The 143772-nt window shown below is 38.6% G+C and overlaps 15 protein-coding genes and 1 long non-coding RNA gene across 21 annotated transcripts in view; 9 read left to right on the top strand and 7 right to left on the bottom strand.

Moving 5' to 3' along the window:
* LOC116296347 (potassium channel subfamily K member 9) overlaps nt 1-2253 on the bottom strand; it is a 10512-nt gene extending 8259 nt beyond the window's left edge. The window contains exon 1 of the mRNA XM_031704354.2: nt 1573-2253. Coding sequence (XP_031560214.1) covers nt 1573-1900 — 328 coding nt within the window. The 5' untranslated portion in view covers nt 1901-2253. The remainder of the gene's footprint in view (nt 1-1572) is intronic.
* Nucleotides 2254-8499: 6246 nt separating this feature from the next.
* Nucleotides 8500-25016, top strand: LOC116296345 (uncharacterized). 2 transcript variants are annotated; one of them, XM_089028190.1, is made up of 16 exons: nt 8500-8634; nt 9384-9562; nt 10517-10554; nt 11820-11947; nt 12616-12698; nt 13985-14107; nt 15635-15728; nt 16149-16240; nt 17012-17046; nt 18996-19139; nt 20857-20928; nt 21640-21759; nt 22304-22426; nt 22786-22915; nt 23991-24106; nt 24180-25016. In XM_089028190.1, exons 1-16 carry the CDS (start codon nt 8631-8633, stop codon nt 24868-24870), a joined length of 2172 nt encoding a protein of 723 aa, XP_088884316.1. In that variant the 5' UTR covers nt 8500-8630; the 3' UTR covers nt 24871-25016. The 2 variants fall into 2 exon arrangements, with proteins under 2 accessions (XP_088884316.1, XP_088884315.1); XM_089028189.1 differs by lacking the exon at nt 8500-8634 and adding an exon at nt 9161-9298.
* A 92-nt stretch (nt 25017-25108) lies between these two features.
* LOC116296337 (uncharacterized) lies at nt 25109-27405 on the top strand. The gene is given in 1 exon segment (XM_031704343.2): nt 25109-27405. A coding segment is annotated over 1 exon segment (726 nt). The 5' UTR covers nt 25109-26129; the 3' UTR covers nt 26856-27405.
* A 2541-nt stretch (nt 27406-29946) lies between these two features.
* Nucleotides 29947-35925, top strand: LOC116296349 (solute carrier family 68 member 1). Its single transcript, XM_031704356.2, has 7 exons — nt 29947-30307; nt 30678-30757; nt 31392-31433; nt 32294-32698; nt 33340-33463; nt 34330-34598; nt 35216-35925. The coding sequence occupies exons 1-7, from the start codon at nt 30170-30172 to the stop codon at nt 35640-35642; spliced, it is 1485 nt and encodes a 494-aa protein (XP_031560216.2). The 5' UTR covers nt 29947-30169; the 3' UTR covers nt 35643-35925.
* A 1774-nt stretch (nt 35926-37699) lies between these two features.
* LOC116296343 (programmed cell death protein 4) lies at nt 37700-49319 on the top strand. Its single transcript, XM_031704349.2, has 14 exons — nt 37700-38109; nt 40399-40511; nt 41543-41617; nt 42232-42267; nt 42892-42933; nt 43049-43087; nt 43485-43563; nt 44623-44785; nt 45042-45156; nt 45240-45287; nt 45869-45928; nt 46847-46957; nt 47450-47589; nt 48999-49319. Exons 1-14 carry the CDS (start codon nt 37887-37889, stop codon nt 49057-49059), a joined length of 1305 nt encoding a protein of 434 aa, XP_031560209.1. The 5' UTR covers nt 37700-37886; the 3' UTR covers nt 49060-49319.
* Nucleotides 49320-54962: 5643 nt separating this feature from the next.
* On the top strand, nt 54963-57226 carry LOC116296348 (trace amine-associated receptor 7e-like). Its single transcript, XM_031704355.2, has one exon. The coding sequence runs from the start codon at nt 55222-55224 to the stop codon at nt 56224-56226; it is 1005 nt and encodes a 334-aa protein (XP_031560215.1). The 5' UTR covers nt 54963-55221; the 3' UTR covers nt 56227-57226.
* Nucleotides 57227-61372: 4146 nt separating this feature from the next.
* LOC116296336 (uncharacterized) lies at nt 61373-62720 on the top strand. Its single transcript, XM_031704342.1, has one exon. The coding sequence runs from the start codon at nt 61525-61527 to the stop codon at nt 62263-62265; it is 741 nt and encodes a 246-aa protein (XP_031560202.1). The 5' UTR covers nt 61373-61524; the 3' UTR covers nt 62266-62720.
* A 6991-nt stretch (nt 62721-69711) lies between these two features.
* LOC116296346 (uncharacterized) lies at nt 69712-70871 on the bottom strand. The gene is made up of 2 exons (XM_089028149.1): nt 69866-70871; nt 69712-69798 (listed from the first exon to the last, which is right to left on the bottom strand). The coding sequence occupies exon 1, from the start codon at nt 70862-70864 to the stop codon at nt 70139-70141; it is 726 nt and encodes a 241-aa protein (XP_088884275.1). The 5' UTR covers nt 70865-70871; the 3' UTR covers nt 69712-69798; nt 69866-70138.
* Nucleotides 70872-70904: 33 nt separating this feature from the next.
* On the bottom strand, nt 70905-75790 carry LOC148911927 (uncharacterized). Its single transcript, XM_089028357.1, has 2 exons — nt 70965-75790; nt 70905-70917 (listed from the first exon to the last, which is right to left on the bottom strand). Exons 1-2 carry the CDS (start codon nt 75788-75790, stop codon nt 70905-70907), a joined length of 4839 nt encoding a protein of 1612 aa, XP_088884483.1.
* Nucleotides 75791-77146: 1356 nt separating this feature from the next.
* On the top strand, nt 77147-79574 carry LOC148911926 (uncharacterized). The gene is made up of 4 exons (XM_089028356.1): nt 77147-77324; nt 77705-77792; nt 78037-79505; nt 79549-79574. Exons 1-4 carry the CDS (start codon nt 77147-77149, stop codon nt 79572-79574), a joined length of 1761 nt encoding a protein of 586 aa, XP_088884482.1.
* A 36-nt stretch (nt 79575-79610) lies between these two features.
* On the top strand, nt 79611-81037 carry LOC148911925 (uncharacterized). The gene has a single exon (XM_089028355.1). It carries the CDS (start codon nt 79847-79849, stop codon nt 81035-81037), a length of 1191 nt encoding a protein of 396 aa, XP_088884481.1. The 5' UTR covers nt 79611-79846.
* Nucleotides 81038-83010: 1973 nt separating this feature from the next.
* On the bottom strand, nt 83011-83458 carry LOC148911924 (uncharacterized). The gene is made up of 2 exons (XR_016119384.1): nt 83165-83458; nt 83011-83097 (listed from the first exon to the last, which is right to left on the bottom strand). It is a non-coding gene; the product is annotated as an uncharacterized LOC148911924 (long non-coding RNA).
* Nucleotides 83459-83690: 232 nt separating this feature from the next.
* On the bottom strand, nt 83691-84858 carry LOC116296340 (dynein light chain Tctex-type protein 2B-like). Its single transcript, XM_089028354.1, has 3 exons — nt 84757-84858; nt 84564-84714; nt 83691-83995 (listed from the first exon to the last, which is right to left on the bottom strand). The coding sequence occupies exons 1-3, from the start codon at nt 84856-84858 to the stop codon at nt 83691-83693; spliced, it is 558 nt and encodes a 185-aa protein (XP_088884480.1).
* On the bottom strand, nt 84714-101789 carry LOC116296351 (beta-2 adrenergic receptor-like). Its single transcript, XM_031704358.2, has 2 exons — nt 101572-101789; nt 84714-87832 (listed from the first exon to the last, which is right to left on the bottom strand). The coding sequence occupies exon 2, from the start codon at nt 87709-87711 to the stop codon at nt 86698-86700; it is 1014 nt and encodes a 337-aa protein (XP_031560218.1). The 5' UTR covers nt 87712-87832; nt 101572-101789; the 3' UTR covers nt 84714-86697.
* Nucleotides 101790-104956: 3167 nt separating this feature from the next.
* On the top strand, nt 104957-110509 carry LOC148911923 (uncharacterized). The gene has a single exon (XM_089028353.1). The coding sequence runs from the start codon at nt 104957-104959 to the stop codon at nt 110507-110509; it is 5553 nt and encodes a 1850-aa protein (XP_088884479.1).
* A 32722-nt stretch (nt 110510-143231) lies between these two features.
* LOC116289230 (histamine H2 receptor) overlaps nt 143232-143772 on the bottom strand; it is a 47579-nt gene continuing 47038 nt past the window's right edge. For all 5 annotated transcript variants that reach the window (XM_089028549.1, XM_089028550.1, XM_089028552.1 and 2 more), the window contains one exon: nt 143232-143772. This exon is cut by the window's right edge and continues 685 nt beyond it. The gene's annotated coding sequence lies outside the window, so the exon portion shown is untranslated.

Here is a 143772-nt window from a genome sequence, read left to right as displayed (position 1 = left end):
TTTTAGATGATGTACTGCGCTCAATACAGTTTGATCTAGTGTATATCCATCGGTTACATAAACTTAAGAGTTAAAACTACATCATGATCTTATTATTAACGTATTTAAAAGGTTAAGGATTAATTCCATAAAGTGTTCGTATTTCTTAATCCTAATTCTAACTAGTCTTAGCGTGCGCAAGGTTCCCCGATTTTATTTTGAATTTTACGGGGAAAAAATTTCTCAAAGATTTTCGGTGGTAGTATATGATAAAGTTGAACAATAGATTTTTCCATAATTTTATGTAATTCTATTGTCTTATGCTATATACTCAATTGTACATGTTTGTTGACGGGTAAACAGTGAACATTGTGGTTATTTTTTACAAACTAATTCGAAACTATCCGTGATGTTTTGCCTTTATCATAAAATCCTTCCAAAGATGAGAAAAAGCTAGACCGCATGTGTTGCCGATAATTGCTCAAACCATCAGCTTTTCAAGCCACACATTATTGACAGATTTTTAGAGACGTAATTTTAGCGTATTACACTGATTATGGAGAATGTCAAGTTTTCCTTCTGTTCTTCCTGGCTTATCCCACTTATTCGAAGGCCCTTTTTGCCGTAATAAAGGAGAGCAGTGATACGAATCATTTTATGCTTCGAACCATTGTTTGCTTGTTCATATTTTGTTCAACAAGGAGTTTTTGTATAATGTACATATTATCTTACTGTTCCATGCAGAATAGATGGTTTATGAATATAAACGAGTAGCTTTCAACCTTTCTTAAGTTTTCGTGAACTTCTCCTTTACTTATAGATTGGTTTTGGATGTATCCTTTCATGTTTGAGAGTATTTTTTAATGAAAAAGGCCAAATACAGCAGCAATCCATCAAAGCTTTCAAATTCTAAACAACAGCCCACGCTTCGTGTCAGCCTTGAGTACGTTGAATATTCATAACGAAAGACTTACTACTTGAACAGAAAAACACCGAAAATGTTCAATTTATGCATTTAGAATCTAAAATTGATAAATCTTTGGATAAAGAGAACTTTTTTCAATCTCTTTTGGTATTTATTTTCATGTAGTCAGGTTTGATTTAGCTAATAAATGTAATTTCAAGATGGGCAAGAAATAAGCACAAAAGGAAAGCTGTCAAAATGAAATCTCAATTCATAAAAACTCCGGTTTTTAAAACATGTTTTGGGTTTTTAATGAAATAAAAAGGTTAATATGTAAACCTTAAAGTCAAAATCGGTGATAAACCAAATTATAAAAAAGACAAGCCATAAAATATAATTCTATATTATGCTAAAGAACAATATTTTTCTCTTTGAACTAAATATTTCATACATTCATGATAACATATCCCAAATCTCTATCTTCTTTTTCAGATGTTCAATTCTATGTTTAACCACATTTTTTGCCCGGACCATGAGCATTTTTGGCGGCGAATTTAGAGCGCAAACTTAAAAGGTTCGTTGCTTTGGTAGCGCGCTTCCTTAAAGAACACCTAAAGAATTGGCGGTAAATTCACGGACAGTTCTTGATCATGTTTCTCATAAGCAAAAAAATTATTCAAAATACTCACCTATCGTAGTAACAACAGTCCCTGTGAAAAAAAGCGAGCCCGCAAAACTCCACCGATCGTAATTGACATCGAAATAACCTTCATCAACCGCCTTTGAAATTTCCAGAAACAGATTTGCCATGTCTTTCTCAGATATATTGTATTTTTCTGCCATATTTTGGCGCACCAGTTCAAAGTGATGTTTCTCGCGTCGCTCCTCGCCTGATTCAATGGTTTGAAAGACAGCAGCCCCGAACAGTAGATACACAAAAAACAAAGTCGTTCGTAAGAGTAAGTTTTTAGTCGGGCCTTTTAGAGCCCTAAGGAAATTCAGGAAAAAAACTCCCATGATCCGATGAACGGAGAGTGAGCGGCAGAACTAGTGCGTTCGATGTTTTTGGTGCGGTCTCAACTCGTTTGCTAAAGCTTTATATGCCAGATACAATGTTTTCTACCGGAGGCTAACACTTAGAACAATAGTTGGTTGATAAGCGACTGACGTCATGTGTGCCAATAATGCTAAAGATCGGAATAAGAATGGGCTGATTATTTCATATTGTTCTGGTACATTTGAAATATTCCCGGGATCTTTTGTTGTGATCGCCAACACATAAACATATATAATCGACAGGGACGTTTGACAAGCACCTGGTTTGGTCAGTTGACGAACAGATCCCTCGGATTGTGTGATTTCCCTAAGCCTTGGTATTTTGTACCGTATGACAGTGGGCGCCCGAATGTCCACTTTGAATACTATTCCTTGACTAAAATTTATGTCAAACTTTTCTTTTCTATTGTTATTGCTTTTGCCAAATATGGAGAACTCATTTAAGATCCAGTTGAACATTTCCGCTAGAAAAGGAAATTTATGATCTTCGCTTTCCGCAACCCTTCAAAGCTTGCATATAATAAGGTTTAAAAAACAAAAATGGCAATGAGAACAGTTTAAAAGGTTTTTTATTTTAAAATGATTTACAGATTCGTTAGCCAGGGTCGTCAAAATCCAGTTTATCGAAAAGTGGGAAAAGTAGTGGCAAAAAAAAAAAAAAAAAAGGATACGAAATTTTGAAGCCAAAAACGAACGAATGCACGAACGAGCGAACGCATGAACACTGGAAGCAGATGTTGTCCTGATGTGAAGGAGGGGGTTGACAAGGATAAGAAAAAGCTTTTTTTTAAAAACAATTATGCGGAAACAACATCGTATAAGAAGCAGTTTTATTGAATGGAAAATAACACGTAAAAACTATGACTAGAAATATTATAAATATAAAACATATCTTGGAAAAATACTACAAAAAACTACCAAAAAAAAAAAAAAAAAAAAAAAAAAAATCAATAAGATAAATAAATAATAATGAGAAAAGTGATTTTTTCACCGGATCAATGTGTTGTACTCAAATTTTGTGTTGGATTATTGGAGTGTTTTGAGATACAGCTGACAAACCTAAAATAAAGAGAGAACGAAAATAATTTCAATAATAAAATAAGATCGACCTCATTAGAATGTACCTAGGTGTACATTTATGGTCTCATATATTAGGTTTATTTTCGTTGTCAGAGACACAGTAATCATTCGCCACTCACGTATAGAACAAAATCGTCTTCACAGAGCCATGCCGTCATTAAAATTGTATAGACTGAAATTTGGCTGAAATTAAAGACTGATTTACTATTGGTTTTTTTTTTTGTTTCTCCAGGCGATAAATTGAGCTAGCGAAGATAATCAATTTGAACTGTGAAAAAAGATTTACTGTCTTTGAAGAAACGAATTAAAAAATAAAAAAAATAAAAAAATTGCGAGCGCGGTGAGCGAGACAATATAAAAACGAGCTATATATATATATATGGAAGAAATTTTCCTAAACACTTCCACTTCTGCTTGTCGACTTAGTGCTTTGATTCGGTATTGCCAAAGTTTAAAAGTTCTTAATCCTCCCTTAGAGCATAGTGATAAAAATCATTTTAAAAACATTGGTTGGAAAAAATATTTGAAAACAAATCAGAAAATGTACCCCAAAAAGGTGGTTGTTTTTATTTTACTTGCAAATAATTTTATGTTGTGTTTTTTTTGTTTCCTGCTTTTTAAATTGCTTTTTCTTCTCACAATAACTAAAGCATTTTGTTCATAAACTACGGGAAGTTCGCCGTAAAACAGCTTGCCTAGTTGGTCTTAACACTATGATTCGAAAATTGTCCCAAGAGACCCAAAAATTCTTCCTTTAAAATTTTCAAAATTACGACAACAAAAAGGAGAAAAAAACCTTATTTAGTTTCATTTCGACTATCCTTTCTTAATTAAGAAATAGTTTGTGATCTTATGTTAAGATATATTCATTAATTTTAATCGTCTTCTGTACCCAAAATCAGTGATGAGATGCTTAGCAACTAAAACAAAGAAAGCCAAAGAAAATTTGACAGAGTCTCACGAGTACTAACATTGATAATGATGCATGCGGATGAATAAACATCCAAGTAAACCTATTCCCTCAGGTTAGCATGACTCGTTTGAACTCCTGGAAAGGCGTCTGAGTATATGGATTGATTTTTAGAGATTCGCCAAAGATGAAACCTAGAATATAGGACTAATGACGAGGAATTCAATGGAAACTTCTTGTACCTATTTGATAAGCAGATACATTCCTTTGATTTTTAAAACCACATCGATATTGGAATTTCTTTTTTCACTTCTTATTGATTTTTTTTTTTTTCTATTTTCAAGACGGAGTTGGTCAATTTAGTTAAGACTAAAATGATGTTTAAGAGCAATACTCGATCGACTGCTAACAATTAGATTGGTATTTACTTTAGATAGACTAAATCCCCATTGATTTAAGTCAAGGGAATTATATGTTCTTAAAACAGAATGGTATTGTACGACTCTAGAAAAATGATTATACATTAAATACTATGGAGAAATACTAATAGTGCTTTCATTTGAAGAGACAAAAGGATTCCTTCACTTTCTGTCGAGGCGCGGCGGTTTTCGTACTGATAGCAGCTAGTTAGACCTATCTACAAGTCTGATTGGCCCTGCCCACTATATAGGAAGCCCATTAGTAGTTATTGACTTTTCAAAATGGGAATAATATTTCAATATTAAGAGCCAGGCGAAAGATGGCATGGACGTACCCTGACTACATATAGCCGTAGGACTTTGAACTGATGAATATATCCAAGCTTTTTTTTATGAAATAAATAATAAAATGGTCAACTATGGGGAAAAATCAAATGACAAAGGGCAACTGTAAAGAAATCTCTCGCTTTAACATTGCGGAAACATCTATGCTCACTCATTTATCATTGTTTATCAAGGGTTAAGATTAAATAGACCACATGTGCATTCAGTTAGACAGAGCTGTGTCGCGCCGCGGATCAGATGCGGTATCTAATTGATAATAGTTCCTCATTCCTTGAAATTGGTCAAATATCAGTCGGTCAATCAGGCCACAGGGATCGTTTGAAAACCAAGGAATTTAGTGTAGGCGTTTGTCATTTCCCACCCACTGCCTCCCAACACCAAACAATCCAATCAAAGTACAACAGCCAAAAGCGGCATAGCATTGGTATAGTGTACTGACGCAGTTGAGTACCTTCTTGACTTGAGGAAACTTCACGAGTTGGTATAGAGTAAGCCATTCAATGGTCAACGCGGCTCGCTCATTACTGAGATATATAGATGGCCTTGCGTGTACTTCAATTCCATTCTTATAGTATATATTTTTCTCCTGTGAAATTATTCTATCACACAGTAGTTAATCTGACGTTTTTTAATGAGACGCACAAGCTATTACCAAGAACCTATATCGCTTGGATGTAGATATTTTTCAGTAACAAGCGATTGATAGTACAAGATATGTGACCCTTGTATTCTCAATATTCCTATAGGTATTCAGACTACATTATTATTATTTTTCTGCATTATTTGCCAAATCAGTCCACTTTATTTCTGTTATTGCATTGAGCGCCAGCTGCACTTTGTTCGGCGATTTGTCGGGGGCGTAAGTCTACTCACCGATGTACAAAAGAAAACGCTGAAAAAGAATTAAGAATTGACGGCGTTTACGTTTAATGGTAAAGTTCTCGGAGTAGAATATATACTATATAGTATATAACTTTATCATGACCCAACCTTAAACTCGTCTCAAATGAACGTTTTATTTGGTCCAAAATCGTGTTTCAATGTCTTTTATACCTAATTTTCTTTATTTGTTTTAATCCCATGGATAGAATCGAAAAAACTCAAGTGCCTACCATCATGGATATTGAGACGTTCAGTGGGGGATAGATAAGCTTCTTTTGATTAATAAACTTGAAAATAAACTATCTTTATCCGTGTAATTGCTTAAATATCTTCAACCAAACACTCCTGTTTTCACTGTTTTTTATCTTTTATCTCAACCACGTGTTCATTCATTAAGAAATTTTCTTCTGGACTAGTCGGACTAGCTAGTTATTTATTATTTGATGAAGTCCTCGAAATAATGTCAAAATTATATCCGGAACTCGTCAAAAACAAAATTTGCTCTGTTCCTACGGTTACTATAGAGTCAATTTACCATGGTTATCGTAAAGAAACGACAAAAATTGTTTCCTTATCGTCTTTCGGTTTAATATTTTCAGTCCTAGTAGTGTCAACTTACCTTCGCGTCAATTGATGAATGTGTTAGATTAAATCAACCCCCACTACACAGGAAGAAGAATAAATAAATAAATAAATAACAAAGAAATAGGAACAGAGGGCACGCTTTATGATATTAGCCGAAACCCTTTTTAACTCACATGATTAACAAAACGTTGTGTTACAAAAAAAAAAAAAAAAAAAAAAAAAATACATACATATATATATATACATGATATTTCCATTTCAATTGCCCTGACTTGAATTTTGTGTGTGTCGTCTATGTGTGTTTTGTTAGGTGGCGAAAGGATGGTTTTTTGCCATTATGTATACACTATACTAGATCGTTTTTCAAAATCAAAAGCATTTTAGCTTTTAAGAGCTGGTTGGGGTAAGAGTTAATAACGAATAGCTACTGGGGCTTATTATTGAAGACGGCAAACGTTGTTGAGAAGTGAATTTAATTCTATAAATGACATTAATTTGTAACTTATGGATGGACTCTTTTGAAGGTAACAAACTGTAAACCAGGGATATTATATGTAAAGATACTCGAAGTATCGATGATCTTTACGTGGGATTTTCTTAAACAGTGAGATGATGAACATGGTATACTGACCAGTCAGATGAACATGGTGTATGATCACTGACCAGTCAGATGAACATGGTATACTGACCAGTCAGATGAACATGGTGTATGATCACTGACCAGTCAGATGAACATGGTGGGACCACTGACCAGTCAGATGAACATGGTGGGATCACTGACCAGTCAGATGAACATGATGGGATCACTGACCAGTCAGATGAACATGATGGGATCACTGACCAGTCAGATGAACATGGTGGGATCACTGACCAGTCAGATGAACATGGTGGGACCACTGACCAGTCAGATGAACACGATGGGATCACTGACCAGTCAGATGAACATGATGGGATCACTGACCAGTCAGATGAACATGATGGGATCACTGACCAGTCAGATGAACATGGTGGGATCACTGACCAGTCAGATGAACATGGTGGGATCACTGACCAGTCAGATGAATCAATTAGAATTTATAAAGTTAGTTGAGAAATCGGTTAGAAATTGAACTCAGCTCATCTAGAACTCAGTCCTAATCGGCAAACATCGACTTGCCTTCCTTGCAGCAGCAACTCATGTAGTTGCAGCATGTCCCTTATGATATCGTTATCGTTAAGGTTGACGCATTATACCTTGAAGAAGTATTACGCGGGATGCTTATTTATCTTTTTTCTCTTAGTTGATATTTCAATAATTACCCATAAAATACAGATAACCATTGCCTGTAAACACACAACAGGATAAATGCAGGAAGCGCTTAGTTTGATTAATGAAATATAATGATTAGTACTTACAGTTAAGGTTAATAATTGGAGCATCTATATATAATGAACTGAAAATGTATAGCTCGGGGGGAACAGAGTGTGTGGGTGGATCATATATTTATTTATCGCAAAAAAGTAATTATCATATATATTTTTATTTCCTCGCAGAATAATAGAAAACCCTGCAGCACAATATGTTTGTTATCTGTTTTATATTAGTATTGTTGCGTAAGGAAATGAGTTTTAGTTACCGCTGATGTCTATTTTAGACTTTGTGATGGGGATCACAAGAACCATTTACATTTTCCACAGCTTATAAAGAAAACCGGTTTGAGCAGTTCCCAATGCCAGCCAAATTCAGAGAATAAAACAATGAACTTCAGTTCTCATGAGAGTAAGATTCTATTTATTGCCCTATTTCACTATGACGTCACTGCTTGTTTATGTGGGGGATAGAATCGCGTAATCCAATAGAAAATTCCTCAAAATTTGCTCCTAGCAAAACAGTTTAATCTAAAATGGCCTGGTTTTCAGATATAATATGTGTTAATATGTACTAAAAAATATTCTGAGCGTTTGCTGGCTATTCTAGTTCTCTTCGTGGATTGATACGGGTTTTAGAACAATTTTCGGTGAATTTGCGTTGATTTGACCCACTCCGACGACCATGATCCTTTGCGTTTAAACAACAGATTGTTTTGATGTGACGTCATAGTGAAATAGGGCAATTAGTTCTCTGAATTTGTCTGCATTGGCAGGGGCGGTGGAACCGGGGGGGCCGGGGAGGGGGGTACTTGTTACACCCCCCCCCCCCCCCCCCACCCCACACACACACACACACACACAAAATAATTGTTTGAAATTCCTAGCTACTTTGTTGAACTCTCGGGACATTGTAGCGGAAAGTAACTAGTGTAGCTGGAACAATGAATAAGACGGGCTACCTGTGGTTATCGGTACCAGTTCTTCATCGATCACCATCATGTGAAGACGTCTTTTTAAGGTTTCTCGAAAAATACGAAATTGTGCTTTAAAATCTTCCTAAAACAAATATGTTCACCTTAGGGATGCAGTTAAACTAGTGATTTACATAGCTAACTTGGTTATGGGTGAGTTTATACCACGTAAAGAGCAAAACGATTTTTAGTAAGACCTTATGATTTACGGTGATTTTATTACTGTATATAAAATCATAAGTGTACAGTGTAGCTTACTGTATTTATTTCTATAAAAGCTTCTTTGTAGAAGCTCATTTATCTTGCTTTAGTTTTAGTTATTTTGTCATAGCTGGCCCTTCTGTAACTTTATTCTACTAACTTTGAACTACAGATCTGTATATCTTCTAGTACGCTGAATAATATAATATTATTTACCAAAGTTTTGAGAGCTGTTTTAAACCACATGGTACCTTGTGTACTGTATATTAACAAGCGTTGGATACTGAATTAGAAAACTCTTAAAGATAAATGGATATTTGAGCCCATTTGCTGTCATTGTCATGTCTCAATCAGCAATGACATTGACAGCAAATGGACTCAAATATCCATTTATCTTTAAGAGCTTTCTAATTCAGTATCCAAAGCTTGTTAATATACATTAATGATACTTATTCATTTGTCTACTACTAGTCTATATCAGACGATAATGAGATTGGATGGTATGTCTGTTATATACCACTTATTGGATCATCTATGCTGAGTGCCATACAACAGATGCATCATCCAAGCTGCACCATAACCTGATGAATGAAGACTAGCAGTTTACAGTTAAAATGTCAGTCCTTCTACGTACAAATGACCCTCAATCGTGAAAATGGATTGGAGTCATATTCATTAATTATCTTGATTATATTATTTAGATCCAAAGAAGGTCGAGGTAATTGACAGGTTTACCCAAGCCGTCAGCTCACATGGACTAAATTTAGTGAATGAGACAAGGAAAGCTCATGGTTATGCTAAAGGGTCGACTATGGATTTCCTTGTTCCAAATCAAGCAAATATAGAAGAAGTAAACCATTTCAATCACAGGCTTCAACAGGTGATAACTACTTATACAAGTGTTTTTCAGTAGCATTCAGGGCTTAAAATAATAGCCGGTCATGATGAATAGCCAAATTAGTTTTGGATCTGTCACATCTCGTTTCTGGCTCAACCTAATAATAATGATAATAATGGGAGGTTCTTATGTAGCGCATTTCAAATATCTCGATGCATTTTACCTAACTGGTCAAAATGATTCAATGGCAAGTCAATGATTTAACTAACCAATTTTGGCCAGATATTGTTCGATGACTGGGGGCTACAGTATTCTAAGACCTGACATTCCATGGAACATCCCACGAGGCACTTGTATTTTCAAGTATACATCTGACACACAAGAAAATTCAAGTGACAAGTGGAATATTCCAGATGTGCTGCAAGTAAACATTCTATGACTATTATATCCATTGAAAATATCTTGGCTTTATCAGTCAAAATATTCAAAACAACACTGACGGGTGAAATACCACCGAATACCCACAGCTTTTGTGCATTCAGATTGGCTGTATTTTTAACTGTGTTGGATAAAACAGTGTCATAACCAGGGATCTTGCAGGGGAGGTGCACAGGCAATGATTTGCAGGCAGAACCAAAAAAAAAAAAAATCTCCAAAAGAAAAAGCAGAACCATAAAACAAAAGCAACCAATAAAAAAAAACAGGACCAAAAAAAAAGACAAACAAAAAAACAAGGAAATAATGGGTGAGTGATTCTTAAAAATACTACAATATACAGATGAAAAGTGGTCTTCATAAATCAAAAATCATTTAAAGGCAATTTTAAAGCAAAAATAGATAGATGAGTGGACCTTAAACTTTTATGGTGGGGGGGGGGGGGGGGGTTGCACGTGCACCCTGTGCTTCCCCCTGGTTACAGCCCTGTAAAATATTATACATTATGGTACAAGTACCTAACTAGCCAACCCTAATTTTCTAATTTTTCTAATTTTCTAGGTTGGTTTTAATGACGGCTCTGGAATTGCTGAATCAGGGTTAGTAATGATGTTGCCTTATAGTGGTAATTATGTAGTTTGACAGTGAATGTTGGTTAAGTGTTGGCCTTGCCTTCACCAGCATTCTGCTTGTTGCCAACCAACATGTGTGTTGGCTTATGATTACCACAAATATTTTGCATATTGGTTATATTCAGTTGTGGCCAGGAATTTCTTTTATTCTAATGTATGAATCTAAATAATAATAATATGGATCTAAAATGTCTCTTAGCTTAATGGATAGGGATTACTGTTCATTCATATTCACTAGATTAACCTTAACATTAACCATAACCATTTAACAAATAGACATCAGTTTTTATGTGTCTGTCCATTTTGTCATCACATTGTCAAAGTAGTGTGGATTCATGAGGAGTAGCCAAGCCATATTTGTTTTTTACGATAACAAAAACGATAAAAACTTCTCATTTTTAGTGATCAAAACAACCAACAGAAAGAGTGCGCGCTCGTTGATGTCAGCTTTATCTGTCTGTGCTCTTATTGATAATAAAAAATAACCAATCAGCAGCATGCGAGAAATTTGTAAGTTATTGTAAAAAATGGGATTAAAGACTTAACCATTACCATAACCCAGTTCACCAAGGCTGTAGTAGTTTCTTATCATTAGGTGTGCTGGTATTCATTTTGGTAATTCATTGGATTCAGTAAACTTTTAAAACCATAGCTTTTCTGTTTAAGACCATAACTATAGTTCAATTCAATTCAATTCAAGCTACAGCTGTATGTTTTGTTTTTAGTTTTTTAGGTGTGCTGGTATCCAATCCATGCATGACATGATAAGATTAGTCTAATATTATATATACTCAATAACGATAACATATAGTTGTAGTCCCGGGAGGTGACTCCGGGAAAAAAGTACCAGGGATGCTTGTCGTATCTCTTAGGGATAAAAATTCGCGATTTGGTATCTCTTAAATGCGAATTTTTGAAAATCAGCATTTTCTGGTATCTCTTAGGGTGTCGGAAAAGAAAAGAAGGGCACAACGATATGGTTATCCTAGGCACTTTTTATAGGCCAGATGCCTATTGTAAGAAGAATAATTACTACTCAAGAAAACTTATTATTTGTTGTGGTATCTCTTAGAGGTTAAAAATCATTCAGCCACGCCCTTTTTTAAAGACTTTCGGTATCTTTTAGGGGTTTTTTTGAAAATTTCCGACAAGCATCCCTTGTACTTTTTTCCCGGAGTCCCCCCCCCAGGGTTGTAGTACTTTCTAAAATAAGTTTTATTAAATCCTACAAGGTTACAACCAGCCTTTCAAGAAAGGATTAGGAAATTTATTGCAACAAAGTCGGATTTGCTGTTTCAAATTAGAGGCAGAGAAGAGTTGAAGAGAGGAATTGATTATGGATTGGACAATAATCATGAAGGTACATTATCTCTATATCTAATTGGCACCCTTTTTATCCTTGTATATACTGTAATATTTTTAATATGCCATAAAGATTGGGTGTTGTACTGAGTATGTGCTGTGTAGAACTATAAAGCATTCCGGGATTGACAGAACATGAGAAAAGATGTGTTAGGAGAAGCACAACTTTTTTCGTGGAATACAAATTTGGTATATAATCACTAATTGGCTCACTATCACTCGCACACGCTACCACCACATTAAACTTAATATTCTATGCATACAACCTTTGACTTGCATTTTGATTTTTACAGACGGAGAAGAACCTGGAGAAAAACCTTGTGACAAGGGAGAGAAGGACATGACAAACAAACTCAACTCACATTTAATATAGCCCCAGCCAACTAGGGCTTGAGGTTGAGAAATGAGGATTAATTTAAAAGCACTACGACACTTAAAATGTCTTTCCAACATGTCTCAGTGTTCTTCCATTATTCCCAAGTGCTTTCTAAACTGCACACCTCACAGAAAGCAAGTTTTGCTTATGATATACAAATAACATTAGCCACTATTTTGAAAATTATTTCCAAAAATGGGGATGTATATGTTGTGTGCTCTCATTAAGCATGAACCCACATTAACCAATCAGAAAGCAAGATTTATAACAGCTATTTTATCTTCCTGTAGTGTTGGATCTGTACAGTAAAGTTCCACCATTGGAAGTGTTTATGGGAATACCAGCACATTTCAAACGATGGCAACTCTTCAAGGTTGGTATAATAAATTATCATTAGTCTAAATGTGCTAAATAGTCTATCACAAACCTTGCACTATGATTGGCTGAGCTGCTAGTTGTCTATTTATGATAGGCCATTAATATCAAGAAAAGGTGTTTGTGGAAATCAAAACAGTGGTGACTAACTGGGCAAGGTCGCAGCTCTAAGAAGATGTATCCCAATTGGATGGATACAATAGGACAAGAAAGAATGTGAACTAAACAAATAGGACGAGTCGACAATGAAAACTATTGTTTGTTTTGGCCAACTGCGACCGTGTTTGTGCTGTGAGCTTTTCACAGTCATACAAAAACTGTTCTCATATACATGTGACCTCCTGGGGGGTACTCCCATATATGGACTACATGTATACGGGGATGATCCACTGAACAGGGTATTGTTTTTCGAGCATCTTGTTATAAACAGGGTATGCAATTTCACTCAAGTTCCAAGTTCTTCCTTAGTTTCCTGTCATATTCAGGGTTTCTACTTTCATATTGACTGAAACTGGTTATTATGGCCGTAAAAAAATGATACGCAAGATGACATGATAATTGAAACAGGAACTCAGTGCAATGAATTATATCTTTTATCATAAACAGGATCCACAAATTGGAGTTTTTTTGTCGTAAACAGGGTACCCCTTTCAGAATCCCAGCGGAACGCCCCTACCCAAACTCTGGCAGAGTACCTCCCCAGGTACATGTATATATGCTGTACATGTAACTAAGGTTCAATTAATTGTTTTATCCCAGAATTTAGTTTTGCCGGACTTAAAGTTAATACAGTGTACATCTGCAGGATCCCCAACCCCCCTGTCAACATTTGGACACCCTTCTCGACATTTGGATGCCCCCACACAAAAATTCCTTATCAGTCTGTCTGTGTTCATTACTCATGATCCTTCCTGTACTGTAATTAGCGAATGACTTTCAAGAAGGAATTTGTTAAATCTAAATCTACAAAGCTTTTCGCTGTTGTATCACAGCGTGGGACAATCACAACAGAGCTAGGCTCCAAACTAGGTGAAAGCCCAAAGATCGAATTAGAACTTAGAAGTTGATTTTTGAGGAGGGAGGAAAACCGGAGAACCCGGAAAACCCTCGAAGCACAGGAGAGAACCAACAAACAAATCTACTCACATACGACATTGAGATCGGCAGGACCCGAACTCAGGCTGCATTGGTGAGAGGCGGCGCATTAGCAGCACACGCCACCGGTGCTTCCCTAAATAATCCTCAATGCTAAAAAAAAAATCAAAAAAATAATTATATCAACAGGTAATGAAAGAAGGAGATATTGTTCTTGGAGAAGTTGTTTCAAAAAGGCCCTTTGGAATATTCGTGAAGTTGACTGCTCTTGAATTCTCAAAAAGCAGGGATTTTACTGACACCAATATAGAGGTACTATTTTCACTATGATATGAAAAATACCACGGCATTTGAGAGTGCAGTATGTTAAAAGGTACAACTATAGAATACCCGGCAAGGAAGAGTATTATAGTAGGCTGCCTACGCGCCTACGCTTTCGTTGGAGGAATAAACGATCGAGTACCTTGGGGTTAGGGTTAGGGTTAGGATTGGGGAAGGCTTTGTAGGAATAAATAAATGGTTCGTAGGTGGGTAGGCTGCATAGGCGCGTAGGTTGCGTAGGGGCATAGGCTGCGTAGGCTGAGTTGGCTGCATAGACAGAGAGATGCGATGAAAAATACACTGAGAATTCATATGAAGAATTAATCACCAAATAGGCCACGCACATTCCTTAGAAATGGCTTTCATTTGGTGGTGTATTCTATAGTTATTCCTGTTAAAAGCCCAGATATCCATCTACTGACAGTTGAAGAAATAGAAAATACATATTGTAGGTCTTGTGTGCAGTTATATAAAGCACACAGGGGTTGGCTGAAGACGAGAGAAATGTTTCAAATGTTTTTCAAATCCCCAAGTGCTTTATAACTCCAGTTTTTTATTTCTTTTATAAAATACAAATTAAAATAACAGTTATTTTGGATAGAAATGCATGATGCAACTGAAAGTGCGAGTATGTACTGGTGAAAGCACGCGCTCCCAACCAATCAGAACGCGAGATTTATAACAGCTATTTTATAATGATGATTATAGTTACTAACAACTAACTAAGGCTAACTATTACAGTCAAACAAGCTCACGTGTTGACCCCTAGATTCGATTAATGATTTGAATTTTCGAATGTTGATTTCATTATTCAGTTGAAATTTACAACGTCGAAAACGAAGATATGAAAATTCCAATCAACTTTAAATTCAATATACGACATTCTGATTGGTTAATCAGTGCTAACACAGCCGGAAAACCAAGTAAACATGGCGGCCAGAAATAGTCTTGGCCGTGTTCATGTGCCGGGAAGGCCTTTACCTGATATTATTCGACAGGAAATTGTTCATCTCAGCAATAACGGATTGTCCAATAAAGCAATTTCGTGACAACTGAAAATTTCTAGTTGGGGAGTCCAGAAAATACTTCAACATTATCGACGACAGGGAACTGTGTCTCCATTTCGCTCAAGGTGGGAGCGTTCCCTACAAAAGTTATCCTCCAAGTAATTGAGGCATGGAAATTACAAAACCTAGTGTGTATGCTTATGAAATAAGAGAGCGACTTCTGCTCGAAGGTATCTGTAATTTAGATGATTTACCTTCTTCATCACGAGTCGAATAATGAACTGAATTTTCATTTGAATATTGCAATATTGCATTATTCCGGTTCGTACGTATAAAAGGAATAATTGGCTAATGATTTCATTAATCGAATCTAGGGGTCAACGCGTGAGCTTGTTTGACTGTAAATATACATGTAGGGTCTTAGGGCCCCACTCATAGCGTTGATCAAATCTTGTTTCTCCCAAAACTTAACCAAGCTGAGCCTTCAGTGGATGAATGTTTTTGTTTCCAGGCATTGTGTAGGACTATTGATCTTTTTGATAAAGATGTACACAGAGAACATAAAGATCCTAGTGATGCGTTTTTGATTGGAGATTGTGTCAGAGGTATGTCAACTTGTATCTTAATATACTCCAGTTTTGAGTTCTCTATTGCACAGAGTTACCCTTGATTTTGTGCAGAATATTCATCTGTTCCAGTGAAGGTCTATGGAATTTCAAAGTGTTTGTATTGTGTAGTTCCAAAAATTATCCATCCCCTCCCCCATCCCCCTAGGGGAATTAGAATTTATTATTTCCAGAGTTTATGTGAAAGAAAATTAAAATTTCTGGGGGTAGAGGGGGTCTTTAAAAAAAATTACGGGGGGGGGGGGGGGGGGAGGGGATAATTTCTGGAACTACATATTATTCATGGCAATTTCTTCGGAAACTTTGGCCATGAAATTACCAATACTTTCCAATGACAGGTATGCCATGGAAATCAGCAATACTTGTTCAGTCTTATCTTTATCTTATCCATTTTTTCAGGTGTAATAACGAGTGTTTGTTTAGAAGAAGAAAGAATCGCTATCTCATTCAAGTCTGCCAAACTACCTAAACAGCACCAGCTTCTTCATTTGGTATTTATTGTAACCACGTTAATAACCATCTAAGTTTCATTCCATTTTACATTCTAATAGTGCTTTTTTTCATTTGGTAAATACTGCTGTGTTTTACAACCAAAGACTCATCTGCACAGGCTTGGCCTCGCTTAAGAGCAAACCATTTGCCAAAGTCAATAAAGGTTTTGCACCATCACGTGACGGCAGCCATGTTAGATGGCAGGAACAATACAATCGTTTTACATAAGAAAGAATTCACCCCCCAAGGGCAAAGGGATTTTATTGTTCTGCCATCTAACCACAGGCAGCCCAAGCCATATTATGGGCGCCAGCACGTGATGGTGCAAAATATCTATTGTAATGTAAAGAATGAGCAAGTCGAATATTACCAATGTATTGAAATCTCCTGAACTTTCAATGGCGTCTGTAAATAGCTGACTTATAAACAAGGCTATATGAGCCTGTGCAAATGAATAAATTTATCAATAAATTTATTTATTCATTTTCGTTTTAACTTTGAAATTACATCTTCATCTGCATGCCGGTTACATCATGTTGTCCAAAATTATCTTTTTCTTACCGATGAATTCGAGTCTGACGTCAGTGATAATTTATTCCTAATTGGTAAATTTACTAAATCACTAAAAAAATTTACTAAATTACAAATGTTCTATTCTTGTATGACATTCTTCCTGCAAGTAGGTGTATGCATCAAATGCAAAACTGGTGTATTGGACATTATTAGTAATATGAGAGTAACTATGTTTCCCCCCCCTGCTTTCCATCTAGGGATTACTTGAAGATGTTGATAGTTCAGAACAAAGGTTAGAAGTATGTGTGTGTTTGATGTAGTTAGTTATTTGACATAATTGCCCTATTTCACTATGACGTCACTGCTTGTTTATGTGTGGGATAGAATCGCCAAATCCAATAGAAAATTCAACAAAATTTGCTCCTAGCTAGCGAAACAGTTTAATCTAATCCTGGTTTTCAGATATAATATGTGTTAATATGTACTAAAAAATATTCTGAGCGTTTGCTGGCTATTCTAGTTCTCTTCGTGGATTGATACGGGTTTTAGAACAATTTTCGGTGAATTTGCGTTGATTTGACCCCCTCCGACGACCATGATCCTTTGCGTTTAAACAATAGATTGTTTTGATGTGACGACATAGTGAAATAGGGCAATTGATCCCTTATTGATCTACCAGTTCAGACATTATAAGGTTGAGAAAAAAAAAATAATGGGAGGTTCTTATATAGCGCATTCCACATGGTCTCAATGCGTGGTACATTTTTATGACCCGTGGAGGACTTTACAGGCTGCACATTAAGGCACTAATAGCAATCATTAGTGAGTAGATTGGGATAATATGCCTCCAAATGAGGATAGGCTGTTGAACAGAGAGACAATCCCCTACTCTTACACGAATAATTGGGTCGAGTCGACATTAAACCCCGTTTAGACTGGCGATTTTTGCTGCGATTTTTGTGGCAATTTTCGGAAATACAAAATCTTTTGTCCCATCCTTCAAAAGAGACATTCGTCTAGGAAAATCTTGGTATCCTGAAATAAACTTTACGAGTAAATTCTTTACCATTATTTGTTATGGAAAAAATCGCAAAAAAAATCGCTAGTGTACACGGGGCTTTACAGTGCATTGTGGGGCTGTTGTAGGGAATATATTTCCAAGATGTCGTCTATTTTGTCCCCCAAACAATCCCAAAATGCACTGCATAGCCAACTCGACCCAGCTTTCCCCCTCAAGCTCAGAATGGCTAATTTATTTATTTATTTATTTATTTATTTATTTTATGATTTGCCCAAGGGCAGGTGTTAATACAATAGGACTCTAATCCCCCTATATACTATGAACACCCATATATATAATTATAGAAACGTTTATTATCTATGATATCACATGATAACATTGCACTGTGACATTACATTGAAAACGCTCAATAAACTCAGTATGACCTTGTCCATTCTAATATCTAATCTAATCTAATGCGTTTACCACTCCTGGGTGGACGGCTTGATGCCTAACAAGCCTTGCGACCCAATTGCTAAGGCAGCCGGTTAGCAAGGGCACTGAAGATTTCAAGGTTTCAAGGTTTCAAGGTTTTTTTATTTCCCAGAATGAGAATTTTATACTTTACATCACTATTTTTAAAAAAAATTAACTGGGAGGAGCATAAGAAAACAACCCAAAAGGGTTAAGAGAATATTTCTGCACCTTGAAACTATATAATACTTTCAAATAAGAAGTTACAAGGGGGAAAGTAGCAAATTAAAATAGATTCAATACACATAAAAAGTTATATATAATAAAGTGAAGTTTGAACTAAATTAAAGTAGGAAATAAAGTTACATTGAAGCAAAACCTAAATAGAATCAAAATTCTAAAGCAACAGATGTTTTTTAAGCTTATTTTTAAAGACTTTATGTGTTGAACTGGTTTTTATATTATGTGGTAAATCATTCCAGCTTGTGACAGCTGCATACTTAACACCAAACTTCCCATAATTCAGGTTTACTGGAGGGACATATAGATTCTTATTTGGTCGTCACCAGCGTCTTCAGTGGATCTTTTACGTCCGCATTATGCAGGGTTATATAGTGAAGACAGACGGGGCCTACGGTTTTAAGTCCTTGTCCGAGAAGATTTGAAGGTCTAACCATTTGCAGATATTATTACAAACAATTACAATTACATTAAAACCTAATTTGCCAAATCTAACCTATTGTTGTCTGTTTTTGATTTTATTTTAGATATGACTATTCTGAAAGCACAAGTTATGCAGAACAGTTGGAAACCCATGTAGGGCTTCACAATCCACGTAACATCGAGACATTACTTGATATTCTGGGTGTAGACACTAAACAGTCATGTTCACTACTGAGAGGTTTTCAAAGGTTTGACTACTTAGTAATTACTCTTTGAGCCCGAAAGGGCTATCTAACAATATCCCATGAGGACGAACTGTGAGACAGTTGGCCAACGTGTCGTCTGGTCATAAAGTACAAGCTTTGCTGTCAATACTATGTCATTTAAACAAAGTGTTTCAAGTTGTTAGAGCTGTTTTCGTATGACCGTGAAAAGCTCGCGGCACGAACACGGTCGTGACACGGCAAGGGATACGCCAGACCAATCACATTACACGAGGATTTACTCTCCATTCAATCAAATGCCCATAACACGGCGCGGACACGGTCACGCCAAGCTCTCGGCACTGTGCAAGACAAATTACATTGCGCAAGAAAACAAATAGCCAATCACAATTCTAGAAAACATCACGGCCACGGCAAGGCTCGCATACGGCACTGAGCTCTTCACAGTCATACGAAAACTGCTGTATGAGTTGGTGGGCAGTATTAAATGTGTGATTCTTTTGAACCAATAAGTCCCAACTTTTTTTCCATACAAGTCATTGACCATATCATAACAACGTTGAGTTCCTTTAAACAGCATTTGCCACAATTTTTACTCACTCTCATACATTTTATAAAATAACTGTTATGAATGTCGCGCTCTGATTGGTTTGGAGCGCGTGCTCTATGAGAGCATATTGCACGCGCGCGCACTTTCCGTTGCGTTATTCCTATCTATTATTGTAATTTATATTTTATAAAAGAAATAAAAAACTTGTTTGCTGTGCTGTGTGCAGTCATAAAGCACTTGGAGATTGGCAGAACACTCGAGAAGTGTCCAGAAGCACTCCGCTACGCGTCGTGCTTCTCCTAACACTTCTCTCGTGTTCTGTCAACCCCTGCGTGCCTTATGGCAGCACACAGCACGCGCGCGCGTTTTCTGTTTCCTTTATACATGAGTCATAATCATATTCATAGGAACTTCACACAGTTGTTAAGGCGTGATTACACGGAGCAATTTTCTCTGCAACTTGTCTCGCAACAGGGTCGCGACACGAGCTGCAAGAGTGTCTACACGGTGCCACGGAGACGCAATCGTTGCCAAAAGTAAAAACGAATTCTACTTTCGCAACGATTGCTACAACTTGTCTCGCAACATTGTTTTCAAATGCGCTGTGGGTTACACGCTGCAATGCTTCATGCAACTTGTGTCGCAACGCCGGTGCAAGACAAGTTGCAGAAATATTGCTCCGTGTAATCACGCCTTAGGTAGAAGGCGTAGCTAGGTTGGTTCGTGTTGGACCTTCTGAGCTAGAGAGCCACTGTTCAATCCAAAGGATCTCCACGTCTGTTTTGACTTCCACCTGTTTAGCTTCAGCTTTAGATAATTTGAGGAGCAGCTCAGCTCAGTTAGTGTGCGGCCTTCAGAGCTAGAGGTCCATAGTTCGAACCTCAGGAACTCCACGTCTGTTTCGACTTCTCTATGTTCGGTGTAGCTTTGATTAGCTGTAAATACCTGTAAAAAGGAGCACTGATAGTAAGAGGGGATAGAGGGCGCACCTTCGAGCGCATTAAACATGAGCCCCTGGCTCGGGAGAATTGGGCAACCACTACCCGTGTTATCGAAGTAAAATAAATTATCTTTACCTGATTGATATCTGAAGGGGTAGAGGGCGCACCTGCGAACGCTCAATACATAATACCCTGTATTAGCCCCTATATTATCATAAATGTACATTTTATAAATATTTTTTCTTGACAGATCTCACTTTCCAGAAGACGAATACTTTGATGTATTAAGAAACAAACAGTCGGCAAAGTGGTCAATGGAATCGTGAGTACATCTCTATCAATATCGACCTTTACTATTTACAACAATTACCCTGAGGCGAATAATTGTTTTAGTATTTTTAACACAAGTGAATTAAATAAATAACGGAGAGAGAGTTTTTCAAATTTTATTCCTCTCTGCAAGCGGCAAGAATCGACAAACGAGCGTGCGCATGCGCGAGTTATATTCGCCTGCAGGTGTATATTTAGCAATTATTCGCCGAAGGCGAAGTGAATATTCTCCATATTCACTGAGCCGGAGGCGAATAATTGTTTTAGCAGTATACCAACTTGTGTACAGAGTAACTTATTTTTATATACAATAATTCAATAAAAACAAACAAACAGAAACTTTTAGTTTGCGTGACAAATTCACGCAAAACTTTTAGCAAAACTTTTAGGCCATACTTCGTTGCCTTTTTAGTATTGATAGGAATGGCATTTACTTTCATTTTTTCAATTTCCTCATCGGAAATTGTAGCAAAACGATTGCCGGTAGATGCCATTTTGTTGCCGACTCAATATTCCGAGATTCAGAGGTGAATATCATACAATATTCACCTCCAATTAACCAATGAGCGCGCGCGTTCTTAGGAAGTACACAAGTTGGTATATGCTAAAACAGCATAAGAAGTAAATTGTGGCCAATGAGCGCGCCGGATTTATTATATTTACTAGTGTAAACTTATTATTAATGAATTGTATTCTTTTGCAGGACGGCCAAGGGCGTTGAACTTTTTAAAGGTGGCGACATCAAAACTGCAATGAAGTACCTGGAACATGCTCTACAGATAGATGCAGAGAACGTCGAAGCTTTGGTGGCGAGAGGAGCTCTGTAAGAAGATTGGTTCGTTATAAGGATTGTCTTGATTGTCTTGACCCCTTCCCGGTTAGCTCGGTTGGGTTGGAAGTTCTTGGGTTCAAGCCTCCGCGGCTGGACTCACACTCAGAGTCTATAATACCTGAGTAGAAGGTGCTGCCTTTGCTCTAGAAATATTTGCAAATGGTTAGGCCTTCGCCGTGGCTCGGATGTCCACGTAAAATGGCGATCCCGTCTCGCTTAAGGGCAATTTAGACGGTACGATTTTCGCCTACAACTATCGTATACAACACGCTCGCGCCATCCTACAACTCGAGTCGTAGCGTATAAATCGAGCCTACAACTCGCCTACGACAGACGCGAGCGTGTTGTATACGATACGATAAAATCGTACCGTCTAAACCGGCCTCTAGAGACGTTAACTATAGAGGGCCACACATTTATGAGTGCAGAGTTGGCTACTGGGGTCGTTGACCCTCTCTTAACAAAGACCTTCTCCTTCTTCTTGGATCGAACTGATTCATTTTTATGAAATGGTGTTTCTGTTCTTTGTCTTCAGGTTAGCAAATGAGGGCAAATACAGCGTGGCCATCAATGATTTTCGTCAAGCTCTTTCTATCAACCATCATCACAGGAACGCGAATAAATATTTGGTGCAAACTTTGATAGAACAAGGAATACAGTAAGACTAACCATCCAATATTGCTTACTATCAATCACGTGACTTTTTGGAGTTGACTGGGGGGCAAACAAGCGGTTGACTGAGGGGCAACTAGCGGATGCTAAGTCAAAACATATCAAAATAAGTCCTCAAACTATTGTATTTGACTATTTTCACGACATCAAACCAGAAAACAAGAGATCAAAACAACCTCCAGGATTCTACAAGCCATCAAAAAAGAGCTATTACCGGAAGTGACGTCTATTGATAGCAACCTATACAGTGTAAATGAAACAATAAACCAGCATTCGAACCCCTGGTTCTCTCTCGGAAAGATACCAAATCGCTCTAAAAATCCCCTTTGTAATCTTTGTTCAAAGGCAAGAGAAGAATGGTCTGTTAACAGAAGCATCCAATAGCTTCAAAGAAGCGTTAGAGTTGAGCCCAGAACAGGCGACCGCCAGGGAATGTTTAGAGAATGTAAAACAGTTGCTATTCATCAAACGTCAGGTGGGTGCAACAGACTCGTTGCTTGCTGCATGTTCCTTGCCATAGGCCTCACTGGTTTGCATGCCTCACTGGTTTGTCAGTTGAGAGAGCGAATAGGACAATGCTGCGATAAGCTGATGATGATGATGCTAATGATGGTGATGATGGTGATAGTGATAATGGTGGTGATGCTGGTAGTAATGGTGATGATGATGATTGTGATGCTAGTGATGATGTTGATGCTGGTAGTAATGGTGATGATGATGATGACGACGATGATATTAATGGATGATGATGATGACGCTGGTAATAATCATAATAGCTGTGATGATGTAATGTATTGAAATTGTTGCAGACTTCTTGCTTTACCTCTACCCTGCTATGTCCGTTTCATCACAAGTTTCGTGAACAATTAGATTTTCTTATTAATTATTATTTTCAATGTCGACATTTTGCCTTGTCGCTAATGCCAGTTTTTCTTTTCTCTTTCTATTCCCGCACTATTACTGGCTCTGTCTTACAATACTGCTCATGTTGGCTTTCATCCCGATGTGTGCTGCACGTCATTCTTCTTGGTGAACATGATGTCATTGATCGGTTTGTATCGTTGTTATTTTCCTTCATTAAATTGTACTTCATACCTTGACTGTATTTACAATAAACGAATTGTTTCATATCGTTGTGTTTGTTGAACTCAATGGTTTTGTCTTACGACTGCTTTTGATTTTCTATTACTTTTATTGATTGATTTGTTGTTTGAATGAATAAACAATGGAATGAACAAATGAACGAATGAATGAATGAACGAACGAATAAACGGATGAATGAATGAATGAATGAACGAACGATTAAATAAACGAATGAACTAACGAACAAACGGATGGAATGAATGAATGAATGAATGATTGATTGATTGATTGATTGATTGATTGATTTGCGTCATCGCTAAACCGTACCATTCGCACCAAACACGTACATGGTACATATATATGACATGATGGCCATTCGATCGGTCGTTGGATTGTAATATTGATGGGTCTTTGAATGAAATATGTTGGTTATACTGGATACCTATCTGTAACGGCACGTACGTTAGAGGGAAGAGAAACGTATGAACGATGAATCTGAAGTAATAAAAAGCAAGTTCAGCCATGTTCGACAGCTGATTGAAGATGAACAAACAAGAAAGAAAAAGAAGAGAAAGAAAGAAAAGTAAGTAGTTGGAATGAAAAAATGGGAAGAAAAATTTGTGAAACGAGCTTTATTTTCTTTTTTACGTTCACAGGAAGAAAAGAAAGAAACAGAGAACTGAAAAGAAAAAGAAGACGAGACGCAGATGTCGAACAACTTCAACCACAGATGATAGTTCTTCAATCGAATCTGAGAACAAAAGTCCTCTTCTAAATAAAAAAAGAGGATACGATGAGAAAGAACAAGTACCAGATCAGAAAAGGAAAATCTCCTTAAAGGATGAATACTCGCATGTCGATAGCGAACCAGCACGTAAAACGAGTGGAGTAGAAAATATCATACATAGCGAGTCACAAGCATCTCTAATTAATCAAAGCTCTTCAACACTAAAATCGATTAATACTGAAACAACACGTCGAAAAAGACGACGACATAGTTCTCGCTCGCCTTCAACCTCTGATGAAAGGACGTCAAAAACGCGTGCGCGACAAAGGAAACGGTTGCACAGTGCTAGAAGAGGATCGAGTCACTCTCGAAGCAGCTCCTCTAGTGATAGCAGAACAGCTCGCAGGTCAAGACGAAGATCTCCTGATCATTCACGTTCACCTAAATTATCACGTAGAGATAGACGATCGCACAGTACTAGTAGGGAATCAAGTCACTCTCGAAGCTATTCCAGTGATAGGAGATCGCGTGACAAATCACGGTCACGCAGAAATTCTCACCAAGAAAAGTGGTCACGCAGTACTACCAGAGACGCGAATCATTTCTATGGCAAACAGTAGTCACGCAAATGTATTTGATCGATTTAAGGGTTACGTACGGGCGGAGGGACACACGGCTTGTCTGCACGGTGTATCAGAAATGACAAAAGAAAATGTAAGCAACTGTTTCGTTTATTATAAGAAAATAAAAAAGATCTCGATTGAAATGCGTTCTTTGCTTTGAAGTTTAATCGAAAGATTATTTCTTAAATATAATGCCAACACCAACACCACCGGCTCCACTGCCATCTCTGGGCACATGTCTAAGCATTGAAGGTGACTGCCTACTTCTGAACGTTCGATTTGAGCCCACGATGTGCTCGCGCTCTAAAACCGCTGAAAAATCTACAAGATTTTATTGAAGAACCATACGCGTTTTGAGCTTCAACAGGGCAAAACCCTCAAATTTTGAACGGGACTCTCTATTTTTTAATAGCTCATTCGAAAAAACTCCTAAAAATCTAGGTTATATCAACATTTTAGAAAAAGTTTATATTTCTAACACGTGAAAAAATAGATTTTTGTAGGGATTTTTGTTCGACTTTATGAGATTTTTTAAGAGCACCGAAACTACAAAATATGACAAATCAATGTATCTCTGTCTTTTTGTCGAAAATATCCATGTATTATTGTAGAATGATTGACTAGCCTTCATTCGTGTCATCATATAGTGTGCGATAGTCTGCAAATAACTATTATCTTACGAATCTTAATTTAGCTTAATTTTTTCTAATCACTTCCTGTGGCGCAAGTTTTGCTCCAAAAGCTCGCGCATATAGGCTTCCATTAAATGCTGATTATCTCGAAAACAAGCTCGGGACTCCCAATTTTTTTTTCCAGATTGGAATCAGCATTAAAATTCAATTCGGAAAGTCGAAGTTTAAAAAAAGTTTAAATCGTTCTCTAAAAGTAGGCAGTCAACTTTGAAGGGAACTGTTGGCAGCATTATGTGGTAAACAGTCATTCAAGTGACCTCTGACTTGGAGATATGCACAGCGGTAGAGGGCCCTGGGGAGGAAGTTAAAAAAGTATCCTGACCAACGAGAACAGAGCACGTAGTTAGATTCTAAAAAAATCAAATTCTTTGTGTTTCACTACACGACTTTTCCTTTCTCACTTTCAGGGTGTAAAACTGCGAAAATTGTTCTTTAATAACTCTTGTTTACAACTCTAAACTACATCTCTCAAAACCCAAAAACGTATTAAAGGTCAATAACCGCTGACGAATCTACAAGGGAAAACATTACTGAATCTTGTGTACTTCTCGTCTTGTCTGCACAATGAAACTAATCTGCGCTAACCTGCCTAAAACTGGCACCAAATCCATCGCTGGTGCGCTGAGGATTCTTGGTTATCGGGTTTGGGACTTCGACGAACAGGTGTTGTTTTACATGGACGAATGGCTCGAGTTGTTCGAACATGGCAAGCCACTTGATTTCTATTCCATGTTCAAGGACGTGGACGTTGTCATTGATTTTCCCAGTACATTCTTCTTCGAAGAAATCATGGAAGCATTTCCTGACGCTAAAGTTATTCTATCGGAACGAGACGAGGACGCTTGGGCTAGAAGTTATAAGAACATGATTGAAATCGTGGAAACCTCTTATCTATCGAAACTGCGTCTTTTGTTTCCAACTTACAATAAATTTTGACATATTATGCGCAAAGGCCGAATGGCATCGCTTGGAGTTACTCATCCAAGTTCTTCATATATCTATCGTAAGCGATATCGCTGGCACAACGATCGTGTCAAGTCAGTTGTGCCTAAAGAAAAGCTGCTTGTGTACCGTGTTGATCAAGGATGGAAGCCCTTGTGTGAGTTCACGGGAAAGGAGATTCCAGACCAGCCATTTCCACATATGAATGTCAAGGGGTCGTATTTTAAGGAGTTTCAAACCAAAACTGAATTGGGAAGAAGAATTGTTGCCGAGGTGAATCAGGTGGTCATCTTTTGTGCTGTAGTGGTGGTTGTACTTGCTGGACTGCTCTTGATGGCTTTTTGTTAACTATAGAACCTTTCTTTTTTAAAGTGAACCGTTCAACAATCCTTTCAGTATTGGTTCTAGATGAAGCAAATAGTTGAATGGTAAAATATTTCTAGATTTAATTAATAACGATAATGATAATATAAAGTTTTTAACAAACGCATCATACGACGTCTCGATGCTTTTTACAAAAGCACCAGACGAATATCAAGTTTGTGGAAAAAATTGCAAAAAAGAAAAACCAAAAAAAACCCAGTTACTCCTGGTGAACAGGTAGTGTTTTAGTGCAGACTCTGGAACTGAACTTCAGTACTTAATTGCATCAGGGAGATTATTCCAGAGTGCCGGTACAGCCAAAGCGAAGGTTCTTTTTCCAAACGTTGATGTCTTGGAGTCAAAATCAAAAATTCAAAAAAAAAAATTAAATATACAAATAGCATCATTAGTTTTCTCATGGCTTACATGAAAACTATTTCAAATTTGTTTTCTCATAAAGGCCAGGATTTAGTAGGCTAATAATAAAAGCGATAAACATTGATGTATGTTTATAAGATCAAGTGAAGGAAGAAATAAAAACGATAAATGATTATAATGAAAATAAACTTAAAACATAAAAAAGAAAAGTTGTTTTGCTTTCTAATTGTTTAATAATACGTAAAAAATGAAGCCATATTCGATCTGGTATCCAAAAACCACTGAAGAGAGTGTTATTGTTTGCATAAAAGAGAGCAATGAATCTACAGGAACATATAGGAAAATGAGAAGAGGCCGTTTAATGAAAGAGTTGTCTCGGTTAGGCGACTGTTAAAGTGTTCACATGGGGAAAAGTTGTCCCGGCTACCAGGGTCACCCTCTTTCACAAAGAGAGTAACACTACCAGTAGGGTGACACTTATAGCCGAGGCAAAATAAAATATCTCACGTAAACGATCGAGATGGATTTACAAAGAAAATAGGGAGAAGTTCAGCTCGCCCAGGGTAGCTCGAGTAAGTGGGTACTTCTACCAGGGACAAAGTCTCCATGTAAACGACCCCTAAGAGTCAATGCTTATTTTTATTCCCCTTTTCCCTTTTGCTTAACATTCAAACTTTTATTTATTTTTACACTTGAATGAATGTTAAAGGTGGTATTACAGGGGACACCTTGCAACGCCGATTTTTCGTGTAAGGCTATTGCGCCATTTTGTGTGTGGATTTTTTGCGACATGTTACACGGGAACAACTTTTCGCGCAACATTTACTTTAGTATTCAGTCCACGCGCTGCCAACTCACTCACGGCTAACTTTTTTCTTCTTTTCTTGCTTTTATCATTTTTTATCAACTCCAAAAGTTTCATCTTATCCGTTTCATTAGGTTTAGACAATCGTTGCAGTTGCTGTACTGTTCAAACTTACTTCTTCTACAGTCGGCGCCATTTTGTTGCGCGTCAAATCGGCGATGGACGTGTTACACACATCGATTAGCTGAAAATTCTTCATCTTGTGTTGCAAGTTTTTGAAGCCAGATCAAAAACTTGCAACGTGTTGCTGAGTGAAATATTGCGCGAAAAATCGTCCTCGGCGCTATGTTACACGACAACGATTTTTTGTGCAACAGCGTGGCGCGAAAAATCGATCGGCGTTGCAAGTTGGCCCGTGTAACACCACCTTAAGGTGGCTGCTTACTTTTGAACGTTCGATTTGAGCCCACGATGTGCACGCCCTCAAAGACCGCTGAAAAATCTACAAGATTTTATTGAAGAGCCATACGCGTTTTGAGCTTCAACAGGGCAAAACCCTCAAATTTTGCTCGGGACTCTATTCCTTAATAACTTATTCGAATAAACTCCTAAAAATCTAGGCTATATATCAACATCTTAGAAAAAGTTTATATTTCTAACGCATGAAGAAATAGATTTTTGTAGGGATTTTTGTTCGACTTTATGAAATTTTTTAAGAGCATCGAAACTACAAAATATTTCTAATTTTCTAATCACTTCCGGTGGTGCAAAAAGTTGAAAAAGTATTCTGACCAATGAGATTCTAAAAAAATCAAATTCTTTGTGTTTCACTACACGACTTTTCCTTTCTCACTTTCAGGGTGTAAAACTGCGAAAATAGTTCTTTAATAGCTCTTGTTTACAACTCTAAACTACATCTCTCAAAACCACCGCTGACGAATCTACAAGGGGAAACATTACTGAATCTTGTGTACTTCTCGTCTTGTCTGCACAATGAAACTAATCTGCGCTAACCTGCCTAAAACTGGCACCAAATCCATCGCTGGTGCCTTGAGGATTCTTGGTTATCGGGTTTGGGACTTCGACGAACAGGTGTTGTTTTACATGGACGAATGGCTCGAGTTGTTCGAACATGGCAAGCCACTTGATTTCTATTCCATATTCAAGGACGTGGACGTGGACCCCCCCACCCCCACGCGAGCTAAAGGTCCGCTTTTTAAGCAAGTGAGATTTTGGCTGGTATGATATTTTCACGTAAAACTAAGTAAAAAAAATCAATTTTACTTTAATAATTTATCTATACCTATGCGTCCTATGGGACTTTAAAAAAATAAAGTATATGGTTGGTCCACTTTTTGTAAATTAGCACCCCCCCCCCCCCCCCCCCCCCCCCCAACAAAAATCCTAACTACGGGCCTGTGCTTAGACTATTCATGCCCGCAATATAATGTATTCATGTAGCAAAAATGTCTGAAGTTGAAATAAACATATAATAATAATATAAAGTTCTTAACAAACGCATCATACAACGTCTCGATGCTTTTTACAAAAGGGCCAGACGGATATCAAGTTTGTGGAAAACATTGGGGAAGAAGGGAATGCGTGCCAGCGGCCTTTGTTATTTTGATAAACGCCTCCTAAAGTCGAAACGGGAACCCCAAAACGCCGATTCTTCCTCAAACCCATCACAAGAACGCCTGCTCTGCAGGCTAAATGCAGTGGGCTGCTTAAGCCCCGTTTACACTAGCGATTTTTGCAGCGATTTTTTCTTTTTGTCCATAATAAATAATGGTAAAGAATTTACTTGTAAAGCTTTTATCAGGATTCCAAGCTTTTCCTAGAGGAATGTCTCTTTTGAAGGATGAGACAAAAGATTTCATATTTCCGAAAATTGCCACAAAAATCGCAGCAAAAATCGCCGCAAAAATCGCCAGTGTAAACGGGGCTTTAAAGAGATTGTCTCTTTAATGTTTTGGGCTTCCTGTGTACTAGTCCACGTAGTCAGCTGTATTTAGTCCTGGTAACGATGGCTGAAGCAGGAAAAAAATAGTCCACAAAAAATCCCATTCTGATGTCTGATTAACTTTTCTCTCTCTTACTTTTGTACCGATCGATAATGAATTTACAGATCTATATAGTTTATGGGTCCATGTCGTTATTTATTGCGTTGTTAAACAACGTATTTTTATTATATTATGTGGACCTTTTTGTCTCTGTTTATCGAATTGATAAAACGTCCTTCTGGATTGGAGAAGTGAGTATTGAAGGATCGTTCAAATATTGTCATAAATAACTAGATTATCAACAGAACTTATTCCAGTTATGAAAATAATATTAGTGTTTTTGTTTTAAGTCTACTGGCGTAGCCACAATTATTACATTACTGTTTATCATCCATTAATCATCCGAGTAAGGTATATAGTCATTTACTGTTAAACTTACACGTTTCAATTTCCCAAGCAGTTAAAATTATGTCCCAATTCAAAGATATTTTCCATATGCTTCTTGCTACCGAACGAATATGAGTAGCTATTTTCTTTTTCTCCCATGCAATCTAATGTTATTGTTATTTTTGTTGTATATTGATTTTTGTAAGTTATAAATATTTTGCACTTATTTTACAGGCGATTTTCCTACTTTGGAATTCTCTAAATGACCCCTTGTTTGGCTGGATGAGTGACCATAAATCTCTCAATCCTAACAAGTAAGTCAGTCACAAGGAAACAGCTGATTTAATATTGCATTTGATGTGGGAACATTTGTGTCAATTTGGTTTATTGCCAGAATTTAATTAATTAAATACCAGCTAGAATACACTTTCATTATTTTATCAATTCTATCCAACTCTGAAACAACCTCTGGGCTGATCTAAGTCAGGGCACGGCTGACTCACAGATCGAATCATGAAACAACCTCTGGGCTGATCTAAGTCAGGGCATATGGCTAACTCACAGATCGAACCCTGAAACAACCTCTGGGCTGATCTATGTAGTCACGGCACTGTTAACTCACAGATTGAATCCTGAAACAATCTCCTGGTTGATCAAAATGAGGGCACAGCTTGTTCAAAGATCAAACCCTGAAGCAACCTCTGGGCTGATCTAAGTCAGGGCACGGCTCTCACAAATCAAACCCAAAAGCAGCCTCTGCATGGGCTGATCTAATACAGAGCATGGATAAATCACAGATTGAACCCTGAAACCACCTTCATCTGGGCTGATTTAAGTCATGGCACAGCTAACTCACAGTATTGTCCCAATTCTATTGTGACTATTATCTCAGTCAGTGCATAATAATGAAAACAGTGTTAATTCATTTACTGGATTTTTCTTTGACAGTTCAGGAATTAGTACCCCAGAGATTATCAGCAAAAGATTCAGGTATTTTCATAGTTAAATAGCTAATATTTGTAACTATTTTATATCCAGTATTTTACTATTACCACTAGAGTTACATGTACTTGGTGAAATGCTTTCAATCCTCACATTTTATAATAGAATATCATACTAGGTTCAAAACATTCTTTATTTTTATGTTCACTTTGAAGTTGACAATGTTGTCAAGAGGACACTGAAAAGTCGTTTTTGAAAGTTCAATCTTCCTTATAAAATGTACTCATGTGTCAATTGCATTATGGCCTCATTTACTACCAATACCAGAATCCCTTGCACACTTTCTTTTCAGTTATTTAGCACCAATTGGCTTAGTACTTTCATGATGAAATAAGAAAGAAAATTCTTGAAGCATTTTGGTAGTGGGCAAGGGGGAGAGGGGGTACTCTTGCCCATTTAGGGTAGGGATGTGCCGCTGAGCCCATTGAACTCTGACCCTGTTCCAGAGTAAAATCCCTGAAATTCATACCCTGTTCCAGAGCAAGATCACTGAAATTCATACCCTGTTCCAGTATTGCGAAAATGGATACCCTGTTCCAGAGAGGAGAGAGTGTGATTTCATATACCCTGTCCCAGAGCGAGCGTGATTTTATATACCCTGTTCCAGAGCAAGATTGCTAAAAACCATATACTGTTCCGGGATTGCGAAAATAGATAGCCTGTTCTAGAGAGGAGAGAGCATGATTTCATATACCCTGTCCCAGAGTGAACACAATTTTATATACCCTGTTCCATAGTAGAATCGCTGAAAACCATACCGTGTTTGGCAGCACGTACCCAGGGGTACTGGTAGTAAAATGACGCCATCATGCAAATGGCCTAATGGTTTATTTCATTCTTCATTGTAGTGCATTATCCAAGTATGGTCCATTATTTGCGCTATCATTCCTGATGTTCTGGTTCCAGTGGGGGCCCCCTGGATTACAGTTTGTCGTCTGTCTATGTCTGTATGATGGCTTTTTGACCATGGTTGATCTAAACCACTTAGCATTGCTCGCTGACCTTGCATTATCAGCAACAGATAGAACAAGACTCAATGGCTATTGCTCTATATTCAGTGCGTTTGGTTGTTTGTCTGTCTTTCTTTCTTATTATGTCTGGGATAAGGACAATATTGCATCATTCCGTATGTTCTGCTGTGGTTTGTCCTTCTTTGCTATTCTGGGGTTTTCTTTGGGGTCCATGTATCTTAGAAACCACTTGAAATCGAAGAAAATCAAGGCTGATACTCCAATGCAAGAGAATGGTAAAAGGTTAGTTTTTAATCCTCAGTTTAATATCACTTTATGCTGCAGCAACGGGGGAGCAGTTGTCAATATCGTACTGTTACTGCCTCCTGTCACGTGCTTGTCTTTTCTTTCCTTTTTCTTGTGCTGTGTTAAATTGTATTTTCTATAAATAGTTAAAGTGTGTGCATTTATTTGATGAGGAAATCAATAAAATAGACTTGATTGATCCCAGGTTGCATTGGTGACAAGCTGTGCATTGGCTGAGTACAGCACCTAAGCCTTCCAAGATAGTCTCTTGGCATGCCTCTTTTTTGTGCATGATTAAATTATGATTATGACTAACAGTGTACACTATAAATGTTAGTATATGTAATAGGACTCCATGCTGTCCAATTAAGAAATAATTGGATGAGGAAAATTCCGAGGACTGACAATTGGATGAGGCCGTAGGCCGAGTCCAATTTGGCAGTCAGAGGAATTTTTCAAGTCTAATTATTTCTTGATTGGGGAGCATGAAATCCCATTTCCTATTAATTATATAGCTGCCTAATAATCCCATATCAACAAGACCTGTCCAATTAAGAAAATGATTGGACAGTTACCTATGTGGGATTCATGAGAAGCTGTATAATTAATAGTAATAATTGTGTATTGTTGATTTTTAGGATAGAAATAGCAGTTACCCAGTCCTCAGACATAATGTCACAAGAACTGGAGTTAAAAGAATTTGTAAAGCAACTGTCTTCCCACAAAAACTTCTTGTGGTTTGCTGTTATGAATCTTGTACAAGTAAGTCAAAAACAATGCTATTTAATAGCTGTTATTACCAGCTGAGCCTGCACTGAGACTCTTTTGTTTTAAGAATCATACAAGTGAGACTATTGGGCCAATACTTGTTGCCTCATTTGCATCTCATTTGCATGCATCCATAGTATTTGCTATTAACATTTGCAAGGTTTTAGCATATCAAACCCACTCATACATTCCTATCAAGGTTCAAAGATTTGGTTCATTATTCAAAGTTTGATTTCCATATTGCTCTGAAACTTGCATTAATGAAACAAGAGCATGTTCCTAAGCTTGCTTCTCTTTAGTCTACAGATTCCAGTGTGCTTATATCACAGTACAGATACATGTACATGGGCTACGAAAGTATATATTTTCTTAATGCTGAATAAACACAGATTTCAGATGTCTCAGATTTTCGATAAATTGTTGCGGAAATATTTGTTCTCAAAGTTGATTGTCGTGATTTTTACCTCTTTTACACATAAGTCATGAAATAACTTAAAAACGAGACAAGATATCAAAATTCTGAGACACAGCTTTGGAGATTAAACTGTGCTCTTTACGGTGATGTCAACTATTTCCTAGTCAAAAAAATTTCTGTGTTCCGGGTGTTTTTTGAAAAAGAGCGGTCGAAAATTATAAAACTTGCACTCTTTAAAAACTGATAAGATTGTTCAACAAACAATTCTCATGGTTGAAATCTGTGTTTATTCAGCATTAAGAAAATATATACTTTTGTAGCCATTAGATGAATAGTTAGTGCGCTATGACGTTTTTAGTGAACATCGGTCGTGAAGGTCCCCTGGTACCTTAAAACTGAAGAATGTCTACCATTGATTGATCGATGTTTTTTTTGTATATTTTAGGTTTTTCACTGCCATTTCAACAGTAACTTTTTTCCTCTTTTCCTGGACAAGTTACTCGGGGACAGCATATCACCAAAAATGGGAGCCTTCTTATTGGGAGTGTCATTTGTCATACCACACATCAACAACCTGTACTTTCTTATTCTTTGTCGTAAATATGGTGTATATTCTGTTATCAAATGGCTGTTCTACACCAAGCTTCTGTTGAGTATATCAATGATGTCTTGTGGTCCAAACTGGTCAATTTTAGTTTGTATCTTTATTGCAAGGTTAGTGGAATGCAATTGCAAGATGTTTGTATCCAAGCTAGACCAGAATGCACCTTGTTCCCTATCCAAGGTCTAGTTTCGCTCAAGACCTTATAAGCATGATGAACAAAAGATGTTTGTACCAAAGCTAGACCAAAATGCACCTTGTTCCCTATCCCAGGTCTAGCTTTGAGCAAGACCTTATAAGCATGATGAACAAAAGATGTTTGTACCCAAGCTATACCAGAATGCACCTTGTTTCTTATCCCAGGTCTAGCTTTGATCAACACCTTATAAGAATTATGAACAAAAGATGTTTGTACCCAAGCTAGACCAGAATGCACCTTGTTCCCTATCCAAGGTCTAGCTTTGATCGACACCATATAAGGCATTTTGAGCGAAAGATGTTTGTACTCAAGCTATACCAGAATGCATCTTGTTCCTTATCCCAGGTCTAGCTTCGATCAACACCTTATAAGCATTATGAACGAAAGATGTTTGTACCCAAGCTATACCAGAATGCACCACATTTACATCACCAGAAAGGTTCTATTCATTTCACTACGCACCTAGTAACTACTTTCACGTCGTGATCATACATGTAACTCTAATTTCAAACCTAAACACTTTGTTTTCAGTAATCGAGTGTTTACTGAAGGTACCTGTAAACTTCTTAACCTGGTTATCAGCGACTTGGTAGATGAAGACTTTGTCATTCATGGCCGTAAACAGGCTATATCAGCCCTGGTATTTGGCACCTCTGCACTTCTTTCCAAACCAGGACAGACCCTGGCGCCTTTAGTTGGTACCTGGCTGCTTGCTGAACAGACTGGTACATCCATTTTCTATTCTGGAGCGGTAGAGGAAACATCCAAGAATAGTTTTCATAGTACATCAAAGAAAGACTTGCGATGGGGTTGTTTTTGTGTTCTTGTTTACGTTCCTATAGCTTGTGCGGTCATTCAGATCTTAGCATGGTCGCGATTCAAACTTCACGGGAAAAGGCTTTCTTGGGTTAAACACACGAGGGAAAACCAAGGATTTTCTACTGGCAATATCTGTTGAATGAAGATATTTTCCTACTGAGCGCACATATCTAATGAGTTGCCTGCAGGATACGGGGACCATAACAGCATGCGCGACTTGTATTTTATTATGCACAGAACTTATGGCTCATCAAACTGTTTACAGCTATCTTGCTCAGCGCTCGTTACCAGTGAGTTAGGAAGTTCGCTAACAGAAACACCTATAATTGCAATAACGTTGTCATATAAATAACAAAATAACAAATAGAAATTAATTATCTTTTAAGCAAAACAGGTTTAATTATTAAACTGTTATGAACGTATAGACTGACATTTCTGATATTACCATGTTGGTATACAGCTCTTTCAAAAAAGATTGAATACTGCGTACTGAATACTGAATTCTCGACTTTCACATCCCCATGATACTTTGCGTCTTTGGGGGGTAACCAGAGGGTAAAACACTTATTTTGCTGAAGGCTGATCAGAAAATGTTGAAAATACCTTGTTTGGTATCCAAAAATAAAATTAAGAAGTAAAAAACAGAAAAAGATAGAAGCTTGAAGACGTTTAAGGTAAATTTTAAACATTTTTTCGTAAGTCAATACATTTTCTGTAAGGCCAAAACTCTTCATGATCTGTACACGCTAAAATAACTTGGAATAAACTGATAATCAGTATTGTACGGATAAAAGCAGGTATAGTATAAATTCAATTAAGAAACCGTTCAATTTTGAGACAGCTTTTTGATTGAATACCCCCCCCCCCCCAAAACGCGAGGCATTATGGGGATGTGAAAGTCGAGAATTGTGCATTCCAAGACCAAGTGCATTGTGGGTCATAGTGACATTGTGTAAAGTAGGATTGATAATTATTATTTATTCTATTTTTAGTGTATTCCATCTGAAACAATATACTAACTACATGTAAGAAGTTAATTGCTGTATATTTACTTTTTATTTCAAATTAACGAGACCCACAATTCCCTTTGATCTTGGAATGCACTATTCAGTATGCAGTATTCAGTATTCAACCTTTTTGAAATAGCTGTACACTATAACATTTATTTTTATCAATCTATGGGACTTTAGCAGGAACGGGAAAATGAAATAATATTTCAAATTAAATTATATGACAATTTTCTTTCAATTAGGTGTAAATCCAAAGAATACATTCAAAGGGTATATGAATCATGTAAAGTTGAATTAAATTTGAAATTTAAATGGGAATGTCAAATATGGTGTGAGGTCACTTTGACCTAACTAAAATCGCTGGTAGGTGACACGCTTGATTGGTTATAGTCGGCGTGATTGTCCAGAGCACTGGTACCCTGCCTGGACACGACTATCACTTCCTGGAAAGTAAATGTAACAGATCGGGTAGTTTGTTACAGTCAGTCACAGATATACAGGTATTATGTTTTGACCACTTAACCTCTAAGCTTCCAAGCACACGAGCATTTCAGGATACACGTCATTGGATTGACCCCACTGTCAGTGGAGATCCACAATATAACACGTTTTCCCTGACCCCACCTTGTCCGTCTGTCTGTCTGTTTATGATAGGAGAATATCGGCCTGAGCTAGCAAACCTAACTTCGAGCTTAGTTACATGCATATATATGTATGTACATATATGTATGTAATATATACAGTATGAGTGGCCGTGTTATATCAGCCATACAACCACGAGGCGTAGCCGAGTGAATGTATAACGGATACAACACGGACACAAATACTGTATATGACTTATCAAACGTCTAGGTTAGTTCCTTTGTGTTTCACTAAAATTTTCAAAATTAAAGTAAATTTGGCCAAGAAAATCCAACTTAAAGTTTATGCAAATGAACACAGTTTTGTATCAGATTTACAACACTCTTCACGGTCGTGATTTCTGTTGTGTTTTCCTCATGAATTACAATGAGTTTGATTAATATATATGTGACACTGTCTATATATGTGCCTTTAGCTAAATCTGGGGTCACGTGACCATGTCTGCCATCTCGCACGTCTTCCCAAACCAAAGGTATCCCATCATTGTGTATGTCGTCCAATCACAATCAAGTATTGACATCACATGACCCGTGGTACTGCAGAACACAAACATCTTCTAGAATCTTTACAAAGCTGAAATAACGTGAACTGAGAGAAAATACCTGGATATTTGAACGTTTTTCGCCGTTTTCCCTTGGTTTTGGAAGGCTCATAACACCCAGAGCACTTTAATGGTAAGGTGTTTGTAGTATTTGTGAAAGTTGGACGACCAGTTTGCTTCTCCTTGCACCATGGACACAGTTCCAACAGCTTCAACCAAGAAGATGAGAGTACGCAGTAAATCCACCTCGGACGTTGGCGAGACTCAAAATAACGACCATATTCCCACCTATAAACGAGAAAATAAAGTGGGAATCAATGGAAAAGCTAATAATGAACACATGGTGAAGCAAGGAAGGGAAAAGCAGCTTGATAGAAAACCTAGAACTGGTCTGAGAGGGTTGCCGAAGAAAGGTAAAATACAGTATATTGTATTGCGTTGATACGTGTCGCGTTTAAAACAACAAAAATCACTCTTTCTGTTGCTCTCTTAGTTCTATATAATGTGTTTAGTATAGCCTTCTTTGTGGTGTTCAGTATTATTCTAAAATTGGCGTTATTATTGGCTTGTTATGGAGAAGATGTTGATGAATATTTTATAGAATTTTGTTCACCACGCGGTTTTGTTGTTCTAGTTGAAAATGCAAATTCATAAGGACTTGTGTTTATTTTTAAATCTAAATCCATCTTATCTAGAAGTCCCTAGTGGTGAATATAGTGATTCTAGTGTTTACTAATGATAGCTGTTATTCTTAATTAGCTTTTTAACGACCATGTGATTTTTATGTGCGCCATTTTATATTCGTCTTTTATTAAGTTCAAATGTACAACAATAACAGACTTTGTACTTCGAAGTATAAGCATTTAACATAAGATCTTCTAAAGAAAACAATTTGAAGCTTAAATGCTTTACTACAACATTAATATCAAACGCTTAGAAATAATATTTATAAGTCATTACTATATCTATCTATAAGTCATTACTATATCTATTAAAAATATAAAAAATAAGTGTTTTTTAAAAATTTTAAATAACGTAATAAAGTAATATCCAGCTTTATGTTTTGGAAATATTCACCTTCATATAATACTATTTTTTCGTGATTGGCTGAGGATTTTGTTGCACAGATGCAGTTGGCAAAGTTTTTATAATGTTGACTTGAAAATCACAAAATTTGTAATGAACTGCAGTGGCGGATCCAGGACTTTAAGAGGGGGGGTTCATTTTTGCAATTCTCGGCACAACAATAACGTTCTCTTGCATCATCATTTTTCCCATGAGGCACATCACTGGCCTAGGGGCGCTCTTGATAAGGATAACCTATCCACCGGTCCTATTTCATATTAAATCTCATGAGTTAGTACCATACTTTTATTTATTTATTCAAAATAATATAAAAATCCAAGGTACCAGTCGGTGGGGGGGTTCATTTGCACCCAATGAACCCCCCTAAATCCGCCACAGAACTGCAAAAGATCCATCAATATACAATTAGTAATATTAAAGTTACCATCCAGGGTGGTGTAGCAGTATTGCACTCACCTCTCACTTCTTGGGTTTCGAGTTCAATTTCAGGGCTCGGCATCACATGTGAGCAAAGGTTTTAAATCTGCGATCTGAACTCTATGACAAACCAAATCTAAATCTGGACAGAAAAATGGATAAAACCACAATCTGCTGCATTTGCAAGATCTGCCAATCTAGACTAAATCATTTGCAAAATCCACCAATCCGTATACCTATTCCCCCTTTAATGAAATCCAAAGGTTTGAATATATGCTAGCACAACAGAGGCATTCAGGATGATGTAGTAACAATGTCGACTTCTTATAAAAAACATATACAAGTTTTTGTTAATAGTATCATTGATGATAAGGACCTAAAGTTGTAGGTTGGCAATTGAGGCTACAACATCAGCAAATTAGATGCACTTATATCACCGTTCTATGTTTGTCTAGTATTTAACTCAATGAGCCCCACAGTTTTAGAGTTAAATGAGGTATTTTGGGGGCACGTCTTAATGAGGATGAGCTTTTATTAAATATTAAACAATATTAATTTAATTATTAATATTTCATTAAAAAATATTAAAGCTGACATAACAAACAAAAATAAATTAATAAAAATAAACTAAAATTAAAAACAGCAATGTCTTTGAAGGAACATTGAGTGTTTTCATTTGTTTACCAAAAACACTTTTCATGTTTAAAGAGACTATATAAGACAATTTTTAACTCCCAATGGAATTAAGGAGGATATGAGAATGAAATATAATTCTATACTCAGATATACCATGGCTTGTTAATAGCCATTAGCATAACATTTTTGTCTTCAATCTAAAGTAACTTAATAATCACTATGGTAACTTGATTCATATTGAGAAAGCTACAAAGGAAACATTAAAACCTTTATTTAGTAAAGAACTTGGAATCGATCTAGTATTGATAATGCATAGGAATGTAAGCACTAATACAGCTACTATCAATATTCTGCGAACTCAGACACTTTAATGGGTTGTTGTGCAATTATTGTTTTTGACTGCGCTTTCAGTCAGAAATATATTAGGTAATAACTGATTATTTTTGATTGACAGCTGTAAAAAAATTTTTTCAGTGCTCTGCTTATAACTACTGAGTTTTCATGTTAAAAAATACGATAAGAAATGCATGTCATATTCTGATTAGTCAAAGTTCTTTTCTCAGGTGGTGCAGGAGGAAAAGGGACCTGGGGCGCTATTGGTGAAGTGCTGAATGAAGAAGATCTGAAAGTCAAGGATCATCATGATCCTAATTACGAGTCCGAGGAAGATGAGGATGTAAGTTCATCTCTCTACCACTATATATTTTTTCTATTTTAATGTATTACTGTCGGTTTCCATATTCTGCAAACTCAAACATTTTAACAGTTTGTTGTGAAATCCTTTTTTTACTGCCGCCAATCAACAACATAAAAGGTGCCAACTGATTATTTCTGATTGACGGCAGAGAAAACCAAATTTCATTGTGTAGGTAGCAACTACCGAGATCGTGGAATATGGAAAAGCACAGTAAGATTAAGGCATTCTAATAAACCAAATCCACTTGGGCATAATGTATACCTTCACATCACATTTCATTCCCTTGAGAATAACGAGTTTCTTTGTTTGAGTTGTATGCAGCATATAAATTTTTCGACATGTGCAACTATTAAACAAAAAACTAATCATAGCGCGCGTAGTATCCCAATTCTTTTATAAAACTATTTCAAAAAAGGTTCGAGGGGTGAATGGTGGGTAGCCTGGATGGCATACGCTACTAACAGGTTGTCTTTTACCGCTGTGAGTCCACTGGGTTGGGTCGCTGGTTCGAGCCCTGCAGTTGTCACATGTGAATTGAGTTTGTTTGATGTGTTGTTCTCTCCTGTCGAGGGTTTTCTCCAGGTTCACCAATTTCCTCCCTCTGTAAAAATCGACATGTGAGCGTACACACGTATAAAGTAAAATATATGATATCAAAGAGGAAAATATGAAAATTTGTACAGATTCTGTTGTTTAAATACTCAATCCTGATTGGCTAATTTGTATGAAAATTTGTCTGGGTGGCCTTGGTTGGTTTAGTTGCACAGTTACAAATTGTAATATATTTTTCTTTAACTTTTTACTTTCATTTTGATTTGTTCTTTTATATTGTTTATATTTACTTAGATAGTTTCTTTTGTATTTAAGTTTTACTACTGAAAATCACTAAAATAGTATTATTAAACCATATGACCAAACTATTTACTACTCTAATATTACCTGTCAATCATGACATTCATTGGTATTATTTAATGACTTTATCTTAATATATTTTGATTTTTAAAAATCAGGAATTTGAAATCAAGGAGATTAAGCCAGAATTGTCAGACGAGGAGTTTGATTTGCACGTTGATCCAATAATAATGGTAAGAAAAAATAATTACTATTAGAGACGTGCTTGAACTAAACCTGTGAAACAAATACTAATTCTTAATAATAAATAGTGATAATCAAACGATAGGAAGCAAAGGATTCTGTATGAATTAGTACTAAATGTTATTCACGGGTTTAGTGCATGCACTCTAATGATTAATAGTAATTATTTATTTATTTATTTATTTATCTATTTATTTACATATAACTTTATCCATGACAATTATCTAAGTTCCTAAGCTATCATGGAAGGGGTAAGCACAACAGAGCTTGGCTCTAAATTAAGTGCACCCTAACAAAAATTTAAATTATAATAACAACAACAAAATACGAATAATGATAAACTCTAAGTGATAAAATCGAGTAAAGATTTACCAATTATACTTAGTTAATAGTAGCTAATTTAAAGGCTAAGAGTATGGCAAAAAGTAGTCCGATCTATTCATTAATCATATCTTAAGTAATTCTAAATTAAGTGGCAGTTTAAGATAAGAATATCAGTAGTAGATCTAGAATTTTGTAATCATAATTATTAGTATTATTAATAGTAGTAATTAATGATAACAATCAATGATTACTGACTGTTTTTTGTTCATCTATTTTATAGGAGTATTTTGAACATGGAGACACAGAAGATGTGGCTGTAAGTAAATAAATTACAGTACGCCTATAACAGGGGCCACCAAGGCAGCAAGAACCAATCGAATTGTAGAATGAGAACAATACATTACAATATTGGGTAGTGGAGCCAATCAGAAAGCAGCAGAAAGTAATAGCCTTTCAACATATCTTTTTATTTTTTTATTTTTTATTTTTAAAGTGGGTGTTTTATTTATTCACAATAACATACATATATTAATATGTTAACTATTTATGTTGCTTTTTTTTTCATTATTGCTATTGTTATTATTTTTTTTTTTTTTACTGACCTCCTCCCCTACTACTATTTATATTTATATGACATTTTAATGTTTTTGATGAAGAAAAGAGGGGGGAGAAAATAGTGAACTTATATAACACATCTTTTTATTCCCTTGAGAAAATATTAATGACAAAATGACATCACATTATGATTCTCATGCAGTCTAGGTTTCTGATTGGCTTAATATTGGTTTGGCATCGTTTTCGAATTCATTCTACAATTTGATTGGTTCTCACTTTCTAGGTGGCCCCAGTTATAGTAGTCACTGTAATCACACCAACACTGTTAGTAATTATACTTCTATCTATGGGAATCATTGATTTTATGTTTACTTATCCTTTACAGATTTCTTTACATGAGCTTAACATCTCCTCCAAGAAGTACAAGGTCAGTGCCTATCACTATTTGAATCTGTATTAAATATTGCAGCAGTGTTGTCGTCGATACTTACCATAATTCATCTTTTGTTCATGTTTTTACTGTGATTATTTGAATATCACAGGTCGTCGTTCTTGCTGTTACGCATGCATTTGAAAGAAAGGTAAGTTAGAATGTATCTAAGGTTCGTTCCATACACAGCTCTACTCATGTGCCAAACCTAGTATATTTATTGTTTTGGAGTGACTGCTGATTGAGATGGCAAACTTATTGACCTAAATTAGGCCCATCCTGTTGGACGTAATTAAGTACGGCATGAATTGAGTACCACAAATGTGCAGTGTGTGAATCAGTTTGGACTGTCAGTTTCAATTTGGTATGGCAAACACGTTACATTTGACAGGGCTTGCCGTGGCATAGGGAACAGTCCTAAGTCATGCTTCATAATGTAACAGTGAATGTAAGTTATTTCCCCCGCCACTTGACAAGAGCCACGAATATGTATAGTATTGGTATATTGATTGTACAAAAATCCTGTGATATTTGTATTATTTCAACAGGCATCGTACAGGGAGTTGGCATCAGTGTTGATATCTGATCTCTATGGTAAAGTGCTTTCCAATGCTGACATTGCCAAAGGTAAGTCTACTAGGATTATCATTAATTCAATGTTATTAATCAAATCAAACTAGCGGTCTTTCATCAATGTTGCGTTCTGATTCGATGAGCCACTTAACTAATCTATAGGTTATAGCCTGCGTAACAAAAAGTGCTGATTTTGAAAACCAAAACATTAAATTTAACTTTAATTTGCTTCTATATATTTGACCAAATAGTTGGACTTGACTAAGATAATTAGTGGCCTATGAGTCAATAGCCCGTCCAGCCTTCTGCCTTAGGGGGCTATTGACTCATAGCCCATTCAGCCTTCAGGACAAATTGCTAAATATATTATTGTATTAGTATGCTTTTTGGTTGAGTTCGGCTAGAAAAAAGTTTACGGTAGTTTTGTGAAATGGGTATGTTGTCAAATGAAGCATCACCCACTGATAAGCGTTGCACCCATGCATTATTGCATTATTGCTGCTGACGTGAGTATTATGCTTGCTTTCTATTGAATACTTTTGAAGGACTTTGCCCCTGACAACCATACAATATTTCACTGACAAAACTTCATAGCAAGATTCTGTTGTGGTTCCCTGCTAGCAGAGTCTCTCTTCTCTTTCTCTCCCTTCTTTCAGGCGGGGAGGAGGGAGACTCTGCCGATGTAGAGCATTTCACAATCTTGAACGAAAGAAACCAGTTTTAAAACCTGGTTCTTAATCAGGTACATGTAGTGCGCATGAGCAAATGTAACACGCAGTGGTGCCAAACGTTGTTTGACGAGAGCGGCTGTCAAAATCATGACAGTGTTGCTAAGTTACACCACGCAGGCGTGGCAGAGTCTATATTTTTCACTCCATCAAAACAAAAAGGAAAATAGGCTCTGCTAGCAGGGAACTGTTGTGACAAACTCAGCTGAGAAGCATAGTAGAGTGCATACCTTATATCCTTAAAAAAGTTAACTAACAAAATTGTACAAATTAGTGCAAAGTTTTGTAGGTCTACGGTCTACTGAGTTCTACTGAACTTACTAATATGTGCAAATTTGTTCAATATTTAATCAGATTATATTATGAATCTTGACCATGTTTGCAGGCTTTCAAACTCTTTTGGATGATTTGGATGACTTATCATTGGATACTCCTGAAGCATACGAGTACCTTGGGAAGTTCATTGCAAGGGCAGTAGCAGATGACTGCTTGCCTCCAGCTTTTGTAACAAACCATCAAGAGGGAACTCGTCCCAACTCATCCCAGAGGTAATTGATGATTAATAATAATAAATATTATAAAATAACTGTTATGAATGTCGCGTTCTGATCGGTTTGGAGCGCATGCTCTATTAGAGCACATTGCACGTGTGGGCACTTTCCGTTGCGTCATTCCTATCTATTATTGTAATTTGTATTTTATAAAAGAAATAAAAAACTTGCTTGCTGTGCTGTGTGCAGTCATAAAGCACTTGAAATGGGTAAATGTTGTTAAACGATGCATGTGTTATCATGTCTTTAACAGGAAAGCTCTTGATGAAGCCAATGTGTTTCTTCGTATGAAACATGGTATGGTGAGACTAGATAGTGTGTGGGGTATTGGTGGTGGGCGCCATCCTGTCAAGTACCTCATCAAAAAGGTAACTTTCTACCATAAGATTGTAAAACCTATTGTCATTCAAATGGATGCATTTATCTAATATTATATCTTACAACATTACAGATGGTGTTGCTTCTGAGGGAGTACCTTGCATCAGAAGATGTTGAGGAGGTATGTGAATTGTTTATCCTATATCAATATCCCCATTCTATATACTATGCATCAAGGGCAGTATAGCATGCAGTGGTCAAATGCACTTGCCTAACCTCTGGGGTCTTGGGTTCAGAGCAGAGTGAGCAGAGTTTGTTTCATCTTTACTTTAATTAGAAGGTCTTTGTACAGGTTATCTGGCTTTCCTCCCTCTAAAAACGATCTGTGAGTTAGCCATGCCCTGACTTAGATGAGCCCAGAGGTTGTTTCAGGGTTTGATCTGTGAGTTAGCCATACCCTGATTTAGATCAGTCCAGAGGTTGTTTCAGGGTTTGATCTGTGAGTTAGCCATGCCCTGACTAAGATCAGCCCAGAGGTTGTTACAGGGTTCGATCTGTGAGTTAGCCATGCCCTGACTTAGATCAGCCCAGAGGTTGTTTCAGGGTTCTATCTATGAGTTAGCCATTCCCTGACTTAGATCAGCCCAGAGGTTGTTTCAGGGTTCTATCTGTGAGTTAGCCATGCCCTGACTTAGATCAGCCCAGACCATGCCCTGACGTTTATACTGTACAAGCTTATAGTGTTTGTATTGTATTGACTAGGCCTGCAGATGTGTGCAAGAACTTGAAGTCCCTCATTTCCACCATGAACTAGTCTATGAGGTTAGTCACAATAAAGTCTAGGGCACTTTTAGTATGACTTTGAAAAGCTCAGCGTCGCATGTGTGGCTTGCCGCGACACGACACGTCATGTCATGTCTTCCAGAATTTTGATTGGTCGATTTTTTTCTCGTGCAACGTGTGGTGATTAGTGTAACCTTGGCAACACCATGTCTGAGCCGTGTTCCAGGTAGAGCAGTTTCGTATGACTGTGTAATGCTCACTACCGTATGCGTGACGTGCCGTGACCGTGATGCGTTCTAGAATTTTAATTGGCTAATTTTTTTCACGCGCGATATGATTGGTCTAAAAGTGCCGTGACCTTGGCGTGACCGTGTCCGCGCCGTGTTTATACCGTGTTCCGGGTATTTGATTGGATGGAGAGTAAATTCTCGTGCAATGTGATTGGTCTGGCGTATCCCTTGCCGTGTCATGGCCGTGTTTGTGCCGTGAATTTTTCACAGCCATACGAAAACTGCACTTTGATTGGATGGAGAGTAATTTTTCGCGTAATTGGAATGCCGTGTCACAACCGCGCTACTATGCATACAAGCTTTTCGCAGTGATACTCTGTGTGCAATACCACATGGTGTCCATAATGTGATGTTACTGATCAATGGACCTTATTCGTGGTGTGACAATGTTTTCCCAATTCAGCGTGACAAACCTCCAGGGGATTCATTTTCTTTTGTTTTTACTCTTTGAAAAATTCATGAGTATCCCAAAGGATACGAAAGGAATAACGATGATATCCCGACGAGTTTCAAAACAATAGCTCTTCATTCCCCCAGAGGTTTGTCACGCTGAATTGGGAAAACATTGTCACAACACGAATGAGGTCTATTGTCTTCACAGTGATACTCTATGTGCAACACCACAGGGTGTCCATAATGTGATGTTACTGATCAATTGTCTTCTTAGGCTATCTTCATGGCAATGGAGGTTGGTACTCAGAGAGTCATAGACCTGATTAGAGCTCTCTTGAAAAAGTTTTCATCCACAATGATTGTGACGCCAGGTCAGATCAAAGAAGTAAGTCATTTATACGGGATATAATATTAATATAAGCTTGCTTACTTTTAAATAGGACCATTACTACAGTTCCCTCCGCCATCTTGAAAGGTAGCCGTGCCTTTGCATTAAAGCGAGACGAACAGTGAGCTTGTAATGCTAGAGAACATTTTTAACTCCTTGGACAATTATTCGCATGTCTCTATTATGATTTAAGAACAAGCGCAATAGGAAAATTACGAGCCTTGTGTGAAACGACTGAAGAAGAGGGCCAATGGGCCTTTCACAACTTCAAGTTGCGCAAAAAATGAGCCAGCTCAACTAGAAATCATGGACAACTGACCGCCTCATCTCATGTCTCTGTTATTGCAAGCTCACCGTTTGTCTCGCTTCGATGCAAAGGCACGACTACCTTTCAAGATGGTGCAGGGAACTGTGAAAGAGACTATTCAGTTTGATTATGGAGTAATCTGGTCTAGAATACATAACTGATCATGGTTTGAATGTTACTAGGGATTCCAGCGTGTGTTTAACTCTATGGAGGATATAACCCTAGATATCCCCCGTGCACACGTGTTGCTGGAGAAGATCGTCAACGATTGTACCAAGGAATACATCATCCCAAGGTCATTGATCCTTAACATGCCAACAAGGTAAATAAACACGGTTTAGACGTTAAATGTTGGGCTCTTAAGAATAGGGCGGCTAACTAGAACTGCAGACTCAGCTGTTGATTGGTCTAGAGGAGAAATGCAGACTCAGCTGTTGATTGGTCTAGAGGACAACTGCAGAATCAGCTGTTGATTGGTTTAGAGGAGAAATGCAGACTCAGCTGTTGATTGGTCTAGAGGACAACTGCAGACTCAGCTGTTGATTGGTCTAGAGGACAACTGCAGACTCAGCTGTTGATTGGTCTAGAGGACAACTGCAGACTCAGCTGTTGATTGGTCTAGAGGACAACTGCAGACTCAGCTGTTGATTGGTTTAGAGGACAACTGCAGACTAAGCTGTTGATTGGTTTAGAGGAGAACTGTAGAATCAGCTGTTGAATCAGCTGTTGATTGGTTTAGAGGTCAACTGCAGACTCAGCTGTTGATTGGTATAGAGGAGAACTGTAGACTCAGCTGTTGATTGGTTTAGAGGAGAACTGAAGAATCAGCTGTTGATTGGTTTAGAGGGGAACTGAAGAATCAGCTGTTGATTGGTTTAGAGGAGAACTGCAGACTCAGCTGTTGATTGGTTTAGAGGTCAACTGCAGACTCAGCTGTTGATTGGTTTAGAGGAGAACTGTAGACTCAGCTGTTGATTGGTTTAGAGGAGAACTGAAGAATCAGCTGTTGATTGGTTTAGAGGGGAACTGAAGAATCAGCTGTTGATTGGTTTAGAGGAGAACTGAAGAATCAGCTGTTGATTGGTTTAGAGGAGAACTGAAGACTCAGCTGTTGATTGGGTCTAGATGATAATTGCAAATTCACCTGTTGATTGGCCTAGAAGAGAGCTGCAGTTTCAGCTGTTGATTGGTCTAGAGGAGAACTGCAGATTCAGCTGTTGATTGGTCTAGAGGAGAACTGCAGATTCAGCTGTTGATTGGTCTAGAGGAGAACTGCAGATTCAGCTGTTGATTGGTCTAGAGGAGAACTGCAGTTTCAGCTGTTGATTGGTCTAGAGGAGAACTGCAGATTCAGCTGTTGATTGGTCTAGAGGAGAACTGCAGTTTCAGCTGTTGATTGGTCTAGAGGAGAACTGCAGATTCAGCTGTTGATTGGTCTAGAGGACAACTGCAGATTCAGCTGTTGATTGGTCTAGAGGACAACTGCAGACTCAGCTGTTGATTGGTCTAGAGGAGAACTGCAGATTCAGCTGTTGATTGGTCTAGAGGAGAAGAAGAGAAGAACTGTAGAATGCGCTGAGTGCTGATTGGTCTAGAGGAGAACTCCCCCTAAAGCCCTCTACCCCTCCACTGCTCATAAATGTAAAGTGTATCGAGACAATGTGAATTGCGCCATACTGATAAGAACTTTCCATTACTTTAGTTTTGATTTTGTTTTCTGATTATTTTCAGAGGACGCAAACGATTTGTAAGCGAAGGAGATGGTGGAGTATTGAAAAATCGCTGTCAATAAGCACCACTATAGGAAATACCTAGATCATGGCCACACACTATTTTACCGGCTCACTCATGGAGATTGAAAACACCGTGGGACAAGCATGCTGGCATTTTATCTACCCAATCTGAGACCCACCCACCCTCCAACACTTACTATGGTCACTCGAGGGATTTCCCATTGTAAAATATTTGCATTCGGTGTTGTGTAATTGTATAAAGAAAGTTCCAATAGCATACATTACTTGATGATGAAATAAAGGTGTTTGCTTACCAGGATATAGCTAGCAGAGGTAGCCTTCAAACAGCCTCAAAAACATGCCTACTCGACTTCCTTGAAATCGTTACTTGATATTTAACACATAAATAACGGGCAAAATATTTATATTATTCCTACGTATAGCACTGTTCGTCTGTTTTATTCTTATTAACATTGTTAATAAGTCGATAACAGAAAGTAGTTGCCTATTTTTCCGAGCCATTAGATCGTGTAAAAACTCGACAAAAATATTGATATTCTTGACATTTCGATTGTATGAGCAAAACAGCCATTAAATGGCTTAAGAAAACTGATTGAGTTAGACTTGACTCATTCGGCTACAAAACTATAGGAAAATCTCGCACGTTTGTGAAAAGAGATACAAAGATCTTTCAATGTTGTATTTATTACTTTTTGATTAATACGAAGAAGTTGGGTTTGAATTCGTATCAAAACTGTCGCGTTGTCATGAAAAGACGCGCTGTCATAACAACGGATTCGTTACTTCCGCTTCGATTGGATCCATAAAAAGTCCAGGTGATTTCGCTTCTCAGCCGAACCGAATTAGCTAATTACCAAACATTTTGTTCGTATCTCATATCCGCTTCTAGTCCAGGCTTTCGGCACGATATACAAAAGCTTTTACTCCAAATTAAAGAAAATTACTTGGAAAATTCACCAAATATCTTTTATAAATAGAACACGTCGTCGTTGGCGGAAAATACATCGTTTTGACAATTTGCTATGACAAACAATACTTTGGGCGCCTAGAGTTCAAACAAATCCCCTGGAACCGGTTGTACGAAGCTTGGATCTTACCCGTTGGATAGCGCTTATCCGGGGTATAAGTTATGCAGGCTTCGTACACTTCGTACATCATTTTATAACAAAATTCATTTTGATCGTTGAATATGAATGAATGTAGCTTACCATGTTGCATACCAAGCCCGAAATGCAGCACGGGAAAAATGCAGTTTAAATTTCGCCCTACCCTATCCCCGTGCGTCAAGTAGCGCGCGCGTTCGCTCTTTCCGTTTGTTGTCGCATACATATATATATTCATATGTAGATAATGTCAGCACCGAAAAAAATATATGCCGGAAAAACATGCGGACAAAGTTACCTCTTACCGGCTTTATCGTTTTTAAGTGATCAAAGCGTTCAACTGATATCTCACGAGTGAGCGCAGCGCACGAGTGAGATATCTAAATTGAACACGAGGAGATAAAATTCGTATCTCCAAGCGGCCATGGAATGTTCTGTTTATTATATAGATATCGATGAAACTTAAATAAAACAAAAGCTCAAAAATTCTTTATTAAAATACGTTACCATGTCAACAGCGATATCTTCACGTGTGAAAGATATGGTATCTTCCACTGGTTGAAAGATATCAAGTTTTCGACACTAGAGAAAACCTGGTATTTCATCGATATCTATATAAATAAAACACATTTCAAGCTTGGTAAACAACGATGCAACATGACCTTCACTAACCTTTTTGTGACAGCTGTTTAAATACAGCTTTCTCCATAACAAAAAACAAAACAAAAAAAACACACACACACACAAACGCTGAATACTTCATACTAAATAGTATACAGTCCTTTGACTAAACGTCGTTTGATCGGCTTCATCCCCACGCGCCTAAACCGAAAAGGATCATGGGGATAATTAATTCACAGCTCACTGTTTTCGATCCCATTTAATTTGCTAAAACCATGCCTCGAGCATACGGCGAAGATTTAAACTGGCGAGCAGTTTGGATGACGCAAGTTCTTGGTAATTTACCCGTTATCCTTAGTTCGGTCTAGGCGCGTAGGGATGATCCGATCAACGACAACGTTTAGTCAAAGGACTGTATTTCAAGATCTAATTGCATTTTGGGTCGTGTAATGCATTCCATGCGAAAAAATATGCGATCTACATATAGAGCAGGTGCATGTTAAGTCGTAACCGATAGGGCAGAAAAACGGGTCCTACTTTCGACGTTTATGCGTTAATAAGCTTTAGACCCCGTCCACACGTATCCGGAAATTTTTGTATCCGGAAATTTTTTTTTGGCGGATACGGGTTGCGTCCACACGTGTCCGGAAATTTTTGTATCCGTATCCGAAAATTTTACGAAAACGGATACGTGTGGACGGTGAAAACGATTCGAATACGCTGCGTGTGGACGCAAACATTTTCGTATCCGCAAAAAATAATTTGCGGATACAAAAATTTCCGGATACGTGTGGACGGGGCCTTATATTTCATAAACAGGGTCTTTTGGGGCTGATTAACAAAATACCAAAATTTGGGGAAATTTAAGGAATGCGTATTTGAGATATAACGCCCTGAACGTTGGGAGAAATGATATTTTGATCAGCACAAAAACTAATATTTTCGCTAATACCTCGAAGTAGAATTGCTCGAGGTTGAGCAGAATTTTGTGAAAAGTTTAAAGCACAAGAGACACGAATGAAACACTAAACGTTTTTTAGCATGAATGAGAGATAAAGAAAAAAATTGCAAGAGTAGCAGCCTTGTCGTTTTTCTGCTCTGTCGTCATAACCAGCATCTTGGTTGACGATAACAAAGCATTCCTCATTAGCTTCTCTTGTTTGATCAACCATAATGGCGGTTGTTTGATAGATAACAAATCGTTAAATATTTACTTTTTATTTCAAATTAGGCGAGACCCACGATGCTTCTTGGAATTAACGATTAAGTATGCAGTATTCAGTATTCAACATTTTTTGAAATAGCTATATATCTTGCTACGTTTGCTTTAGGTTGAGGGGGAACTGGATCGAGTTGGCATTGCAGTGCATTGTGGGACTGTTCTAGACGCCATTTTGCCCCTCACCGTTTGGTCTATAGACCCCTTGCATGTGACGTCAAAGCAGCTCAATCTGGGGCTCAAATAAAAGAATTCTATCCTCTTGGGGATTGAAATTTTTTATGTTGTTTTAAATATGCGCAAGAAGTCTATACTTGAATGCGCATGCGCAGACATTCGAGAAAGATTTTTGCGAGACTAGGATGATGCGAGTAAAATAATATCTACAGATTATTACTGCTGAGCTTCCTGCAAAGAAATCTCAAAATCTGAACTTGAATCTTATCTTAAAAAGAGATTTTGTTGTCGCTATTCACCACCGCAAGTACAATCGGACCGATAATAAAAACAGCTAATCTGAAATAAGAAGCAGATGTTACCCCATTATTGTGCGAAGGTTACATCGCTTATATAGTACAGTCAACAAAATTACTTGACTCTGATTGGTCGAGAGGAGTACCGAATTAAGTCGCTATGGAAACACGGCCAAAACAATGTCAACAGCGGCAAAAAAAAAAAAAAAAAGTAAAAACTAATAAGAACTAATCTTTTTTATGCATTTCAGTTGCGCGGTGGACTGAAAATCGGCCGCCAAATAGACAAAGATGAACGGCGTCGCTTCGCATTTTTTACTGAAATTTTGTTGGGTGAACTATAAACAAAAAATCGCACGATGTTCTCGTACAATTTGGAATTAATAAGCTCTTTAATTGCACTCGCCTAAACCTTCAAAACATTACTCGTGTCTATTAATTTCCAAATTGTACTCGAGATCGTGCGGTTTCCTATACTATTACTGAAAGCCAATAATTTCAACTTTTGATTGAGAGATATTCTTCGTTTGCACGTTACGTCATCGCGGCCATGTTGGTACCATTTAACAAAAGATTTCTCATTAGCATCCAATGTTAACGGTACCACAATGGCCGCCATGTTTTTGTCTTTTAACTCTCTTGGGAATGCTTGCAAACCATCAATTAATGTCGATTAGAATAATGCATTAGCCAAAAAATAGTATAGCTAATCTAGGCGGGTTTGTGGTATAGAATGAAGATTATATAAAATAATTAAGTTTTAAGAAGAGATATAAAGATCACGTTTTTCAAAATTTTCAATACTATTCTTTTCATTTTATTTTAACGATATTTACGGCCATTGTGGTACCGTTAACAACGGGATGCTAATTATGAGAAATCTTTTGTTAAATGGTACCAACATGGCCGCGATGACTTAACGTGCAATCGAAGAATACAGTGATGTCTTATTGAGCAGAGCTAGTTTAAAGAGAGCCCTGTTAAATATTGCATATAAAGTGCAAGCTATAGATTCCTAATAATTAAAAAACAAGTTTACTCACTCATACATGAGATTGAATAGAAAAATAATTTTTTTACAAGATCAAGATGGAATAAAAAATATGGAAAAGTTTTGAATTATCATGCCATGATCAGAGTACAAATTGTTTAAGAAAAAGTAGATTATCAATATTGATAAAATATCCCTCACTATTCAGGCTCCTAAATAAACGCTGCTTGACTTAATGCTTAAAACTTTTCGGTAAATTTCTGATAGTTTGCTGATATATTATAGTCTTACACCTAAACGAGAAAAGGATTTTTGTTGAATATAAAATCTCGTATGTTTAATGTAAAGGTTGTTAGAAGCAGCTGCTCTCGTATTATAAAAGCGATCTATATTATCTACTACTGATGATGGCAGCTGTACTGCCGAAACATGTCTAGCATTAAAAGACTCCGATTATACATCTAAAAATTATTGCTCAGTTTCTCATTCTCATTCTCATTCTCATTCTCATTCTCATTCTCATTCTCATTCTCATTCTCATTCTCATTCTCATTCTCATTCTCATTCTCATTCTCATTCTCATTCTCATTCTCATTCTCATTCTCATTCTCATTCTCATTCTCATTCTCATTCTCATTCTCATTCTCATTCTCATTCTCATTCTCATTCTCATGGCCACTTGTCTTATCGACACTGCTATTCAAGGTGCTTGAGTTACGAATTACTTTATTCTGTGTTTTTTTTTTTTTTTTTTTTGAACCTGGAAACCGTAGTTCCTACTGAGCAGACAACCAAAAATAATCTAATGATATTGGAATAATGAATAATTAATCATTATAGATAAATGCAGTATCGGTCGATCCATTGGCGACGATCAATATTAGTTTCAGCATGTTAAAACGTGCAGAAACGTGAAGAAATTCACAGTATTTACTTTAGAAGATTTTTTATTTATTTTGACGCCCAATTGAACTCATTTTAATAAGTAAGTACTAAAAAGAATACGAAAAGTGGTTTTGGCAATGGGTCAGTAGGCCTTATCAAAAGCATAATTAAGTTTCTTAATGGAGCAATTTAGTGCGTACATATAATTACGACAACCGTATATCGTAGTATCTAATCAGAAACATACTGAGAATTTGTCGGATCTTGATCGTAATTAATCGTTTTGAAATCGTGCGAAAACTCTCGTCATAGGCTTTGTTCTTGCAGCTGAAAGGATGTTTGCCATCCGTCCTCCAGCAGTCAACATGATTTAAGTGTACACAAGAATACTCAAATGCTTCTATTAGAATTCGTCCCGCTCTTTGAAGGAAATGTTAACTAACGGTGAAAGCTCACTTTGAAAATCCGGAGCTACGGTCAACAAAAACAATCGTCACGTTCATGGTACAGAACTTTCATTATCGTGCTGCTGTAAATCAAAATTTTAAACACAAAAATACATTTTTTTGTTTATATTTTCCTGACTGAATCAACACTGAGAGTTTTAGCATCAGGACGGGGCACGCGTATGTCTCTGTGTTAACTTCACAGAGGATGACTAATTGACATATGGATCATCATTGACTCATTCGTACGTGTTGCAGGGCTCAAACATATAGGTTGATGACGTCTTCATTAGAGGGCCAATAGCCGCTCAAAGTATATATAAAAAGGCCGGCGACAATTTGATAGAAACATTGGAAATTACTGATCTCCTCTGATTATCATCTGTGAGCCTGAAAAAAAACTAAGAAGCAGTGATAAAGCCGACAATCTTCTACGAGAACTTTGGGTTTGGTGATTCGAAAATGGCGACAGAAGAAAATCAATTGAACGCCGCCGCTCCAGAAAGTAATCTTCCTCGCTACCTGAGTTTAACCATGGGTATATTCTGCTTATCCTTGAGCATCATTACGGTCTCGTTTAATGGCATCCTCTGTACAGCTTTGTATAAAAACCCTCTTAAATGTTTTGGTACACCGAATAGTTTTCTTCTTCTCAATCTCGCCATCAGTGATTTTCTCACTGGATTAATAGTAGACGTACTCTATTCTGCGTATTTTCTTGCTGCCTTTCGGCACAGAGAGATTTTAAGTCTTTACGAAGCTGCTGCAACAGCGTCGTTCATCACCGTCAATGTATCAACATGCACCATCGTCTTGTTATCAATCGATCGATTCATAGCTGTATGTAAACCTTTGAGCTACAAGTTCCTGATGACCAGAGATCGAGTCATCGTTTGTATTACATGCTCTTGGGTGTACTGTATTGGGTTTAGCATAATCCCTCATGTTGGAGTACCAAAATGGTTGTACTACTTGATTGATGCCCATTTGCACATAACAGCACCACTGGTTCTTCTTACCTTTACCTTCGTAAAGATACAAAAGACATTCAAAAATAACGCCTTGAACAATGACTTTCACGAGATGAGATGCAAACAAGAAAAGATACTAGTCCAGACCATATTGATGATATTAATATTAGCTATCATTTGCTTATTACCTTATTATATTACAGTCCATATTGACTTTTACTGTCAGTACTGGACAAGGTGTCCAGTCAGTACCATATATGATTGGTTTGGCTGGCTGTCCGAGCCAGTTGAGTTCATTAATTCGTGTATTAACCCTGTACTAAATGCCTATCGCCTCCCTAAGTACAATAAGTCAATCAAAGTGACTCTAGGTTTGACGAAATTAGACGAAGAAGGAAAACTTCAAGCACCTTGTCCTGCTTCAGCCAGTCAAGTCATGATTCCAGCGCCAAGCCCAACAAGTGTAAAACACCTGTCAGTAAACACTTTACTGTGATAGGTCGAGTACCTCATGACTTGCATGCTTGATCAGTCTAAACCTCACCAATCAGGGTGGAATCCTATTATAACCATACAGTCAATGTCATTAACGTTGTCCACCGAAAAAAGACATTTACACGTTTACACATTTAGACATTTACACATTTAGATTAAAAGAAATATCACGTGTTTCATTATGTATTCTTTGCCTCGTGTGCGTCAACCTGAACTTTAAATATAAAATCCAACTCGTGAATTGAAAATCCAGAATGCCCTGACCATTTAGTGAGGATTTAAGATGGAGAATGGTATTTCAGCATTTGTTTTATGACAGAACGATCGAGGAAACACGTAACATTTCTTTTAGTCTAAATGTGTAAATGTCTAAATGTGTTACAGTTATGACATCGACTGTATGTAAATAATGCCAGAAAAAAAAAATGCGGGAACTTAAACGTGCAGGCAAAATTTGACAAAATTCCATAAAGTTGTTGTCTTTTCGCTCATTGGATTCATATCTCCCATGGTGCATTTCGGGCTTGGTATGCAACAAAGCCACCATTTTTTTTCGTTTTGAAATAGCTGTATACATATACATACATAACATTCCATTTCTTAGATTTCTAGCAACTGACTGTGTAACTTATGCTACATACTAACCGTTTCCAATGAACCCTGTTCTCTAGAAGCTCTTACGCTCCAGTGTTCTCGGGCGTTCATAGATAATTTATGACACCTATGTCTGTTGTATGTGCTTAATCGTTTAGAATTAGTTTTTAAAAATCGCATAATTTAGACAAACCATCTTTATTCCACACCCTTAGACCTAGTTTCACTGATGTTTTACAATCGTTTTTTTAAATATTCTGCAAAACGTTGTCGTCTAAAAATGAAAATCTGACGATAAAACACAGTTAGATATATCACGTGGTCAGATTCATCAAATCATCAACTCGAATTATATTCACTGATGTAAAGTCTAGCATTGATAAAAATGAACGATATTCGATCATGCACATGACAGTTTTTCTTCTTCTGGCTCGTATATTACCATTACATATGTATATTTTCTAGTTAAACATTATATTATTATATAAAAAACCAAAACATATGCAAGAAGATTGGAACAACGTTATCCCAATCTCCTTGTATATGTTATTCTATTCTACTCCTTTAAAAAATAAAAAATAAAAACAGTGAAAAATACGAATTCCCAGTCGCGAATGAGATAGAATAAATAGGTTTTCATTGAGTCATCGATTCGAATGTTCAGTTTGACTATGTGTGATTGACTCAATAGAGTGACTGCCTAGACACGCCGGCTACAACTTATTTATTGCGGCTCGGTTTTTTAGTTGATTTAAAAATGATAAATAATCGTGATTATTTTGAACTTCAAAATATAGCTAGTGTTTGTAAAAGAGGTCAAAATGTATTTAAACACTTTTGGTGCTCCTTAACTGTAATCCAACAACCCCGAGAAAATCTTTTGCAATACAATATTTTCTATTTTCTCGAATTGTTAAGTATATTTACAGTGTTCTTTCAAAGTCAAATTTCACGGGGTTATTATTGTGTTGGTGCCACCATCACATTCATGTCTTTGATGTTATTATTTGAAGATAATTGGTCTCCCACATTGCGTGGTTAAGGAACCGAAATATTGAAGCTGAAAGACCATGATAAAAGGCTAAAAGAAAAGCTTTTTTTAATTAGTATTTTAGTGTTTGTAAATCAGTGCATTTTACGAGTTTTCTCCGCCTTTGGGAGCCAATTGGATTTAACTAAAAAAAGTTTGGGAAACAAAGAAACAAAAAAAAAAAACAAAACAAAACAAAACAAAACAAAACAAAACAAAAGAAAGAGATATACGTGCATCTACAACTGCCAACTTAATGAGGTCTTTAATATATATCTAGCCAATAGTCCTCGACCCCGAATTGACTATGAGTCATGGACTATGAGTCAAGGGCGATAGGACTAACTGCTTTAGTCAAATCCAACTAGTCTGTCAAATGAGTAGATGCAAACAAGTCTTAAATTTGAGATAATAATTTGGGTTTTCAAAGCCAGCACTTTTCGCTACTAGTAGGATATAACTTATTGCCTATTAGAAACTCATTCAATCAGAACGCAGCGTTAATGACAAACAATTAGGATTTGACTAAATTCAGTTAGGGTTACCAAAAATTAGTTTAAATTAGTGGAAAGAGTTGTAGATCCTTGGAGGAAAAGAATTATTGAAGCAATTAGACAGGTTAAATTACAAATCCATTATCAGGTGCTAAGGGAACAGGTACCTTCATTCAGGGCATTTCTTGTTTGACTTCATTCGTTTATCATTCGCCAATGCAATGACTAAAAATCCACTTTTGATTGAAGAACTAGTTCAATAGACTGCCGTAATTTGAGTGTAAAATCCCTCAGCGGAATTGATAATCCATACGTTTTTTGTTTTTGTTTTTGTTTTTGTCTTTTGTTTTGACCGGATATTCAGTTAATTCAACAGTTATAAAAGTTATAAAGTCAGACTTTGTCGACTGACTTTGTGTGTCAATTGAGAGGAAGTGCGAAGAGTCCCGTTTTTCCCGGTCTTTTTTATTTCTGCTACGATCTTTTATTACACCAAACTCTAAAAGCATCTGGATTTGAAAATCTAAACTTTTGAATGGCATCTGGATTTGAAAATATCCAAACATTTTTTCTTGTACTTCTTAAGTGCTTGAAAAAAATATACAATGTATCGATATGCGTACTCATAAACTAGTAACAGTCTTTGGTAATTCAAAAAGTGCACTCCCCATTCCTTCTTCGTCTCTAAGAAACGAAAGCTAGAAAAGATTCCTTAGAAGCAAAGGACTGAAGTGCACTTTGAATGAAAGTGAAATAGTTGAGTGCATTAATGCGAACGCCTAGCGACACGTGTTTTTTTTTTCTTCTTCTTTTTTGAAGTGATTCGTTTAAACACGTGTTGCTCTGCTCTTCACCAATCGATTGCCTCTTTAAATATCTAACACATTTTGTTTGAAGTCTTCTTCGTCATTTGTCTGCTATCATATTACTTCAATCACGACTAAAGACTGATACAAAAAATTTATTAGCTTTAAATCACTGACACATTGCACTCAGAAGTCGCACTTTAACTCAGTAACTCTCTTTCCCCCTCCGAGGTTGGTTATCAAAAGTTTAATTCGTGGAACTGAAAGCCCAAAAGAAAACAATCAACATCGATCCATGGGAGTCTGTTAGGAATGTTATTCTATCTGCCTTGTTTATGCTTTAAGTAGTTTTAGATTATGCGACGCGGAGATTTAGATAAACTCTAACCAGCTTGTCGATACGCAAAAGAGGATACTCTCTACTCGAATGTAGTACCGTGTAGTTTGACGATTTACATTGCTTTTCTTAGGGCCCTTTAAACTTGTTTAACAATGACGATAGCATTACTTTACACCTGTAAATCATAACGGAGATGAATACAATATCTTAACACCATGGTTCTTGTGCCGTTAAGTTGTTCCCTAGAGAGACGCCAAGCCCTCATTTAGGTAAACACAAGAATAAAAGACAAATGTGTTCAAACTTGAAGAGGTTCAGCAAATATCCAATTATTATATTATGACTGAATCAAACCAATGTCCATGACAAGCCTTAGTAAAAACAGCAACCTTGACTTGATAATGCTTAATGTAGATCAGTACTTAATCCTTTTTGTTTTTGAAGTAAGGAAAAATGAGGAGAAGTTCCTTGAAACATTCCCTGGATTCTCCATAGTTAATAGAGCCATTAACTTTGACTTCTCGTATCTATGGTGTTAGAAATTGCAATGTTTACACAATGAAAGAAAATACAGTCACTTAGCAAGTCCGAATGAGGAAACAAAAGATTCCAAATGAGAAAACTCCATCAAAACGTTATTCAAATTATTAAATGATGATTGAACAAGCATCACATTTTAGGTAAGACTTTCCTGACTTGCTTAATGTTTTCGATACAGTACTAAAATAAGGCAACTGTATCAAAGGTGCTAAGATGACACTAGATATGATCGTCAAACAAATCCCAACTTGATTAAAACCTGGAAAAAGCAATTGACAGACAAACGATTTATCCAAGAAGAAGTAGATTTTTTATGAACTAATGAATCCTATAGTGGTTTAGAAAACGATATTGTGTAGATAGTAGGAATCGACTCAAGAGCAATTGTCCTGTGGCCTCAAATGCCGGGGAGTCAATCAACGATAAGTAAAATAATCTCCAACGGTTAAAATGAATCCCTGGCAATCGAGAGCATTAAATATAATACTAATTAGAACGTGGGAAAGAGAACAATGAGGTTCGAGGCAGCTGAAATCTGCTAGGTATACCACCAGTCGTGCCATCTGTTGTAAGGTTTCTTCACTAATAGAAGCAAAAGAGGAAGAGCAGACAATCTTAATACCTGAGTTTTTGTCCTGTTAAATCAAAGGCAAGTGATTCCTAATAAAAGATGTTTAAGCAAAGAGAATTTGAACTAGTGACGGGAATATTTTTCCAAGAGAGGGATACACCTTCATGAAATTCGTGAATTTAAGGCAGTTAAATTGTCATTAACAGGATTCTTTGACAGCAACAGCTAAGACTTCTTGTTACACCATTACTACTGCAAACCTGCACTTTTGTCCGTTATGGATTATTTTCATCTTCTTCAACCCCTTTTTTAAGTCTTATTAAGTTTAACTAGATTATATATAACTTAAACAGCACTGGCCGACAAATAAATGTTTTTAATGTGCAACAATGGAAATCGTACCATGTAATTACCCATGAATATAAAACTGAGATTGTTTCTAGGTTTTTTGTTCTCAACACATCAATAAATAACTCAATCTACTACAGAATATAATGACAATGACAACAAATTCAAAGTTGTTCAAAACAATCTGTGAATTCAATGAAGCGCAGGAAGGTCATATCCACCAGCAAATCTCCCCTTGTTTCACCAATGCCAACCATCGTGCCATTTCAATTATTTATGTTGTTCTTCATTCCTATTGTATATGGGAAAACAGCCTCGTTAATTTCATGAGGGTGCCCTATTATTCTCAGTTATGAATTATTAACCCTCAAAGACCTACATAATAGTCAGCTTCACAGGGTAACTAGTCAAGCTTGCTATTGTTCGACGCATCGTGTATACATTGATTTTGATTTCGCTAAACAAGACGCTATATAAAAGGTCTCTGTTGGTCAAGACGCTCAATAGATCGTGAACACTGTCAAGAGACTCGTCCAGTCATACTTCTAGAATTACTTTGATAGCTATCTAAACAAAATGACCAAACCAAGTGAACATATTAAACGGCCAATGAATGCCTATATGGTATGGTCAAGAAAGGAAAGACGAAGAATCGCTGAGGAATGTCCGAGGATGTTGAACTCTGAGATTAGTAAAAGACTTGGACTCGAGTGGAACTCTTTAACGCACGAGCAGAAACAACCATATGTAGAGGAAGCCAAGAGACTTCGCGAACTTCATAAGAAAGATCACCCAGAATATAAATATCAGCCAAAACGAAAGCCAAAAACGTGTTCCAAGTTGAAGACACCGGGAATGAATCCTTACAGCTATGGATATGGAGAGATGAACGGCTTGAATCTTCCTTCGTCTACGGCGTTATGCCCTCCATCATTATCATCTCACATGGTTTCGAGTGCTGCAATGATGAGCATAGGAAGTTGTGCTGGAGCTTGTTCGATGGCAGAACCTCCACCACCTTACCATTTTTCACCACACTATTCCTTCCAAGGCATGTCGGACTATAAAACACCTTGCCAATCTCACATGTCACTGATCAGTAGAGATTTACCCTATCCTCCTCCTGCAGTAGGGTATTCCCCACATGGACCTACAATTGGCCATCCAATGCAACTCAGTCACGTTGTCCATCACAGAGGCATTTTACCCGAGTCTATGGCTAGCAGTGTTGTACATACGCCAACAGCCATAGACGCAAGGAATGGTCTACCAAGACATCCATTAGACTGTGTGGTCATGAGACCTGATGGATTTTGAGACATTTACAAGAACATTTTTGATACTAGCATTTTGTATTCAAATAATTTGGCTTTTAAAGCACAAATAATAGGTCCTAGCTTATAGTATAATTAGCGGTCTAAAAAACCTGATACTGCTCCGGTGGGATTATGTGAATGGACTTTGACAATCACAAGATTCAATGACCGCAACAGCCACGACTTTTTGTTAGAGAAAAAAACAAATTAATCTATTTTTATTATTATTTGATTTCTGTAACCACAAAAAACTGTTTTCAAAAACGCTCAAATTTCATTTTTGATTCCTAAGGAAATCGCTAGTGAGAATCTAATCACACTAATTATATCTTCACCTATTTTATGGTCATATGACGATTGATTTTGAAAAAAAACATTTATAAAATAAACGATTTACTGTGTAAACTTCAATTTTGTATTCGATTCAGTTATGTAAATAAATACTTACTTTTAAAATATTGAGATTAGTTTATTCATTGCTTTATTACATATGTATTACATCTCGAAAACAAACCAATGGATTCAGGTTTTTCAAAAAACAAAGTTTGAATAATAAGTTTAACTACATTAGGGCCTGATGTTTGGCTGTAAGAAAATTATATATATAACGTACTAAAGCAATTGCTAGAGAGTCTTATATTCAAAGAATAAAGACACTTGGTCAAACAATAGATTACCCGTTCTTTTGACTCAAACAACCTTTGTGGCATCGCTGATTATTCTTGGCTGTCATATTGACTTTGTAAACCGATAGACAAGATAAAATACACACACATACGTTAAAAAGATTTAAGAAATCTTTGAAAGCAATAAAACAAGTTTTGTAAATAATCCAAATATTGGTTAACTGGGAAATATCAGAATTACTTTGAAGAAAAATGAATGAAAATTGATCCACTGATGAGCCTTTTCAAGCCTAAGATCAATGTTATAATATACAATCTTGGCAAGATCTTCTTTCTTTACCAAGTTCATGAAGAAACTATAGCTTCGTTGTGTGTTAATTTATCGTCCATATTTGAACGAAAAGATCAGTTAAAGAGGTTATTATTCGGCTACCATTCGGGTATTTATTAGGTTCTAATAAGGATTTCACACGTTGTTCTTGCTCGTTATACTGAGGTCAGGCTTCAATGGCTTCGCTCTCGAAGTTACATCAGTTTTTAAATAGCACTGTGCTTTCAAAATCTCTGCAAGATTTAAAATCATTATTACCTCGTGCTTATCTTAATCTAAAGTGTTTGGGAAAATAGCTCATTTATTTTTTCGTTTTGTCAATAGCTTCTCCGCCTACGCCACTGCAAAATCAGTTTGTCCGTTATATGTTTTTGAACAAAGTGATACACCACGACATGAGTAGTCCTAGCTATGTCTCTTAATACTATAGATCGCAGTTTGTCATATCAAACATGAACTAAAGCCGCTTGAAAACCGTAATAAAAAATCCCAAGAAATCTTAAATGAAAATGGTAGTCCTGCATTGAGTAAACCGTATAGCACGTCTTGTTTAAAAGACAGGTACCATAAGTGGCTCGTTGGCCTTAAGAATCATTGTATTCTTTGAAACAGTATAAATTGTTTCCTAAATTCAAACATCTTACAGTCACGTGGATTTGACCGTTAGATATACAAATATGAAGTTTTTTTTATCAGTCAGATGTTTGCCTAAGGGAGCATTTTTTAAATGGAATCAAAACTCTATTGTTGTGGTTTAGTTGAACTGGAAAAGAACACACGCCGTCCTAGCATTCAGGTCATTTATTTGATCGCTGCCAAGTAATAACTTAGGCTCCTTTAAAACTTCTATGGCAAATGAACCCCGTGTGAGCGAAGAAACACCTTTTCTTTGATAATCTGTTCTATTATTGTCATTCTATTGTTCTTTGATAACAGCGTGACTCGCACATCTGATAACGTGTGTTCATCGTGAACAATCTCCCATAGTAATATAAAAACAGGCATTAACAATTTAAGAATATTGAAGAACCCCCGTTGGCAAAGACTTCCAAATACTAAACAAACTACAAAGCCATGTTTTAGAAGTCTCTCACTTGATTAGCTCTTTAAACTCTAATTTGATTATTTGGAAGGCGTTGTTTTGAGTAGAGGAACAATAATACCAAGTGCCTAGCTTTGGTTTAATGGGAAAATACTACTCTTGCGACGATGAGCACACGTGGTCGTTAAGTGTTAGTTAAAGAGCATCAACCAATCAAACTGTCACATTGATTTTAAAACCACTCGTTCTATATCCTTTAAAAAACGGTTACAGATTATACCAATAGTCTAACGAATCGGCTATCTATTTTACTCTTCTTGCTGACCTGTTGCAAATGAAGTAATTTCCACTCGCATGGTGGAGGTTTTATTGTATTTCGTTATTTAAAAATAGGGCGAAAAAAGCGTGAGAAGATACAAAATAATAACGAGTTAAGAGTCTGTATGACAGTCAATCAGTCAGTGATTTAGTCTACGAATTGTGCTCTAGGTTAGAGTGTTTAGATGCTTGATATACTCGTGCACGCACTTGTGTGGTGGGATAGAGAAGAAAGGCTGAGTTTGTCCGTCCACGTTTATGCCAGGAACTCGTAATTGACGACCCACTTGTAAATCCAATATTCGGGTTAAAGTTCTGTGATAAGTGTATCTCAAAAAAAGACAAAGATAAAGTCAATGTCAATAAAAGACATTAGACATTTACAAATTTAGACATTTAGACTAAAGTGAGCCTGAACTTTAAACTGTAAAACTCAACTCGTGAATCGAAAATCCAGAATGCCCCCGACCATTTAGTGAGGATTTAAGATGGAGAATGGTATTTCAGCGTTTGTTTTATGCCAGAACGTTCGAGAAAACACGTGATATATCTTTTAGATAGTCTAAATGTGTAAATGTCTTTTTTCGGTGGACAACGTTAATGACATTGACTGTATATATAGACTCAATAAGAGAATACGATTACATTTCTCGTCCTATTTTTTCGTCCTAGACTACTTTTTGCCGAACTAAACAAAATAGTCTATTCCCTTCGAATGATAGATTTAACTACTGCGATTTAACAAATGGAGGCAATCAACTTCGAAGTGTTAAATAACGAGGTCTTTAATCCTACTTTTTATAAAAAGGGGGGAGGAACGCTCACAAAGCGATATATCAAAAGCAGTCAACCTTTTAATTAAAGTACCAACATCTATTGTTGAAGCACAAGACGTTTTGGCTTACTGTTTCTCCAGCTTCTCGGAGGTTTTTCCTCCATCGGCAAAAATCAACTTTTAAATTCCAATTGAAATCCAGTGCAAGAAAAGTCACTTGTTAAATGCAATAGTCGTCCATTCATTCAACACACCTATTTCAAAAAACGTTGTCATCGCCAAAGGCAAAAGGCAATACGCGATAGGCGAAAAGCGATAGGAGATAGGTCATTCCAAGATCAAGAATAGCTGGAATGACTTGTGTTTCTGCTTCTTATTCTCGTCAAGAACATGGACCTTAGTGTTGAGACTGATTCAATGTTCTTTGTATTCAACGAAATCATTTCTGTCTCGGAATGACCTACCGCCTATCGCCTTTGGCTAATGAAAACCTTTTTTGAAATAAGTGTGCATATATAATCATCAGTTTATTAGTAGGTTTGTTGGTGTTGTCTTGTTCAGATTGCTTTGGTTGTTGTTTTCATTGTTGTCAAAGCTTTTATTGACATTATTTTGCTTATTGTTGTATACATGGTGATAGTACATCTTTGTAGGACTGTGCTATTCTCTTTTGTTGTGGACAGCTGTTTGTTTGTTCGTCTGTTTGTTATCGTGTTCTTGGAGTTTGTAGTTATTGTTGGTTTTTGCTGATGATGCACTTGTTCTTGAGTTAATCGATTTTGTTGTCGTTCTCATATTTATAAATTTATATTTCATTGGGGTATGACTTTCGTTGTTGCTGTTGTTCTGGCTGTCTATAGTAAGTTTGAATTTTTTTTCGTTTTCTGTAAGTTCTTGCTTTCTGCTGGCAAATTGAGTTGAATTGCATTAATTTTAGAAAACAAAAACTGTGTTATGATAACGTGCAAAACCCATCAATCCAAGAATAAGAATCACCTATATTAATTGTTTAATCTTGCAGTAATAATATATTGTCTGCTGTGAGACGAGAAAAGCTTTTTTTCTTTATTTAGTTCTACCCCGACATTTCCCCAAAAGACGTACCAGGTCCGGCTTTGTTTTTGCTTTTACTGACATTCTCTCGCAAAGGACCAGTAAAATTCCGATTTTAAGATTTGAGATTTCGACTTTAATATCAATGTGTTATTTGGGTTATTATATAAATCAATCAAGCGCGTTTCAGATAGTTCCTAATTGTTTCCCATTTGTTTTATTGTAGCTTGAAGCAAAATATCGTTTCTGTGAACGTGACTTGAACTATAAACAGGTCTGTTGAAGAAGAAAGAAAGCTGGTGGTAAAGATAAGTGTTTTAGTGTTCATGTGAATCACCGGTTAACAAAGATGCAAATAACTTGAAACTATTTGTTTTGATTGCAGCTGAGCGCCAAGAAGAACGGAGTGTTTGCAGGACCAACTTATTTTTATATTAAATAGGTAGCTGGTTTTAGCTTAGGAAAGGAATGGAATGGAAAGGAAAGGAAAGGAAAGGAAAGGAAAGGAAAGGAAAGGAAAGGAAAGGAAAGGAAAGGAAAGGAAAGGAAAGGAAAGGAAAGGAAAGGAAAGGAAAGGAAAGGAAAGGAAAGGAAAGGAAAAGAAAGAAAAGGAAAAGAGAAACTATATTTATTTCTAGAAGCTGTTGTTCAGTGGTAAAAAAATACGAGATCCCTGACTGAGATAAAAGCAAGGTGTAACATTCAACCACGACAAGTTTGACGTTTTAACCATAAACCACGTTAGGTACCATGCAAGCAACGGGCACTATAGAATAATAAAGCTCATGTCATAAAACACTATTTGACACGAGTATATATATATAGCACGGTTCATTGATTAGCCTGCTTAAGTGGCAAGGTAATTCTTCTTGAAAATAAGATCGCAGTTTCTCCCTTGATTCGCGGCTTTTCCTCCAGGTACACCGTTTCCTCACTTCTTAAAAGCTAACATACTAAATTCCAATTCGATCTGCTCGAAACAGTCCCATGACTTTGAACAGAGGTCGTTTAAGGTTGTTTCAAGGTATATCAAAAGATATATATTAAAAGATTTTTTGAACAGCAAAAAAAAAACCTTTTTCTACTTTTCAAAACAGTGATGACAACCGCATTTAATAAGCATTGAATAATTCAACGGGTTTTGAAATACTCCTGCATTAGTTTCCTAAAACAAAATTTTTAATAGCGTTGTTTAAAAACAGCCAGAGAATATCACGCAAGAAATTCAAGCTGCTTTGGTCGAATTACTAACTTCTTTATGACTCGTTTCTCGTTTTAGTTGTATTTTGACCATATCAAACGGCTTTCTAAGTATCAATACATATTTTATTTTAACTAAAGTTGGTGAATGCATGTGTAAAACTAAGTCATATTATCTGTTTTAAATTTAACTGGGCTGCCTGTGGAATACTTTACACAGGTATCCCAATTCTTCAATTCTGTATATATTACATAAACAGATAGATAGATATAAAGATAAACTGGAAAAAAAAGCAAATTAGTAATTAATAGCAATGTAAACTTCATTCTTACATCAGGTTAAATAAATTTTTAAGTTTTCCCCTGAGAAAACTGCAATGCAAGACCGTTCACTGAGGTTAATATTTTTAACAAGCATTTTTCGTTTTTATTCAAATCAATATAATTATTTTCTATTTTAGCATTGTGCTAGTTTTATTTTACGACGTTCTTATATAAATATATATTTTAAACTATTATTATCATAAACTATCATTATTAATATATACAAATAAAATTCCGAATATATTAATAAATTTCATAAAATGAAATTCACTCCTTTTTCATGATTAATTTCTCATTTCACTCTAGACGTTTCGCTAGATCAGTAGATAATTGGCAAGGATGTATTGAAGGTAAATAACTAGATGGCCTTTTTTCCCCATGCGGCAGCCACGTGATTTGAACAATAGATTCCAGAACGCGTGCCCTCGCATTCAGGTACTTGAAAATAATGGCCGCCGTGTAATAAACGCACATTAAAAACATTTAGTGCTTTTTTAATGGAATCAGTTGTTTATGTTTGAAAGTAAGATAAATAAAGTAGACTTTGATCACGCAATACGCCGAGAAATACCATAATATGTAGTACGTTAGCAGACTTAGTAGGGATTTTAAAATGATGATACCTTAGTACAGGATAGTTCCGAGACATGACAGCACTGAATCATGTAATGACAGATAAAAATACCGGAATTTAAAGGTTGCTAAAGATTCCAACGAAAAAACTATTGAGTAATCTAGATTGAATCCATTTTGCTGGGGTTTTCGACTTCCAATGTAGTGGGGAAAAGAATTCGATGATTCGAAGCAGGTCATTGAGCAGGTGATCTAGTGAGTGGCATGTCTTGCTACACTTGTATCAAATATCTATTGGTCAGTGATACATGTCATAGAACAATAGTGGATACCGATAAGTAGAGCACTTAAATGGCCTGTTTACCACCAGGGGTAGTATCTATTGGTCAGTGATACATGTCATTAGAACAATAGCGGATACCGATAAGTAGGGCACTTAAATGGCCTGTTTACCACCATGAATAGTATCGTGGGGTAAGGGAATTGTCAGGGCCGCGATTCTATTCAAATTCAAATTCCGTTATGCAAATTCATTCGGCTGGTAGTCGTGTCCTACGATAGCACATATTATACTATAATAAAGATTTTTGTGCTTACCATATTTTTTAAATATGACAAAAATGGGAAAGCATCCAAGCGAATTCATCTCGTGGTTAATTGAGTGGTTAGGTTTAGGGTTAGTATAGGGATAGGCATTGTGATAACATTTGGTGGCAATGGTGCCGGGTTCGATCTTGCCTGCCTGCCACTGTTTTTTTTTTCCTAAGTGAGAAGTACCAAAATCCTCGAAAAAGTTCCTCGAAAAGTCCTCGAAAAGTCCCATTCGTGCGTTCGTAAACCTATGACGCACTTGGTTAAACCGTACACCACGATGCTACCCTTAGAGACACGTCAATGTTTGTAATATTAATATTGACCCATCCGTCCATTCGACTTTAGAATTGGTGGATACTTTACTAACCAAAGTCAGGGTAAAGGTTATTGGCAGATTTAGCTCCGAAACAACCTCTGGGCTTGGTTAAAGTCAGGGCAGGGTTTAAGAATAAAGCTTTGCACCATCACCTGACGGCAGCCATGTTAGATGGCAGGAACAATACAATCGTTTTACATGAGAAAGAATTAATTTCCCAAGTGTAGCGGACATCTTCTTTCGTTTAGTGGGGACATCTAATTCAGTAATGGGTACACAACGCAAAACGCTCGTCGATTATATCAGCGATTTAATTCTCGATAATCTTGATGTTCTTCAGTTATTTCATTCACAATAGACAGATTTATAATTACGAGGTTCACTAGAAATAAAAAGTTACAAATTAAAAGCCTATATCTTACGGAAAATCAAATATAATCTTGACATACCATATGGTGTACGTATTACGATCGTCTTGCTGCTTGTCCCGGCTTACATCCCATAATTTCAACTTATGAATATTAATAACCTACGCTAATTAGGAAATCAAATAGTTGTCGTCTACATTACTGGCCCCAAATGAGGCATTTCTTATGGATCATTTCTTAAATCATTGTCCTGACGACAATAACAAATTAATTTGGTTTCATAGCACAATTATCAATTAACTCAACAATGTTCTTGTGTAATTCGCTAACAGTGCTTCCTTGATTCTTGAGGCTTTAATCAACTCCTTCCAGCAAGCACAATTTGTGAATGGGACGGACCAACTCTGTCTTAGACGTCTTGACTCTTGCGGAGCGTACAAGTCCCTCCCTTGCCTTGTAAACTTCTAGTACACATGCCAGAGGCCACTGGCCCCGTTTAACGGTCTCGTCCACCACCAAAACAACATCACCTTTCGCTAGGTTCCTTTGTGGGGAGATCCATTTCTGCCTCAATTGTAAAGTTGGTAGGTACTCTTTGAGCCAACGGCGCCAGAACAGATTGGCTAGATATTGACACTGTCTCCATCGACGTCTGCCATAGTTATCAGAAGCCGTGAATACACCTAGAGGCATACTCGCTCCTGGACGCAGTAACAGGATATGGTTAGGCGTTAAAGGGGAGTCGTCCTTGGGATCATCACTGCAAGTTGTCAACGGCCTACTGTTAAGAATGGCCTCCACTTGCGTCATTAAAGTCAACAGGACTTCGTCTGTAGTAACTTGCTCCCTCAACAGGGCCCTTAAAATGGACCTTACAGATCTTATGATTCTCTCCCATATTCCACCCATGCTGCTGGCTCCTGGGGGATTAAACTTCCAGACGATTTCTCTCTGTTTTAGGAAACTCTCGATCTTCTGAACATTCCATTCTTGTAAAGATTTGCGTAGCTCTCTCTCACCACCCTTATAGTTAGTACCATTGTCGCTTCTGATTTCGATGGGTCTTCCTCTGCGATTCATGAACCGCTGCAACACATTGATGAAGGAATCTGCTTCCAAGCTATGAGCAACCTCTAGATGTACGGCTCGTGATGTTAAACAAGTGAAAATGCATCCGTACCGTTTCTCTGTGCTCCGACCTCTTTTCACTAAGAATGGACCAAAGAAGTCTGTTCCAACAAATGAAAATGGTGGTTCGTCAGGGGTGAGCCTGTCAACTGGCAAGTTTGCCATCTGTTGGGATATAGGCGGGGCCTTACGTCTTCGGCAGTCAAAGCATGTCGTCAGCACACGTCTAATTAGGGATCTTGCGCTTACTATCCAATATCGCTGTCTTACAAGGGCCAGTAGGTGTTCTCTTCCAGCGTGGCCGTACAGTTGGTGATAATGTCTAATAACAAGCTCGCAGACAGGGTGGTTCTTCGGTAGAATTGGTGGATGTTTGGCTGCATCAGAAATTGGGGCGTTCTCTAAGCGGCCTCCAACTAATAAAACTCCTCCTTTAAGCACGGGGGCTAGCTTGAAAATGCAACTTGCCTTTGGTAGGGGTTTCTCTCTTGTGGAAACTTTGACTTTCGACTTCTCAATCTGTTTGCTCAAGATATTCACTTCCCTTGTGAAGCCTTGGCCTTGTACATCCTTGATAATCGCAACTTCTGCTTCTCGAATCTCTTTCACAGTTATTCTTCCTCTTGTAGCAGGCTTAACTTCAATATCATGCTTTGAACTTCTTAACTTGTTTACGAAGTAGTTTCTGAATCTCAGCATCCAGGCAATGGCCACCTTTAAGCGATACCAATCAGAGTAATGCTCGTACATTCGTTGCAGGAAGTTCTTTGAGTCTCTTTGCTGTGCCATATAGACCTGTCTCTCTCTCTTCACTTCTGGGTCGTCACTTGGTACCTCAGATATCTTGAGAACTGGTGCTGGCCACGAATCTTGGCCTTTCCATAAAAACTCAGGGCCGCACAACCATCGCCTTCCTTCGTCTCCTGTAATTTTCTCCGCGGTCAAACCTCTGGACGCATCATCCGCAGGATTGTCTTTGGTATTCACATATCTCCACTGCTTGGGGGTAGAAAATTCGTGAATGATAGCAATCCGATGTGCCACGAAGATGTTGAATCGTCTTGAGAAGTTGTTGATGTATTGAAGCACTGTTGTAGAGTCAGTCCAGAACGTCGACTCAGTCAGCGGCAGATCTAGCTCGGCTGTTAACATCTTATCAATTTTGACTGCTACAACGGCCGCCGATAGTTCTAAGCGAGGAATGGTCACTGGTTTTACAGGAGCGAGCCTTGACTTCCCGTTCAGGAACGAACAATGTACTTCCCCATTAATGTCAACCATCCGCAGGTACGATACGGTGCCATAAGCTGACTGGGAAGCATCTGCGAAATGGTGCAATTCATAGGTGACGATGTCTCCAAGGTCAGATGACTTCAAGCATCTCGGTAGCTTCATATTTGACAGTCTTGGTAGGTCTTCTAGCCATCTCTTCCACTCAACGAGGTTATGTTCAGGGATTGGGTCATCCCATTTTAGTTGCTGTCTACAAAGTTCTTGCAAGATTAGCTTGGCTAACAGGACGAATGGAGCAGCGATACCCAATGGATCATACACAGAACTCGTTATGGATAACATCCCACGTCTTGTAAGAGACCTTTCCTTTACCTGTGTCTTAAATCCGATGCAATCTTTCTCGACATCCCATTCAACTCCTAAGGCTCTTTCCGTCGGAAATCGTTCAAAGTCTAGTTCCTTTACAGCCTTAGCTCTTTCAGATTCAGGTATCGACTTGAGGACTTCTTTACTATTGCTCATCCACTTTGTGAGACGAAATCCTCCTCGTCGTAGCAGTTCAGTCACTTCAGATGCAGTTCGTATAGCGCCTTCAACAGTACTTGTCGACTTCAGCATATCATCCACATAGAAGTTCCTATGCACGATGTTCACAATCTCATCATCAAATTCGGTTTGATTGTCGTCAGCTGTTTTTCTGAGTGCAAAATTCGCACAACTTGGCGAAGACGTTGCACCGAAAATGTGGACTAGCATTTGAAAATTTGCTGGCTGTTGACTAAGATCTCCATCAGGCCACCAAAGGAATCTAAACATGTCACAGTCCTTGGGCTCAACCTTGACTTGCAAAAACATAGCTTTGATATCTGCTGCTAGTGCTATGGGCTCTTCGCGAAATCTAGTAAGGACGCCCACGAGATTGTTCGTTTGATCAGGTCCTTGCAATAGTTGGTCATTTAATGACATGCCTTTCCATTTGGCGGCGCAGTCGAATACCACGCGTAGCTTCTTGGGGGTAATCACAGCATGGTGGGGTAGGTACCACACTCTCTTCTGGTCAAAATTCTCGTTGGGAAGGCGACGGGCATAGCCCTTAGTCAGATGGTCATCTATAACTTCTTTGTATTTCTCATAAAGTCCAGGATCGTTCAGGAATCTTTGTTTTAATGTTGCAAGTCGAAACTCAGCCATCGGTCGATTGTTCAATGTACAATAACTGCTGTTTCTCCACGGCAGGGCCATTTGGTAGTGACCCTCAGATAAAACCGTGCTTCCCTGCATGATAGACAACGCTCTTTTATCTTCTGCTGACATGCATTCTTCGGAACTTAGTACTGCATCTCCGAAATCGGTCCTCCAGAATCTTTCAACTTGAGCCTTAAGCTCATCACCATGGGAAGATATGTAGTGTGCGTTCAAGCTTTGTTGATGCGTAGACTCAGTCATCGGTCCTACGATGGTCCATCCAAGGAGTGTCTTGACCGCATACGGTTCCTTCCGTTGTCCTCGTTTCTCTTCTAACGCCCAAAAGGCTTCAGGCGTATCATTGCCGATGAGTAAAGTAACTTCATCAGTGTCTATTTCAGGTATTTGTATTTCTGCTAGATGTGGCCACCTACGAATGTCTTCATCTCTGGGTGCACCTTCTGTAGTGATGTGCAATTTTTTGACTGTCCATACGGTCGGTATCTCGACGACATTGTCTGAGTCAAGAGCTGTAACTTCCAAACTCGCGGTTAATCCCTTTCGCTGAACGTTTGCCTTTTCGATAGTTGTCAACGAGAATGTTCGTTCGGCGCCTTCGATTCCCAGCTGTTCTATTAGGCGTTTCTCGCACAATGTCGTGTCGGATCCTTGGTCCAAAAGAGCGTAGGTGACAACAGATCTCTGACCTTTCTTTCCACGAACCTTTACGGGCACGATTGGAAGACATACTCTTTTCTCCTTGGCAAGAACATCGACGCTGTTTACGCTATCAGCCTTGACGACATTATAATTTTTAGCACTGTTCGTATTGTTACTTGAATCCTGGCTCGGCTGTTGATTAAGGTTAGAGCTGTTCGGTGGATGCAGCAACGTGTGGTGTTTTCCCTCACAGGAATCCACTTCACACTGTTTTTTCTGATAGCAATTCTTTGCTCTATGTCCTCGCTTAAGGCAGTTGTCACATAACCCTTTGTCTCGAACAAACTTAATTCTTTCACCTTGCGTCTTCTTCTTAAATTCATCGCAGCTTGTGAGAAGATGTGCTTGGGCACAAAGACCACACTTTACCTGGTCGTTTAAAGTATATGCGGCCCTCGAAGCTAATTGTGAATCCTTTGTTGTTGCCGTCACTTTCGGCGTTTCTGCTTGGTGTGTCGCTAGGGTGGTAGCTCTTGGCGGCCTTGGCGTGTTCTGAAACGGTTTACTTCGGGGTCGCATTCTGTCCCTGGACGTGTCCTTTGAGTCCATAATCTGTCCGAAAACAGGATCATTTGCGGCCTTTGCTCTCTCAGACAAAAATTCGGACATATGGTCTATGCTGGGTTTTCCTCCTCCGCTTCGTATCACTCCAGCCTTCTCGAGCCACCTAGCCTTTAGGTGGACAGGGAAACGTTCTGCTATTTTCTTCAAGTTGTCAGCATTGTTCAAGTCGTCATAATATCCAACGGCACGTAGAGTTAATTCACAGTCCTTTAACTTATCGGCGAAAACTTGCAGGCCTTGTCTATCAGACGCCCTCAGCGGGGGTCCCTCAGTTACAAGATCAATGTAGGCCGTGGCTATGACATAAGGTTCGCCGAATCTTTCAAGCAATAACGTTCGTGCTGTGAGGTAGCCGTCGGTAGAGTCCAATACTACACAGTTCTTGATCACTTCTTTCGCCTTGCCCGTACAATATTGCAGTAAATAATTCAATCGTTCTCCGTTATCCTCAGTCTTTGCTTCAATGTTCTGTTCGTAGTTGCGAATAAACCTCCAGTAGTGTAATGGGTTTCCATCAAAGGTTAATAGCTCTGGTTTAGGAAGCATTAAAGCGTTGGTCATGGCGCTGGTGATCCTTTCTTGCTGCTTTATCAGTTGACTGAGGACCTTCTCATGGACTGCTGGCTTAGGTGGTTCATCGTTATTGGCAGTGTCGCTTAGACGGTTATCATAATCAGCGACGTAGAACTCGGGTGTGTTCAGGTCCAGCCATGCCTGTGGTGTCGGTGCATGCGCAGCATGAACAAACTTCGGTTTGGGCTTCCTGTGTACTACATCAGGCCATTCTGTCGTCGTAAACGGGTTACTTGAGCTTCCCCTTGTCGGTGTTGCTAACGAACTGCCAGGCGTCTGGGCCATCGGGGCTGCGAATGGGTTAGTGGAGATCGGTGTTATCGGAGTTGCAAACGGGTTCACAGGGAGGCGCTGTCTAAAGTCTGCAACTCTAGTCGATTCCTTTGGGGCACTTCTTGGTGTGGAGCCAAAGGGGTTTGAACCAGGTAACACGTCGTCGTCGTCGTCGTCGTAAAAATTGTATAGCTCAACTCGTTCGGCCCTTTCATAGATTTTTAGTTCAGTGTTTCTTTGTTCCATTTCATGTTGAGCTTTTAGTAATGTGTGTCGACGTTTTATTTTATTGATTTGAATTGCCTCCTCTAACCGCAATTTCATCGTCATCTCTTCAATTCTTTCTTGCAATTCTTGCTCTTCCTTCAACTGTCTAATCTTAAGCTCGGCAACAGCTTGATCTGCCCTCGCTTTCAACTTTAAGAGGCTGTCCGCGTAAGAACGGATAAGGCAAAATTTGACCCATCACCGATTTTCCTGATTTTCTTAGTAAAAGTCAACTATTATATGCAATGAACAATTATCACATTTATTTGGATCAATTCGGATTTTTAGGTACTTTACGAGACGGTTTTCGATGACACCTCAAAACTTGCAAATTCACCGTCGGGAAAGCTGCGATTAAGCTGTACATATCGGGCGCCGCCAAAATTTTTTTACTAACTTAAATCAACTGAAAATTTTTACACATGAATTTTATAACTTTTGGTTATAATTAAAAGTTTTAACGGTTAAATTTAATAAAATTTTCACTGAGATATGATTATTTAAATATATATACTAAAATTCCTAAACGCGTTAGGCGCTAAAATACCTGCAGTTGAAGGCGATTTTCTCGAAAGTGGGACCTAACCTAGAGTTTAGTCTATTATAGCTCAAATGCACTAACACCAGTCTACAAACTTATGAAATAAAATTTGTGGGTACTCTTGTTTACGCGCCGTACAAGAAGTCGGCAATTCATTAAATTTCGCCAGGTTAAGCAAAACCGATAATTGCCGGTGCGATGAAAAAAGACCAAGTTTGGAACCAAAACTAACTGAGTATATCAAACAAGTCATGAAATACCAGTTTTGCCTTTAAGTAAGCATGTTGAGTCTTTTTAAACATTTTAAAAACGTTTTTTAAAACGATATTTATTTTTTATTGGTACGATATGCAAATTAGGTTCACAAATTTGCATCAAACAACATGAAAGCGTGAAGTTTTTTCCACTTGTGAACCTATATTATATACTCTATATTTCCAATCAAAACAGAAATAGTTTTTTTTACCAGGATATGTCTTTGCGACTTTTCTCTCTTTTCTTCGATGATTTGCTAGCATTGTTTATTTGTACTAAAACTTGTAGATTTCTTTTAATTAAAACCAGACTGAATGGTATTACGTAGCAAGCTAAGCCTTGTGAAGCCTTGTCATATTTGTTCGAGCTACTTTTAACTAATGATGTATTATGTTGAGAAATGTCTTCTTTGCCGACCCGTTGTTCTTTTTACGAAATCTTACAGACGGAATGTGGATCCAGTAGGAGCACTGACGCACATGTGGCGCTATCAGAGTGCAATGCTAGTATTTCTGCTCATTTAGTGAGCTGTCACTTGTCCCAATGCTTAGATATTACAGAAAGCGAATTGACTTTAGCGAGAGCTGGAATCAGAGGCTTTATCATCAACTCATGTCGCATCCATGACCATATGTCCAAAGCACAGGCATCTTTTAGGAAGATTCTGGCGACCACCGAAGTCTTGTGAATACCCGAATCATTCTGGTAAAACTACGAGCGTGGCGGGAAGACACGTTATAAATTGGCAAATGGCCGAAGAAATACACCTTTTATTTGGTATATCTACAGCTGTCGGATCACGTAAGTATTATCTTTAATGTACATGCACTTATCTCTGCCTTTTTTTAGTTTAAAGTTAAGCAAATGTATATCAAGGGCGTAGGATGAGACCCCCCAAACTAAAACGTAAAACTAAAAACTAAACTGAACGTAAAACGCAATGCGGGCTATTTTTTGGTTTGTTTTGGTTTTTGGTTTGGCGTTTCGGGGCCCAAACTTGAATTTCGTCCCCCCCCCCCCTCCCTCTTTTTTAACGCATTCAAAAGATTAAATAAATTGCAGTTCTTTAATCGGACAACCAGTGATCAACATAATGCCAGTATAATATACTTAAGTTGAATATAGGCGGATCTTTGCTATAAATGATCTTTTGATTCAGAATTTGTTTTGTATATACATAGCTGTGTGTACTTGTTGCCGTAAGAAACATGCTGAGCGTATTCAAGCTAAGAAAAACATAAAGACAGCCCATCTCGATGATCATCAAAGGTTAGTTTACAAGTTGAAATATATCCATTATTTTACAACCGGTTGCTTCCTTTTCCCTTTTTGCCTGACTAAGTAGGAAAGGAACAAATAATACGCGGATTTGCAATCCGCGAGTTAAACGGGGTGTTTCAGTAGTCTTACTAGTCTTGCAAAGATGGGTTACAATGTTGCGTTTTCATTCCCATAAAATTTACATTTGATTCTTTTTGCTAACACTTTAATGTTACTTTTCATTTACTTTTAGAGCCGCAAAATGTTACGCGAATTCGGTGATAAGCACACATACCGCAGATATGAAAACAACTCCTTTCCGTGAAATATCGACGCCTGATTCACCCATGCTCAGTCCATGTTGGACTCCAGGAATTGGCCATACTATGGCATACGGGAACACCAAAAGCAAAGATGCCCTAAATGTTTATAATACAGCGATGGATGACATCGCAAGAAAGATATCTTGTTCCCGAGAACCTTTGGATTTACAGATTAATTCTTGGAATGATGTTAATGTAAATCACCAACAACATTTTATCCAGAAAGCAACTGAAGACTGTATGCTTGTATGCGATGTAATAGCTCCAAACCATGGCCAACAGCTCTTTGAGGCAATGGCGTCTTCTAATCTAGGAAAGCTGGATGACGAAACTAGAGTTGATGACCTAGTGAAAACTCTTATGAACGCATATAAAAATGCTAATAACAGAAACACCAAAACCCAAATCCTCAGTCTGTATGCATACAAGTATTCAATCAGCACTTTAAAGAAAATACACTTGCCGTACGGAAAATTGTCAACGCGCCAAATACACAGAGCCAGATGCCACGCAAAAACCTTAGGACCAGGCACTGTGCCTGAAAAGAAGAAGTATCATCGTGAGAGGGTTGACATGAGCAAAGTGGACCATTTCATCGAATTTATAAACCGTCCATACTTTTACCAGGACGTGTCATATGGAAGCAGAATCTTGAAACTCGACAATGGGGAAACCATGGAGATGCCGAACGTTGTGCGTACCGTAACGCGGTCGACGATGATAAGCCAGTATACACAGTTCTGCCGAGAGGAAAACTGTGAGCCACTAAGCCGTTCCACGCTATTTAGAGTTTTAGACGTCAGGGAAGCATCTCAGAGAAAATCATTACAAGGCCTAGACAACACTGCTGCAGATGGATCCGCTGGTTTTCACACAGTTGAATTGATAGTTGATAATCTTGAAAAAGGAGGGTTGACAAGAGAATGGTGCATTGACGTAAAGGGAAAGCTAAGAAGTGCAAAACGCTACTTAAAGACTGGTTATCGTGTGCATTGCAAACCAGAGGAGTCCACATGCCCTGACCATTGTCGTAAATTTGCATTAAGTGACGAGAATGACTCCGATTATCAGGAAAAATGTTCACACCAACACTCTGAAGTTTGCAAAGACTGTCGCAATCTTATAGATGTTCTTGATAACATAGAGTGCAAAATACAAAGCTCATTATGGAGCCCTTACAGCAAGGAGCAGCGAGAAGATCTACAGTATGATTTCAAGCAGGCTCGCTCACACATCTTGCAATGGAAGGCTCACATCCTTCGATCTGTTAACCAGGAAGCAGCAAAGCAGGATTGCTTGAAGATAATTACCAACAAACCGAACGCAGCACTTATTGTAATGGACTGGGCAATGAAGTTCCAGCAGCTTAGATACCGTGAAAAGCAGTCCGACTGGTACGGTAAAAGAGGGTTAAGCTGGCACATATCTACAGTTATCTCCAGCGATACGAAGAAGGAAGGTTCGTTAGAACTACAGTCGTATGCCCACCTCTTTGATACGTGCCAGCAAGACTGGTTTGCAGTATCTTCAGTTATCGAAAACACACTGAAGGTCATCAAGATCCAGAAACCGCATGTTACCCAGGTTTATCTGCGGTCGGATGAAGCCGGCTGTTATCATAATAACGCTCTAATTGCTGCAGCAAAAGATATCGGCGAGCGAGTAGGTATAGCTGTTTGTCGATACGATTATTCAGAACCACAGTATGGCAAGGATGTTTGCGATCGAATTTTATGCCCGATGAAGACATGCATCCGACGGTACTGCAACGAAGGACATGACATTCTATGTGCAGAGAATATGAGAACAGCACTTTCAGAAAGGCCAGTAAAAGGTACGTCTGCATGTGTCTGCGTAGTAGATGAGGAGAAGGAAACCTTGCAGGTTAAGAAAATAGATGGCTTCAGCAAGTTACATAATATTCAATTTGAGGAGAAAGGCATTCGTGTTTGGAAATCTTACGCAATAGGTCGTGGTAAAGAAATTCCTTTTACGCAGCTAGTCTCACAAAGCCAGGGAAGCACCGATCTCAAGGTCATTAATGACTTTTTCGCTCCTAAAGATACACGAGTATACAAATGCAAGGAGCCTTTACCAGAAAGATCAGATGATGACACGGATTTGGAGCTAGAAATTTTTGAGTGTTCGGAGCCGGGGTGCGTGAAGAGTTTTCAAACCTTTTCAGAGCTCGAATCACATTTGGACATCGGGGACCATTTTTTAAAGGAAAAAAGAAAGGAAACACTATATGATAAACTAAGGAGGGACTGGGTTGAAAGGTTTACTACAGCAGTCAACATCACTGAAGACGAAGTATGCGCTACTATTAACGTTACAAATGACAATAAGTCATCGTCACCAAACTTTGCTGTTCAGATGGGCTGGGCCCTATCCAAACCACGAAGTGGATCTTCGAGATTTTCGGATAATGTCAGAAGCTACTTAACTGCAAGGTTTGATATTGGTGAGCAGACAGGACATAAAGCAGACCCTCAAAAGGTTTCTACTGATATGCGGAATGCGAGAGATGAACAAAATAATCGTTTGTTTACAAGAGAGGAATGGTTAACAAAAACACAAATACAAGGTTTCTTTAGTCGCCTCGCAGTTAACAGGAGAAGAAAACAAGGATCTTCTACAACAGAAATTGACCTTGAGTGTAAAGAACTCCTGCAAGAAGACGAAGAATGTGAACGACAAGCACTAATAGCAGAGATTGCTAATGAAATCAAACCACAGCATCCAATATCATACGACGCCTTTAATCTTTGCGAGTGCGTACGAGAAAACAAGTTGTGTAAATTCAACGTGGCAATACTAAAACAAATCTGCCATCATTTTGCCATACCTTTCAAATCGAAAGACAGAAAGAAAGACCTTATTGCAGAGCTTATGTCCTTTATAGAGGAGTGTACGTGTTTTGTACAGTAAAATATTTTCTGTATAATTACTGTACGAATGTTAATGATATATTTTAAAAAAGTGCCACCGAGGAAGGAACTGAGGAGCAGTACTCCCTGTTACCCCTGTTACGCATGCACGTTTCTGTTTGTGTGTATATCATGCTAGCAGGCATTTGGCCAACGTGATATTAGCAGTCTAAAAGCTCATATTGTACGAAGTATTGGCAATAGTTAAAGTTAGTTGTTGTTGATGAAGCTAAAATGTATTTGGCAGATTATTATACCTCCAATTTTTAAATTAAATTAAATTAAAATATAGTAAACCGTACAAGAAAATGTTTTTATGAGGTGTACAAAAACAGTTATGTGCATAGTCCGGATGTTTTACTCAGCTAGTCTAGTTCCCTTTCTTTAAGATTGATAATGACATATTGTTTATATGAGCTGAACATATGCTTGTGACAGATTCAGTACTAAAATTAGAAGAGTAATTTTGATTAGAAATGGCTCACAGGGAAAAAATAAAACTTCACGCTTTCATGTTGTTTGATGCAAATTTGTGAACCTAATTTGCATATCGTACCAATAAAAAATAAATATCGTTTTAAAAAACGTTTTTAAAATGTTTAAAAAGACTCAACATGCTTACTTAAAGGCAAAACTGGTATTTCATGACTTGTTTGATATACTCAGTTAGTTTTGGTTCCAAACTTGGTCTTTTTTCATCGCACCGGCAATTATCGGTTTTGCTTAACCTGGCGAAATTTAATGAATTGCCGACTTCTTGTACGGCGCGTAAACAAGAGTACCCACAAATTTTATTTCATAAGTTTGTAGACTGGTGTTAGTGCATTTGAGCTATAATAGACTAAACTCTAGGTTAGGTCCCACTTTCGAGAAAATCGCCTTCAACTGCAGGTATTTTAGCGCCTAACGCGTTTAGGAATTTTAGTATATATATTTAAATAATCATATCTCAGTGAAAATTTTATTAAATTTAACCGTTAAAACTTTTAATTATAACCAAAAGTTATAAAATTCATGTGTAAAAATTTTCAGTTGATTTAAGTTAGTAAAAAAATTTTGGCGGCGCCCGATATGTACAGCTTAATCGCAGCTTTCCCGACGGTGAATTTGCAAGTTTTGAGGTGTCATCGAAAACCGTCTCGTAAAGTACCTAAAAATCCGAATTGATCCAAATAAATGTGATAATTGTTCATTGCATATAATAGTTGACTTTTACTAAGAAAATCAGGAAAATCGGTGATGGGTCAAATTTTGCTTTATCCGTTCTTACGCGGACAGCCTCTTAACTTCGTTGCTGTACTTGATTGGGAACTTTCGTTAGAGCCTGCTTGGCTACTAGAATCGCAGGGTTTGACAAGAGGCAGATCAAAGTCAATGAACGGTCTTTTGTTCCGGTGGGTCCACGCATCAATTTCTCCCTCAATGTCTTTTTTAGCTTCTAGCTCTCTACTGTAAATGCCTTCAGCTTCTTCAATATCCAACTGTTCCTTCAAGCATTCTAAGTGCTGTTGACAACACCGTTCGAAGTTATCAAATGTATTCAATATTTTCTGCCTTATCCTCAGAACGGTATCAATATCATTGAAATTCTCTGATTTCATCACTTCTTTTATATTTCGATAATTCTTTGTCAATTGGCCAATATATCCCGATCTTGAGCGTCTTAGAGCTTCAGCTCTCTCTTCTCTCACTCCGTCACAACTTTCACGATCAGCGGGCTTCTTGCGTCTTGCCGGCGGGCTTCCTGTGTCATCATCCATCGCTGCACATGGAAATTCGAGGAATTCACAAGCCGTACGATTCTTGTAAACACTCTTCGGAGATGAAATAAACGCTGGATAACTGCAGAATCAAGCTTAATAAATGTCCATCAGTCGGTGAATGACATATGTGAACAATAATGTAGCGGACATCTTCTTTCGTTCAGTGGGGACATCTAATTCAGTAATGGGTACACAACGCAAAACGCTCGTCGATTATATCAGCGATTTAATTCTCGATAATCTTGATGTTCTTCAGTTATTTCATTCACAATAGACAGATTTATAATTACGAGGTTCACTAGAAATAAAAAGTTACAAATTAAAAGCCTATATCTTACGGAAAATCAAATATAATCTTGACATACCATATGGTGTACGTATTACGATCGTCTTGCTGCTTGTCCCGGCTTACATCCCATAATTTCAACTTATGAATATTAATAACCTACGCTAATTAGGAAATCAAATAGTTGTCGTCTACACCAAGAGCAAAGGGATTTTATCGTTGTGGCATCTAACTACAAGCAGTTCAAGCTGGATTATGGGTGCCAGCACGTGATGGTGCAGAGCCTCTATTGGCATTAAGCATGTTAGGTTTTGCGAAGGCAGTTGATTCCCTTGATAATGGGCAGAGATAACTAGCTAAAAACTAGTGTGACCTGCGTCGGTGTTTCTAATGAAACACCGTGAAAAGATGAAAAAACTTACTGACAATTCGGACGCTAGTCCTTCTCCGAAGTAAAAGAGCTAAGAGATAATGGGTAGTAAGGACAGTACTTCCCCATCCCCTTCCCCCTAGCTAGCTCTCCAAGTTTCCCAAGGTTTACCAGGTAAGATATACATAGTGAGAAAGTACATATCTAATTTGTATTTATTTTATATATATTCTTGTCATTCTTGGTACGATCCATAGACTACCGTCACTGCAAACAAACTTTTGTTCATAAATATTGATTCAGCAAAGTTGTCAACCTTGGGATCCCAACAGCACTGGCTTGCAATACGAACAGTTTGATCCGTCTTTTGACCAATTGTCGTCAAACACACGATCTTGTATCGATCGAATCCCAGAGAAGTCACCTGACGAACGATGACGTCACTTATTTTCAGTGAAAGCTCCCGGCATGCCTTTGGGTCGTAATCCACGTTGAATAACATTTCCTGGAGGACAGTGCTTGAAATGGCTTTGACGCGAGCTGTTGGTTAATTAAACATTATTTATTCCTTTTAGATTACAGTCCCATTTATTCTTTGAAACGTTTGAATTGGTTATACAGCTAGGCTCGTTTTTTTTCTTTTTGCAGCGAATTTTGAAAATATAAAAATTTTTGCGAATACAAAAGTTTCTGGATACGTGTGGACGGGGCCTAAGCTTCTAGAAAGGCATTTGTTATAAAACTTTATAAGTTAATCTTTTACCATTCTTGACTATGACCAAAAATCACCGTGAAATTTACACCTCAAATCGCTGCAAAAATCCCGCGTAAATGGCTCTGTAGTTTTTCACACTTTCATTATTATCTATTGTTAATCTTTCTTCCATTACTGGTAGCTCATCTAATATACATAATGTAGTTATGACACATCGGCTCTTTGATTATACCGTTTTATTCATTCACTCCAACCAGCTTAACCAAGCTCAACCGAGATAACGATTGAAGATTTGAAAAGTAAGTTAAGTATATTTTTTATTTATTTCTTGTTATAACATGAACGTAATTTGTTCAAATAATTCCCAAGTCAAGACTGAATTATTTGCATATTACTGTACATGCTTAACGCATGTGTTAACTAAATCCGCTAAAATATATTTGCCCCAATTTATTTCGTTCATGACGACAGTACCTGGTAAGAACCTTTTGCTTTCATCAGGCGCCATCCTGTACGTATTCTCGTACACTAGACTCTCCGATTTCTAGGCCACAAATGGTAGCTTTCCTAGTTCATTCAATCCAACATCTTCTTCAAAAACGCTGCTTGATTTACGACTGATTTTCTCGAATGCTGGTCCTTTAGTTACCAAACCAACTCTCTCTGGAAAAGCTCTACCGCTCTTCATGACTGTCAGAACTGCTTTATTCGCAACTTCAACAGCCGTCGTATGAGCTTTTACTAGAAATTTCAATCAACGAACTTATATTTTATTTGCACGTGATAATTGTTTTGAAGGCCTTACACGCTTTATGACTTCACAACAAACCTACGTGATTGGATGATTATGTTTGTAAATAAAACCTTTATAAACACGATAAACACGGTAGCCAGCCAATCAGAGCGCGCGGCATATGAAATATTTAGAACTTATGTTTCATATTATGTCAGTTGCATTTTTCTCTGAAGAAGATGTTTTTTTTTAATAGCGCAGCGCACTGATTCTAAAAATAGCTTAAAGATTCGGACAAACATTGCATTCTGTTTAACCGCTACGAGGATTATGCGAACCGATTTTATTATTTTTACTTAAAGTTACAATAATAACCCATGTAAAGTAAGATCAACTGCGATCGGCTGTCTTCGTTTTTATTACGTCACGGTTGCGCTGCGCTATTCATAGACATTTACTATGGTTCTAGCTGAAGAAATGTTATATTCAGTTATGGTTTACAATATTATCATTTTATTTTATTTTTATTTATTTTATTTTATGAGCTTTTCCACAAGGACAGGAAAACCCCACAGAGCAAAGCTGCTCTACGGGGACCCAGTAAATAAATATTTTATCTAAAAATCAAGCATATTTGATGGATGAATACGAATTTTTAATTGGTTTGCAATCATCGCAGGAAGTTTGTACTCGCCCCAGGCTTTCTCTCGCGTTATTTACCCTTATTTGAATAGTTCGATGATGACCATCATACTGCTCCTTAAAATGCCTAGTAGATACAGTCAATTCAAAAAACGTTGTCGTCGACCAACTCAAGCCTACGCGACCGGAACGAAAGGAACTCTGGGTAGTAATCATTGAAGCCGAGTTGACTCCATAATTTTATCTGACTAGTTATGCCTGGTTTACAGCACGAACCTTCGTAGGCGAGCGGGAAGTGTTGAAGGAGACGTTTTTTTAATGCCTTCATATTTTCGGAATTGTGAACTGAATCATAACTACTTTGTTTTTCTTTCCCTAAACCCAAAGACATGCATTTGATGGATTGTTTCTCGCCATTATTATCTTTACTACTAGCGGGAACAATTAATTCAGAACGAATATTCAACCGCTTCAGTGAATTTTACCCATATTTCTTTCGGTCCAGTCGCGTACGCTTGAGCCGGTCGACAACAACGTTTTTTGAATTGACTGTATACAAGCTACATGGTGACCATGTTGGAGATTATTTCCAAAGAAACTAATGACAAATATTTTGTTAAATTCATCCAACATGGCGGCCGCGAAAATCTGTATTTTTGTTCCTACTTAATCTAGACAGTATTACAAAGTAATGTTCCGATAAATCAGATAAAAGTTACTGAGGATAACAGAATCGAACACTAATCTAAAAGCGGTTATTGGAATCAAAGCCAACACATCTTTATTTATACAAAGTGAGTAATGGATCCGGTCTGTTTCGTCGAATGAATTCTTTATGTTCAGCGCATGTTTCAATATCGGTGTTGAAAACATCGAGCCAAGCAAGAAAGCATCTAATATATTGGTTCGAGTCCCGCTGTGCCCACTAGCTGAGACTGTATTTGTCCCGATTCCTGATTAGATCATATTTAGTTTCTCGACCATGCTTGTAAATAGCCAACTAGTTTGCCTCTTTGCCAGTTGGCCGGATTCTTAAAACACTTTATGTTTCTTTGATCATTTGGTAGGAGGGCCATAATGGAAACTACTGGACTACAAGTAATGTATGTCACCCTCGTTAAATAAAGTCTATTTATTTCATTCATTTATATGTTATGCCTTATTGCTGCCAGATATTCGGTTTTCGTTTTCCATTTCGATTACTTGTGGCGAAATTCTTGCTTTTCCGTTAGCGTTCTCGGTGAATTGCTCCCCGCGATAAGCGATTTGCTTACAACACAACAAGTGCTTGAAAGCAACTCTGAAGTCTTTGTTCATGAATCCGTATATAGGAGGGTTGAGCATGGAATTGCCGTAATGCATCCATTTGGTGATTAAGATGTGTTTAACGTTAATCGGTGGACAGCTGTCATTCTCACAGAACGTGTAGATGGCGTTGATTATAACAAAAGGCAACCAGCAAACGATGAATGCTCCTACTACAACTGCAAGAGTCTTGGCAGCTTTGAATTCTCTCACGAAACTGTATTTTGAATTCAAAGATTTCCTAAAGGATTGTTCAATATTACTTGCTATGCTAATTCTTCTGACTTGATGTAAAGCCACTCTAAAGACAACGGAGTATGCAGAAATTATGATCAGCAGTGGTACCCAAAAGTACATGATCGAAGCAACGAAGTTGAATATTCTATACTCCCACATGAAGTAGCTTGTGATGGACATGGCAATGGAGTATAACCAGATGATAGCAATAGTAGTCTGTACCCTCACAGATGTTATGTACTGGTAGTACATAAGAGGTTTATCTATGCACATACATCGATCCAAGCTGATAGCTACGAGGTTCGCAATAGACGCAGTCCCTGACAGAACGTCCATAATAGTCCACACACGTTTTAAGATGTACCCCAGCTTCCACGAAGGACCAGTTACTAAATACGCTACGTATATAGGCATAGAGAAAAGCGCCACGCACAAGTCTGTTGCGGCAAGAGACACTACGAAGTAGTTCGTAGCAGTGCGAAGGCGAACGAATGTAACAAAGGCTGCGATCACGAGAGAGTTGCCAAAGATTGTCGCCACGATCATCAAAACGGTGAACATAGATGTTCCGATTTGGAACTGTTTGGAGAACGTCTGTGGATGAGTAAAGCTTGAGTTGTTCATGTTATTGGATCAGTGCTGGACAGAAGCGATATGGAGTTCTTTTAATCTCGATATATACGCCTCCAACGGTCTCGTACCCAGTCTCAAGCTGCCAGGCGTTTTACTGTTTAGCTTGAACAACCTGATAGACAAAACAGACAAGTAAATGTAGCTAATTATAATTTATTACCTAACACCGGATTATTTTCGTCTGGAAATAAATATTTTGTAACGATGCACAGAAAAGTACCCAGGAAGTAGGCTTATAAATTGCTGAGCCAAACGCGGGAATCAATCATCTAAAGGCATATTGATTTTCATTGGTCGTATAATACCATCAACCTCTCATATCGTGTCTGGAAGGGAGTAAAAAACGTTTCTAATTTGGCGGCGAACTTTTAACGGCCGAAGTTCAATCCGAGATTAATGATCAGTTGTGAGTAATATAAATCATGATTAATGATTGATGATTAATAGTCAGCCAATGTGATGGTCATTCGTGATAATGGCTTGTAATAATGCGTGCGCGGTTTTATTTTTGGTTTTTTTTCCTGACTTCACACTTAATCTTCAAGCGCTTGAGGTTATCTTTATGGCGCCCATATTATTTTAGATTTCTAATGGAAAAGTGATAAACAACTCGAAATAATTGCGTAAAAAACTGAATCAGTAGGAAGCAAATAGAACACTTGCCAAGTATTGTGTATGTTCATTAAATAAACCGCCCAAAACACGCTTAAATGACGGAAAGATTAAAGCAATCGCTCCATTGCAAGAGGTCTTTTTCCTTAGTTAAGGAGGCTCGAAACTCCATAATAAGATCATAATGCTAATGAAGAAAAAAGGACCTTCGCAGAGCAAAAAGTCGCCCTATTACTGCGCATGCTCAATTATGACAAATTTAAGCGGCAATGAAATTAATTTGGGCTTTTTCTTTCATTTAAATGATTTGGCTTTGTATTTCACAAAAACTGGAATCGGTAAACACGAGAGGCACGATGATTGTCAGTACTATCCTATAGTCATCTCAGTAATGCAATTGAATAGGATAGCTTATATATTGGTGACATGGTTCAAAGTAGAAGGCCATTTCGTCCACTCTGATCTAGATGAGGCGACTGAGTCTTTCCGTCTCATATATGACTGTTTAAATGGGTTTATCTAAACCTACAGACTAAAATCTCGATAAAAGAAAAGATAGATGCGAAGAACACTCACACCTGACTAGGCTAGGATCAGACAATTCAATCTTTTTGGAATTAACCATTTCGAGGTTGAGGGAAAACTGGGTCGAGTCCCCGGGGGGGGGGGGGGGGGGGGTACTTCCATATATGGACTATACAAGGATGATCCGCTGAACAGGGTATGGTTCCTCGAGCTTCTTGTCATAAACAGAGTATGCAATTTCACTCATGTTCCAAGTTCTTCCCGAGTTTCCTGTCATATTCAGGGATTCTGCTATCGTATTATCTAAAACTGGTTATCATGGCCGTAAAAAAACGATACGCGAGATGACATGATAATTGAAATGGGAACTCAGTGCAATTAATTATATATCTTTTGTCATAAACAGGGTCTACAAATTTGTTTTTTTGTTTTTGTTTTTTTGTCATAAACAGGGTACCCCTTTCAGAATCCCAGCGGAACACCCCTACCCAAATTCTGGAGGAGTACCCCTCCCCACCCCCCGGGGGGTCGAGCTCCAAGATGGCGCTTATTTCGTCCTCTAAACATCCCTAGCTTGACCTAATTTTTTCATCGACCTCAGAATGGCTAATATAGGCCACAAGAGATAGAAGAATAATACAATACTGGCGTTGCACCATCACGTGATGGCAGCCAATAAAGGAGGTAAATCAGATTAGACCAGATACAATTGGTCCTATCTCCTGGCATGGCTGCCATCACAGGGTGGTGCAAAATCTCTATAGGCATTGATGGGATCTTATAATGATAACGGTATTATATCTATCCGTAAGAGATAGGGATAGAAGAGCTACCTTATTAGATTGTTTGATGAAGGGATGGTACGTCGATTTGACTGTTGTCCAGGAAGATTGATTGAATATTGCTCATGTATTTTAATTACAATAGGAAGATGTCGGGGAGGGAGGATGTTTAAAATCTAAAAAAACGACTAAACTGCAAAAAAAAAATTTTATTCGAAAAACCGCTTACTGGATTCATCGTTCAAATCCCCTCCTTTAAAGACAATCAAAACACGCCTGACCGATCGATTGCACCCAAGAACCTACACTAAACTTGAATGCAAAATTTAGCTGAGAGTTTATATAAATCCCATGGGGTGTGGTGTAGGATGGGCAAAAATCTATCAATTATTGGTAAAATAGGCTAAGTTAACTAGATTCTTTTTATCAATACATTTTCCACGTTCTTTAAAAGGGATTTAACGGTTCAGTTTTTAGCGAATTGTTTGGTATTATTGTCCAGAAATCTCCAACGGCGGAATAAATCGTGCCCAGAGGCGCGGCGAATAACTAAGACTGGTGTCTAATTGATGTAGAGTGGTGTATTTGGTTCTTACACAAATGCCCTTTGCTGCCGTGCCTGCACCCACACAGATTTTCTCATTACACATCATAAACACATAGATTTATTTCCTCAAAAGATAATGTTTTTTCCCTAAGATATATAAGCGTTTCGCAAATCGTTTTAAAAAGCGATTTACAAAAAACAAAAACTAGGTACGGAAAAATGGAAGTGAAAGAAAAAGCACCTGTCGGCAGTGAATACTGTCTTTTAGGAAAGATTTGGTCTTATTATTATTTGATATTCCTGTGTTAGTCTGATTTTAGAATTAAATATCAGAGAAAAGACAAAATGCAGGATTTGTTATATATTTAAAAAAAATATTTTAGTATTGAACATCCGCTCTGGCAAACTTTGACAAACCTCATAATCACCGCTTGAGCAATGAATATTGTCTACTAATCACTGTTCACTCGACCAATCACAGGGCGCCAATTCAACTCTTTATTCAAGTCAGGCTCAGTGAATATAATGAATATTTCTAATTCTCGGTAAATAACCCGATATTCATTTCAGCTTCAATGAATAATTGTTAGTTATTGCTTTTCCCCCAAGTGTGAATCGAGTGCACAGTTAAGGCAAGCCATGATCAAGTTACGTTTTGATGCTAGATATGAAAGCCAGTGGGATCGGATAACGTTGCTAAATATAAGGTATACAATGCCGGCAAGGTCTTGTAGACCTTATCAGGGGCGGATCCAGGGAGGGGCAAAGGGGGGGGGGGTGTAGTACCCCCTTTAGTTATATAAAGCTTTAATTGATCAAAGAATAAAAAGCATATTTCTTTGTATTTTTCCCATGTTCTGTATGTCATTCGCAAAATTCGGTCAAGACCCCCCTTATGTTTTTGGCTGGATTCGCCTCTGCTTATGATTTTTCAATCTGGGAGTCAAAACAATAGGAGGTTTGCACGATGGCGTCATTGACCTCTACTACCAGACTCCCTTGCACACTTTCTTTTGTTCATTTAATTAGCACAAATTGTCTTACTATTCTCATGAGGAAAACCAAATTTAAATAAGAAAGAAATTTTGCGAAGCATCTTGGTAGTGGGAGTCAAATGATGCCATCATGCAAATGTCCTATTAAAAATATTAACCGTAAAAAACCCATCTTCACTGAGAAAGGAATTCTTTTGTTTTGACCCCAAGACTGGTAATTAGTACAATATGCGTCTATGATATGTAATATTGGTAGCAGGGCCCACGCAACATTGGCCATGGTTACGATCCGGTGTGGTCTATGGACCTTTATACACGGCGGCCATATTCATTATCAAGGCATTAAATTATTTTGTTTGACCCGCATAAATTTATTAATTATTGTTATTATTATTAACTATTGTTACTGTTAAGATGGCTGCAGCGTGAAAAAACAAAAAACAGAAACAAAACAAAAACAAAAACAAAAACAAAAACAAAAACAAAAACAAAAACAAAAACAAAAACAAAAACAAAAACAAAAAACAAAAACAAAAAAAAAACAAAAACAAAAACAAAAACAAAAACAAAAACAAAAACAAAAACAAAAACAAAAACAAAAACAAAAACAAAAACAAAAACAAAAACAAAAACAAAAACAAAAACAAAAACAAAAACAAAAACAAAAACAAAAACAAAACAAAAACAAAAACAAAAACAAAAACAAAAACAAAAACAAAAACAAAAAAAAAACAAAAACAAAAACAAAAACAAAAACAAAAACAAAAACAAAAACAAAAACAAAAACAAAAACAAAAACAAAAACATACATATTTATATCCTTAAATATGATATATTTTTGAGATAATTCGCGCACTCTGATTGGTCGAAACCCTTGAATAACCATGTTTATGACAGAAGAGGACAGAAAGCAAGCTCAGCTCAGTTCAAACAAGTGGTGATAACTAGTAGAACTAGCGTGGACTGCGTCGGTGTTTCTGAATAAAACAGTAGGAACTTGTAGATAAATTGGATCACTGTAAAAAGCTCAAACAAGATTTTGGCTTCCCGTTCAGTAGGGTTTTGAGAGCCTTCGATTTGGCTAATGAATTTGGTCTCTGGAAACGAGAATAAATACAGGAAGTGTGAAGATAGACCACGTGCTGAAAATGTTTGGAGATTGGCCAAAAATTGAACTATGGAAGTTAAACAATAAGATGCGACCTTGTACGATGGCTCGATAACAAAATCATGCTATTGTTTTCTAGACAATATCACGTGGCCTGTTTATAAGAATTCGAAGGGCAAGAACGAGACATGTCACGTGATATCGGTGAGTTTTGCTGGACTTAACTTAATAGTATAGTGCATACCATATATGCGTGAAAAACTTTGTAAAAAATTGCAAAAATTTGCACATATTAGTAAGTTCAGTAGACCTCCGTAGACCGTAGACCTACAAAACGTTATTTTCACGGATATAAGGTAAGCACTCTAGTAAATGATTTCTTCAAAATCCCTAAGTATATGTGTAGTTTATTTATTTATATATGCTCAAAAGTAGTACTTATTTGTAGACATCAACTAGTAATGGCTTTTTACTTTTGAAGTCTCGATTAAATTTTCGCGCAGTTACTTCATATAAAAATCTAAAATCTTTCTCTTTTTCCTAATTTTGCGATTTTTCTATAAGTTTGTCGGGTCAGAATTACCGTGCGTGATTGGTTCATAGGGAGTTTGATTGACGGCGAAAATAGCACTTTTTTGGTATCTACGTGTGGCTTGTGAATGCAACGGTTTGGAATGTCAAAACCTCTGGTTGAAAGATTCCTTTTCTCCTTTTTTACAACTTTTATGGCACAAATTAATTTCTGACGATGTGGTACAAGGATAAGGGTTATTACCAGCTATATATCTTGCATTTTCTGCTACAGGTGAGTGAAAAATTACGTAAAAATGGTTTTCTTTCGAGATTCGCTTCGAAGAAAATTTGATTTAGAACTTGTTTGAACAACCAAGAAATTGTAAAATTAGTCATTCTAGCTGATATTAGAAGTTTTATGTTACAAAGTAGAATCTTATTTCATGCTAACAATGACAAAATGATAAATTTAATCCAGAAAACGTTCCATAATATATTTTTAGGAAAAAAATAAGCTTACTTGTTTTTGTCGAAACTCTCGAAAATTGTAGTACTCGAGCATTTGGTTCAAGCACATGGCGCTAAAACTTAAAATGCATTAAGATTTAAAGCTTGTAGTATGAAGGAAAAAATATCTGTAAACAGTTTGAGCAATAGAATGCTTTCTAAACTTTATCTAGACATTTTTGTAAGAAAGTGGAATGTTGTATTGATGAAAACAAAATGTTCAAAATCGTGGGGCGTCCATTTTCTCAGTCGAACGTTCCAGAAACCGTTGCTAGGGAGACGACTGTTAGGTAGTGAGAATTTCAAGCAAATCAGGATCGCTTTCCTTGCTTTTTCCTGTATTTTTAAATTGAAAAGCTCGAAAATCGCGATACAAAACTTGAAATTGCGATTTTGAGCCGTCAATACAGGTTTATATTGCCGGCGTTGGATGGAAATATATTCCGTATTGGCCTTCGTTGCTTCGCGACTACGGCCAATACATATATTTTCTCCCAACTAGCCACCAATGATAACAAATTACGATTAAGTTATGAGAGTGTTTGACCGAAATGGTACATGGGAAGTACAATAATTAGAGTCGTGGGCGGTTCATAAGGTAAATAAATAGCAAAAATAATACAATTAACTGGAAAAAATTTAAAGGATTATAATTTTAATTGAAGTTGCTTGGTTATCGATCCCTAAGTGAAAGTTAAAATTAATTGAATAGCTCGAATTATACTGTTTAGCCTAGTCAGTCATCGTCTCGAAAGCACCACCTAGGCATTTGTGCTCGTATTTCACATTTAAACTAATTTAAAATAGCTCTATAAGGAAGCTACTGCCAATGAAACATCCTGTAATGACAGAAGCTTTCATGACATGAGGCTTTCAAACTGAATAGGTTGATCTGAAAGAACTGTTAATTTATTAATATATAGTTTATTGTCAGTATGTTCAAATTATGTTCAAATGTTCAAAGTGGATGTTTTGTAAACACTCACTGAAGACTTAAGTCGCAGAAAGAATTCATTTTAGTTTTTCTTGAGTTGAAGGTCATGAATAACAATTACCTAATATAATATTAATATAAAACTCATTTAAAATTAAATCTTTTAACTGCTGTTTACACAATACCTACCATTTCTTGTATCTCGGACCTTTTAAACGCTAAAACATTAATTGGAAGCTTCTTAACATCGTATCTAGTTAGTCAGCATGTGCTTGGATGGCCCTCAGCACTAAAACTAATTACTATTGGAAAACTATCCAAAACCGCCAAGCAATAAATGAAACCAGTAAAACAATCGAATCTTCAAGAGAATGCTAAGAATCCTAATATTAATGTAGATAAGTAAGCTTGACAAAAGCTGGAGTGCTATAAGCTAAGCCCTTCGGCTGCAGACGTTTGCTAATACAGGTCACTAACCCTCTTTGTTAGGTCCATTTCATTTTCATCGATTATCAGTGCTTCGTCAAATACATAGGCTTCAAAAAGAAGCTCTTGGAAAAACATCGAAACGTCGAAGTGACGCCGCTTTCAGTGGTGATATAACTTGAGTTTTTGGAGAACAAAAGGGTATTCAAAAACCTGGCCTTCCGCCTAGAGCTGGTACTAGGCCTCGACTCTGTACGCTTTTATGATTGACAGTTCGTTACAGCCAGCTTGACATGTAAGACCCTGAATTGATAAATACAAGACTGGAATTGCTCCATATCTTTATATAAGCTGAAAAGCTACTTCTTATCGCTATGATACTAGAAGGCACCAATCGCTTTGTTTATCAGTTTAGTGCTTTTAACGGCTGTTGACGCATTCAATCTTAAATTGGCTGTATCATAAAAAGATCATTAGGAACACCCCGGCCCCTCCCCCCAAAAAATCGAGTTTGAATTGTATTTGCTCAAAGCTTTCATTTCCTTTGATGGCATTGTGTTCTACAGATTTTTAAATACATTATTTACATTACATTATTTAGTCAACCCCACTTGTTTTTCAAACACAGTAATGCAAGACTCGAAGATACGACAGATTCTTACACACTACTTGTCCATTTCTACGTCCTGCATTATTTTTTCTAGCCTTTTCATCGTTTTAAAAGTGGCCTATTACCCTGTTTTTTAATAAGTCAGCGGTGAGCTACGAGCTTTAATTCTTTTTCAACATGAACGGATTTCCATAGAAATATGCGTTTTTCCAAATAGTGTGCCCTTGGCGTTTTCTAGATTAGGATCCCCTTTGACGAAAGGATATAGTGTACTTAGTAAGGAAGCCCTTGATTTATATCTCCAGTGGCAAAAATGAACTTCAAATTTCTTATCGAACCCTGAAACAACTTCTGTGTTGATCAAAGTCAGGGCACGGTTATCTCACAGATCGAACCCTTTCAGGAACTCAACCTCTGTGCAGATCAAAGACAGACTTGGCTAATAGTCAAAGATCGAACCCCGAAACAACCTATAACCTGATATATGTTCAGGACATAGCTAACTCACAGATCGAATTGGCATGTAGTTTAAATTATCAGGTTTTGCGAATGGAGGAAAACTCTCCCTCTCTCTTATCTAGCTCTCTAGTGTCTTCTACTGTTTGTCTTCCTGTATTGAAACATAAGCTGATAAAGTTAACGTTAAGTGTACGTTAAGTAGTTTTCCAGAAGTTTCAACCTTCAGCCCTTCCTCACGGTCACAACCCTTTGAACATTTAACATATACATAAATTTGTTTCAAGTTAGTTTTTATTGCGTCGTGCATTATTGGAACTTATTGTCTGTCTGTCTGTCTGTCTGTCTGTCTGTCTGTCTGTCTGTCTGTCTGTCTGTCTGTCTATCTGTCTGTCTGTCTTTACATAGTATGTAATAGCGACGGGACTTTATATAAAATACAACTAGTTATAGAAAACACAGATGGTGTAGCGGTGAGAACGAGGTTTCGGGTAGTCCTCCGCAGCCGTCATTAGTTTCGGTCATCTGGGACCGAAACTCGGACGTCGGGCTCATATATCATTTTACTAGTTTTTAGCTAGTTTAATGATTAATTTTTAAATCGAAGATATATAATAGTGAGTTTAGATTTCGTTTGTTCTTTCATTTTTATTGATTAAATTTTAATTAATAATTTAATTTATTTTTAATGATTAATAATATAGAGGATATTACATGGGCGCCATTGTCAATGAATTCTTTTGTTATATCCTCCAACATGGCCGCCGAGTTTTTGTTATTTCACTCTCTTGGGAATGGTTGAAAACCATCAATTTATAAACTAATAGCTTAAATACACATGGTAGAGTGCAAACAATTAATCCATGAAACACTAATTACTAAATAGTACAAAATAGTGCTAATTAAACAATAGAAAACAATGGAGTTTGCATGAAACTGTGCTATTTAGTATTACTAAAGTTTCACGGATTTACTGTGGTTACTCTAACGATATTTTAACATGTGAAAATAAATGCCAGTTTTATAAAGGATGAATATAGGTATTTTATGGATATTCATATGAAAATAACAATTGATTTTTCATTTTCATTTTTCATAATCAAAATTATGCTAGAGCATGTTGTACATGTACAATTTTCATCGTTGTTATTAGTACTTAATGAATAATATAATATAAACTATATTGTTACTATTTTGAGAAGAAAAAACTAATTCAAAAATCCAACTAATTAATATCGTTAAGCCTGGTAAAACAAATAAACAAACTAAAAGTATAAGAGTAATGATAAAAAGGTAAATTATACACCGTGAAAAGATGAAAAAACTTGCTGACGTTTCGGACGCTAGTCCTTCGTCGGAGTAAAAGAGAAAGAGGTGGTAGAAAGGAGTGTTTGTATGATAGAATAAGACAAAAGAAACCAATGAGAACAAGGTAGGCAAGGAAACAAAAACAAGAAAGAGTTAGTTGAAAAGTATAAGAGATAATTTACTAAGACGTTTATAAATGCTGGTGAAAACAGTTCGAATCCTACCTCCGCTTCTCTGCTTTTTCCTCTGCAGCGCCAAATCAGTTTTACCGTGTTTCGTACCTTGCGCCTCAGTATTGAAGTGAAGCAAAGTCTTCAAAGCCCTTATATAATATTCCTATATAACATATTATATATATAGCCAATATCTAGTGACATTACTGGCAGTCGCAAAAAAATTAATGATAACAAAATCGAGTTGGTAAAAAGATTGAAAGCCAAGAAGATGGTTGATAGATCACGCAAAGGATTTTTCCCTTCCTCGATTGGATAGTCGAAACAAACGTTTTACACAAAGATATTAAAGAGAAGCTCTCTAATGCAGCAAGAGTTTGTGATTGTTATCAGATGCGGATATATCTAGCTAGTATGAAACCATAATGTTCAGTCAGATATCTCCTCTAAACTATAGCCTTAGACCGGATTTCTTTATCTGCAGATGATGATGAGGTAAAGCAGCCAAATGAATTCTCGATAATTGGGTCTCGAACATTCTCACATTTAAATATACTTTTGCTCATTCATAGAAGACTATGTCATCGGCTTCTTAACTTAGATAAGACTGATTACCGCTCTTACAGCAGTTTCGTACATTCTTAGGAAATAATGTACTCGCCTCTGTTCACCGGCCTCTGCATGGGGCTTCAGGTTTGATTCCTGGACTTGCTAACACGATCAGCAGAGTTTTTTTGAGTCTCTCCCTTGATTCAGTCGAGAGTTTTCTCCAGGTACTTCGCTTTCCTTTCTCCGCAAAACCCATAACACGATATAAATTCGAATTCGATCTTTGAGTTAGCCGTGCCCTGACTTAGATCAGCCCAGAGGTTGTTTCAGGGTTTGATCTGTGAGTTAGCCATGCCCTGACTTAGATTAGCCCAGAGGCTGTTTCAGGGTTTGATCTGTGAGTTAGCCATGCCCTGACTTAGATCAGCCCAGAGGCTGTTTCAGGGTTCTATCTGTGAGTTAGCCATGCCCTGACTTAGATTAGCCCAGAGGTTGCTTCAGGGTTTGATCTGTGAGTTAGCCATGCCCTGACTTATATCAGCCCAGAGGTTGTTTCAGGGTTGTTCTGTGAGTTAGGCATGCCTTGACTTATATCAGCCTAGAGGTTGTTTCAGGGTTCTATCTGTAAGTTAGCCATGCCTTGACTTAAATCAGCCCAGAAGCTGTTACAGGGCTCGATCTGTGAGTTAGTCATGCCTTAACTTTGATCTGACTAAAGATTATTTCAGGGTTCTATCTGTGAGTTAGCCATGCCTTGATTTTGATCAGACTAGAGATTATTTCAGGATCGATATGTGAGTTAACCATGCCATTTCTTAGATAAGCCCATAGTTTTTTTCAGGGTATTGATAAAAATTTAAACACATTTCTATTTTTTCTAAAAAGAACATGAACAAGACGCTACGTTGCACATGCATCACCTCGTGGACCCACTCAAGAAGAATCCTTGAATCAAGGTTTTTACCACCAATTACTAATTTCTCGCGCGCTGATTGGCTATTTTTAATGATCATTAAGAGGGCAGACCAATAAGCTGACTTCAATGGCCGCGCACTCTTTCCGTTGGTTGTTTTGATCACTAAAAGACGTCGAAATAATGCGTGTTAGTGAAGTTTTTTGTGGTAAAAGGAAAAAAAAAAAAAAAACAAGTTCCCTTTTCTATTGTCTGTACTCTTACCGAACATGGAATGGCGTCAGCATATAATCCAAACTCACTGCGCTCGTGATTCCACTTGAGTTTGGATCATATGCTGACGCCATTCCAGGTTCAATACCAGTAAAGACAATGGAAAAGGGACCTTGATTTGCTAAAAAGATATTACGAACTCTACTTAAATGTGATCCGAGTACAGTAATGGAACCGGAGACCCCACTGAAGTGAGAGAGATGTGTGCACTACTGCATGCTACACCAACCTTGATTTTACGAAATCTCTTGTCCAAATCACGTGATTTAAACCCTTAGTAAGGTCGACGAGTCTTTATCTTTCGACGTGGGAAACGATTAACTTGTGTTTTGATTCACATATTGAGAACCGCGGTAACACACAGATAGAGAAATATATGAAAGGCTTTTTATAACCGGCTTTCGGGCTGCAATTCGTCGATGTTTTAATTCGTTTAGCTTTTACATGTTTTACTGATTAGGTTAAGCGATCTTTACCGAGCACATTTTGACAACAAATAGCGCAATGAACGATATAAAATCCCCCCAAAATCGTTAAGATTTGCGTCTGCTTTTCGATTAACACAAAGCGAACGTGCCGCAAACATTACTCATTACAATAACATTATCATTCTTTCAGCGGCTATTTTGATATTTGTGTCGAGTGCTGAATTACTTTGTTCAACGGCCAATGACGCTCACAGTGAACGGAAATATCATAGTCGCCTCTATAACACAAAATCCAGCCGTACCTTGGAGAATAGTAAGCTTTTAAAATAAAAGCCGCACATCGATGTGTATATATTGGACTTTCGTCGCAGACAACTGCATTATGTGCTCCGAAAACACTTAGAGAATCCATTAGAATTGAAATAACGAAATTGCGAGATATTTTTACGATAGCATGCTAAATTACGTCTGAATGTGTTTAATATGGCTCTTCGTAGAGTGATTTTATTTAACCCGTCAAAGAAAAATGACTATTTAGTAAGTACTAGTTGATAAGACACAAAAGAAAACAATGGGTTTAGAGTCTACTACTGAATAAAAAGAATCCTAATGTCCGCGACGTCTGAAAATAAAGTTGGTTGGGGAATTATTAGTTAGGAACTAAGAAATATTAGGTATTTCGTTAGTACCATCTCAGTAAATTTATGAACCGTTGAGAAAACATTGAGTAGGAATACAGAGCAGGATACGGGATCAAATGACTATAACCGGGAGACATGGAAGGGATGGAGGAACATCGCAAACCATTAGTGGCAAACTGATCCATTCTGATTGTATTACTGATTGATGAAACATTTCTTAATCGAAGACTTTTTAAAAGAGGATCAAATTCACAATTATTGTCAAGAAGCGTCTAAAGTAAAATTGGTTATTTAAAGAGAGACGGCAATCATCCTAATGTGTGTAGCCATATACAAGCGGGGTTTAATGTAGCTGATGATGGCTTAGAGGTGCTTAGCCTTGGCCCTTATTTCATTACCTGACGTCGATAGAGGTTGCACTAAGACGATTAGTATTAATAAGAATAAATTATTAAGATTGACAATAGTGAAAAAATTTGAAAATCAAAAAAATTAAAAAACGGACGACAGAGACAGGAAAGATCTTACTATTTACTTCCCAAAAGCTAGAATAATATTCTCTATTTATTCTCTCTATCTATTTGAAACTTCCTCGAAACGTCCTTGCCAACCGGGGGAAGTCGATCTGGCAATCTTCACTAAGTCATATGAAACGTGTCGATGAAAGTTAGAACTGTCGGCTAACCCCACAGCCTTTATAAGACATACCAGTCAAATCGTACTTAGTAGAGGGGCACCCTTCTACTGACTATGGTCAAATCGACTAAATGTAACGGTTTCTCCGAATTATTGATATATTTTTGCATAGTTAGTAAAAAACTCAAAGTCCATATTCTCCCTAACTAGGGGTTGTTTCTGTTCGTTTCCTCCCCCCGTAAAAATCAACATGTGAAGCCGGGGGTGTTATATGTTGTAAATATAGAATATAGTGGTAGTGCGGTGGAAGGAACTTCACGGAAAAGCCTCTTACAGGGAGTTAAGGCTTTAAATGTGTTTAATATATAAATATGTTTATATGACATTTTGCAATTCTACTTTAATTTTGAATGTTTTAAGAACCGTCTACAAAACCAAAGAATCCATCCGTTAAATATATTGATGGTGTTGAACTAATGATGATTACAGGTTTAATAAAACGCTCAAAGCAACTTATAAAACGCTCAAAGCCACTGATGACAAATTTAAATACGCGAATTAGTGAATTGCCACGGCGGCTGAACACAACAATAAAAAAATCTTTTGACAAAAAATTTTGAAAAACGGCGCATTTGAAAGCGCTATGTTGAATTTGCGCCACATTAATAAATATATATCATCATTAAACATCCTAGGAAAAAGGTAAAAGAAGTGTATCATAATAATTTTATTCCTTTTTAAAATGAATTTGATTCGAAAAAAACGTGGTAAAATAATTTAACCCAAATTTAACCCAATTATTTTTAACAAAAGAAAGGAAAAAAAGAAAAAAGAAAAGAAAAAAAGGAAAGGGAAAAAGGAATGAAAGGAAAATAGATGCAGTAAAAACAAGATGTAGTAGAAAATATGTATTACCTTGATGGTCGCTCAGGATATGAGAGAAGCTGTAGTTAAGTCCTTCAACCTCGGAGGACGATGTGTGGTACTGTTTCTTTGATGCAGTTTGACCATTAATACACAGTATTTCACTCTTGGAGATCTAAACATTACTTTAAGTGAGGTTGGAGCTTATCTGTTTTAGTACGACGCAAAACAGGAAACGACAACATCACACCTGCTTGGCGGTGTGTCACGGGCTTAAAAGGTTAATGAAAAAAGAACATTTTGACAACGAGCATTTCAATTAATTAATCTTCATTGAATCGAGCGCGTCAAAGTTTGGGCGGAGTGAAGATTGGGAATAGCGCCAATTCAACATAATCGTAGGAAATCTCGGATCATATGCTTATAAGGAATGTTGTCGAGTGGAAGAAATTCGCGCGCGGCTGTCCTTCACGTGGATTCATACTCTTTCGCTAATTTAAGTATATATATTCTTAAGCATTTGTTCTTGAATATATTTTATTCGAGAAAATTTTGAAGAATATTGGTGCATTGTTGAACGGATGTTGACAAGGAAATTTTGTCAAGATGCGTGGAGGGATTCCATGTTTTTGTTGCACTGCTATCGTTACTGTCTAGATCATTAGTGACTAAAAATACCATCAGGTTTCTTTCTTGAATATATTTTATTCGAGAAGTCTTGAAGAATATTGTAGCATTGTTGAACGGATGTTGACAAGGAAATTTTGTCAAGATGCGTGGAGAGATTCCATGTTTTTGTTGCACTGCTATCGTTACTGTCTAGATCATTAGGGACTAAAATACCATCAGGTTTATAAAAAAACATAAATAAATAAATAAATAAAATAATAATAATATTAGTGGTATTGAATTTAAAAATTAATAGAATAACCATCCATAAAAACTCATCGTTTTAAGGTATCATCCATAAAAACTCATCGTTTTAAGGTTTTTGGAATCTAAATTAAAAGACTTCGATAAAATAATCAATTAAAATAGAAGTTGAAGGAGCACGTCATTCGAAGGCTTATTTGAAAATCGTTACGTGACTTGCTTTAGAAGGTTTTAAAGCTCCAGCTCATTAAGTAATTAATGTGTAGCAGACACTCTTTGCCAATAGCTCGAACAGGAAGACACTTGATGAAGTTACTGATTGAACTTCAAAAGTGTCCCCAAAGTTATATACTTTCCTAGAGTATTTTTGTTATTGCTGTTATCACAGCTTTAAAGTCTAAAGATCTTGACAATGCATCATTACAAATCTGTTTGTTTAGACTTTCTGACCATCACCATACCATTCAAAGGTGCTTGAGATAGGATCCATTTTTCCTATTAAGAATACTCCTACGATATTATAAAGGGTAGCTAACCTACTATTAATTCATCAAGATGGAATGTAATGTCTGGAATTATGCTTAGATGACTCCATATGTCTTGAACGCAAGCGTCTATTTGACTGGAGGCAACACTATAGGGCCGGTAATTATGAAGTATTTTTGCCCAACTGTTCAATCAGCGACACTCGATCCCTATAACTAATTGAAACTGACTGTAAGAAAACAAAACAACCGTATTCAAACATCTTTCAATTCATGAAATGTGTTTTTGTCACTCGGTAAAGATCTATATGTTAAGTGTATGCTACATCGAGTGTATAAGCAGATTAAAAAACCTGCCTCAGTTCTTTCAATTCTTTTTCTATTTTTTCCTTTTTTTAGAAAATACTTTGTGGGAGAACTAAAATGAGGTTTAAGAGTAATTTTTTCATCACAAACGTCACTTCATACAGGTCTGAGATTCAGTGGCATTCTTAAATCTGATGGCATAAAAACATTATTGCTTTCAACTTTTGAATGAAATTTTCAATTACATTTTTAAAATTAGGATTCTTTCACATACCAATACAAATAGATTCTTGGATGTCGATGTGTGGGTTCGTATTAATGTTATCATCTTTTCATTAACCCCAAAAGAAATATCTATATGTATCTGATTAGAAGTTCCGCTAATAATGACAATTACCGGCCAATCATTTTGAAGTTTTAATTTAGAAAATGCGTAGGCCATGTCGAGCAATTTTCTTTTAGACCAGAAAAATTTGATTTTTACATTTTCCAGTACTATTTGTGACACAATATCATTCAAAATAGAAATCTAGTTTCTTACTATGGCATGGCTATCAGCTGAGTGGTGAATTTTGTTTTAGGCAATCACAGCGCGTTTAGCTGTTTTGCCTTCGGCCCTCATTCCCATGCTACTGTAACATTTTTAAATATTTTTACATTAACATTTTTATTGATTCACACACACATAAATATTTACAAGTATTCACAGGAGCAATATTAATGAATAATGAAAAGAAGTTGAAACTAAATTAAATAATTATAAGAGAAAGAGCTAATTTATGGTGTGTGTGTGGTTGTCGAAGTAGTGAAAACTTTCGAGTCGACCCATTGTAAAGGTTAACTTTATGACCAAGAATATAGCTAACTATTTACACAAGATGGAGAGCTTTAATCTAAATTGTTTTGAACAATAAATATAGATATAAGTATAATGGGTGTTAGATCTGAAAAGCCTTTAATGAGTTTTTAGTGTAGTTCTCTTGTTCTCTTTGTCTTAGGTTTGTTTATAAGTGTTCTATAGCTTTTGTTTCACTCGTTTCAGTCTAAGTATTTTCGTCATTGTTTCGTCATTTAGTCTTGTCCCTTAGGAGTTTTTGTACGCCATATATACGCCCTCTATGTAAATACTTAGTTAGTTGGTGCTCGCAGTTTCGTCCCTTCGTACACAAATGTAAGTTATTCGTTTCAATAGTTCTTATCGTTTTGCAGTTTAATGTTTCTTAGTTTTTCCTATTTGTCATACGTACTAAGTTATTTATCTATTTAATGTGTTTATTCAGTCTTTACCGTACGTTTTACGTATGTGTAAGAAATAAAATCAAGAGTATGGGACAAGCAGTGCCAACAATGGGATATGTATATATGTTAATAAATATTGTTTAAATTTGGTATATGCAATAATACGTAAAGATTACTGTTATTGCATTACTTTTGTTACAGCCCAATACGTTACGAAAGGAGGACGAGTGGTACGAAGCCCCAAGAGACTAGGATATTAGTACCCTCCCCGGGTGGGGAATAAATTGTAACCCCTTAAGGAATCGAATTTCGTGCTGACATGTTTGTAATGAAGTCAACGTCTCAAGTAAAGTTGTTGAGTTGTAAAAGGCGTTTTCTGTCGTCAGTTCCACAACATTTGGTCCTTCGAGCCGGATTTTGCATCGTAAAACTAAAAGGAAGTAATTCGTAAAGCGATTGAAAGCTGTGGGTTGACTAAAGTTCGAAATTCCAAGGTCAACATTCATCAGTCGTCACACGTGTTCGCCGCCATGATGGCCGATCAAGAAGAAGATTATTTTAGTCGCATGTCTGTTGAAAAACTCCGTGCCATTTTGCAATCAAAGGGTTTGTCGACGAGTGGAAAGAAGAAAACTTTAATCCAAAGGTTAGAAACACATGAATTTTCTCTGAAATCGTATCAACACAAAACACTCGACATTAATGATGCAGACTCTTTGCCGACACATAAAGAAAATAAACAAAACGCCGCTCTAACGAAAGTTGAGCCACATTTAGAAGAAATCGAGCAACTTAAACGTAAATTGAAGATATTGCAAGGAGATGTCGAATCTCTAACCCTTGCTGTCACCGAATTAAGTAAAAGTTCAACAAATAAGATCAAAATGCAAATGAGATTGCAAAGATTGAATGAGTGTCGTATTTCATGTCTCGATTTAAGAGAGCAGTTCGTATCCCTCACTGCTGAAGATGATGTTGAACTTCGTAATTGCAACGAAATTTTGAATGCAATAGACAGAGCTATCGATATCGCTCAAGAGTATATCGAAACAGCAATTTGTAAATCAGCTGAAAGTGTATCGTCTAAAGAAACCCGCCAAAACCTAAAATTACCCAAATTAGAATTACCTACGTACGGTGGTGATTTGTTGAAATTCCAGAACTTCTGGGATCAGTTTGAAGCCGCTGTACATAACAACGACGACTTACCGGACATACAGAAATTCACTTATCTACGCTCAGTACTGAAAGCTAATGCATTGCAAACCGTTGATGGATTCGAAGTCACTGGAGCGAATTATGTGCCCGCAGTAGAAGCATTAAAGCACAGGTATGGTAGAAAACGAATTGTAATTTCATCGCTTATAAAGTCAGTTATCAACTTGGAATCAACGACGAGTATGTCTGCACGCGCCTTACGTGACCTGCATGACACATTAAAGAACAGGACTAGGGCCCTAGAGGCTCTAGGTGAACAACCAATGGCACATGCTTGTATCTTGTTACCAATGTTTGAGTGTAAACTTCCGCATCAGCTTCTAGAAAAATGGGAGTTAGAGCTCGCAGACATTAAAGATGAAGAGATTGATCTCGAATTATTCTTCAAGTTCCTAAACCGACAACTTGTCTCAAAGGAAGCTGGTGAAAGAAACCAGCAAGCAACTTCTACTTCAGGTATCCACGGTCAAGGTAAAGTTAAAGTTGAACGAAAACCTGCTGCAAACGTCAAACAAGACAGATTAACCACAGCATCTACCCTGTTTAGTGACGCAACCAGTGTAACACCTTGCTGCGTATTCTGCAAATCTAATCATGAGTCAGGGGACTGTCCAGAGTTTAAGAAAAAATCGGTCGAGGAAAGATGGAAGCTAGTCAAGTCAAACAAGCTGTGCTATAACTGTTTGAAGCCTTCTCATGCTAAACATTTCTCCAAGGTGTGTCGTCAGCCTAAATGTTCTGTAGCTGATTGTGGTCGACGTCATCATAACTTACTTCACGAGCAACGTACTTCAACACAGACACCTACAGGTGCTACATTAAATGGATTTGCTACAACTGACTTCAAGAAGCCAACAGAAACTTTGTTACCTACAGCGATTGCCAAGTTGTATGCAAATGATCAAAGTTTAGTAGCACGTGTACTCCTAGATTCTGGAAGTCAGCGATCATACGTTCGTAAGACCATTGCAGAAGCAGTCGGCCTTAAAGGTCCAACAGAGTCAGTAAGTGTCACAACGTTGGGTGGTGAGACAAGTGAAGCAAAGAGACTACAACGAGTAAAGTTTTCTCTCTCTGCGGTCAACGGAAATTCGTCGGAAGCTGTTACGATGGAGGCTCTTACGATCCCAAAGATCTGCAATCCACTGGGTCCTGTAAACTTGAATCTTCATGAGAACGTTCATCTGAAAAACTTGAACTTTGCAGATTCTTATCCACGTGATTCTGTGGAGATAGATGTGCTGATTGGTGCCGACTTCTACTATAGCTTTGTAACTGGAAATTGTGAAAGAGGAAATTCACTAAACTCGCCAACAGCTGTGGAGTCAGTTTTCGGTTGGGTGCTTACAGGCCCAATAGAGGGGACAAGCAAAAATACTACTTCTATGATAGCAGTCTTAGAGAACACTGAAATTACTCAGACTTTGAAAAGATTCTGGGAGCTGGAAGCAATTGGAATTTCTAAGGAGGAGAGTGCCGTTCGTTCCAAGGAAGAAGAATGTGCAGTTGAAGACTTTAATCGCGAATTAAAGTTTGATGGATCCAACTACGAAGTGCGGCTATCATGGAAACCGAGCCATGCAAATCTGACTGACAACTACAAACAAGCTCTGCAGCGATTGGAAGGAGTTGAAAGAAGACTGAAACGTGACCCAGTAAAGGCAAAGGCTTACATTGATGCGATCGACCAATATACGGAGAAAGGATTCGCAGAGGAAGTTCCCGTCGAAGAGAAACAGTCCACGAACGTTAGATACTTACCGCATCACGCTGTATTTCGTAATGATAAAACAACAACCAAATGTAGAATCGTGTTCGACGCCTCGGCGAAGGACGAACAAGGCGTATCTCTGAACGACTGCATACTTCCTGGTCCTGCCTTACAACCAAATCTAGCATCAGTTCTTACCCGCTTTCGTACTCACAAGATTGGTCTGCTCGCAGATGTAGAAAAGATGTTCCTGCAGATCAAACTTGCAAAACCAGATCAAGACGTGCATCGTTACTTGTGGAGAGAGCTTAACTCCGATGAATTACCACGTGTCTATAGAATGAATAGACTTACGTTCGGCGTGAACTGTAGTCCGTTCCTTGCTATCGCAACAATTCATGCGCACGTTACGGGCTATCTCGAAACTGTTCCAAGAGCTGCCAAGGAACTTTTAGAAAACATGTACGTAGATGATTGCTTGACAGGTGCAGAAACAGATGATGCTGCACTAACATTGACTCAAGAACTAACTGAAATCATGAAGAGTGGTGGTTTTAATCTCACAAAGTGGGCAAGCAATTCTCAACAAGTGATGGACAACATTCAGCCTGAACACAGAGCACCGTTGCCAATGGTAGACCTTGCATCAGAAGAGTCCCTCAAAGCACTTGGCGTGTCATGGGACTTAAAGTCAGATTGCTTCAGATTCATTCCCCCAAAGGAAGTGGCCACATCTCGCACCCCCACTACGAAAAGAACTTTGCTTAGCCATGCTTCAAGGATTTTCGATCCTCTTGGATTGATATCACCGTTCACAGTGAGAGTTAAGATCCTCTTCCAGGAACTGTGGAGAAAAGGATTAGAATGGGATGAATCTCTAGACTCAGACACTGAAAGCCAGTGGTCCTCATGGAAAACCGAGCTACAGCAAGTTACGAACATCGCCATACCTCGATGTTTCGGCGAAGGCCTTAACTCGAGATCAACTGTTGAATTGCATGGATTTGGGGATGCTTCCCCAAAGGCATATGGAGCTGCTGTGTACATGGTAGTAAAGGATGAGTCTGAGCAGGCAACAGCACATCTTGTTATGTCAAGGACAAGAGTCGCACCTATTAAAACAGTTTCACTACCAAGACTCGAACTCTTAGCTGCAGTAGTTAACGCTAGACTGTTGAAGTTTGTTGTAGAATCACTTGATATGAAGACCAACCGTGTTGTATGTTGGACTGATAGCATGGTAACACTACATTGGATAAGAGGACCGAGTTCTAGCTGGAAGCCTTTCGTTGCCAATCGTGTCTTAGAGATACAGTCAACATGGGACCCCGAGAACTGGAAGTACTGTCCCAGTAAGGAGAACCCGGCAGACTTGTTGACACGTGGTTTATCGTGCGGTGACCTTGAATCTAGTGAACTGTGGTGGAACGGGCCCAAGTGGTTAACCTCGCCTGTAGAGGAGCATCCAGCTCAGAGTTTTTCCAAAGAGGAACCCGATGACTGCAAGAAAGAGAGAAGAGCGACACATTCGTGTACATCTGTCCTAACAAAACCTGTACTGATAGTGGATCCAAACCTTTATAGTACGTGGTTGAAGTTGATTCGTGTTACAGCCTACGTTCTTAAGGCTGTAAGATTGTTCAAAGCAAAAACTGTTTCTACTGTGACTGAACTGTCTAGCGAGGAGTTGAAACAAGCAGAGATGTATTGCTATAGAACTGTTCAAAGGGAAGTGTATTCAGAAGACTACAAGACACTGAAAGAAGGCAAACAGCTGACAAGTAGCAGCCGTCTCCTTCGACTTGACCCATACTACGACGAAAAGAATCAAGTCTTACGAGTAGGAGGACGACTGCAGTTTGCGGACCTTCCTGAAGAGAACAAGCATCAGATTATCTTACCTCATGGACATATCGTTGTACAAAGACTAGTAAGAGATTTACACGTCCAGCTGTTGCATGCTGGGCCCGAGACTGTTCTGTCGACTTTACGAAACAAAGTTTGGATCACTCAAGGGAGAAGAGAGGTGAAAGGTATCATTGGCATTGACTTCGCAGGCCCATTGTATGTGAAGGAAGGTACAAGCACCAAGAAAGCCTACGTGTGCGTGTTTACATGTGCGTCTTCGCGTATGGTCCATTTGGAATTGACGAACAGTCTCACAACAGACGATTTTTTACAAGCGCTGAGCCGTATGACAAGCCGACGAGGTTTATGCAGTACGATATGGTCGGATAATGCAAAGACATTTAAGGCTGCAAGTAAGGAGATCCAAAAGTTCTATGGTAATCCTGCAAGGAAGAGTAACGCTACGTGGAGCAAGCTCGACCAAGACCGTATTCAGTCAGAATTGTCGTCCAAAGGAATAACATGGAAATATATCACTGAACGTTCGCCATGGAGAGGTGGTTGGTGGGAAAGGATGTGCAGAGCTGTTAAGGAGCCACTTCGCAAGGTTTTGGGTAAAGCACTTCTTAGCTTCAGTGAACTTAACACCCTGCTTATAAAAGTAGAGGCAGTTATCAATTCCAGGCCATTGACAGCAGTAAGTGATGACCATAGAGATCTATCGCCAATCACTCCCGCTCATCTAACCATTGGAAGAGCACTTGAAAGTTTGCCAAGCCCTACGAAAGACGACCTCGAGAGTTCAACAAAAGGAACAGTCACAAGATATTTGTACTTACAGAGATTGCTTAATCATTACTGGAAGCGTTGGGAGAAGGAGTATCTGCATAATTTAACGACAAGAGTCAAGTGGAAGACTACAGAGCCCCCCGTGCAAGTGGGAGACATAGTGCTAGTCTCTGAAGATAACGTTAGTCGTCTAAAGTGGCCATTAGGAAGAGTGGAAAAAGTACATCCCGGACGAGATGGTCTCGTTAGAACTGCGACAGTGCGAACAGAGAAGAACATTATACACAGACCAGTACAGCGTTTACACAAGCTAGAAGTTGAATCAAGTCTTCAACAGGAGTACAAGGAAAGGGACTTTTCTCCGAATGGTGGGGAAACGGCTTGCGAACAATCTCGTAATTCAAGTGAGAGTGAATCTGATATTGTCCCCCAGAGTGGACAAGGTGGGGAAGATGTTACAGCCCAATACGTTACGAAAGGAGGACGAGTGGTACGAAGCCCCAAGAGACTAGGATATTAGTACCCTCCCCGGGTGGGGAATAAATTGTAACCCCTTAAGGAATCGAATTTCGTGCTGACATGTTTGTAATGAAGTCAACGTCTCAAGTAAAGTTGTTGAGTTGTAAAAGGCGTTTTCTGTCGTCAGTTCCACAACAACTTTAAACTTGCAGATTAGAACTAAGTGAAACCCAACTTTTGCGTATTTTTCTCTTTTCTTTTGACTAAAATGAATATACGTGCCTACAAGAAGCAGAACAACGGAAAGGAAGAATGAAAACAATTTCACTATACTGTCAAATTGCTTCGCTCTTTCAAGCTCCAAAAATGCTTAGGACCGGTCATTTTGACCACTAATGCTTTGCGCGCCGCGTTCAACGCTCAGCTTGTAGTTTCTTCAGTGAAATTAATAGTTGTACTCTATTGACTCAAGTCAACGATACCGTAAATGTATAGAAACTGACAGGGGGTAGCGAGTTCTCCATCATAGGGGGATGTACCATTTCCCCCGCCATATTCACAGGTTAGGGCCTCTACGACAATGGAAGGTACCCCTACCACTAGGGTTACCATATTAAGCGCACCCGGTTACCCTTGTGGTAGGGTTTGATAGGGTAACCCTAACAGGGGGTAGCGAGCTCTCCATCATAGGAGGATGTACCATTTCCCCCGCCATATTCACAGGTTAGGGCCTCTACGACAATGGAAGGTACCCCTACCACAAGGGTTACCATATTAAGTGCACCCGGTTACCCTTGTGGTAGGGTTTGATAGGGTAACCCTTTTGCCTGAGTTAATTTTTCCCTCGTAAAATCGTGGCTAGAGACTAAACCACATTCCTATCATTATTGAATAACTTAACCAATAACAGAAACCAGTAAAATACTGTCTGCTCGACCCTCCCCTCCCCCTCCCCTAGGTACCTCACTGGAAACACTGACTAAATATAGACAAAAACACTTTCTTAATCATACAGGAAAAATTTAAGACGTCCTTGTTCTATTGATATCAAATACAAACAATAAACCTTAGGATGAAACAACAACAGCTTCCTATGACGTCTATAGGCAGCGACAAGTCGTCGACTATCTTTTTTTGTGTGTTAACAATTTCCCTTCCAAATGCTTTAATTTGAGCTTCAACTGGGTCAAGATGTCAAATCATGGTTCCCAACACGAGTGTTAGACGACACCTTTGAGTTCAAAAGGTTTTGAACTAATACGGATATATAATTAATTTTTTAATTTAATTCAATTTGTTATTTTATCCTTATTATTTGGACTGCTACAGTTTTCGCTTATTGAACGTGCATTTTGTAAGGATTTTATGTTTATCTTTCGTTTTCTTGACGTGGGTATACAACGATAAAAGTGAAACTTTGACCTAATTTTGAACAGCAACTGCAACTAATTATCTATGTACACGTACGCTTTCTTTCTTTCTTTCTTCCTTCATTCCTCCTTCCTCTTTCCTTCCTTCCTTCCCTTCCTGACTTTCTTATTTCTTCCTTCCTTCTTCTTCTTTTCTTCTTTCTCCTTTGTCCTTCTCCTCGCTTTCTTTTTCGGGGCCTTTCTCTTCTTCTCCTTTCTTCTTTCTCTTCCTTTCTTCCTTCTTTCCTTCTTCCTTCATTCCTCCTTCTTCTTCTCTTCTTCCTTTCCTTTCTTCTTTCTTCTTTCTTCCTTCTTTTTCTTTCTTCTTTCTTCTTTCTCCTTTTTTCCTTTCTTCTTCTTTCTTCCTTTCTTCCTTTCTTCCTTTCTTCCTTTCTTCCTTTCTTCCTTCCTTTCTTCCTTTCTTCCTTTCTTTCCTAAAAGAAACTAGCTCTCGATCCGCACACTGAAAACTGATATTCAGTTTAATGACGAGAAATCCATTAATTTAAGCTATCCATTTCTTAAATTAGGTAAATGACTTTTCTTTCCTCTTATAATAGCACCATCATCTTTATGAAGAGCAGTGGCCCTTATAAGGATTTTTTTCCCTTTCTAAGTGAAATACTTCTGAGTGACCTCGTAATTAGCAATGAAAAAAGTCGTTTGATTAGGTTTCTTAAGGCATACATTAAAATGTTTTGAAACCGAATAATGTTACAAGTAAGGAAGAAAGTCAAAAGGAGGAACGAATGAAAGAATAAATGAATCGATTTGAAGATAAATGAAAATCTAATACCCCGTAGGTAGAAATGAATAAAAGAAAGAATAGATGGATGGATGGATTTTTAATAAAATTCTTTACGAAGAACAAAAGTTATTTGTAATAATAATAATAATGATAATAATAATAATAATAATAATAATAATGATAATAATAATAATAACAATGATAATAATAATAATAATAACAATAATGATAATAATAATAAGAAGAAGAAGAATAACAATGATGAAAATAATAATAATAATAATAATAATATGCGAAATTCATATAGCGCTAATTCCTAAAGTTAATAAAGGTAATAAATATATCAATACCTATATATATTAACCATAAATTATATAAAATATTATTTAATTATATATAAATATAAGGGGCTGATAAATTCTTGGGATATTTAGTAAGGATAATACTAGTTAGACAAAATTAATGCTTGAACGCTTTATTAAATAAATATAAATGTTTTTGATACAATCGATATAAGCTTCGTGGCTTCAGTATGAAAGGTCATCGCATTACTAAGCTGGGTGACAGCCTGATAAACTGGTATATATAAATTAACGATTATTCGCCGAAGGCGAAGTGATTATCGGGGAATATTTACCGAGACGCGAGTCTTCGAGCGCCGAGGTAAATAAAATATTCCCCAATAATCACTGAGGCTGAGGCAAATAATTGTCTTAGTATAAATACACAGGTGATTCTTTCAAAAAAAAAAAAAAAAAAAAAACCAACAACAACAACAACAACAAAAATAAAAAAAGAAGATAAAAGACATTTTTTCCCGGTAACAGCAAGAAAGCGGCTGGCCGCCATTTTGGGTTATCGCTCGGGGTGATTATCGCGTGATAGTGTGGGTTTCTTGACTAATCAGCGTGCAAGATTTTCTATAATCACCTGCGTATTTTTACTAAAATGCCGATAATAGACATGCTAGACTGATGGCTTTCTAAGATATCATCTTAAAGTAAAGACAAGTCAGAACACCTGTATAGCTCCGTGATCATATCTATTCAGCCTTTGGGCTATTGACTCGTAGGCCATGAGTGCGAGAGGACTAATTGTTTTAGTCGAATTCAACTAGTCACTCAAATATATAGATGCAAACGAGTTAAATTAAAGTTAAATCTAATGTTTTGCCGGCACGATCAGTCGCTACTAATAAGCTATAACTTATAGCCTAGTGGCAGCACATCCAATCAGAACGAAACATTGAGGATAGACCACTAGTTAGATTTGAGTAAACGTCTAACTCCTTTAGTCCAAGGAATCCAAAGCTTTTATGTAGTAATCGTTCGTCTCGATCCCAGTAATGTGATTAGTTGAAAATCATCGAGCTTATCCAACTACTTGGGCGGGGCACATTGACCAAACATACAGGTATATCAATAGAAAGGCGCACGAATGATTGAACAAGAAAGCGATACAAAAAACGCTCGCTTCATGGGGGAGGGGGAAGGGGGGAGGGGGAAGGGGGGAGGGGGGGGGTGTGGGAGAAAAAGTAAGAAAGAGTAAGAAATTCATGACTTGAGAAGTATCGACACTTCTCTCATGTTCTACCAACCCCCGCGTGCTTTATATGTGCACGCAGCACGCGCGCGCGTTTTCTATTTCTTCATTAGTTTTTTGTGCTATCTCACGGCTATATATTTTGCACTCTACGGTCCCCATAACGCATATTGATAGTCCAGAATATTGAAGGCTTGCAAACATTCCCAAGAGAGTCAAAAGACAAAAACATGGCTAATGAGAAATCTTTTGTCATGGCACCAACACGGCCGCGATGACGTAAGGCGCTGGCTAAACGAGGAAAAATGTTTCCTAAGGTGGCAAAACTGTCAAGAAACATCAAGAAACAATGTTTCCATGCGTCTTGGAAACATGAAATGGGAAACATCGAGGAAACATGCGCGCGGTAAACATGTTTCTGGAAGCATGTTTCCTCGTTTAGACAGGGCCTTACGTGCAATCGAAGAATTATCGCTATGTTCGGCCTTGGTTACAGACAGTTTCTTAATGTTTCACATGTTTTTAACATTAACAAATACCAACAGTAATTATAAAAGTAAAGAATGTACAACTTTAACAATACAAACATTTTGATATTCGATCCACAGACATTCACTTTAACACGTGAATATTCTACACAAATGAAGGCTATTAGTGAGCAAGTATTCATTCAGTCCACACACCAACCATTATCTCAATGGAGTCTTAAAACAGGTAACTGAAATGACTATCAATATTTCTTTTTTCACTTCAAGGGCGGATCCAGGAGTAAGGGGTGTCTAGTCACCCCCCCCCCCCCCCCCCCACCACCACCACCTTTTGTCCAATTTTATCAGTATATCGTTTGTAACAGACATCCCCCTTTTCTCTGAATTCCTGGTAAAATCTATATGATAGTTACCCCCCTGTCTAAAATTCCTGGATCCGTCCCCGCCTGCACTTTTAACTGATAACTTAGATTCTACCATTTTCTTTACTTTATTGAGCTTCTCATATACAGTATATATCGTCATATGGCTGATTTCAATATACTTCTTTTTTAAGAATAACTTCATTCTAGTAAGTCTAGATAACTAAAAACAAGCAATACCACATAGATTATGCTCTTCATGTCTTGACAAATGTTCTAGAAAATTATACAATACTTTATTAGTCCATCCTATAAAGGTTTTTCGGAACCAATTTACAATCTTGCTAATTATAAATAAATAATTAAAATCATCATATAATTATCCATAAAATACCTATATTTCTCTTTTTCGAAAAACTGTGAAAATATCGTTACCATGTGTATTTAAGCTATTGGTTTATTCAAAAAGAACTTTTATAATAATAAAAAGCTTATTAATTTGGTTTTATGGATAAATATATGATAAACAGAATATTACATGGGCGCTTGGAGATACGAAATTTACCTTCTCGTGTCCTATTCAATTTAGATATCTCATTCGTTCGCTGCGCTCACTCGTGAGAGATCTTTTCAACACTCGAAGATAAATTTCGTATCTCCGCGCGCCCATGTAATATCTTCTATAAAATTTACAATGCAAGTGGAAAGAACTTATATTAAACATTATGTATAATGACATTATAGTAGGGCATTATAATAATCTAATTATACTACTTAGCTAAGTTAAATATTATTAATTATTGTTCATTACGCATTGCGCAGCTTAATCTTAGCCCTCCACTTAAATTCCTTCAAGGTATTAGAGCTTTTGGTCTTCGTGCTAAGTGAGTCGTAAGTCTTAATGCCATGGTAAAAAGGAGCGTTGAGCAGTTGCGGTAAACATTGTAGCTACATATATATAATTACGATATTGCAGTAGGGCATTATCATAATCTAATTATACTACTTAGCTAAATTAAATATTATTAATTACTGTTCATTACGCATTGCGCAGCTTAATCTTAGCCCTCCACTTAAATTCCTTCAAGGTATTAGAGCTTGTGAGTTGTAGGTCTAAATGCCATGGTAAAAAAAGGAGCGCTAAGCAGTTGCGGTACGGCAAAAGGGAACATTCAGATGATCGCTATGTCTAATGCTATAATTATATATATACCTGTGCACAATTATCTACAATCATCTGTCACCTTTAGAATTAAAACAACCCACAAAATGGTGGTGCTCCTGCCCTATATCTCGGGTGAAGTTAAATAAATAATGAATAAAAAAACAGAAATAACCTCTGGGCTGATCTAATTCAGGGCATGGCTAACTCACAGATAGAACCCTGAAACAACCTCTGGGCTGATCTAAGTCAGGGCATGGCTAACTCACAGATCAAATTGGAATTTCATGTATTGAGATTTGCGGAGGAAGAAAAAAAAACATAGAATCCGGAAGAAAAAACACTCGAATCAACCAAGAATAGCCTAACAAACTCTACTCATGTGAACCTCCAGAATTAACCAGAAAGGTGATTGGCGAGTGTAATATACTCTTCGCCCTTATTCCGCAAGTACTTTGATCACTTACCTGTATTTTAAAAGCCAGACTTGTCTTGACTAGAAAAGATCTGGATCAAATGAGTGTGCTTTGCTGCAAATGTCTCACGATGAACAGCAATAACCGTTGATCGAGAATTATTTATAAGAACTTTTTAAGCTGCTTAAAAATAGTATATAGCTGTAGGTGGAAGATAATGTGTTGCTAACTTGTTCAAATCAAACAAGTATTAGACGTTGAATCCTTCACATATATCATCTACATAATTTACTCCATTAAGCACATGTTCTATTTTTAGTGTCTAGCCTAAGGATATCAGCCCGTTCACGAGCCATCTATCATTACTTATCACAGAACAAACAAATGTTTTTTTAGTTCATCTACACAAGCTGATATCAAGATGACAATGGGTTTAGGAAAACATACGATTTTGAAGGGCTATTAAACGGCAGTCCCGCAAATACACGACAAATATCATATAGGCCAAAAAAAGGAAGTATAGATTACAACTTGACGCATGTCTAAAGATAAGCTTTGTTCAACAACTTGATCATTTGCGGAAAATAATGATGGGAGAACTAAACATCCCGTATAGTTTCGGGATGACCCGAGGGTCCGGCATGGAGAATTTCGCTCCTTTTGATCCCATTAATCGCATTATTCCACTCGTGCTTTGAATTTTTGGAAAAGAAAATCCTTAGATAACCAGTGCAATGGCTAACCATAACAGGGTCGGATCCAGCCAAAAATATAATGGGATGCTTGACCGAATTTTGCGAATGTCACTTTAACAAATAGACATCAGTTTTTTATGTGTCTGTCCTCTTATTGACGATAAATTGCGTCATAAACGCCTCGTGAATCCACACTACTTTGACAATGTGATTACGAAAATTATCGTCAATAAGAGGACAGACGCATAAAAAACTGATGTCTATTAGTTTTTTACAATAACAAAAACAATAAAAACTTCTCATTTGTAGTGATCAAAACAACCAACGGAAAGAGCGCGCGCTCGTTGACGTCAGCTTTATCTGTCTATCCTCTTATTGATGATAAAAAATAACCAATCAGCGCGCGAGAAATTTGTAAGTTATTGTAAAAACAGAACTTGAAAAAAATATTTTAAAAATATACTTTCTATCGACTTCAAGAAATATAATCAACGTTCTGAAGTGGGGGAGGGGGTGGGGGAGGAGCTTCAAACGATGCCCCACTTTGGATCCGCCCCTGCATAATTACTCACAAATTTCTTAGTATTTTTGTGCATCCCCCCCCCCCATTTCGGACCACATGTCATTCTCTTGAGAATAGAATGATTTGTTTGCGTTGTATCCATATTCAGGTGTCTTATCATGCACAACCGTTACAAACGGTGCGAAAATCCAAAAACAAAATAGGACTTACCTAGCGGTTTTAACTCAAACTTCATTCCAATGTGACTTTAAGATGATGACTGCCTTGAATGAGAAGATATTGCATTATCTCAAGAAATCTTAATCCTTATAGAAGCACACATGCAACATTATTAATGTATTTTTTCAAAAGATGGTTTAAAATCACAATCTTTTAGATTGAAAATCTGGAGGTTTCTATATAGCTAAGTGGATGTAATGGCTCTCATTATCATTTTTTTAAATAGCTCCCGAGTTGACTAATGACAGTCTGAAAATCCTCTGTCATTAGTGCATATGCAATCACTGTTACTTCTTATTATTTAATGTAAAGTATCAGTTCATTACTGCCATCTATAATTTTTTTCTTGCTTTTCATTTCCTCATGTGTAGTGGGTGTGAATCAAATTGACAAATAGGTTCTAACGATAAGATAAATCATCACCGCCCTCGTCCTAAATGGACTACAACGCCCTCGATAACACCTATCTTGAGTTAACTCTATCACTTTACTGCTCTCGTGTGCTTATGCTAATTAGATCTGTGAGTCAGCCATGCCCTGACTTAGATCAGCCCAGAGGTTGTTTCAGGGTTGATCTGTGAGTTAGCCATGCCCTGACTTAGATTAGCCCAGAGGTTGCTTCAGGGTTTGATCTGTGAGTTAGCCATGCCCTGACTTATATCAGCCCAGAGGTTGTTTCAGGGTTGATCTGTGAGTTAGGCATGCCTTGACTTATATCAGCCCAGAGGTTGTTTCAGGGTTGATCTGTGAGTTAGCCATGCTCTTGCATGTACTAAGATGGGCCCTAGTTATGCCAATTTGTTTGTTGGTTATATCGAAAACCTTGTTTTTCAACAATATACTGGACCTAAACCTGAGTTTTTTGGACGGTATATTGATGATTGTATTGGTGCTACTTCTTGTTCGCGTAATGACTTAGATTCTTTCATCTCTTTTGTTAACTCTTTTCACCCTGCCTTAGACTTTACGTGGGAGGTTAGTGAAACATCAGTCACTTTCCTTGACATCTTGCTTAGTGTTAATGACGACCGTCTTAGCACTAGTGTCCATTACAAACCTACTGACTCTCATTCTTATTTACTCTACTCGTCTTCTCATCCTAAGCACACTCTTAACGCTATTCCGTTCTCGCAATTTCTTCGTCTTCGTCGTTTGTGTAGTGATGATCTTGATTTTTCTGTTAAATGTTCTGAGATGCGTTCCTTCTTCCTTAAGCGTAATTATCCTGCTCATGTTATTGATCGCGCCATTCGTAAAGTTTCTACTATTGATCGTACCACCGCTCTCACTCCTCACACTCGTCCCTCCAATGACCGCATTCCTTTCACTCTTACGTATCATCCTATTAACATTTCCATTAAACCCATTGTTAACCGCAACTTTTCTCTGCTTGACTCTGATACTCGCACTTCTGCTATTTTCAACAACCGCCCTCTCTTTTCCTATAAACGTGATCGTAATCTCCGTTCTTTCTTGGTCAAGGGAGTTCTTCCCTCTAACAAAGAACCTGGTACTTTTCGCTGTTCTCGTAAACGTTGTTATACTTGTCCTCACATAGTCTCTCACACTTCTGTTGTCGGTCCTAAATCAACTGTTAAAATCACTGACCATTTTGTTTGTACCACTTCTAATGTTGTATATTGTATTAAATGTACCCGCTGTAATCTTTTGTATGTGGGCGAGACTGGCCGCCGTCTTGGTGATCGCATTTGCAATCATCTTTATGATATTCGCAATAACGATCCCACCAAACCAGTTTCCCGCCATTTTAATCTAGCTAACCATTCTCTTTCTGACTTCATTGTTTTCGGTCTTTCTTTGCTTAACGGCAACAATGATTGTCGCAAGACCAAAGAAATGCGGCTTATTCACCTATTGGGCACTCTTAGTCCCAACGGGATTAATGAACGCTTTATTTTCAACTAACCTTTTCTTTTGTCTTTTGATTGTTTGTTTTTGTTTCCTTGCCTACCTTGCTCTCATTGGTTTCTTTTGTCTTATTCTATCATATATACACTCCTTTCTACCACTTCTTTCTCTTTTACTCCGACGAAGGACTAGCGTCCGAAACGTCAGTAAGTTTTTTCATCTTTTCACGGTGTATAATTTACCTTTTCATCATTACATGCTCTTGCCCATGAAGTTTATTTGCTGGCCTGTTTATTTTTTGCTGCTAGGACAGGTTGTTTCAGGGTTGATCTGTGAGTTAGCCATGCCCTGACGTAGATCAGCCCAGAGGTTGTTTCAGTGTTCGATCTGTGAGTTAGCCATGCCCTGACTTAGATCCGTCCTGAAATTGTTTCAGCGTTCGATCTCAAGGCTAGCTGTGCCAATTTGATCTGTGAGTTAGCCATGCCCTGACTTAGATCAGCCCAGATGTTGTTTCTGCGTTCGACTTGTGTTTTAGATGTGCCCTGACTTAGATCGGCTACGAGGTTGTTTTTGGGTACTATCGAGAAAATTTGTTGATCTTAAGGTTGAATATCATATTCATCATTTGTATACGCCTCGTATCTTCATTTCCGTCATCTCTTGAAATGCTTTTCGCTTTTTATTGTGCCATATTTTTCATTTATTTTTCTATGACATTATTTTCTTCGTTGATAGCAATCTATCTTTAGTCGGTTGTGCACAGCATATACATCAGTGATATCTTATGACAAATGGCGAGACCTTCAATATATTCTTATTTTCGATCAAATGATCTTCATGCCATAATAGATTGAATACCATATCACCCTATTCTAAAATGCCTAAAAAACATTTTCTAAAAATAAGACAACACAAATATTTTTCGAAACTTTCAAAAAAGGCTTAGGGTGACTGCCTACTTTTGAACGTTCGATTTGAGCCCACGGTGTGCGCGCGCTCAAAAACCGCTGAAAAATCTACAAGATTTTATTGAAGAACCATACGCGTTTTGAGCTTCAACAGGACAAAACCCTCAAATTTTGCACGGGACTCTATTTCTTAATAGCGTATTTAATTAAACTCCTAAAATCTATGTTATATCAACATTTTAGAAAAAGTTAAATATTCTAACACATGAAAAAATAGATTTTTGTAGGGAATTTTGTTCGATTTTATGAGATTTTTTAAGAGCACCGAAACTACAAAATATGACAAATCAATGTATCTTTTTGTCTTTTGGTCGAAAATATCCACGTATTATTGTAGAACTAGACCCTGGTGAGCTCGTGCCTTGTTAGCGTGATTTCTGGGAGTGACGTTAAATATAGCGAAGGGAATATTGGCCTGTTCGTTTTTTGCTGTTAGGACAGCTTCTTCACGAATGGAAGGGGTGACGATCTTATACTTTGAGACCTTCTCGTCACTCAAATACAACTCACCATGAATCTGAACACCGTGACGAGTAAAGAGTGGCAGATTTCGCTTGTAATAATCCATACAGATAGATTACTATATATTTTCTTCTTCAATTCTCGAAAGTTTATTCTACAATGGCGGCGCTGAAGTCGCTCCAGCTCAAATACCCTTGCATGCAAATAATGTGTTTGCCACATAAGAAGTGAATAGGTACAAGGTAAGCCTGTAGGGGTCCCGGTAGGGTTGAAAAATGAAGGGATAAAAGGCACTCAGTAAGCCTGTGGGAGTCCTTGTAGGGTTAAGAATGTTTGACAACGACGGAAAGTTGACGAAACTCGTTGCATTTTTTAACTCGTGCCACAGGCCCAGAAGGCTTGGCACGAGTAATGATTGACTAGCCTTCATTCGTGCAATCATAGAGTCTGCAAATAACTATTATCTTATGAATCTTAACTTTTTTCTAATCGCTTCCGGTGGCGAAATTTTTGCTCCAAAAGCTCGCGCGTAGGCTTCCATTAAATAAATTTCGATTCGGAAAATCAAAGTTTTAAAAAACGTTTAATATTTTTTCCAAAAGTAGGCAGTCACCTTAAAAACGCATATCTTCATAAACACATATAGTTAGATATATTATACCAGTAGTTAGTTACATATACTAATATATCATTCTTATTGTTTTAATCTTATTTATTTCTATACTTGATACTTATATCCTGTAGTTTTATCCTTAATTGATTTTGATTTTTTTTTTAATGTTTTGTATATATTTAAACACGTATTTTGTTAAGCACCATAGAGTCCTAGATATGGCGCTATATAAATGTTTATTATTATCATAACTATATAAATGTCTATTATTATAAAAAAAGTAGAGAAAAGGAAGTGTTTCTAGATGCTGTAGAAGATGAAAGACACTTCCTTGCATGTCAAATGCTCTCTTTAGCAGCAGTAAGGGGGACTCGCGGTCACCCCTCGGAATTACACGGATATTCCCCGTGCTCACGTAACAGCGTCCGAGTCGGGTATTACCCGCGCGCTGATTCCCTTACTGCTGCTGGGTACCGTAAATGGAGGTTAAGATATTTTGTTGGATATACGATGCATGAATGTAAAAAGTTCACCAATGACTTCTGTATAATTTGTCTAAGACCCAAAGTTAACATACCTAAGCCCAAGGGTTTCTGGTGTTGTGGTAAGAAAATGCAAATAGAAGACGACACGTCAGCGCAGTGTTACGAATGTGGTAAGAATATTCTTAATGCCGTACCAAATGCTACCAGAGAGCAGTATTACGCCAATGGAGGTCGTAAGAAAACGCCATATAAGAGAATAAAATACTTCAGGGACTGGATGAGTCATATCCAAGGTTTACATCCGGTATATTTAAGCGACGAAGTAAAGAAGAAAATCATAGACCATTTAGAAGAGCCAACCCCACAAAGCCTACGGAAAACGTTGAAAAAATTAAAACTAGGGAAATATTACAAAGCTATTCCCTATCTTTTGTCTGAAATTACCGGTAAGTCTATTCCTGAGGTTTCTGATATGACAAAAGCCGAGTGGATGTTTTGTCGGCTGAATAAGGATATTCCTTATTACCCTGACGTAATTTACGAAATATTTTACAAAATAGACCCCAACCACCCCCTGTTAGGATGGATTCCGAGGCGACAATAACATATTACGCGTAATTTATACGATGAATTTATATTACGCGTAATAATTTGCCAAATAAGGTTATGCAAATAATTCATATTACGCGTAATAATTTGCCAAATAATTCATATTACGCGTAATAATTCGCCAAATAATTCATATTACGCGTAATGATTCACTGAATTTATATTACGCGTAATAATTCACTGAATTTATATTACGCGTAATAATTCACTGAATTTATATTACGCGTAATTTCTAGACTGACGTTCGATATGTAAATAGAATCCCGTCACGCTCTTTTCAAAGCAGATGTTTACTGAGCAAGCTTTCTTTGAAGCTCTTCTTTCGCTTCTTGGTAGATCTTTTTGCGAGATTCCTCGGAAAGATCTTTTACGACTGTTTTTTTATTTCTTATGTCCGACTTTAATTTCTCGTATTTGTCTTCTTCGGTCAGAATAAGCGAGAATTCTACGTCGTCTATCTTTCTGTCACGCAAAGCCTTTGAGACAAGGTCAGTGATCGTATTTACTTTAGCCCTTGACAGAGCTATTGTCGTGTCATGCTTGGATATTTTGCTTGACAACTGTTTCATAATACCCGTAGCAAAAGCCGAAATGATACCACAGGTTGCCCCAACGCCGGCCAAAGGAACTCCAACGATTATTCCCGGTCCAGTAAGCGAAGTAGCAACGCCGGAGCCTGTTAACACAACGGATATGGATCCTGAAGTTATCGAAATCTTATGTAGCGTACTCCGGGCTCTGACGTACTTTTTTCGGACTTTTTCGTAGTGTTTTGTCTGCCCTTCCAAGTAAGCCAGGATTAAGTTTGCTTTATTCAGACGAAAGTTTTCGCCGTTTAGTTCGTTAGGTTCCTTAGGAAGTTCAGGATAAAGTGGAGGTGCTGATGGTATAACATCCATTATATATACTAATGTACGACGCTTTTGGGAATGATATTGAGGAGCAGCCACATCACGACAACTGGAGGGCCTTTAGGAAGATGTTTCCGCATGCAGACCCTAGTAAGTTCGAAAGGAGACCCGATGGGATTTATTACCAAGGCTCCAGGATGTACAGCAATGAGGACTTAAAGCCAAAGCCGGTACCCAAGCCTACGCCGGTGCATCAGGAAGCTCCGCCTAATTTTCCAAGGAATCTATTAATGACCAAGGAAGATTATCCATTTTACGACGCTGAAGGTGGTGTAAACAACTTCGAAAAATTGGTAACGCACCTGAAGATTTCAGTGGGTAAACAATCATTTAACATAGTAGTAAGAAATATCTATAAGAATACGATGTTGAAGCATACGTCAGGTAAAGAGGCCAGGGAATGGTTAGCAGGACCCAACATGCGGTATTGGCCGCAGCAGTTAAACTTTGCTATTTGGGCTGCCACTAAAGGTTGTGGTGTTGCCGCGGACATGTTTCACATTTCATTTATGCGGTTTCACGTTGCCTTTACGGTAAGGAGGTTGTTGAAGGAGCTTAACGTACCCCTACCGGGAGATAAGGCATTTGATCCAATGAATAACCGCTACGACTCCGCAGCCCTGGAAAGGTTAATTAATGAGTTCAAACCACAGCAAAAAGATTTTCGTTATAAGGAGGGTAAGACGCATGGGCTGGGTATAGTTTATGTTTGGGGTGCCAATGGTGAGAAGCCAGCCGACTACGGGCATCAGGAATATCCAAGTGATGAGTTGGAGTTTAGCGATATGGGTGGTGATACGGGCAATAATTCATTAATTACTAGAATTCAAACGAACTACCCCGGCACTTGGGATCCGTTCGTGTTAATGAAAGGAAAAGGTCTAAGAAACCTAGCCAGGATTAACCGTAGCATAGAAGCATTCGTGTACTGCATCCTGGGAGCGCAGGTAAATACCCGCAACCCCATTGTTGGATCCCAAGGCGCTTCACAGGAAACGCAACAAGAATTCCTAACTTTATTTGAGTCTGCAATAATAGAAAATGACATATCTAAATCGGTGCAGAGATATCAACTTGCAGTGCAGCAGTCTAAAGTGCGACTGGATTACGCTTTGTCGCCTGGTTGTTGGTTAATGCCAAGTAATTTGGTTATTAACACCAATTCCGTTGTGGGTTATAACAACAAGCTGCAGCGAGCTACTAAGGATATGAAGTTTGGGGTGAATGACGTGAACTCTGACATGACCAAGGGCATTACTCACTTCGTAGAGAAACCAAAAAAAGAGGTAGAAAAACCATTAAAAAAGGCGTACGTGCCGCCAAAGAAACCAGTAAAGAAGGTTATGCCGCCTGAGGAATATGACCATAACTTACTAAAAGCCGGTCTAATAGTCGCAAGCATTGGTTTGAGCTATTATATATGGCGATGAACAACCCCTACGTAGCTGGAGTAGATTGTGTCTATACGACTTACACAGGCGAGAAAAAATACAACCAGAGCTCTTGGGTTGATGTCACCGGAATGTCCGTGAATTTGAACTACTCAGGAAAGAAGTTTATCCTTTGTAGTATTTGCATTGGATCTGCCAGCCACGCCAACGTTGGCTTTAGGTTCCTGGATGAGAATGGCATACTGCAGCCTATGCGTGCGAAGACAAACAACAGGGAGCCTGCGCATTTCTCCGTAGAGCCGCCGGCGAATAGCACCGAGAATTTATCGGTTTGGACTTTACACATGGTTGCTGATTGCCATGGGAAGGTAAAGCTGCAAATGCGCGTAGACGATACTGGGAGCGTTTGTGTGAATAGCATAGAAAATCAAAGAGATACGGCTTATAATCACAAGACCATAAGCACTTTGACGGTAATAAGTCTTTAGAAGGTAACTTTGTTCCCTGTAATATATGAATCCACATTTAAGTGAAATGCGCTACGTTCACTATTTAGACGTGAAGGAGTACAAAGGACATAAGTGGTTCGATACGGGGATGTGGGTTAAAGTTGGAGGACCTGCGTTAGTTATTTACACCATTTGCATTAACACGGGAACGAGCGCGAACGTGGGGTTTAGGCTCGTTGATGAGAATGACGAGCCTTTACCTCCCTATCGGACTTCTTCGAACAGCAGAAGAGCGGTCCACTTTTCGATGGAGCCAAACAAAAATAGCTTAGAAGACTTAACGCCGGTCGCGTTTCATATGGTAATTAATTGTAAGTATGCTAAGTTACAAATATTTCCCGATGATGGTACCAGCGATGGGTCGACGCCGAGCAACGTAAGGATAAACAGCATTGGCGTGGGTAGCAATATTGTCGACGCGGTTTGGAGTCATAAGCCCATTTCTACTATAAGCGTGCTGCCGCTAATACCAAATTATCAAGGCGGCGCGAATACTATCTTTACTTATCCCCAGTCGAGGACGCCTCGGACGCCCGACGACGACGATAAGCCACCAGTAACGTACCCAGATAAGATTAACCCTTCATCTTCTTCAGGAGTACCACGCCGATAGCGACGACCAAGATCCAAATGTTATTTCCCACGAACTTCAACAGTTCGCCGCCGGCCCTAAGTGCCAGGCCAAGAACGCTACCCAGCAGCCCAGGAAGACCGGCTGCCATTTTTTTCCCTAAGTCCGTTAGTCCATTGCCTAATTTCTTTACGCCCGCGCCCGTAGCCTTAAGCGTGGATAGGATGACTCCTACTACGGTACTAATAGCAACCGCAAATGCCAGTGGAACGCCATACTTCAAAAGGGCTCTTTTTACCTTTTCCTTGGTGGTAAGCCCCAACTCCCTTTCCAGGTTTTCCTTTTGTGCCTGTAATTCCGCAACTCTCTCCTGAAGGGTTTCTACTTCCCTTTGGGCTGCCTCCCTTTCTTCTTCGGGGCGCGCCTGGTCGTTAATTATTTCCTGCTTTTCGGATATGTTTTTTTCCAGGTCTTCGATGGCCTGAGTTCTTTGCTGGATTTGCTCTTCTTTAATGTTGATTTCAGCAACTAACTGCCGCCGCTCCACCAAAGAACCCTCTATGGCGGTTTGTAAGTCCTTAACTTCCCCCTTGCTCACATCCAGGTCTTGCAGGGCAAGTTCGAAGGCCTTTTGGGCTTGGTTCCTATCGCGCAGGGCTTTGTCTGTTTGTTCTCTAAGTTCTATCATTCTTTGGTTTTTGTCGTCAAGTTCTCTTTTTTGAGCATCAAGGAGTAGTCGGTTTTGTCTCATGTAATCTGCCTCCCTTTCCTCCATTGTCTCCTTTAGTTCTTCAACTTCCCTTATCGCCTCGGGGCCTTTTCGTTGCCGCTGCATTAGGGTCTTGAACTTTTCAAAGGCTTCGCTGGTGTTTTCATCGTTTTCTCTTAGTCTTTCCACCAAATTAGGTCTTCCTAATGCGTTTGTGATTTCTTTTGGGAGATTACTGGTGAGCCTGTCGGAGTCTCTCCTTTGATAGAGATTATACCACTTATCCCTTCCTTGATACTGGATTTGAATTTGCCCCTTATCTCCGGTTTGGAAATTAAGGCGGGTCAAGTCCACATTTGGAAATTTCTCCCTTACGTCGTCTAAAAGCCCCCTTAGCATTTCAGTTCTTAGGTCCGTGGAATCCAAGTTTTGCAATTCCAAATATTCTGGAATAGGTCGCCCTGGGTTCCTTGATTGCCACTTATCCTCTAAGGAACGCCAGGCCTCGCGGGCCCTGCTGCCATATTTGCGTCTTAGCTTGTCAAAAAGGCCCCGCCCGTCAACGTTGTCATCAGGAAGTAAAGACTTGTATTCTTCGTCGTTAATGTCGACTTGGCCTTCTTCGGTAAGGGGATCAAAATCCGTTCCTTCTACTTCCATTATATATGATAAGCTCAAAGTTAAATCCAAATTCATTGCCTAAGCAGGTTGGCGGACTAAAGGCAGAACGCACCTTTCACCGGGTCACCTTTACGCCTTCTAGCGCTAAACCTGGAGAAACGCTGTACGTAGGCGTGCCCCGCCTAACAGATAACCTAGTATTGGTTCCTGGCACCTTGGCTTTAAGGTTTGACCTAGCAATACAACCAAGCACCAAAGACAAGCGCTATACCGTCAATAACGTGGGTAGGAACCTCGTTTCTAAGATGAGAATCAAGTTCGCAGGGGAATCCCTCTTGGATTTGAATAGGTACGATTTGTACACCACGTATAAGGATCTGTGGCTAACAGCCTTTGACCGTGCACAAAAGATAGAGCAGGCTAATTGGAAGCGTTATTCTTCGTAAGCTTCGCAGCGATACTAACCCCGCGCCTACGGACTCCAGTGGAGCAACCGCAGTAGCAGACGCAACAAGGGTAAAGACCGCCTATGGTAGCAAGTACGTTATCCCTTTGGATTTCGAAGTGATTACGAGTCATGGCGTGTACTACCCCAGGCAGTTATCCGAGTTACAGTTTGAAGTAACCTTGGCGGACACTACGAATGTCATAGGAGGCATGGACAGCGCAATCAGTGGAGCCGTGGATCCCTATTCTATCACCAACTTAGAGCTGCAGTATGAGACCGTGTACAGCGAAGATCTGGCCCGTAGCGCTGGCATGGAATACAGCTCCGGAAAGGCATTCTTATACGACCACGTGGTGATGTATAAGACGTTTAGCTTCTTGGATAAGACGGATGAGGTTATCAACCAAAGCATTAACCTCCCTAGACGTAGTTTGACGGGGTTGATGCTGGTGTTTGCCAAACCCTATGAGGCTGGTAAGCGCAACTCCGAGGCCTTTCACAACCCCAACATTACTAACGTAGGGGTCAACATAAACGGCGTTCCAAACAAGGTTTACTCACAGGGGATAAAGCCCGCAGACGTGTACAGAGAGGCCATGCGCAAGTTTGGCGACCAAATTAGCCCCGAGGAATTCTTTAAGGATAAGTATGCGCTGTGGATTGACATGCGCACCATTAACGACGAAGACCTGCATGGTCAGGGTTTACGTCTAGTAAATACGCAGGATGGCATAACATTGGAGATCAAGCGCACCAAGAATGCCTCCGCGGGCGACGGCGACAAGATAAACTGCTACGTCTTCGTCGTGTCTGACGCGCAACTGAGCGTAGAAATGAATCAGCTAAAGAGCGTTGCCTATTGATCCACTCGCTCATCCTTTTGATAAAAAAATATCGTTGGTATATAATGCTTCGCGTATTCGAAAACAACGAAACCAAACTGCAATGCATAGTGCAAGGCGATAAACTATACTTCAAAGCAAAGGAAGTGGCGGCTGCGTTGGGTTACGAACGCCCAAAAGATGCAATTAAGGTGCATGTTCGCGAAAAGTATGAGGTAAAGCTTAGCGAACTTAGAGTGGAGGTGAATCGCCTCCCCTCGTATTCACAGCCTAATTCCCTGTACGTAACCGAATCTGGGTTGTATCAACTAATATTTAGCTCTAAGATGCCAACGGCAGAGACATTCCAGGATTGGGTCCTCGAGGACGTTCTTCCCGCATTGAGAAAGACAGGTAAGTATGAAATAGAAAGGCGGTTCGATAGTCCTAACAAGTTAGTCTTCAAAATGGAAAATGAGTTTGACCTGCATAAGAAAGTCGTGGACTACATACGCCGCTTCTACCCACAGATGCTCATAGCGCCCGGCTTAGGGGAATTGCAGGATTCTGACAGCAAACGCATAAAATGCTGGCAGGAGGGTTATCAAAGGGGTCAACCCGACCTCTTAATACTGAACGCGCATTTAAGGTATGAAGGGCTTTGCATCGAATTAAAGACGCCGAAAGGAAATGGCATACTCTCCGCAGACCAACGCAAGATAATTTCGCAGTATGACGCGAATGGTTACCTGACCATGGTTAGCAACGATTATGACGTCATCTGTCGTGCCCTTAGCAACTACGCGGAAGGCATCCGTATTCCCTGTCGGTGGTGCTGCAAACGCTTCAAGACTACGGAGACAAGGGCAACGCATTTAAGAATATTTCATAGATATAATGATCGTCAACCAAATACACTGGCGTGACCTGATTTGCGGTAAAGCATACGAAATAAAAAATTACGTCGTCTTCGAAGACATCGACCGTTTACGGTTAGTCCTCAAAGACTTAGAAGGCAAGGAATATTCCCTTTGGGCGCCGGATTGCGTGCGGTACGTAATTCAGGGCGAGGAATTCACCCACTTACGCAGCTATGGTAAGGTAAATGGCCGATGGAAGTTTGACATTGAAAGAAGAGTCACTCCATCTCCTCTTTGTAGTTAAGCGCGTCTGCTAAAGTCCGCTGCGCTTTAGGATCCGCGGAGCACCAATGCCCCACAAAGGATCCTTCGGAGAATACCCTGTCGCAATGAAGGCAGGTGTATTTTTTACGCGGTTTTGAGGTCGTCGTAATGCAATCGGCTGGTGGTTCACACGTAATACAGTCCATATATTGAAAGGGCGATTAGGAATCCTCCAAAGAATGCCATGAAGTAGGCTACCATATACTTAGGGGACTCTGCAAGGCCCCTTTAAAGGGGTCTTTATTTTTATTTATTATTATTAAATATTCTTAATAATAATAAATAAAAATAAGAATGGGATTTGAGACTCTTTGCGCAAACCCTACCTACTATCTTAAGCCGCCTACTAATCATTACGGGCTTTCCTTGCGGCCTCATTGCCGGCATGCCAAGCTTCGAAGCGATCTAAGTACTCCTTGAAACCGCCTTGGCCGTCGTAGAGGCACTGCCAAACATGTTGGTCACTTCTTTGACAGCCGCAGCGCTCACAAGTTGCCTCCCAATATTCTCTATCCTCCCACCTTACGCCTTCGACGCAGTCAAACTCCGTAAAGCGCTGGTCAATTTCCTTCTTCCGGCGCTTTAACTTCCTTTGGGTTTCCTTTGGGCAACATCGTGCAGCAACGTCGCCGTGCTCCTCGCAAGCCACGCTCAGCAGGTCGTAATTGCCGCGGCACCGATGTCGATGCCATTCGTCGTTCTTGTCCTCCTCGCAGCGCTCACATACGTTCTTTAGACAAACGCGGTTATCCACGTGGTAATCCAACATCTGCGCGCTGCTAAAGAGGCGATTACACTCCTTACAACGCCTTTCGCGTGCCTTCTTAGCGCATACCTTCTTTTCCAGGTGGTATTTTAACATTTGCTTGCTGCTGAACTCCTTGTTACACCGCTCACACTCCATATATAATAAGGATTTAATAACCCTTATATGGGATACCGCATGAAGTCCTTAACGGCTATTTCAAAGAGTGTCTCAGAATGTTGACGTTTATGTTAAATCTTTGTTAAGGATGCCTGGAAACTATTTCGAAGAGTGTCTCAGAATGTTGACGTTTAGGTTAAATCTTTGTTAAGACGTGCCCTTCAAAGGGGTTCTTATTTTTATTTATTAAATATCCTTAATTATTCTTAATAATAATAAATAAAAATAAAAATGGGATTTGAGACTCTTTGCGCGAACCCTACTTTACTATTTTAAGCCGCCTACTAACCATTACGGGCTTTCCACATATACTTAACAAAGATTTAACCTTATTGTTAACATTCTAAGACACTTTTTAAATAGCACATCCTTAACAAAGATTTAGCCTTATTGTCAACATTCTAAGACACTTTTTAAATAGTTTCCACATATACTTAACAAAGATTTAACCTTATTGTTAACATTCTAAGACACCTTTTGAATAGCATATACTTAACAAAGATTTAACCTTATTGTTAACCTTCTACAGGGGATATCGCATGAAGTCCTTAACGGACTCTTTTGCCCAACCGGCCATCGTCAAAAGCGCACCAAACCTTTCCGCGCGCTTCAGACCGCACATTTCATCGTACAATTCCTGCACGCGCTCTTTCAGCCGATCGATCTCCTCCCTTTGCATTTCTATGGTGTCTCTTTTATCTTTTGCGTCGGCGACAATTCTTTGCACTGCTTCCACTGGCTCTATATATATCAGGGAACAAGTTCCCTTCGAGAGAAGGGATATAAATGAACCCAGATCACATGCCTTGTAACGCTCTGATAGTAGGACCCACCGGCTGCGGAAAGACCCAATTCGTAGTGGAGCAGCTATTAGGACCCTTTAGATACCGCTTTGACTACATCGTGCTGCTTTGCCCCACCTACGTGAACAACCGCACCTGGACGGGCATAGGAGTGAAAGACGACGACTTCTTCGTAGATATCTTAGACCCTAACGAGTTATCCAGCCATCTTAAGTTTTGGCACAAACAATTCCCTAAGGATACACAGACTTTACTCATATTGGACGACATTGCCTGTGGGGACGACGTAAAAAAGCGCACCTCCGAGCTCGTTAAGCTCGCCTTCAGCGGCAGACACGACAATATCAGCGTTTGGTTGCTTTCCCAGCAGCTTACCAGTGTCTCTAAGCCCTTCAGGGAAAACATAGGTTCACTTGTCGTATTTTATACTCCGAGCAAGTCTGACCTGGAAACCATCTTAAGCGACTACGGCGGTGAGATAAGCAAGGAACAGTTACACGAATACATGCGGCATTTAAAGACGCACCAACATTCCAAGATGATCTTCTCTTTGAGGTTTCCGTATTCCATTAACATATATGGACATTGAGCAGCTCTTAGATGAAGTCCCCACGCAGTTAGACGAAAGTAACCTCAAGGAACAACTCAACATCCTTGTGTCTTCTGGGAAGTGTAAAGAAATGATAGGCAAGGAACTTACCCATGAGCAGGTTAATAAGTTGTCGGAAGAGGAAGTCAAGAAGTTCCATAAGAGGTACGAGGCCGCCCTTGCAAGTAAGACCACGGACGCCGTAGCAGACTCCGCTATCCGACTTGCGACTAAATTACTTGGACTTGCGCTGCCCATAGACGACGTGGGGCAACTGCGGAAGGACATAAGCGAGGACTATGTCATCGCGCAAGAACTTAAGATAACCTGTGGGTGGTTGTCTTTGAAGTGCGGTAAGTTAATGGCAGTCGCCTCTGCAGCACTTCACGTAGCTCAGCACGTCGACTTGAAGGAGGTACTGGTGTCTTGGAAGGACTTCAAGAAGGACAGAGAAGTCGAAAAGGTCTTCCAGGCAGCACTTGCTGAGGTACCTGATCAAGTCGCCTCAAGTACTTAGTCAAGTCGTCCTTAAGTACTTACTTAAGTCATTCTCAAGTACTTATCAAGTCCTTCAAGTCCTTAGATATAAATGAGTGAACCAGAGTCGAAGGTAGAGCAGCCCCAAGAGGAGCAAAAGATTACCAAGGCTAAATCTCCAGGCAGAGTTGCCGCGGGGAAGAAGCTCGCGGAGATGAATAGGAAGAACAAAGCCAAAAAAGAAGAAAAGGTGGAGGAAAGAGAAGAGGAATCCTTTATTAATCCTGGGTACGTCATCGGCGCGTTAGGAGTTGCTATAGCAGCAGGCAGCCTTTACTTACAATGGCGGGCAACGAAAAAGGTAGAACCACCAACATATCACGCGCCCGTGCACGCACCTGTGGAACCGGCTGTTAGAAAAAGTAAGATCCCTGAAATGGAATAATAACCTTCTCGCTTTGTAATATAATGTCGACCGCGTTGTTGAAAACTGTTGAAGAAGCAGCTATCATTACTTCTATCGTTGCGGGTATTGGTTGGGTAGGTAAGAAAGTGCTCAAAGAAGACTTTACTGAAGACCCAAGCAAGAGCTTCGCTAATTTTGCTAAAATGACCGCTGCCGTAGGCGGGGCTATCATGGTAAAGGATTACCTACGGAAGGAAAAGTACCTCCCTACGGTGTAATATATATGGCTAGCATGGTCGTAGGTGGAGTTATTGCAGCTTTAGCATTCACTGGAGCTAATTATGGTGGTCAGTATTTGGATAGATTAGTTAGAGGCGACAAAAGCGGAGATTTAACCGCTGAGAGGAAGAGACACGACTTAGCGCTGGAGAAATATCAAAGGGACGTGGCGGCTTGGAATGAGAAAAGACAAGCTTACAGGGATTGGTTGGACAAGAACTACCAAGACAAAATGCAGGCAGACAAGAACTTCGAAAATACAGACTACGCCTTTAAGCTCTATGCGCAGGCGCACCCCGCGGCATTAACGGGGTTAAGAAAGCCTCAGTTTAAGAATTACTACCAGCCTTCTAAGAAACAAAAAGACAATGAATTGGTCTTTGTAGGAGTCGCAGGACTGGCAGGGGACGTAGCTTTGGCGTATCTGCTCTAACGAAGGAAACTGTGTTTCCTGAAATATATGATTGTCTTTTTGGAAAGCGACAAGAATGACTTTACCACTTACTTAAATCCCCCCATCAAAGCCCATAAGGTTAGACTGGTTAGTTGTTCTTTGTACAATTCTTGGTATAATTTAGTCAATGCCTTGGTCACTGAGCATAAAGGCGGCGGCAATTATCAAGGCGTAATGCTGCCCGATGGACATTACACACCAATCACCCTTGCTAAGGAGCTCGCCAAGCGCGGTTATACTCTCACCACGGGATTGCCGCACGAAATGACCCTCAAACATAATATGCCAAACTATTCAGTAACTTTTGGAAAGTCTGACCCATTGGGATCTTTATTATGTGCCTCGGGCAAAACAATTACCGACACAGCCATATCCGTGAAATGGAAAGTCGCATCCTCTTACGAAGTCTATTGTGACTTGGTCAATAGTTACAACAATGGAGAAAAGTCTTCTCTTATGTCCAAGTTTCTGCCCAAAGGTAATCCATTTGACCTGGTAGAATACACCCCCATTTCTTTGAGCTATGACTTGTCCAATTTGGTAGAAAGCATAAACATTGCCATTAAGGTGGACGGAAAGACGGTGGATTTTAACGGACGCAAGATCAATCTTGTTTTATCCTTCGCTTGAATCAAGCGAAGCGCGATTCTATTCATATAATGGGCCGCGTAGAGGACAAACTCAAAAGGATTTACTATGGGCCTGAAGGCTATTGGAAAGGAGCGTCGGCCATCAAGAAACTCGCGACCGCGGCCAGGGTATCAGAAGAAACGGCTAAGAACTGGCTAAGAAAACAAACCCTCTGGCAGGTTTATCTTCCCGTGCCCAAGTACATTCCCAGGCCCAGCTTCACCGTAAATACCCCTAATGAAGTTCATCAGGCGGATTTGCTTTTCTTACCACATGACAAGGTGAGAAAGAAGACCTATAGGTACGCTTTGACCGTAGTTGATATCGCAAGCAGATACAAGGACGCCGAACCCATAACCAGCAAGGATTCTGGGGAAGTCGCAGAAGCCCTAGGTAGGATTTATAAGCGCGTCTTGAAATGGCCTAAGCTGCTGCAAGTGGATGCGGGGACGGAGTTCATGGGCGTGGTTACTAAGACCCTGAAAGACCACAGCACTAAGATTAGGAGAGCCGAAGCTGAGTACCACAGGGGTCAGAGCATTGTCGAAAGATTCAATAAGACCCTGGCTGAGCGTCTCTTTGGGTACCAGTATTGGAAAGAGCTGGAAGATCCCTCCAAACGCAACAGGGAATGGACCCAGAGGCTCCCCCAGGTCGTCGCGGCTTTGAACAACGAGGCGGCCAGGGCTAAGGGAATAAAACCCAAGGATGCCATAAAAAAGAAACACGTGGAACACAAGTCCTACGTCAGAAGTTCGAGGGCGGTCGGACTGAAGGAAAAAAAGCTACCCCGCGACATAGTGGTCCGATACCTCTATCAGCCGGGGGAACTCGAAGGTGGCAGTAAGAGAGCCACGGATCCTAACTGGTCCCTGGAAACGTATGAGATTTCGAAGTCCGTCACCAAGGAAGGGCAACCCGTGTTGTATTACCTAAATGGCCCATGTCGCGGATTCGTCAAGGAAGAGCTGCTCATAGTCCCCAAAGACTCAGAGTAGTGCTGCTCCACGCGCCCGATTACACTCTAGGCATGTCAGTCTTACGTTACCTCTGCAATGCCCGCGCTTATTATTTATACGATCCACGGAGAACTGCTGATCGTCATTCGGGTCAAACCTCCATAGTAGAGGTATGTTACATTTGGCACACCGCGCCCCTTTCTTATAGACGTCGTCCACGCATAGGTCGAACGTCATATTTTTTTCTTCGTCGTGCCGCTTGTAGCGAAGGAGTTTCTTGGCGATGTTCTCTTTGGCTACGTCCTCTGGCGTCTTATCGTAACGCAGTTGCGGCCCCCAGGCTTTTTTTAGTTGCTTGGCATATTCTACGCGGCTTACGGCGGTGTAGATAAGGTTGCTCCAACACAGCCGCTGGTCTATGATCCATAAGGTTTCTTTTATGGTAAGCCCTTGCGCGCTGTGGACTGTCATGCAATAGCCCAAGCGCCAGTCTGGATGGGAGGTTATTTTTTCCACCTTTTCTATGGGTACCCAGGCTTTATCGTGCGTTACTGCGTTCTGCAGTTGGATGTCGGTACCAGGTACCCAGACGTCTCTTTTTTGCATGCGGGTGTCGTGGGGTTTGTAGCAAACAGGTACGAGATGCGTAGGGAAGCGCTCTCGGTGTATATTTAGCAAATCCTTTTGTATGCGAGACTGTGCTGCGCGTTTGCTGCTCAGCACCAGATCCTTTGGATGCCATGTGTAAAGGAAGTCCTCGTATTTCTTCGCTCGTACGCGTTTGCGCAGCGTCTTGCATTGCTCGGCGTCACTGAGGCCCCTCAATTCCGCTTTCAGGTTTCTTATTTGATCCTTACTGCGGTAATCTGTGTTGATTTCCTCCGCATAGTCTGCCATTTCTTTTAACCATTCGTGGGGCATTTCTCCAGCTATTGGCGGCGGCTGACAGGGATCCCCGGCAAATACCACTTGACATTTCCCGCGAAGGAATTCTACGAACTCCTGCAGGATTTCCAAAGGCACGGTGCAAATTTCGTCCCAAAGTATCACCGGAGGTATGTCATGTATTGCTTCTGGTACCCATTTTTGTCCATTCCAACGAAAGAAGCTATGGTACGTTTGCGCGTCGTGGCCCATTTCGCAGAGTTCTCGTTCCAAACGGTGCGTTGGCGTTAGCACCTTTATCTTAGGAAAGAGTTCTAACACGCGCGTCGTCTTACCGCTACCTCCCGTACCGTAGAGGTAAGAGAAGCGTTGGTAGGAAATAGGGTCCGCAACTGAGGGCAGTGGCTCTTTGGTAGGCGTTACGGAACCCTGGGTGTGCTCGCCGTGATATTCTACGCGGCCTCTCCAAGCTTTGATCTCTTCGTCTTTGACGCGCCATTGGCCGCTTTCCGCTAACTCGTCTTCTGTGTAGAATTCTTTCATCTTTTCTAAGACGTGCGGTTTCACGTACAAAGAATCCGTGGCTACACGCGGAATGTCTTCTTTGTCGAACCGCAGCAGCATCGCAAGGAGGTTAATATGCGCGTAGGCAAGCATGCTGGCACGCAGATGGTAATACTGTGGTCGATGGTCCTGGTAGTAACACAAAGCATTCCATTTGCGTTCTTTTTGCTCGGCTTCTATGAAATAGTCCCACTTCTCCACGGACACCATGGTTCCTTGGTCATGGGCACGTTTTATGAGGAAACTTAGTTCGCCGTCGTCCGTTATCAAACGACGCTGCATATGTTTTTCTCCCTCCTTAGCGCCCTGGGGGAATTTACCTATGACAATTCGGGCCGTAGGGTTATGCTCTGGTAACCATTTGGTAAAGGCGCTGTGACAAAGTATGGCTTCATGCGCTGTGTATTTTAAAAGCTTGCGCTCTTCAAAGAACTTCAATAGGGGTATGGGTATCCATTCTTTCTCTTGTAGATGCTTCCCGTACCACGCGTAAATTATGGGATGTAAGTCTTTAGCCAACTTCCAAGACGTTAATCGTACGAATCCAGTTGCTGGGGCGTCGTAGTGACCGTCTAACGAAACGCGGAAGAATTGGGAGTCTGGATGTCCGTAACGGTCGTAATATTCCTTACAATCCCCTAGACCTTTAAAACTTGCAGGGTAACAGTGTTTCATATCCAGAGACACGTACTCGTCTTCGTCGTACTCCATGTTTCAAAGACCACCGTGACCATGCTCTACGCAGGCTTTGGCTATGTCTCCGAACTCTTTTGGGGTAGGTTTCCACCCATTCCTCTTCTTGGCCGCCAAGAAGTCCAAACTACGAGAGCTGAGGACCTCGTCTGAGAAGTCCTCACCAAGGGATTCACATGCACTTTGTATGCGCAGGTGTTCCATTTCCGGTCGGTATAAAGTACCATCTTGGGTCATAAACTGACTTCCCTCCGCGTCCATTAACCATATGGAATTCTCATGAACTAATTCTGTCAATGGTGACTTCTTATAGACCTTTGTCTCCTTCTTTTTAGGAAACCTTAACTCTCTCCATGCGTGTGCGTTGTGCTGATAAATGACTATAGGAGCACCTCTGCCTCCGTATTTGTGCGTTCCTGGGTAAATAAAGCCGTCGGTAATGTCTTTCACGTGTATGCGCCTTTCTAACGCAGTTTCTAACTTCTTGATGTTGTCAATAGTTGCTCTAGCCCTACGAGTAGCATCTTCCCATCTCTGGATGGCTTCTCTTCTTTTTAGGGTAAGTTTACCGCCCCGAGAGGAATCTTCGAAGAACTCTCTTACTAACTTCCCTACGCAGTTGCCGGGATGTCGCATTGGTTTAAGCTTCTTAACGTCTGGTTTCTTAATCTCGTACGCGCCGTAAATTACTACAGTAACCGGGTATGCGACCTCGTAGAACAGTATGTCTATTCCTTCAAGTGCTCCGGGCCTGGTGTCTTTATTCAGCACAAACAGGTTTTGCTTACCTGACGCCCGTATTGGATTGCGCCCCTTTTCTATCATCCACTCACCGTCTAAATACTTTATAAATGTTAACTCCAAACGGTATTCACCTTCAGGCATCAAATTGATTATCCTTTCTGCTCTTTCATATGTCATTGTCTCGTCCGTATCGCCCTCCATAAACGTTGTAAAGGCAAAGTCAGCATCCAGGCGATCCAACACCTGAGTTCTCAGTTTGCGCACAGTTTTATTTCTAATGCTCGTGATGGCGTCCATCTATATGTAAAGGATATCTTAACCTCCATTTACGGTACCCATCAGCAGTAAGGGAATCAGCGCGCGGGTAATACCCGACTCGGACGCTGTTACGTGAGCACGGGGAATATCCGTGTAATTCCGAGGGGTGACCGCGAGTCCCCCTTACTGCTGCTCTCTTTACTTTAAGCTCAGGCAAAAATTCTCTAAACAAAACAACATCAATTTCATTTCGGAGGGCCAACTGTTTTTGATATTTATAGATTCTTCACTTACCCAATTCACAATATGCTTTACGCAGTCAAAAAAATGCCAATTGTAAAGTGTTTAAAACTCAATAATTTATAAAGTATTCTTACGTAATATATATATGCCTTGGATCAAACAAATTACCAGATGTTTGACGACTTAATTAGAACTGAACCATTAGAAATTGTAGTTCTAACTATTTTTTCGTGCAGATGGAAGTTAAGTTACATTTGCAGATGCTATCTGAAGCAGTGGCATGATACTGAGCAGTTTAATTGTAGTTTGATGTACTGTTTTCTCGCTTGCCACGAAGTTTTTTCCCCCTTTTTTAATATCAACTTGTGAGTTGAGTGTTGTGTGTTGTAAATAAATGTAGTGCTAGTGTGCGTAGAGCCAAACTCTCTTTACAGATAGTGATGGTTTTAAAATATACGGCAGGCAAAACTTACAAAGAATAGACTACAGCGACATCGCGTTTTGCAAAACTAAGATATGACGATCGTATTGGTCGATATAACCAAAAGAAATGTAAAGGAATCCCATCATCAAATTCAAACAACATGGTGGCTATGACGCCACATGCTCAGGCGAGAAAATCCAAAAAAAAGCTGTATCTTATGTTCTAGTTTTGAAGATTCTTAAATTGAAACAATTCAAATCAAAACAAACATGGTGGACGATCAAAAAAGACTACTTTTTCTCCGTGCAAGAAGGCAAAATATCATGCAGTCTATGCTGTTGCTTGTTAGCAGAAGAAGACATATAGTCAGTTTCGCTGTAATGCTGTTGCTTCTTTCCTTATAAAATGGTGTTTACACTTCGGGGACCGTTGCGAGATCGTGTCGCCGCCTCTCAAGAAATACCGGGTGGTGCACATATCATCCGCCATCTTGGATCTCCCAAGACCGTATCGCGCATACTCATTACCAAATACCGCTGCTTTTTAGGTCCGGGATCACCTAATTTTAATGTATGCATTTGATTCGGCACATCAGGAGCTCGACGTTTAAATCAGTGTCGAACTTTTGCCGTGCGGCTCGACTGGCGCGGTCGAGCTCGGTGTCGAACCTGATCCAGTCGCGCCGAACTTAATTGTTAAATACGTCAAGCCTTTCATGTGCCAAATAGATACTATTAGGTTCGGCACATGAAAAGCGCGACGTATGGATCGGGCCTAAGGTTCTTGTCTTACCTTCAACTAACTCTTCAACTAACCCTTTCTTTTGTCTTTTGATTGTTTGTTTTTGTTTCCTTGCAGACCTTGTTCTCATTGGTTTCCTTTGTCTTATTTTACCATATAAACACTCCTTTCTACCACCTCTTTCTCTTTTACTCCGACGAAGGACTAGCGTCCGAAACGTCAGCAAGTTTTTTCATCTTTTCACGGTGTATAATTTACCTTTTTATCATTACTGTTTCACTAGGAGCACCGACGCAGCACTAGATTTTAGCTAGTTATCTCTTCTTTATATCGAAAGAGTAAATATATTGTGTAGTGAAAACCAAGGACCCAGGAGTAGGCGAATACTGCATGTTATCACTCTAGACAGACGAAAGTCTTATACCCTAATCCTTCTTGTGATTCTAGATTTATACCTTAAGTTAAGACGAATTTGACACAGGTTTTGGATTCGTGCAAACATGCACACCACACACATACTTCAACAAGCCTTTATAAAGACGCACACTGTATGATTTCTGAATGATTTATAATGTTGTGTGTGTGTGTGCGAGGAGGGAGGGGGGGGGGGGGTTAGTAGTGTTTGCTAGTACTAGCATTGCATCAGTATTGGTACTAAAGAGCAGTTTTCGTATAACTGTGAAAAGCTCACGGCACGAACACGTTCTTGAAACGGCAAGGTATACGCCAGACCAATCACATTGCTCGATTATTTTCTCACCATCCAATCAAACACCCGTAACGGAATATTCATGAGTGAAAACACAGTACGCAATGATTAACATTACTATTAATAAATGTTTGTATAACATTTATGCCTGTGAAACAGGAGTGTATCGCTAAAGTATCAAAGTCGAACGGGGAAAAAAAAAAAAAAAGGGATATAATTCCTTTATGTTTCATAAATTTCAATGACACTAAAAAAATAACGTTATGATATGTCATAATATTTCGCGCGGTATGTCATCGGTCTGTAAAAGGTTAGTTTTTAAAAAGAGCTGACCAAAACAACTGTGGCTACTAAAGACATCAGACACAACAATTAGTATTTAGTATATTGTCATTTCGTATGCAGCTTTGGTTTAGGGTAGTTGCATCGTAATGTATTATAAATGCGGAGGGACGTGCAAAAACCACTGAGGACGTAAAGAAACGCTGGCAGTGACCACCCTCAGTGCCTACGACTTCATACTAACCATCTCTCATGCTTGTAAATTGCATAAAAGCAATCTGTCATTCACTTCTCAATGTAAAGCGCCTTTGATTATATTCATATAGAAAAGGCGCTATATAAATTCATAAATCATTATCATTATCATTATTTGCACTAAATATAGAAGTGCTCTCTGACTATAATGAACTGATATTAGGCAAGGCATTACTTGAGCCAAGTAAGACACGCATTAAATATGCCAGTCTTACCTTTAAATCCAGCTATCTTTTAATCCAATGAAACCTCACAAAAAGACAGCTTGACTCTAGTAAAGGACTGAATAAGGCAGCTAGAGGATGTTCGCTTCGTACATATGTACACAGGATTCACTGAAGGGCAGTTTTACCGTCTGTCGCCTAATCAACCTTCTTCGCGGGTGGGGTACCATTATAGTTATAACACTTCCTTTCAAGCCGAACTTTGGCACGCATTATGTTCGGTTGTGGCACGAATTGACACTAGGCATTACATTACACACAGTATTCTCTTCATTTCCCCAGTGATATTTTCAAACTACATGAACTTTCTTCATATTTTTTTCATCGCGCGCAGACTAATGCGCTTTTCATTTAGTTTCGTTCCATTATCCTAATCCTTTTCTTCTCTAAAGGGATTTGAAACGTTCCTTTAATTCGTATCCTTTTAGGCAAATGTACCGCTACTTCTTTTTTGTAATTTACCTGATTTTACAGCTTATTGGTAGTCTCAAATACTTAATTGCCCCTATCTTCACCATGTTATCTGAAGCCCCCAAGCCTTGGGTTTGCCGGAAATCGAAGGCCGAAATTGAGTGAAAAGGCGGCGTGGTGGGTAATAGGATCATTTTCGCATGTTTCTGCATGTTCATCTGATATTAAGGCCAACCTTGAAATGGATATTAAAAGCATGACAAATCTAGAACCTCACCAAGAGATCACTGACGTCATAGGAGCAGGGTATGGTTGCTATTATAACAGATTAGATTACGTCACGCAGGTGCAGATGTAGGAGGGGGGTTGTTAGAATGGTTCGTACTCACCCCCTAAACCACGATTGAACCCGCTAAATGACATCTATAAACTCCCTAATAGGCAACTTGCATTATAGCGTCATTAAATACCACTACCACACTTTCTTTCGTTCAGTTAATTAGCAGCAACTTTCCTCATGAGTGAATACAAACTTGAACAAAACAAAATTTGCAAAGCATTATGGAAGTGGTAGTAAAATGACGCCATCATGCAAAGGGCCTTAATAGAGCATCTTGATTTTATCAAGCCCCCTAAAGGTCAAGAAGGAACCCCCTAATTAGAAGCTTTTCTCTTGTTTGCTAGAGTATTTTTTTAAGATGTTGGTGGCTTCGGCGGTTTGCCAGTTCGATCGATATCCCCACCGTCCATCCCCCCACCCCCCCCCCCCTCTCCGCCCCTGGTGAAAATCATCCTCTGTTACGAAGAATCACTTCAGATTTTCAAGCCTGTTTTTAACTGTGGGAGCCGGGAGGGTAGAGTATGGCTTGCAGATACCATACAAATATGGTGGTTGTGGTGGCGCTGGTGTGAGAGAGGGAGAGGTTTGCGTCTATTTAGTCCAGCTACTCTCAGTAGTCCCTATTGACTCCCTGTATATATATTTTCCATTTATTCATTTGCTTTATATTTTAATACTAAGATGCGAATAGCGCATTCTTAATATTCTTCTTTTAAAAATATTCAAATATATAATTCTAAGTTTTCTTTTATAATTAGACATTTTCTGCAATTAATGGAAAAGGAAGGTAAGCTCTAATTTGAGTGACTTTGAAAAAAAAGATAAATAAATTAGATTAAAGGAGGAATATCAATAGAAATAAAAATAACAACAATGTTTGAGGAGGACTACACCCCCTCCTACCCTGCATCCTGTAGTCTTAGGCCCCGTCCACACTATGCCGGATAAATTTGAATCCGCAACTCTCACACCGAAACCGATAAAAAAGTTTTCCGTCCACACATGAAAACGGATAAAATGTTTCGCGTCAACACTAGTCCGATCAGAGGCGGCAAAAACGCTTCAGTTGCACATTTGAGCATGCTAATGTGCATCGAAGCTGAAATTGAGCCTGCGGTGAATTTTTAGCCTTCCCGCCATGTTCCCATGACAATCATGACGTCATCGTATTCGAAAGATTTCGGGTACGAAATGTTCTCCGCGTCCACACTAATACGGCTAGCCGGCGTTTTCAAATTGTTCCACTCTGGAGACTGTATTCGAAAAAATTCGTTTTCGGTGAAGAATTGTT

The sequence above is a fragment of the Actinia tenebrosa genome, unplaced genomic scaffold, assembly GCF_029948245.1.
Source record: "Actinia tenebrosa isolate PJP-AT-01 unplaced genomic scaffold, QUT_ActTen_1.0 PGA_scaffold12__29_contigs__length_12842862, whole genome shotgun sequence".
NCBI classification, from domain to species: domain Eukaryota; kingdom Metazoa; phylum Cnidaria; class Anthozoa; order Actiniaria; family Actiniidae; genus Actinia; species Actinia tenebrosa.
This window is presented reverse-complemented; position numbering and strand designations above follow the sequence as displayed.

Excerpts from the sequence above, each read along its gene's own strand:
- LOC148911923 (XM_089028353.1), top strand. The coding sequence starts at position 104,957 with ATGGCCGATCAAGAAGAAGATTATTTTAGTCGCATGTCTGTTGAAAAA.
- LOC116296340 (XM_089028354.1), bottom strand. The coding sequence starts at position 84,858 with ATGAAGAGCGGTAGAGCTTTTCCAGAGAGAGTTGGTTTGGTAACTAAA. Across the intron at positions 84,715-84,756 it reads GCAGCGTTTTTGAAGAAGAT|AAATCGGAGAGTCTAGTGTA; the intron begins GTTGGATTGAAT and ends TTTGTGGCCTAG. Across the intron at positions 83,996-84,563 it reads ATGCGTTAAGCATGTACAGT|CTCGCGTCAAAGCCATTTCA; the intron begins AATATGCAAATA and ends ATTAACCAACAG.
- LOC116296346 (XM_089028149.1), bottom strand. The coding sequence starts at position 70,864 with ATGAATCGCAGAGGAAGACCCATCGAAATCAGAAGCGACAATGGTACT.
- LOC116296348 (XM_031704355.2), top strand. The coding sequence starts at position 55,222 with ATGGCGACAGAAGAAAATCAATTGAACGCCGCCGCTCCAGAAAGTAAT.
- LOC116296349 (XM_031704356.2), top strand. The coding sequence starts at position 30,170 with ATGAATTTACAGATCTATATAGTTTATGGGTCCATGTCGTTATTTATT. Across the intron at positions 30,308-30,677 it reads CGTCCTTCTGGATTGGAGAA|GCGATTTTCCTACTTTGGAA; the intron begins GTGAGTATTGAA and ends CTTATTTTACAG. Across the intron at positions 31,434-32,293 it reads ATTATCAGCAAAAGATTCAG|TGCATTATCCAAGTATGGTC; the intron begins GTATTTTCATAG and ends TCTTCATTGTAG.
- LOC116296336 (XM_031704342.1), top strand. The coding sequence starts at position 61,525 with ATGACCAAACCAAGTGAACATATTAAACGGCCAATGAATGCCTATATG.
- LOC148911926 (XM_089028356.1), top strand. The coding sequence starts at position 77,147 with ATGACCATATGTCCAAAGCACAGGCATCTTTTAGGAAGATTCTGGCGA. Across the intron at positions 77,325-77,704 it reads ATCTACAGCTGTCGGATCAC|CTGTGTGTACTTGTTGCCGT; the intron begins GTAAGTATTATC and ends GTATATACATAG. Across the intron at positions 77,793-78,036 it reads CATCTCGATGATCATCAAAG|AGCCGCAAAATGTTACGCGA; the intron begins GTTAGTTTACAA and ends ATTTACTTTTAG.
- LOC116296345 (XM_089028189.1), top strand. The coding sequence starts at position 9,271 with ATGAAGACTAGCAGTTTACAGTTAAAAT. Across the intron at positions 14,108-15,634 it reads TTACTGACACCAATATAGAG|GCATTGTGTAGGACTATTGA; the intron begins GTACTATTTTCA and ends TTTTGTTTCCAG. Across the intron at positions 24,107-24,179 it reads AAGAAGAGAAAGAAAGAAAA|GAAGAAAAGAAAGAAACAGA; the intron begins GTAAGTAGTTGG and ends TTACGTTCACAG.
- LOC148911925 (XM_089028355.1), top strand. The coding sequence starts at position 79,847 with ATGAAGACATGCATCCGACGGTACTGCAACGAAGGACATGACATTCTA.
- LOC148911927 (XM_089028357.1), bottom strand. The coding sequence starts at position 75,790 with ATGACGATGAAATTGCGGTTAGAGGAGGCAATTCAAATCAATAAAATA.
- LOC116296351 (XM_031704358.2), bottom strand. The coding sequence starts at position 87,711 with ATGAACAACTCAAGCTTTACTCATCCACAGACGTTCTCCAAACAGTTC.
- LOC116296343 (XM_031704349.2), top strand. The coding sequence starts at position 37,887 with ATGGACACAGTTCCAACAGCTTCAACCAAGAAGATGAGAGTACGCAGT. Across the intron at positions 43,088-43,484 it reads CGCATGCATTTGAAAGAAAG|GCATCGTACAGGGAGTTGGC; the intron begins GTAAGTTAGAAT and ends TTATTTCAACAG. Across the intron at positions 44,786-45,041 it reads CGTCCCAACTCATCCCAGAG|GAAAGCTCTTGATGAAGCCA; the intron begins GTAATTGATGAT and ends TGTCTTTAACAG.